We start from the raw sequence: 116,891 nt of genomic DNA, 5'->3' as shown, positions 1-116,891 counted from the left end.
ATTTGAAAAATATAAGTATTGGGAGACCTGAAATAAACAGCCATCGTTAATATCATCAGTTACACCTGTGCTTTTTCTGCTTTGACAGCTCTAAATATCTGCTGTGAGAAAGACCTGCTGGGTGCTCCGACTCAAAATAAAAACGCCAATGACTGTATTATCTTGGTAATGATTACTAAAGATCAGTTCACTTTGTATTTCTCAAAAACAAAATCAGGAGTAGGCTGCTAATGTGAAAACATAATGCCAAATATTGGTCCAGTTCAATTAATTAAAATAAAAATTAAATAAAATTGAAATTAAATGTTTTTTCGATGTTCAATGTGACACACAGGAACAACCCACAAAGTGACATTCCTTACATGTGCAGACTTATCATGTTAATATTTACTTAATATCCAAATAGAGCATAGATCATGAGATGATTAGAGCCACAATTAGTCGATTAATCAATCAACAAAATGAATCAGCAACTATTTTGATAATCGAATTATTGTTTAAGTTTTTCGCTGGTTCAAGGCTTTCAAATGTGAGAACTTGTTGGTATAAATTTATTTGCACTACTTTCTTGTCGTTTATGGGATTTCTTATGTACTTCCAGTCATTTCTTATGTTAATTATAAAACAAAAACTAAACAAACCAACCTGTCCAGCGCCGTTTCTCATTGCACTTGTACTCAGTCAGACCTGAGAATTTGTACTGCGGCTGTTTTTGAGTCACTGTCCTGTAACGCTTGACTGTTTTTCCTCACTTGTAAATTGCTTTAAATAAAAGTGTCGGCATAGTGTTTTGAGCTGCTGCTTGTACAAAATAACACATTTGAAGATGTAACCTTTAGACTCCACGATCTCCTCTTGGATGTTTTCTCACCATTTTCTGATGTTTTATTGACCAAACGATTAATAATGATAATAAGCAGCTGATTAATTAATAATAAAAATAAATTAAGTTATTTGCAGCCCTAAAAATGATGCATATGTACAGCGACAGTGACACATGGACACATATCACTATAGACAACAATGAAGGCTTTAAAAGTTCAGAAGTGAATACACAACTCTAACAATCTATACAAAAACAGTCTGAGTTTCACAAAACTGGTTCGTACCGCAAGAACAGCAACAAATATATAAAGCTAGTACACAAAACCTCCAGTTGAGTAACCAGTAAAGCAGTGATACGGTCTTATGAGTATTCTGTAACCACTTCTTCTACATTTGTCTTCTTTTGCTGTAAAATCAACATACATAATCCATCTTAAGGAGTGTGGAAGTTGTTCTGCTCTATTTTCGTTCAAATCTGGACATTTTCTCTTAAACATGACTCAGCTTCCTGAAACCAAACAGCGTCTCCAAACACTGTCATCCATCTTCGAGCTGTAATTAACAGATTTCATGCTGAACAACAGGGCGACTGTGGAATAAACAGAACCAGAAACAGACACAACATCTGTGTTTTTGTTGATTTATTTGCCAACTCGTCATGACATGAAGGCATACGGAACGCTTTCATATACAATTATCCGCAAAATATGTTTTCTACAAGTACAAAAAGAAAAGAGGGGGGTTCAGAGAAACCTGTCGGATGTCTGCACGGGATAGAAATGTCCTTTTGTTTCGAGTGCTTTTGTCTTGATCAGTCATTCTACGTCCTCGCTGCTGCTTCCAGCGTCCGGCCCCGTGACGTCAGCTTCGGCGTCTTTCGGCGGCTCCTGCGGGTCTGACGGCTCAGGTTCAGACGCCTCCATCGGCTCCTCGGCTGGTTCTGGTTGAGGTGACAGCGTCTCTCCTCCTCCTCCTGCTGCTGCTGCTGCCGACTCCACCTGAGGAGAGTCAAAGTTGAGCTTACAGATATCTGCAGGTTTCAGTAAAACGGTTTTCTTTTAGTGCTAATTTCAGCAAAATTTAAATCCAGTTGTGTTTAAGAAAACTGCATCCTTGATAAAATGGAATAATTTTGGGAGGCATATAGTAGTTTTATGTTGATTATGGTGCACATAAATACAAAAAACTAGTTACTTCTCATACTTTATATAGTTGTGATCTGCCACAGGCTCATTCTGAATAAATGCCTGTGTTTTTTTGGCATTTTTGTCTTTATTTGACAGTCAGTGGAGAGAGATAGGGATATGAAATGCATCAAGAGTCTTGCAGCCAGGAGTTGAACCATGGATGTTGCAATCATGTGGTATGTGCTTTGGGGCGCCTGACAACTTTATTTTTGAACAGAATCATTAAATATCTTTAAAAACAGGCCTTTATTTTTCTGACCTACTTTTCCAGATTTCTATGAACGGGGGGATAAGTGGTCCAGCTGAACTCATGAGATAGTGTGCACTGAGTTTAACTGTATTTAACATGTAAATACAGGAAGTCCAACTGGTCTCACGTCTCACAATCCAAAGTCATTGTACCTGAGAAACAGCGTCACCAGTCTCCTCCTGTGTCACTGGATCAGCTTCCTCCTGCTCCATCGGCTCCTCTTCGTCTCTCGCTGCGACTGGATGTTGCTGCTCTGCTGGTTCTGACTCTTCTTCTTCTTCTTCTGCTGCTGCAGCAGCGGAAACCTCTGCTTCAACTGGGCCAGCTGGATCAGGAACTGGTTCAATCTGTGTTATAAAAAGCAGGACAGAAACAAATAATCAATAGAGTGAATAGGTGAAGGCTTTGTTTTTGTGTCACACAAGTGGACCGTGATAAATGACTTTATATGAGTCATTAAGTAAGAGTTGGCTGAGTAGGAATGACGCAGCAGTTCTGGAAAGACTTTTAAAAAGATGTCGCTGAAGGACACAAATGATTTATGGAGGGCAAAGTGTGAAACATCTTTATCTGTTACCTCTTTCTCCTCGACAGGCTCCACAGGCTTTGGCTCCGGTTTCTTATTGACTTCCAGGACCGACATGATGGAGGCAGGTATATGAGCTTGCTGTTATATAAAGAAAAAAGATAAACAGTCTGTAAACAAGAACCAAGAGCGACTTTATGACTCTCTAACTGACCTCATTTTAGTCACAGCGACATATTCAATCATTTAATTTCTTCATTCATTTCTGCAGTTCAAAGCCATGTAATTAATCAAATGTTAAGACAAAATGAACTCAAGTGTTGGATGTTTGGAAAATGTTTGGATGGTCGTGTGGGAGCAGTTAAGCTTCATTCACAACACGATACAGGACCAAACGAAGCTGAATGGAAATCAGGTCAGAGAATCGTGACGCAGCACAGAGAGAGCGTTAAGTGTGTAGATAGAACGATGGATGTTAACAGAAAACTGGAAAATGTTGAGTACGATTGTTATTCAAATCCATTTACAATCACAAGATACAGCAAAGTGAGGTATATGTTACTTTAAATTTCCTGTTTTTTATTATATATTATGATATATTTCCACTCTACAAGGATCCATTATTGAGAGAGTTACAGAATATAAATACCTTGGTTTATGGTTAGATGACAAATTCACATTCAGATTTCATTAAGACAATTTTGTCAACAAATTATAACAAAAAAACTGCTTTTTATATAGAAACAGAACTAACTTTCTCATGTTTTGCAGGAGAAAGATTGTTGAAGCTGTTATTGATGTGATTTATAAGCCTGACTCAGGTTTATTACTGCTGATGTTTACAACAATCATCGTCGTGTTCTGTACGAAGACGCTGGGTGGTCTCTGTCTGAGAGAAGTGACGAGCACATGTGTTTATTTATCTACGAGGCCTTTATATAACGTCTGTGTTAGACTGGTCCTCTGGATCACATCACACTCGAGTCCCTTCCAGTTCGTACTGAGCTTGAAAGATCTGCGTTTTGTTTTTATGCTCCGATCTTTAGTAACCTTTGGACCTTTTAAATCTATGATCACCAACCTCTTATCTTCTGTTTGTACTTGTTTTAATTGATTTGTTTTATATGTTGTATCCTTTATCAACTGTACTTATACTTGTTTTAATTGATTGTTTTCTTTTATCTCGTATCTTTTGTTATTATTTTATTGTACTTGACATAATTGTAAATGAGGACCAGCTCTTAATAAGAAGAAATAAACTACTGAATATTGTAAATAGGCTTTTCTGTATATGTTTCAGTATAAATAAGAGTTCCACCGTGACGACGGAGAATCTTGTGCACATGTGTATTTAATAAGATATCGTTAGATTTTAGGTCAGTGCAGCTGAAAGCAGCTCTTACCTGGTGAAGTGTGAAGGAGTGGACGTGCTGTAGGAGAGGCTCTCTCATCTCCGGGCAGCGTTCGAACACGCTGCTCAGCTGTGCGGGCGGCAGCTGGAGCAGGACGCTGTACGACTGAGGCTTCGTCCTCTGGCAGCACTTCACAAATCCTTCCCACACTTTGGGATACTTCCACACCTACAGGAGAAGATGACAAGCAGCGTTACACAGCGTTTCTAAAAGAGATGATGGAAAAATAAAATAGTTTCCAGGGTTTGGGTTGGAGAGTTTGGTTCAGACCTGCTTGGCGATGAGGCGGGACAGGATGTTCATGACGAAGCCTCCCAGTCGTGGGTACATGGTGAGGGACTGGATGACGGTTCGCATGAGCAGCATGGGGAGGGGACTCTGCTCCATCAGCTGCTGCATCACCACCGCTAACACCTCCGACGTGTACACGTTCTTCTCCCCGAAGCACAGGTTGGTCGCTGCAGCACAGACACGCTCGTTATTCATCATTATTCATTAAAATACTATTAATGCCAGCAGTGGTACATATGTAACAGACTGATTGATGATTGACAAAGGTCGTCTGTGAGGAACTGAACTGTGGAGATGATGAGATGTTGACTCAAAACATTCAGCTAGCAGCTTCTCATTGTAGCCGGCGCTGACCGTCACTCTCAACAGTTAAAATTATAAAAGTTATAAATATCTAATTAATTCTGTGAGTAACTTGATGGCGGTCCAAAATTAAACTTTCCTGTTGGGTTGGTGTGTTCTCTCACACTCTGTCCTCACTAGCTTCTTTTATCTTAGATGACTTTCAGGAGGAAACGGCCCATTCATACCCCGATCCTCATCAACAGACTGTACAGAACATTCCTGACGGTTCATGTGGCCAACAACCTGTCCTGGTCCCTGCACACCTCCTCTCTGGTGAAAACCAGCGTCTACATTTCCTGCGGAGGCTTGAAGAGGGCTCATCTCAATCCTTCCTCACCACCTTGTACAGGGGTAGCATTGTACAGAGTGTTCTGACCTGCAGCATCTCTCTCTGGCATGAGAGCTCTTAACACCTCAGACAGAAAGGCTCTGATGAGAGTGGTGAGGACAGCAGAGAGGACTATTGGGGGTCACACTGCCACCTATAGAGGATCTGGCTTAAAAACGCCTACTGGCTAAAGCGAGCAGCATCCTGAGAGCAGCTGATATAGATATTTTTATTTATTTGTGTTTTTAATGGGACCTATGCTCGTAATTTCGTTCTGCTTTTTTTGCTGAATGACAATAAAAACATCTTGAAAGTTTGAAAATTAAAATAATTTCTGTCTGTTTAAGGACAAATTCAACAGACAGGAGCCCAAATGAACATTGAAACATGTTTTTCTTGCTGTTATCATTCCTCCTGTTCATACTGACCACTAGAAGATCCCTTCATAACACACTTACAATGTCAGTGATGGAGGACGAAATCCTTCAGTCCAAATGAGTCAAATCAAGTAGAAATATTTCAACGTTACAGTCTTTTTGTTATTATACTTCCACCGCAGGAAACACTAAGAGCCTCCTCTCCCTGAGACCAGTGAAACACAAACCAGTGATTTTATGATTCTTCTGTTTTTAAAGCACTGCTTAGACTGGCACCAGTTTATATCTCTGAACTCTTCATCCTCTATTCTACCGTCCCACGACCCCTGAAATCTGCTGACCAATCACTGCTCTTCATTCCACGCTCCCACTTAAAACCCAGGATGGTCAAACATTTTCCTTTGTTGGATCCAAACTGTAGAAAATTGTGTTTTAAGACCCATTTAACAGTCATCATGTACTGGTCACACTCTGTTTTTATTACTTATTTATTCTATTCTACATTTATATTCATTTTCTTTTGATCCTCATACTTATGTGTGTGTTTTTATGTGATTGTAATTCTCATCTCTCTGTTTGCTGCTTTTAAAATGTGCTTTATGAATAATCTGACTTGACTCTGTGCAGCTGGTGTCCGGTGGTGTTTCTGTGGTTCCAACTACTCCGACAGAGTGAGACGTCTTCTCTCTAGGGGATCGAGTCACGTCAATCTCAGGAGTCTCATTTTCCAGTTAAACTTTTTGTTAATTAGACCTTCAGTATTTGGATGAAGTGGCTCAGAGGCAACACTTACTACTTCAATGTACCAGATTAAATCAACACTGCATATCTTCTGCTGTTATACAAGTACTGAATCAGACTTTAAGGACTTGCATCGGGGTTAGAGAAGCTGGACTGGGACATCACATCCCTGCTGAACACACATTGTGTTTTAGAGCTCATTTTGGGCTTGAAGGCTTTATCATTGAACACTGACCTTTTATGATAGACTTCATATCACATTTGGTTGAGTCTATGTTGTGTAAAGCTATCAGCAGGTCTCCTGGGGTGAGAGGGGACACGGACGAACTTCCTTCACCTGAAAAAACAACAATAACACAGTGAACACATCAGAGTCCTTCCTCCAAAGCTGACGATACATCTCACGAATAACAACAAAACTGACATTAAGTCTTTATTAATTTGGAAGTAAGGCTCCTAAATTTAGAAATAATGTGAGATGTAAACATGATATAACCAGCTGGAGACATAAATGAGTCTTACTGTGCTGAGTGCCCAACAGACGGTTGAACACCTCCTTCACTACGATGGGGTTGAGTTTGATCAGCTTGGGGAGAGCCTGGATGACTTCATTCTACATGAGAAACACAAATATAAAACAAAGAAACGTGTGTTTTTATGGACGAGTAGATACTGTTCTTATACAGTCATGTTATTTAACTTTAACCTGCATTTACTGGACGACTGATTTAAGTTTCAGAAATTACCTTTTCCAGACCGTTTATGACGGGGATTAGGAAACGAACATCCGGCACTCGTTTGTGGTAAAGGTCTCGTACTCTCTCCACCAGCTCTGGAGACGGAGGCACTGAACACACAGACAGAGAGAGACTGTTATATTAACCATAAATGTTTGTCATGTATCTGTCTTCTATTATGATCAGAGCTGCATGTTCAACTCCTCCTTTTTTAAATTTTTTATACCTTTATCTGTCAGTATGTGCAGACAGCGAGTCACTAGCGTTTCTGCTCCTTTGGGGCAGTTTTCAACCAGCAGCAGCAGCTCAGGAGAGTTCATCCCCATCCCACGGATCTGTGATAGTGGTGGAAAAACAACAAAGCTCAGTTAGAACATTGCTCAACGTATGTCAGTTTTGTGGAACTTTCTTCTTACTTCATTCAGTATTTTCTTCTCTGCTGTTTTTACGTTGTGACGACAGGCAGGTGTGTTTACTGTTTGCTCTAATTAACAAACCAGTGAAAAAACACATGAGGAAATAAATAAACATATAGTCCAATAGTCCAGATTGTTGATTTTGTCACGGCAGGTTTTCCAGACATGCATAACATCCACAGAACCGTATGTTTTGAAATCTGTTTCAGGTTCTTGGCACCATCATCGTCACTGGTTTTTCCTCTGGACAGCTTCCATCACAACTGGTACGAACTCAAACCTTGGTTTATTTTTCTGGACGCAGTTGTTGATCTTCACAAATACTGATGAACTGACCGGACCGTCTCAGAGACAAAACGAGGCGAACTACCGACGACAGAATGAGGACGTGAGACCCAGAATGCATCTGTGTTTTCTGCTGGTACGCTGTGCTTCAGTATCAAGATTTTTTAAATCGCAGTGAGGAGTGACTTACGGGCTGCTCTATCGCTCGGAGCACGCTGCGCTTGATGTCAGCGATGGCCTCGGTGTAGACGGAAGCCAGCTCGTGGACCAGCCGGTGGTTGAGAGGCAGCAGAGACAAGTAGAGGAACAGACACTGTCTCACCGTCTCCTCGGTCCACGGAGCAGCCACCTCTGTCTCAACACACACACAAACACTGTGAGCTCACAGGACAGGCTCTCTGCAGCCTTCACCAACATACATATAAGACTTTTAGAGACATTTTCAACACCACACTGAATGAAATTTAACATAAAGTATGACAGATATTATTAAAAACCATTCAAGTTAATAAGGCTTAGAATTATTTACATAGTTCAATGTGAAATAAATATTTATTTTAATTTATTTCACAACTAATTACTCATGAATCATGACCTGGATGTGGATAAGCAGCAGAAAAAGAATGGACGAACAGATTAACCAGTTAAAAAATAAATATTAATTTAAGGTCAGAGGTCTGGAACAACAGAACTGGGGGTTTTCCAGACAGGTTTTGCTAAAAACCACATAAAAAAATACATTTTATAACTAATATTATTGCCTGTAGCAAGCTAGAAAAAATATGCAAGATATTAAGACCCCTGAGAATGAACTTGAAGACTTGTAAAGGACCAGTTTGTAGGATTTAGTGGCATCTAGTGGTGAGGATGCAGATTGCAACCAACTGAATACTCCTCCTCCAGGCCTTTAGGAGAACCTACGGTGGCTGCAAAACTTGCAAAAAAAAGGCAAAAGACCCTCTCTAGAGTCCACATGCCAATGTTTAGTTTGTCCATTCTGGGCTACTGTAGAAACATGGCAGTCCAACATGGTGGGAGAAGACCTGCTCCCTATGCAGATATAAAAGGGCTCTTTTCTACGGTGATGAAAACATAACAATTCTTATTTTCAGGTGATTAAACGCTAATTAAAACATACTTATGAATATTATATTCAATTTCTGCCAAGTCTGTTCTGCTAAATTCTACATACTGGTCCTTTAAATACCCTCTGAGGCCTATTTTTTTTTGAGGAAATCTAAGTCAGTGCTTTTTAAGACCTGCAGGAGTCGTTGTCTTTACCCCAACAATACTGGAAGGGAAACAGTCATAACAACAACTAACCAACATACATAAATTCTGATTTCTAGTTGTAAAATCATGATATAAGGAACAGACGTATCAGCTACTAACAACATGTTACTGTGCGTTTCAGGGATTTCAGGGAAGTTTAAACAAATAACATCATATTGAAATCATCCACATATATTCCACACCTGTGTCTTTATCAGCCCCAAAGAGCAGAGATGGAGGGTTCGGGTGGACCAGAAGCTGCATGTAGTTCAGGGCAAACTTCTCGATGTAGTCCCTGAGGTGGTCCTTCTCATACATGCGCTTGAGGAAACCCAACGCGGTGGTGCGCACCTGAAAATAAAACACAGTCATTGCAAAATATGACAACCAAAGAACATCACACTCATAGAACAAGGTTTCTACAGGATTCATCGAGGACAGACAAAGACTACTGACAGGAAATGACATCACCTTTTCCTTTTCATGTGAGCTGAGGTCCAGCAGCACGTGTAGATACTGAAACTGCCTCGAGGGTCGTTTGATGATGAGCTCCTTCAGAGTCGTCATTCCCAAATAAACCCGCGACTGAAACAAAACATTACAACGAACGGTTGAGTCCACATGTCAGGAAGTGATACGATATTTTAAATAAGCTGCGTCTTCATCCCGTGATTTACCTCGTCTTCACAGTAACGCCGGATCACCTCCAACGCTGATTCTGTTATAATGGGAGCCTCCAGAACCAGTTTGGTGAAAAGTCTGGAAGAGACAGAAAGTGAAAACATGACTCAGTTTATTCTGATCTTTACCTTCAAATATGAAAACCTAAAGCTGAACAAAGGCTGAGAGCTTTGTTTAAGAGTAGTGTGTGTGTATATATATATATATATATATATATATATATATATATTCTACTCACATCCAATGTATTCATTCTAATGTATAAACCCCCAAAATCATCAGTTTTTAAATTTCAGGCTAATAATAGGTTCACTTTTTTGCTCCATAGTATCAGCTAATAAACACACAATCAGGTCAACACAGCTTGTTTTACATTAAAGAACAAAAGAAAAAATAAGAGCTAGAAAAACAAAAATAAGGCAACTTTTCAGTGGTGGAAGAAGTATTCAGATCCTTTACTGATGTAAAAGTACTAATACAGTAATGTAAAAATATTCCATTACAAGTAAAAGTCCTGCATGAAAAATCCTACTGAAGTAAAAGTACATAAGTATTATGAGCTTGATGTAGTTAAAGTATTGCAGTAAAAGTAATGACTGATATATTATTATATATGACATCATTAGATTATTAATAGTGAAGCATCAGTGTTAGAGCAGCATGTTACTGTTGTAGCTGCTGGAGGTGGAGCTAGTTTACACTACTTTATATACAGTTAACTAGTTTAGTCCAGTGGTACTCAACCTATGGGTTAGGCCCTTCCAAAGGGTCAGCAGATAAATCTGAGGGGTCGTGAGATGATTAATGGGAGAGGAAAGAAGAAAAAACAAAGTTCTGATACACAAATCTGTTTTCAGTTTTTGGACTTTTTCTCTAATCTTTGATTTTTGCTGAAATATTGGATCATTTGAACATTTATTGAAATGAAAGCATGTGAGAAGTTTAGAGGGAAAAATCACTATTTGGTGGAGATGTTAACAACTCATAGACATGTGAAATGTGACCCCGACTACACACTGCTTTTTGTAAGACGTCAAAAGCCAAAAAAGTTGGAAACCACTGGTTTCATCTTTAACAATGTGTTGTATTTTAAAAGCTTGTTATATTATCCATTGTGTCAAATCTTCATCTGAAAAGTAACTAAAGCTGTCAAATAAATGTAGTGGAGTAGAAAGCACAATATTTCCCTCACTTGAATAAATGTACTTAGTTACTTTTCACTAATGCAACTATTAATATGTTTCCTCACCCGTCCCTCTGCTCAGGTTTCTCCTGCAGACCTGACAGCAGCGTGTAGAGACAGTGGTCGTAGCTGTCCAGCAGTCCGGTGGGCAGCTGGCCGAGGTAGGTGTTGTACTCTTGGTACAGGAGAGAAAACGCCAGGTCGCTCCTCGTCCTGATGTCATCCAGAATGAATTCCAGCACGTCGTCTTTCATCATCCCTTCAAACTGCGTCACCAGCCTGGAGAGGAGCTTCACTCTGACCTGCCGCACAGATTTAACGTGTGAGTGTTTCTCACTCGATCATAACGAGACAACGTACAAAGGTTTGGATCACTTACGTGGGACATGCCGCTTTGAGCGATCGCCTTCTCTGAATGCAGGATGCGTTTGACTGTTTTGGAGGTCATCTTTTCAATCTGTGTGTCTGATAAAGGCTGGACGACGTCTGACAATCTAAACACTTTTTTTCTCCCGCTCGCTCCCGCCAGCCTGTAAAAGAAAAATACATTAAATGATGTACACAAAAGATGCAGCTTACAATACTTCTGCCATCTTTGTGTTAAAGATAGATCTTCTAATGGTCGATTACAGCAATAAAAAGCTACTTCAGACTTGTTGAACTTGCCCTTTAACGCCTGAACTCACTTGGTTTGTGCGGAGGGGAGGATGGGTTCAGGAAGCCTCTTGACCGCTGTGGGAGCCTCTGCGGTCGGAGTCTTCTTAGCGTAACCTCCCACCACAGAGATCGCTTGTCCCATCATCACTGCTGGAACTTTGCGCTTGATGAGCAGGTCCTTCGCACTGGAGTCTTCCTCGCTGCCTTCCTCTTTGCCTGCATCGTCCTCTTTCGCTTTGCTCTGCTCCAGTCCTGAAATATTTATGTGTTTTTAATTAAAGACCAACAAATAAAACATTTTTAAGATCGATAGTGATATGAATATTGAGAGTAACTGAAAATGATGAGGAGTTGTGACAAATATATGTACTTGACAGAATATTTTACAGTAACAGCAAACAAAAGGATGTAGAGCTGCACCTAATGATCATTATCATAATTGATCAATCTGCCTATTATTTTCTTGATTAATGGTTTCATCTATAAAATGTCTTCAAATATCTTGTTTTGTTGGATCAACAGTCTAAAGATACTTTATTTTACCATCATGTATGACACTTAAAACCTTTAAATCCTCACATCTGGGAAGGTGGAATCAGCACATTTTTGGTATTTTTCCTTTAGAACATTATTCTATAATCAAAATAATGCCAATTAATTTGATTTATTGCTGCAGCTCTAAAAGATGAAGTAAAATCTGTCAAACACAGCAAACTTATTTTAAACTTAAATTGATGAAATGAAAAAGAAGGGTCATATGTACATAAAATTCTTGCCTATAAAACATGTTTTAACTGCAGTATTATACAATAATATTAGCTGATAATATCCTACAAATTTGATCATATTGCACCTCGTTTAACCTGGACGACTGTGTAACATCTGAAAACAGAAAGAGATAATTATCAAGTGAAGTTGAGTCTTTGTTGCTAACCTGGACCAATCCCTGCTGCAGTCATCTGCGTGGCCATCAGTCTGGCCAGATGTTTAATCTGAGCATCGGTGCCTGCCGACTCGACAGGTGTGTATGTGGCCTGGAAGGATGCTGGCATGACGTCGGGCAGATACACCATGCTGATGAGCACCTGAACGATTGAGACGGAGATTAGTAAGAGCTGAACTGTCACACAGTCGGACTTGAAGTGAGAGATTAAACACAGAAACAGTCTGCTGCTGCTGCTGCTCACCAGGTTTGCTACGTTCTCGGGGTTGAGCAGCGGACGCAGGAACTCGGCTGTGACGTCAATGGCGGACTGAGCTACTGGAACGGCGGGTGGTTTTGGGACGGAGAGAGGGGCTGGCTCCTCTTTGTCCTCATCATCTTCAATCAGGGCCGGCTCTGAACGCAGAGGGATGAAGGTCATGAATACTGGCGGCTTACAACAGCAGCAGTTTCCTCTTTCAAGATGTTTTCCACCAGGATAACATTCATGTCTAAAAGTTACCAGTATTCTTGAATATTTGACATCTCTACTCACCTATCTTGACCTTTTTGCCCTCTGTGTATTGTTCATGGCGAGGTCTCTTGCGCTGCTCGCGCAGTGCGGGTGTGGAGCGGGTTATTTCACTCTGGGGCATTCCCAGGTCCAGCAGCAGAGTGCTGATCTGACCCTGGAACTCCAGGCTGCAGGGATGCTTGAGAACCGCCACCAGGTGCAGCTTCAGGTTCTTTCGCACGCTGCTGACCTGAGACTTGGCCAGAGTGGGCGGCAGGTTCGCTGAAAAGGTTCAAGTAGAAAAAAAACATCTTTATCAATAAAAGAATGGCTCTTGTAATCCAGAGCGATCGTCCATCTGCAGCTCTCCTGTGCAACATTGAAAGCAAACAACAACAAAACAAAACCTCAGAACATTAACTGCTGAGCAAAGTCACAGAAACAAATTAGCTTGAAACTGTATGAATTATTATTTCTGTTTGTTTCTTATTGTATAAAAGTTGTTTGTGATTTATATACCTGCAGCCCTAAATAGTTTGGTGTCAACATCAGGCTGACATCATGCTTGTTTTAAATGACACTCACCATGCAACGTCTCATACGCCTGCACCACCTTTGACATGAACATGGGCCTCTGACGGGCGATGGTGGCCAGTGATCCCAGTGCTGTGGTGAGGTTAATGCTGGAAATGGCCGGGTGGACCATGAACTTCAGCAGCTTGTCCAGTGCGGTCTTCCCTTCTTCACACAGAACATCTAAATGAAGAAAATATCAGGACATGAGCGTCACGTTATGATTTAAAAAAAAACATTAAACTTCAGTTTAAACAGATAGATTATAATATCTGTACCGTAGCGAATGTACGAGTGATCTTTGGGTACTTTGTCCAGGCTGATGTCGCCCTCCTGTCTTTTGGGGACGTCAGAGTCTGACGTCCGTGGTGACAGAGTGACGATTAGTGATTCTGTGAACTTGATGGCGTGAGTTCGAACGCCGTCGTTTTCAGAGTCCAGCAATGCCAAAACATCTCCTTTCATCTGCGTGACCATATCCCAGCATGCCTCCTGCATCTCTGACACCACTTTGTTTCGCACCAACCACTGGGAGGAAAGAGAGACAGGAAGTGGATAAACTACACATACTGGGCCACGTTCATACAAGTAGCAGCTCGATTTTGTTGTTGTAGATTTCTTTAAAAGGTTATAACATGAGAATATTCAGTACCTGTAGAGTAACTTTGTACAGCTGTGTGAGTGTGAGGATGGCTTTCTTCACCACGTTCACGCTGTCGTCCTTCAGCAACATGTTCATGTTGGCGATCAGTCTGAGGAGGAGCTCGTTGTCCCGTTTACTGGAGAATACATTAAAGTTTGAGAAAATGGCAAAACCTTTTCTTTCACAGATTTACAACCATGATATGAGTAGACCGTGTGTGTGTGTGTGTGTGTGTGTGTGTGTGTGTGTGTGTGTGATAACCCACCATGCCTCCTCTATGAAGCCTATGACAAACTTTCTCACTTCGATAGACTTGTCGGTCTGAAAGGCGATCATCTCCTGCAGGGTGAACACGCCAGTGGGTGAATAATTATTGATTCTAGTTTGATATTTTGATATTTTGATATAAGTCAATTACATAATGTGTCCTTTCATGCTGAAAACAGCTTCTGAATTTAAATAGTTTTAATATTTCAGTTCAAACAACAGAAAGCTGCCGACGTGCTTACTTACATCCAAGAAGTTGTCGAGAAGAGAGGGATCCTTGTTGATGATCAGCTCCTGGACCTGAGGATTACATGAGTGCATTTATTCAGTGTGACCAGGCGGATCACATCCCAGCATGCACCGGGGCAGAAAGCAGGGAGACGCCCGGGCTAAGTCGCAGCACATTACAATGCAAAGTAGTCAAGTAATAGTTGGAAAACTTTAGTGTCTATTAAAGGAAAATACATAAATTCATACAAATGTAGAACCAATTTTGAGTTAAATTAGTCTAAAAATTATGATGAAACTGCATTTTATTCACAACAGTAAAATATAAAGAGATCAGACTACAAACCTGTTTGAGCACCGTGAGCTTTTCATCTGTGGTTATCAGCGCGGCCTGATTCAGAAGATCCACAACCTGCAATGGAAAAACAAACTGAATGAATTTTTCCTTATTTAGGTATTTATTATTTTTATTGTCTTTTAATGAAAACAGAAGTCTGGCTGCCATCTAACCAAAAGAATCGTACTGATTCTCTTATTGTTCACATGGAAAGCGTAACAGCTGCTTTCATACATTTCTACTCAACTCTAATGATTCAGATTAATTCTACTGTAGACCGAGTCTCCACTTAACTTATCATCTTAAAAACAAACCCTTTCCACACTATTTCATAGTGGACACAGCTTTTGTGCAATGGAAACAAATATAAGGAGAAATTAACCTTTATTAACTGAGCCATGTGAGTTTTTTTGTAAAACTGAGATGTTACTGGTTATTGGTCAGTTCAACCTAGCACACGACAACAGCTCCACACATCACCTCGACAGAGACTGCAGCTTAATTCATTAGCAGCCTCGATACTATCATATCAATATTTTGGGTATGTGTTTTTAATAAAAAGCCCACAGTGGGTGAAACTGTCTCTGAGGAAAAAGAAACAAGCACGACAGCGTCCCTGTGGAGGTTTAGCAGGTACATCCAACTTAAAACAGTCCCCAGAGCTCAGTAGAGAGATTAAATGATGCGTTATTCTTTGAACCCCTTATGGTGAACTGAAGAAAGTAGTTAGAGAGAGCCTACTACACCAGAGTACAACCCAAAACCAGATACAGTGGTCGGGTCCCTCCAAAGGGTCAGCAGATAAATCTGAGGGGTCGTGAGATGATTAATGGGAGAGGAAAGAAGAAAAAACTAAAAAATCTGTTTTCAGTTTTTGGACTTTTTCTCTAATCTTTGATTTTTGGTGAAATATTGGATCATTTGAACATTTATTGAAATGAAAGCATGTGAGAAGTTTAGAGGGAAAAATCACTATTTGGTGGAGCTGTTAACAACTCATAGACATGTGAAATGTGACCCCGACTACACACTGTTTTTTGTATCAAAAGCCAAAAAGGTTGGTTTCATCTTTAACAATGTGTTGTATTTTAAAAGCTTGTTATATTATCCATTGTGTCAAATCTTCATCTGACAAGTAACTAAAGCTGTCAAATAAATGTAGTGGAGTAGAAAGAACAATATTTCCCTCTGAAATGTAGTGGAATGGAAGTATAAAGTAGCATCACATGGAAATAATCAATTAAAGTACAAGTACGAAAAAAGTACAGTCCTTAAAAAAATGTACGTAATGTTAGTTGTTGTATCACTGTAAGTTAAAAGAATCTAAGGACGTAAACAAACCTTTTCACTGGTGGTCATATCGATGACCCGGGGAGTTGGACTTTCCTCCTCCATGATGCTGCTTTGCTTCCCTCACTGTGTGGATGACATGGTCTTCAAAATCCTATTAAACACTGAGACCTGTGCGACAAATGTTTGAATTTAGTTATATTTCATTAAAACCCGCTGTAATGAATCCCAATGTTGTCAGACTTCTAGCAAAAACAGAGGTTAGCTTTGAGTTAGCCTGCTACATGTACATGACTTAAATGCTAGATGTTCCTACCCTATTAAAATATAAATTAAATTAGCTATAACCCATTAATAACTAGCTTTAACTGTGATAATCAGAAACACTTCGTCCTCAGATAGCGTGCTAACAACATGCTAACACTCATGCTAACCTGCAAGCTGTTTACACGTTTTAATGACAGCTGTGTGAAAGCTACTCACCGCTAAACACAGCGATTTATTTTCGTCGTAACGACACCAAAAGATGCGGCTTGTGTGACAAACCTGTTAATGTAGAAGCTTTAATTTATTCAATAAGTACAGCCACTCTGCGCCATTTTTAATTCAAAGAGCGACGTCCTCCTCTTTCTTCTTCTACGCCTCCTCCTCCTTCTTCTTCTACTACTGTTTCTGAACTCACAGCGCAGCCACACTACACCGCCACCTGCTGGAGGCATGACCAACAACAACAAAAACAAACAATTGTTGCAGTGTTTATATAGTTCTCACTTATTTGTATTTCCAGTTTTTAAATGCAAGTCTACATTTTTCTATTTTATTTTAAGTTAGCTTAAAATAAAAAAGCAACATCCTCATAGATACAGAGTTTGCTAAATAAATAACACCACTACAAGATTCAACTTGTTCAACTCAAATTGTTAAGCTGATATTATCATTTGTAATGAAAAAAAAAGTATTACATTCAAAACAAATCCAAAATAGAAGTATCTTGACTAGTGGTTTCAAACTTTTGGAGCCCACTGTATATACATTTCTAATAGCAAAAATTATTCTATTTATGTGCATTTTTTGTAGTCGTTTTTATTTCACAACGTCTGTTTACCATGTAAATAAAGCCCCCTTGAACTGAAATTAAAACTGAATTTAACATGCAGCATGAAAGGACAGGTTCACAAATTTTTCAAGTCTGTCTTCAAAAACACTGATTCCCAACCTCCGGGTCCCGACCCCCACAAGGCCTTCTTGGTTTGAAGGGGTCTAAGAAAACTAAATAAATACAATATATCGCATCTCATCAATTTCTGTGAAGAAAATAACTAAATGTAATTGTTATTTTTAAAGTTAAGATTGTTATTTAAGATATAAACTTAAAAAATGAACACAAGCTATGTTCACTGAGCCTTCACTCTCTGCTAAATTACCTTGTCCTGTATTCGAAGAGTACACAGTTAAATTTATCTATCTATCTATCTATCTATCTATCTATCTATCTATCTATCTATCTATCTATCTATCTATCTAATATTCGCCACTTTAAGACACCATTTCCCAGAAATCTCTGCAGCACATAAGTGATGTCACCTGATCAAGAAGAGGGTGTGCTAATGTTTACAACCACTGGGCTGTCAATAAGTTTATCGCAGTAACTGTGATTTTGTCGATATTTGAGCAATAGATGAAAAGAAAAGTAAACAATGACGCAATCTAAATGACTTCTTCTCGCATGCAGGTAAGAAAAGCACCTTAATTGAGCATTTTTTTTATTTCTTAATCAATACAAGCTGGTTAGCGCTTAGCTAGCCCGTCAACGTTAGTTTTCTGACATTGATAAACAACTAAACGTTGCACAACAATGTTAACGTGACTGACTCATGTTAACTAGACAGATTAGCTGGACTTGCAAGGACTCCTTTCTATGAACTATTAACGTTACATTTAAACACTAAGCAGTAGTTGCTGACCTCTAGTCTGTAACAGTTAAATTGCTACTAAAACAGCTAGCTTGCAAGCTATTTCGTTAGCTTTCAGTCGTTGAGGAGGCAGCTCAACTCACCACGAGAAGTTTAATCTGGATTTACTCATAGCTACACGGTAACAGATGGAAAACTGCATATTTACTGACTATTATAATGTGTTTCTTACAGTACAGCTCTACACACTCTGCTAAACCTGCAGCCATCCACAGCTGATATTTAGCCACTTTGCACTTATTGCAATACTTGCATTTATCACCCAGAAAAGTCGACATGCAAACATATTTTTCTTTAATAAGTCTTTGGTGGCTTTACAGTCACGTAGCATTTCCACTGCTGTTTGCTCAGACGTTGCAGAAATAGTGCAGTACAGAGTGACATCAGTTCTGTTTTCTTTTTGTGGCAGGTTTATGTCCACTGTGAGCCGCCTGGTTGGTCTTGACTCACACTGACTGAGCTGACAACTGAAAAGAACATTTCAGTGTAAATTTACTCGTTAAACAGGTGCGTATTGCAATGTGGAAATGCTTTTGCTCTTAGAGTATTGTATCTTTTACTTTTACGCTGTCTTACTACAACTCTGGCTTGCTGGATTATTGACCAGTATGACAGGTTTGTGTTGACACTGGCTGTTGTGTTCAATGTCACAGTCCCGCACGATCAGAGAGGCTTTGAGAGGCTGTTGTTAATTGTCACTTTAGACTACTTAATGTAATGAAACAGAGCTAAACAGCCCATCACAATTTCTCTGAAGCCAAGCCGATGTCTTCGAGTTACATTTTTTTTGTCAGACCAACAGTCCAAAACACAAAGATATTAAATTTACAAAGATATAGAACAGAGAGATGCAGGAAATCCTCACATTTTTGAAGCTGGTTCCAGTGAATGCTTAGTTTCTGAGTTTGATAAATGGCTTAAAACAATTTGTCCAAATAGTTTGTGATCAATTTTCTGTCAATTGGCTAATCAAATAGTTGACATTGTTTCAGCCCTAATTTTAAGTTGTTGACGTGTGCTGCCATAATAGAATATCTGCAACATAATAACATGTCATACATCATATTTGCATGATTTCTGTATTTTGAGTACGTTATGAGACACAGAGCTGACTAACTGTGACACTGTTAGAACCTATAAAGTCATTCATGTGTTCATCCATGCATCTCTTATCACCAGCGTCCCGATGGAGTGGGTGTTCATTATGAACCGGATGAGCTCTCAGGGCAGCTCAGCAGCCCAGCGGAGACGAATGGCGCTCGGGGTGGTGATACTCCTGCTGGTGGATGTCATCTGGGTAGCTTCTTCGGAGCTAACATCGGTAAGTCAGAGTCGCTCAGTTTTCCCAAACCTGCTGGTGCAAAATGGGTTACAGTAATGAAATGAGAGAGGAGGTGCAGATGTACTCAATTACCAGAGTGTGTTGAGATGTTCTGGGATCAGGAACTTGATTATGTGTTTGAACCGTTTGGATGACATAACTTTGCCCTTCTGCCCTCGAACATGTGGTTGATAAAGTACTCAAAGCCTTAACTAGTGAATATCACTACTGCAACGCCGTTAAACTTGAAGGTCCAAAATCTAAATTTTTACTTATGTTTAATTAATTGTTTTTTATTTATTTGTACATTAAAAAGATATTTTTTAATTTTAGTAAAAAACAACCCGGCATATACTCAGCTATACATGAATTCAAAGTGATCTCTCCTAAAAACTCAAGACAAGATAAACAGAATTACATTAAGTGAGACTAATGAGGAGTTTAAAAGCTTTTTCAAAGTAAAGAAGAAAGAGAATGAATTCCACAAAACAGCCTTTTTATCTAAATGAAGATTTATCCACATTACTGGAACATAAATGAAGATGTTCAGACTGTCTAGAATATGAATAAATGCTTGAATTAGTCTTTTTCATTCCATTTTAGTGCTGAAATAACATTTCATAAATGAACATACAAGTTAATTCTTATTAAAGACAGTTAAAAGTTAAAGATTGTGGAAAAAGTGGAGCTGAGGATTTATGATGATAAGAATTATTTTGAACTATAAACAGTTTGAGATTTGAGGAATATGTAAGTTTACTCATATTAGTAATAAAATGCTAAGTGTTCCCCTTTTTATAATGTTAAATTATTGATGTGTTATTGTTTAAGTGTTGAACATTATAGGTGCTCTAATTACCTGCTGGACAGTTAAAGCTAGAGACCATCTCAAAGCAATCAGAGAGATTTACTGGATTAAAAATGCAGCGATTCCCTCTGCAATGTTGTGGAATGAAAGTATCAAGTGTTAGCTTATATTACTTTCCTCCTGTGCTCTATACTATAAATATAACTGGACAAACTAGAAATGCAAAAGAACACACAGTACAGCAAACAGCAGGAGAGCCCTGTGAGGGGAAAATGAGGTTAAACATATTTAAATTGAGAGTGCAGACCTGTGGAGCCAAACCTGCTGCTCGAAGGCATAAAAATGAAGACTTTCCAGCCTGCAACGCACGTCGGTCGACTAATAAACAAACTGCTTTCTCCTGTTTATTCTTCCCGCAGTACATTTTCAAGCGACAGGAGTACAACAAACCCTTCTTCAGCACCTTCACCAAAACCTCCATGTTTGTGCTGTATTTGCTGGGTTTCCTGTTGTGGCGGCCCTGGAGGCAGCAGTGTACCGGCACTTTGAAACGCCGGCACTCTGCGTTTGTAAGTAGTCAAACTACACTCTCACCACATGGGGGCGCTACTCTCTTAAAGGATAACTTCACTGTTTTTCAACCCACTCCTTACTAAATGTGTTTTTTTATTTAAGACTCTGCATTTCATAACATCTGATAGGTGTAATTTTAAGAAGTCCTGCTGCAAGAAACCATCCTTTCTTTCTTTCTTGTGACATCTGCTTGAAAGCTGCAGAAAATATTATAAGAAGTGACTGTTTTTGTGATTGGTGAGTCAGTCTGGCTACACTTCAATAAGCAGATGATCCTGTTTTTTCAAGTCCTAAAAGATTGTCACGTTGGACCGTGTTTGAGTCCAATTAAAAGGTTCTTTTCTCGCAAATAAAATGATTTTTTTTGTGCTATTCACATTCAGAAATGATTACGAACAACATTTTAACAGAGTTTGGGTTGTAAAACAGTGAATCTGTCCTTTAAGACAAAATGTAAATAGTTAAAAGGACGAGTTTTTCAAGTCTTTTCTAAAACAGCAGTCAGATGACCAAATGAGCACTGAAACAGGTTCCTCCTGTTCATACTGACCATTAGAAGATCCTTTCATAATGCACTTAAAATGTACATCCACAGTCATCCTCCTCTGCAAAAATGTATTTAAAAGTTTATCTGCAGATAATATAAAGCTTTGACAGTCTGAGTCAGTCCAATAAAGTGGATATCTTACAGGGTTTTTTTGTGTGTCCAAGGACAGTGTTATTCAGCTGCAGTTGAAGGATCGTAACAAGAAAAGGGAATTTAGCAGTAAAAAGACTGTAACTTTGAAAGATGTTGACTTGATTTGACCCATGTGGGTGTTAAACTTTTAAATACATTTTTGCACAGAAGGAGGACTGTGGATTTTGTTCCCCATCGCTTATATATTGTAAGTGCATTATGAAGGGATCTTCTAATGATTACAGCAAGAAAAATGTTTTAATGTTCATTTGGGCTCCTGACTGTTGTGAACCCGCCCTATGAGGTCAGAATTTTTGGTTATCATCTGTAAGTTGATTTTTTAAATTATTTTTTTAATTGCATCTTTCTACAGTTTGCTGATGCTGAGGCCTACTTTGCCTCCTGCACCACTGACACCACTGTGAACAACTGTTTGGTACGTAGTTTAAATAAAGACTCTACTAGTTGAAGGTGTAACGTGTGTTGACGGCTAATCTGTCGGCAGTGGAAGAGTCACTTTTTTAAGGGTTGGTGTAGCAGCAGCATCCAACTCTTTCACAGCTATAAATAACCGACTTTCTTTCCGTCTCGAGCAGAGTGAACCGCTGTATGTGCCGGTGAAGTTCCAGGACGTCCCTGCAGATCACTCAAATTGTTTAATTGGAGACTGTGAATCTTGTGAGTACACGGCCGACGTTGTCACTGTTTTTAAAAGAGAACAGGAAGCATTTTAACTTCTGATTGTTTTAAAGACTTCATGAGTATTTTCATTCATTCATTTCATTTCATTGTTGAAATATAACATTTGACCAACAGAAGGTGCTGCTGAGCTATGAAAATACAGTATTTACTATTAGAGACAGCTTTCTGACTTTCAAACTTTGTTCTCTTTCACATACCGTCATACTTTCAAACCAAACATGAAGATTACACTGTTTTTCCCTCTCAGAGCAGTGGAAAAAACCTGATAAATGTTTTTGGATATCAGTTTATCACACTTAACTGATGCAGTTTTCATATGATTGTGTTCAGCCCAGTCGTGCATTAGTGCATCAGTAAAATAAGACGTGTTTCTCTCTGCCTCCATCAGTTCACTCCTCTCTCTCCTTTTCTACCTTCCAGCAGCTTCCAAAAAGCAGCGAGTGCGTTTTAGTAACATAATGGAGGTGCGTCAGCTGCCCTCTACTCAAGCCCTGGAGGCCAAACTGTCCCGTATGTCCTACCCAGCCGCCAAGGACCACGAGGCCATGTTGCGCACGGTGGGCAAGCTAACCGTCACCGATGTAGCCAAAATCAGCTTCTTCTTCTGCTTCGTGGTGAGTAGAAGTTCGCTTTTGAATTAAAAGGTACAGTTTGTAGGATTTAGTGGCATCTAGCGGTGAGGATTGAGGATTGAAACCAACGTAAAGTAGAATTATCAACTTTCTGCCTGGTAAAAGTAGAATTTATGGCAGAGCTGTTGTGTTGGATTACGTTAGATTGCACAAGTGTTCCTAATAAAGTGCTTGGTGAGTATATAATACAATACAAAACAACCACAAAGAAAGGTTACATACATTGTTTTTTGTTCCTGTGTCAGACGTTATAAGATGTTTCTGATATACCGTGTGTCACATTTTCTATCCTCTGTTCCTCCTCCAGTGGTTCCTGGCTAACCTGTCGTATCAGGAAGCTCTGTCCGACACGCAGGTCGCCATCGTCAACATTCTGTCATCCACCTCAGGTGATTATTGTACCTCTTTGACAGCAAAAAATAAAACCTTTTCTGTCATCTGGAGATCTGGAGACAGTTTTACAAGCTCAAAATGCAAAATGCAGCAGCGAGACTCGTCACTGGTTCCAAGAAGAAAGACCACGTCTCCTTGATACCAGTGAAATACAGAATTGATTTTAGGATTCTGTTATTTATTTTTAAAGCTATGCAGCCTACGTCTCTGATCTCCTCAGCCCATATTCTACATCCGGTTACTCCTCCATGTTTAATGTTCTTAGTCAGATCTTCCCCCGTCTATCTCCACTTTTAAATCCCAGCTAAAGATCTGTTGTCTTTGAGTCACCTTTAGTGTTAATATAATGATAAAATAGTTTAAATTTTGTCTGCTACAGTTACTATTTTTTTATATAATTATTTACCTCTATTTTAAAATTTCTCTGTAAAGCACTTTAGTCAACACCTGCTGTACCTCCAGGTTTATATTTATATTCTGGGGCTCTTTGGAATATCTTTGCATGATTTACAGGTAAAAACTCCTTATTTATCTTATACTGGTCCTTTATCCAGCCCCTCAGTTCAGCCTCTGTCTGAAACAGATGATCGCCTCCTGATGAACCCGCTCTGTTCTGATTGGCCAACTCTTGGAAGCTGCCCCTCAGCAGACTTCTGCCAAGCCCCCAGGAACAGCACCGGGCTGTGAAGCCAATTTGACATAGCGGCCAAACAGCGTAATTACAACGTCACGTGACACTATTGGGCCCTAAAAGACTTTTTCCCATAGACTGACATTGTGAAAGAGACGTCCATAAATCAGCGGATAATTTTTTTTAAGTATAACAACCCCCCGCGAAATGACTCATCTCACTACCAGAATTTGATCCGTTCGGTCCAAAAGCCTAAAAGAGCCACATTGGGCTCTATGGGCCCAATGAACCCGGAAGATCTGGGTAATTTTATATGCGGAAGTCGAACTTTTTTGGCTTCATGCACCACTGAGCAACTTTCATAGGAATGAACGGGGCCCCGCCTCCGACGCTGTATCCAGTTCTCTTTATACATCCATGACTTCTGCCAGCTTTCTTTACTCAAAATATAAACTTCTCAAATACATCTGTACCTGTTTGAGCCCGAATCAGACCCGAAATATGCGAGTGGACGACGCGAACAACCCGTTGAACAACCTATGTAAAAACCTTATTAACAAAGGCTACTTTAACATACGTCCACCACATGTTCTGTAACTTTGACCATGTTTAAAATTGACATCTGACATCATAACAGTATAAAAATAACAGAAAATTACAAAAAGTATGATATGTCTTCTTTAAATGATAGATAAATAGATAAACTTGAGTTGAAGACTGAAGTGAAAATGGATTGAAAAAGGTTACGTATTGTTGGCCATCATACGTTATTTTAACCTGAAGAAAAGTACTATCAGCTGTCTGATTGAACTCTCGTTCTTTCCCTCTTCAGGTCTGTTTACACTCATCTTGGCAGCCATATTTCCCAGTAACAGCAGTGACCGTTTCACCTTGTCCAAACTGTTAGCCGTGGCGCTGAGGTAAGTGCTTAATGAAATTGCTGAATGAAAGTGCTGGCGTTTGAGGGGAGGAGGGCATGCTGGGAAGTTTCAGTACTTTGTTCAGTGTATTTGCATGAGTCGATGTATTGTTTTATGTTGTTTGTGCTTCTGTAATGTATCTCCCATGCTTTCTATTTTGTGAAAGTTTTTTTAGCTGTTGAAATTCAGTGTTATTGTATCAACCAAGAGCTTAAAAGATACAGCTGGTGGTATTTTATCTTTTTTTATTATCAAATCTCATGAAAAGACTCAAACTAACAATGGATTTACTGTGCTAAGAAGTATCGTCTGTGGATCCAGTTGCACTGTTTCACAGGGTGAATTATCCTTTCATTATGATGAACACAGTCGGCGCGGTTCGTTCCTCTCAGCTTGTGGTAATTACATCTGAGTACATTTGACGCCATGTGGGTCCACAAAATCCAATCTCTCTTGTTGAGTATAGTTAACAGACTGTTCAAACTCATCACGGTGATCAGAGTCTGACCCGACATGGTCATTTTCTCAAAGTCATTTTCTCACCAAGTAGTCAGAGATCAGGCGGTTTTATTTATTTATTACACAGAGGTAGATTCAAGGTGTCGCGCAGAGAAGTTAAAGGTAGAGTCAGTAGTTCTGGAGAAAGACTGTTGATATTTGAACCAAACACCCAAACAAATACACCCCTTCAGAAGCTCCGCCATCCAAATTCATGGACGTGCATCGCCAAAGCGACGACCAAACAAGAAATATGTTGTAATCCAGAGTGATGTGTCAGCTGTTCCTCTCACACATGTTCGTGTGAGCACAACAGTCCGTCCACACTGTCCGCCTCTCTGCAGCCTCCCCAACTTCTCATCTCTGTCCACAGAAGCAGCCGTCTGTCAGCTGCAGCGGCCGGACAAACTGCCTCCACCGGGCCGACTGACAGCAGACACTTACTGAACCAAAACAGTTTGCACGTCGGCTCCGCGGGAAGAAATCAACAGTGTTTGTATTTATTGATTCACTGATACAGTTAATAAGTTAAAAAAAACACATATACAGCAGGATATTTGTGTGATTTAAACAGCTGCCTGCTCTGATCACGCTTCGCTAAACGTGTCAGAAACAGACTCGGAGCGTAAAAAAAAACACAGGGGTTCTCTGTGAGACTGTCTCGGATGCAGTGTGGATTAATACATTTAATAAAACGGAAGCGTATCTGTTCTGTGAGCAAACACTCTTATGTGAATTTGCCACAGCCTCTCTCTCTCTCTCTCTCTCACCGTTCAACGGCTGCTGGAGACGGGAGACTCGTCACGTCCTCACGCAGGCAGCTGCTCTGATGACTTCTCCCCCGTCCTGTCCTGTCCTGTGCACGAGCATGAACGCCCCCTGCTGTTGATTGGCTGGAATAGCATGTGTTTGTTTCCCCATTCACAGAGCCACTGCTGCTGTGTATGAACACACAGAAATAACAGCTAGCGGACTGTGAGGAGATATTCACTGAATTTGAACAAAACGTGTGTTGAACAGTCTTTCTCCAGAATCACTGAATCTACATTTAAAGCAACACAAAGTTAACACAGAAGCAAAGTAAAAGATATAAAATCGATATAGAAATAAAATAAGATTAAAAATATTACAACAATATTAAGACCTTGAATTTTAAGGGCATTGAGTTAAAAGCTCCTGAGGACAATGAGGTTTTCAGTCTTGATTTCGAGGCTTCCTGAGGCCATCAGGCGGTTGGTTCCGGCTCAGTGCTGCATAATGACTGAAAAATGTTTCCCCCCTTGTTTAGATTTTACTATCAGTTCACTCCCTGGTGATCCAAGGGGTCTCGCGGGGTTATATTGCTCAAGCATATCAGTCATATATTCAGGGGCCAAATTCCATGTAGAGATTTATAAATGAGTAATAAATATCTGTGGCTTACTGGAAACCAGTGTAGAGACTTAAAGACTGGGTTGATGTGGTCTGTCCTGTTGGTTTTGGTCAGAACTGAATTTTGAGTAAGTTGTGGGTGTCTGATGGTTTTTTTTAGGAAGTCTTGTCACAAGTCGATTGCGGTGATCAACTTTGCTGGAGATAAAAGCATGACTCAGTTTTTCTTAATCTTGTTTTGTCACAAGACTTTAGCTGTGATAAGTAGTTTAAGCAGTGTAAACACAGAACAGCATCTCTGGTTGTGCACTATGATTTGTGACAGAATAAAACAACATGATTTAATGACGTCTCTACTGGAGGAGGAGGAAATTCTCTTTTTTTCTAACCCCATTACAGACGGATAAGGTTCAGATCAAGTTGGAGTGCAGCATCTTGACAACTACTGGACAGATTTCCTTAAAATATGTCGTAGATACAGTGTTCATGGTCGCCAGAAGATACTTGTCTTTGTGATGTCCTGATCTTTCTTCTAACGCCACATTCAGAACTAAAATATAAACTTTGAACACAGGATTTGATTTATTGACCCTATTATCTTGTCCTATTGCAGCATAGTATAATTTTTGCATAATGCTGTAAGATCTGTTTTAAAATGGGGGGAAATTAGGGAAATATGCTTATTTGTTTTCTTGATTGTTACCACTTTCATGTCTGTAAATATGAATCTACAACAAGGAGACTTAGCTTAGCTTAGCATAAAGACTGGAAACAGCTAGCATGGCTCTCTCTAAAGTTCAAAAAGCCTACCAGCACCTTTTAAAGCTCACTAATTAACACATTATATCTCATTTGTTAAATCCAGTGTAAAAACCACAATTCCTTTTTACAGAACTCTGCTGGTACAGGTTCTGGTAGGCTGATTTTGATCCCCCCCCCCCATTTCTAGTCTTTATGCTAAGCTAAGGACTTTAAAACGGAGAAGACCTCGTTTTTGTCAGAAGCAGCCCGGCAAACAGTCTTGTTTACCTGCCTGTTCATGTTTGTATCTCCCTTGTTTAGCATGGGAGGCGTTGCCCTCGTGAGCCTCTCCAGCATGGACAACCCCGATGAGAAAGGCGTCTCAGGTAACCGCTCACGTCACGTCACCACCGTTAATGCGTTTCTTAAATACTGTTGAATTAATAGAGTTTTAAACCTTCTTTCTAAATGTGATTTTTTTTTCCTGAAGGTTCTCTGTGGTCACTGGCCGGGGCGATACTGTACGCCGTCTACATCGTTATGATAAAGAGACGAGTGGATCGGGAAGATAAGCTCGACATTCCCATGTTCTTCGGTAAGCAGATACTCGGTTGTCGCCACCGTGGCTGACGGAGGTCGTCTTTAGAGCGGTCCAAATGTGACACTCCTGTGTTTCCGTTCCAGGGTTTGTGGGTCTGTTTAACCTGCTGCTGCTGTGGCCCGGCTTCCTCCTGCTGCACTACACGGGCTTCGAGGCCTTCGAGCTTCCCAGTCAGCTGGTGTGGACGTACATCCTCATTAACGGGCTCATCGGAACCGTTCTCTCGGAGTTCCTCTGGCTCTGGTGAGCACCTGACCCATAACGTGTTCACGTCACAACTCTTGACACCGAATTACATCTTCATGAGGACGTTTGGTGCTTTTACTGGAGCAGTTTTCTATACTGAAAGTCTAAACTGTTGTATTTGTTGGACTTATATACACAATTTCAACAATGTGACCAGTAATGTTTCTTTCTCTCCACAGGGGCTGTTTCCTCACATCATCTCTAATCGGGACTCTGGCTCTCAGCCTCACCATCCCGCTCTCTATTATAGCAGATATTTGTATGCAGAAGGTTTGTTTCCCCACTTGAGCTACTTAGCAATCATAGTTTGAAATAAGTTTCACCATGTTGTTTGTTTGGTACTGGCAAGACTCCAGTTTTGCGGAGAGAAGACCAGAGCAGATTGCAAAATGAAGAAAAGTCCTGATAATTTCAGTTTGTTTAAACATTTATCTTGAAATGTTTATGAATGTTTGTCATGTTAGTTTTAACCAAACTCCCCGGTGTTTCATCCAGTCTTCCCAGTGTTGGTTAATATGTTGGTTACGAGTCATTTGGGGATTACTGGAAGTCATGTTATTTAACACAAAAATCATTAAATATAGATTAGACATAATTTAATCAATTTAATGTTACAGTAGATATTTTCCAAGGACAGGATCATATAATTTGTCGTATTTTAACATACTTTTATAACTTATTCTAATAATCTGAAGTCCAGCAATGAAAGTGTAAAAAAAATTACCGTTTGTTTTTGTGTTGACAGGTGCGTTTCTCGTGGTTATTTTTTGCCGGGGCGGTTCCTGTCTTCCTCTCCTTCTTCATCGCTGCGCTCTTATGTCACTATAACAACTGGGACCCTGTCTTGGTGGGGCTGAGGAGAGTATACGCCTTCATCTGGAGGAAACATCGCATTCAGAGGTACAAACAATAATTTTGTTCATTAAAAAAATTTTGCATTTGGCATCTAACTCTCAAAAGTTAAAGCACCTGCTGGACCCGACCCAACCTGGGACACAAGGCTGTAATTTTGTGATTATTAATATTATTTCTTTTTAAAAGACAAAGTTATATAATTGCTATGGAAAGACTTTCTCATGATTTTCTTGATGAATTACCGTATTGGCCTGAATATAAGACGACTCCGCTTTTCAAACAGTTGTCACTTTCACACTTGTCCTGTTGGGAAAGTTTCCCAGAGATACTATTTATCCAAGTTGAAGAGTTTTCCTCCTTGAAGGAAATAATATCATTAAAGCAGAATGTAAGACCCTCATTCATGTAGCTTTGAGACTCTGTCCAGTCAGACTGTTACAAGTGTTGAAATTATTTTCTCCAGTCGACACCATTTTTCAGACAACCTTCAGAAACTCTTGCAGGTTAAACCGAGCTAAGAAAACACTTTTAGTGCTGACTTAAGCTGCGCCATGCTAGGCCAACCCATGATAAAATATGTCGCCACTACAGCCTCACAGCAGGGGATAACCGAGCCGCGCTGCTGCAGTCGTGCTCGCTGGCAGGGCTGACTGCGGCCGACCGACCTGTGATGTGACACCCCTCCTCCCCTCAGACAAGCTGATTCAACTCACGTCGTTGCTGGAGATCAGAGAGAAAGCTGTTTTATTTTAGTCTCTGTGTTCAGCTCTCAGTACTTTTGTAGCTTCTAACTGAATTTTTGTGGTTTGATGTTTAGTTTGTCTCCTGCGTCCCTGTTTGTACTTCCAGATATCTGTACCTTAACTTTTTAGTCTGGTTAACTCGACCTCTGCATCATTTTCCCTCTTGGTGTGATTCGTTTGGGCAGGTGTGAACACAGTAATCGCACTCGGGCGTAGACCAAAACAACCGCACCAAGACCCCTCAGAGGAGGTGGTCTCAGTCCGGTCCCAAATGAACTCTGGAGCAGTTCGTTTGTGGTGGGAACGTGATCCAACCTTGATCAACCAGAGACTGAATCAAAGTCGAACCTGGACTAGTGAATTGTAGTATGTTGTATTTCGTCAGTGGACCTTCTTCTTGTGTTAATTTTCTTGCTCCCGCCCCAGACACATCTGACCAATGAATGAAGTCAACGTTCTCACGTGGCTTCTGGTGTCGAATTTTGGTTCGCTCTGATTTTTCTCTGTGAAAAGAAACAGAACCAAGTTCACCAACTCATCAACTGATTTGGACCAGAGCGAAAGAACTATAGGTGTGAAAACGTCCTGTTTCCTGATCGTTTTCAGTCATATTGGAGTTGTGTTAAGTCACCGCTGATGAAAACCCAACATTTCCTTGTTTTGCTGTTTCAAATTAAAAGCTTTTAAATGATAAAGTGATTAATGGGAGACTTTTATTGTGAAGAATTTATAGGAAATCGAAGTTGAACCTGGACTAGTGCATTGTAGTATGTTGTATTTGGTCAGTGGACCTCCTTCAGGACCTTCCTCCTGTGTTAATGTTCTTGCTCCCGCCCAAGATACATCTGACCAATGAATGAAGTCAACGTTCTCACGTGGCTTCTGGTGCTGCATTTTGGCTCGCTTGGATTTTTCTCTGTGTGAAAAGAAACAGAACCAAGTTCACCAACTCATCAACTGATTTTGACCAGAACGAAAGAACTATAGGTGTGAAAACGTCCTGTTTCCTGATCGCTTTCAGTCATATTGGAGTCGTGTTAAGTCACCGCTGATGAAAACCCAACATTTCCTTGTTTTGCTGTTTCAAATTAAAAGCTTGTAAATGATAAAATAATGGGAGACTTTTATCGTGAAGAATTTATATGAAGAGCTTTGTTAACGGTGCTGTTCTAATGCAAAAAACCATTTGACACAAGATCTGGAGATATTTGGAGCTATTGGATCAGTAAATCAGTCGTAGAGAGGACACAGTGAGATGTTCGATGAAGAGCTGCAAGACAACAGGCTCTGCGTTTCTGCTAACAGCTCACCTCCAACAGGTAAACAACTTGTTTTACTTTGCCGTGCTGTGCTGTGGAAAAACAATCACAGCTTGTGCCAGCTTGACTCAAGTGCTCCCAGCATGGCTCGGCACGACCAACCCCGAACACCATAAACAGACTGGAAGAAACTCGCTAGCCTAGCAACACTGAGGCTACAAACTACCCATAATGCAGTGCTCTCTGTAGGTGTTACAGCAGTATACTTTCATTTGAAAAGGATCTTGTGAGCACGTCAAATATAAGACAACTCACACTTGTCAGAAATATCGTCTTATATTCGGGCCAATACGGTGCATTTGGAAATACTCCAACCCACAAAAAAATATCCCGAACCCGACCAGACACAAGAGCAGATGTCGGGATGCTGAACTCTTGGTTTCAGTCCCTGTATACAACTTTACTACAAGGTCATGACTGTGTCACTTTTAACAAACATAAAGGCGATGAAGCGTTCTTTCTGAGGGATTATCAATCACAAGAAAGTCTCAAATTTCTGCAATTTAATGTTCATAAAATACCTGATTATGAACGGCCTAATATAATATAATATAATATAATATAAGGCTAAAAGGATAAACTTGACTCGCTTAAGGAATACATAACCACTGGAGCTAAAAAAAAAAGCCACTTTCTGCTGTTTTAGGTAAATGGAGACAAAAAAAGGGTTTCCTGTTTTACTTTGACTACTGCAGAATTATCTTCTCAGAATAATCACATTAATATATCAACACCAAAAACTGTCACTTCCAGGTGTCTTTCTTTTTCTCAATAGGTTGTTAGTCATCTGTCTTTGTAGCATCGAATGCGGTTACTATGGCATTGGTGACGCAATTGAGAAAAGAGTGTAAACAGGCGTGCAAGCCTAATGGATGGAAGTGCTACTCTTAGGAATTTGTTAAAAGCAAATGGAAGTTATTTCTATACACAAACACATCTGGGACCTAAGTGAGATTGCACTCGAATCTGTGCAGGAAGTGATTTTGTGATGAAAACGTTTTTCAATTGAGAGCTTCCAAAGTTTTAAATTGAGAGCGAGTTGTTGTTGTTTCATTGTGTTACAGTATGTGACCCATTAAAAGATGATTTGACCTTAACGCTGACAGACACTTAAAGTCTTTTCTTCTGTGACATTTTTACAAGGACAATAGACTCCCATTTGTAGCTCACAGCCTCGCCGCATTAAGTCTGTAATCAGATGTACATGCTTGACTGAATATCCCCTCTGCGGCAGTTACGCTCTCCATTCTTCTGTGAACGCTTGTTCCCATTTGCTGAGGGATGATTATAATAATGATGGTTGTCAAAATGATGACTGTGATGATGATTGACACCTCGTCCCCCCCCCCCCCCCCCCCCCACCAGACTGCCGGAAGACAGCGAGCAGTGTGAAAGCCTTATTCCTCTACACACCGTCTCCCCAAACGAAGGAAGCTTCTGTTCGTGATCCAACGGTCAAACACAAAGTAAAGCACTCTGTTCTTCTTCCTGCTTTTGACTGGTGTGACTGGTGTGACTGGTGTGTTAGTGTGTAAATGTGAAGAAGAGCTGCAACGGTTAATCGATGGACAGAAAATGAATCAGCAGCTATTTTGATAATTGATAAATCGTTTGTTGCTCATAGAGAGAAGAAATATATATATGGAGGCCACATTTTACTATATTGAGGATTCAAAGCGCTATTTCATACGAATCAACCAAAAACATGGGAACGAATTTGTATCTTGTGTGCACGCCATAGCATTTTAAGTGCTTGATGTAGTAAAACGTGGCCTTGATATATACTTTTTTTTTTTTTTTTTCTCTCTATGACCACTCCAGGGCTCTGTAGTTCTGAGCAATTTTTGAAGAGAAAAAAATAATAAAACTCTTTAATGTGAATATTTTCTGGTTTCTTTAGTCCTCTATGACAGTAAACTGAATATATTTGGGATTGTGGACTGTTGGTCGGGACAAAACAAGACATTTTTATCATCTTTGCCTCTTTTTGCATTAATTGATTAATTGTTTGGTCTATAAAATGTCTGAAAACGGTGAAAAATGTGTTTCCCAAAGCCTAAAATGACGTCCTCAAATGTCTTGTTTTGTCCCGAACAAACAGTCTCAACCCAAAGATGTTCAGTTTACTGTCATAGAAGATGAAAGCAAACAGAAAATATTCACATTTAAGAAGCTGGGACTAGAGAATTTTGGATATTTTTTCTTAAAAAATGACTCAAAATGATTAATAAGTTATCTAAATAGTTAATCAATTAATTTTCTGTCCAATGACTAATCAGGCCAAGTCCATTTTTATTTATGTAGCCCAATATCACAACTTTGCCTCAGAGGGGGTTTACAATCTGTACAGCAACACAACATCCTCTATTCTTACATCCTTGATTAGAATGAGGAAAAACTTGATTAACTTGAAGAACAATTAATCAACTAATCATTGCAGCTCTAGATTTAAGTAATCTGCAACTTAATTATATAATTAAGACCAATGAACAGCCCTTTGTTGACTCATTTGGTGACAGTTGAACTAACAGCAGCCTCTATGTTTTTAATATTAATAATGGATCAAATGTGTAATATAAAATGAGTCTCTGACAGTCATCACCAGACTCTGCTGTTCTTCTCAACTCCTCTCAGCTTTAAAGCCTTTTCCAGCCTACAATAGTCGCTTTTTATCAACCTCGTTTCCAACCGCAGCAGGCAGCCGTTTTCAGGGAAAAAGCCTCAATAAACCAGCCGTCCACGTCCTGCTCAGCACCAAACAACAAACACACAAAGTTAACAACTAGCTGCTGAACATAGAGGAGCATTTAACAGCTTAAAGAGCCAAATATATCACTCAGGAGTTAAACCAAAAACTAAAGAAGATGTTGATTCATGCTTTCTGGATGTCTAAATAGGTGATTTAAGGTAATTCATGTAAATAATTAGTTTTATTTTTAGCTTGTTCTGCTTCCCAGAACGCCCCCCCAAAAGCATCTTTAATGATAAACTTTGAATAGACTTGTTTTCCAAACCGGACCAGACGAGTTAACGAGAACTCAGACTTTCTGGCCGCTGTTTCTCTTTGAACATCTGTCATGCATTTGTCAGACGCCCTCAGTGTTTGGACATGGTGATGATCAAGAGAGACAGAAGACGAGCAGGACAGGATGATCGTCACGTAAATATTTTAAAATCTTAGATTGGCCACCCACTCCACAAAGTCTGCGTCTCTTCACTATTCATAGGTTTAGTCAGGCTTTGCTCATCTGCCTCCCAAAGCCGCAAAGTAATTGCCGGCAGGGCAGAGAGAGATTTCTGAACTCGGCATGTGGCTTCTAATAAAGGAGTTAGAGGGAGGAATGAAAACAGTACAATTTAGGATAGACTTAAGCCTGTCTGCTGGGTGTGTTGTGTCTAACGGAGGAGATGAGTTTGTGTCTGTCACATCTGTGGATCCGCATGCATAGAAGTGAAGCTGCAACTGAGGATTATTTCACTATGGATCCACTCTTTGATTATTTGTTTCAGTTAACTTATTAATTGTTTCATCTATACAGTGTCAAAAAAATACCCATCAGAGCCGAATTTAGCATCTTCACTTTGCTTGTTTTGTCCAAACAACAATCCAAAACCCCCCAAATATTCAATTCATAAGAATATAAAAAGAGAAATCCTTATTTTAGAGAAGTTGGACCCTTTTTTGAATTTATAAATGATGAATGAACAGGATGTTATTAATACTGACACCATTAGTACCATCAACTCTGAATATTATGCTCAAACACCAAAAGGAAAATTTATTTATTTATTTATTTATTTATTTATTATCTACAATGACAGAAATAAAATTCTAGCAGGGGAATAATGAATCCTTAAAGTAGCCAAATTATTTAATGCGTCTGTTTAATGGCTTTTATTGATTAAAGAGGTAAAGTTGAGGGAATGAGGGGAGGAGAGATAGACGGGGGAACGAAAGGCTGGACGTTAACCGCTGACGGGTCGGTTCACCAGCAGGACGCCTTTAAAGAAGTCAAATTTAAATATATTTCATGTTAAAATACCAGAATGAGCCACTTGAGCCCTTTGCAGACGTGTAATATGTATAAAAAATATGTATAAAATCTACTAAAAACCACTCAGCTCTGTAAATTTCATCTGTGTTCTACTTATTAGCGCAGGTAGTCTTGCTTTTAATTTGACAAGTTTACATTATTAATTTCTAGTTGACGTTGTGGGTGTGTGTGATGTGCTGTTGTGTGATGTGCTGTTGTGTGTTTTTTGCTTTGTACTGTTTGTTGTTGTGCTGTTGTATGTTTTGATCGTGGGGGGACTGTTAGCTTTGAGCTAACTCTGGTACAGTACATCATTTATAACTACTAATAGTAACATTACTGGCTTCATCAAGCTGTTAGAGTGATATAGATTACTTGTTAATGTTCATTATGACTTATTATCAGTTGAATGTTGTTGAGAAAAGTCAAAGTTTATTTATTTAAAGTACAAAATAACACCAGCGTGTCTCAATACACGTAAAAACAGTATTAAAAGAATTGATATTTCTGTTCCTGTGTATAAAATCTGCAGATAATTCTTGTTGGGCTCTACTTTCTCATCCTGTTTTGTTTTTTTTTTGTTTTTTGTGTCTCAAGGTGGCAGACGTGGATCTCGCTGAGCTGACAATCTGGAAGCTTTCAGAGACGATGAACTACCGCAGTGCCTACGATTAAAGCTATTTATTTTCTACAGTGTTCAGACCGCCCATCCATTTCTACATACACGCTCGACCGAGGAGCTGTTTTTACTTTTTTTTTTTTTTTGACGCATCTGTTTAAAAAAAAAAGAAAAGAAACTCTTATGGTACTCAAGGTGCTGGACATTATCAGTGATTACTAATAGTGTCATGTGACCAAATGAACTGGTACATGTTGAACTTGATCAGAACACTAATAGAGGTGGAGCGTTTGTTTTTTTAAAAAAAAGGTCTGAATCAATGGAAAGGAGATTGTTCTCATCAATGAAGCTCTGGACAATCTGTCCAAAACCCTGCTTACACACACACACACACACACACACACACACACACACACACACACACTGAGGCAGGATATCAGTGAAGCGCCTCCTTGAATTATATACAGCAGCACTGTCACTAATTTCAACACCTGCATCTGTTGAAATTAGTGCCATCTGGAGTGTCATCGCACTAATTTTCCTTCCGTTTCATCCGTGATTCTTTCTTTACAAATTGTCCATGTGACACATCTGTACGACTAGAATCAACCAGCTACAACAGGAGCTGCTGCTCAGAGTGACCTCCAGGTGTGTGTGTGTGTTGTGAGATATTTTTCATCTCCTTAAGGCCTCCAGGTGACGCCAACACTTTCCTGACAGGGTTGAATATTTTAATTTAGGGCTGCATCTGATGATAATTCTCATTATCGGTTAATCTGCAGAAGAGTTTCGTCTTCAAAATGTCAGAAAATAGAGAAAACAGTTCAAGGTAACATATTCAAATTGCTTATTTTATTCAATTGAACTGTTCAAAATCCAAAAATATTCAGATTATTATCATATCTGACAAAAAAAAGCATCAAATCCTCAAATTCAAGAATCTGGAACAAGTGATTTTTGGCATTTTTGCTTTAAAAATACGATTGAACGGTTATCAAAATAGTTGCTGGTTAATTTTCTGTCGATGAACAAATCGATTAATCGACCAAATCATTGCAGCTCTAACAGAAAATATCCTTCAAGTCTGAGACTTGTCTTGATTTTCTTCCGTTAGAGAAACCTTTGTCAGTCTGATGTTTTTGGACGTGAAGAACGACATCATCCCACCGTACGTTAACGAGAAAGCATCTTTCATATCTTCCTCCTCTTCCTCTCGACAGTGCTGGATCATGAAGACAAACTGTGATAGAGACATAGTCTTTGTTTTTGTTTTTTTAATGAATATGAACTGATAGTAAGCCTTCCGCTATAAGCTACAAACCGCCTTGCTGCAATAACGGTCGTCTGCTCGGAAAAAACGAGCGGTTTTCATAAATGGGTGTAAATACTGTACACAGTGAACATTTAACACAAGTATTGATGTTTTTGTTTGTGAAATTCAGATGACCACTAAAGATTCCTCTTCTCAGATTATGTGTTATTTTATGTTTTATGTATCAGCCAAATTTAACTTGCAACTGAGATTATATGATCCTTTTTTTTTTTTTTTTTTCCATTTTTCAAAAGCAAAAAAAAAAAAAAAAAAATATTTACCCTGTTTGTGATTTCCTGTGATGAGATAAAAAAGCATTTCTTTTAGTAGCCTCAGTGTCTGTCACGTAATCCAGGATGTAAACACTACAGTTTGAAGGTGAATCGTCCATGTTGTTCCTCTCATCCTGTTAAATGTCAGACGTGTGTGTGTGTGTGTGTGTGTGTGTGTTTGTACATCTTCATCATCTACGGAGTGTTTTTTTACTGCACTCGTCACTGACTGGACGCATGAAGTGGAGGAAGTAATAATCCGCCTGTGAGGGTAAATTAACAGGTTGAGCACTTTAAGTGAGACACATAAACTCGTCTACTTCATGTTCATTATTACATTTTTTGTTTGTTTTGTTTTGTTTGTTTATTTTGTTTCCATCCCACCTTCTGTCACGATTGCGAGTATGAAAGCTTTTCAAGGATCATCACATTACAAGTGGTGATATTTCCCCACGTTGACTTTATCACTGGTGCTCGTGGAATCATTGATATGATTTTTTTCTTTCTCAGGTACTTTGTTCTGTTTGTTTGTTTGTTTGTTTTTTAAAAAAATCTGAATGGTTTCTTTGTCTTTTAAGTTTCATGAATTAATTTGTTATACGATCTTAAAGAAACTCATGAGAAAAGCTGTAATAGAAACGTCTCTTTTATCAACTTAAGCTCTTGTAATTATCCTTTTTATTTTGCGAGCCTGTTTTCATAGTTACACTGCACTATTAAAACATATCTTTTTAAAATCTGTGTGTCAAATTTCATGTCATTACAGAATCATACTTTTGAAAAGACATTTTAAATGTTAAGATGTGTTGAAACTGTGTTTATTTCTCTGAGATTATATTTGCATGTATTTGCTGTGTTATGTCTGGACTATGTCGTCTAATGAGGTGTTCGAGCCTGAAGGGATGAAACCTTGTTGTTTTTGTGCTGTTTTATTATGACTAATATTCAGAAATATTGGAACAGATTCCTGTGAGATGCTAAACGAGAGAGAAATGAGAATTTGCTCATCGATTGGAAGTTTTGTGGAAGTGCTGCCCAAGAAATACTACTCCACTGGGCCACACGGGGGCGCTACAACAACAAACTGAATGTTTTGGACTGTAACTTTTGAACCGTAAGTCTCACAAACAATATCAGGGTTAGGGTTTCTCCTGGATTCTGTGGGTCCAGATGAATCTACCCATATAAGCCACGCCCATTTGCGTCCACGTAGATTTTCCACCATTTTTAATTTTTTTTCCTCTCCTCCTAAACTGTAGGTCTGATTGTTACCAAATTTTCTGTGGATCATTATTGGACCAATCTTATCAAAAGCTGCATAAAGCTTATTGATATCTCATCTAGTTTTCAAGATATTGACCTATGAACTTCAAAAGGACATGACTCAGCACAATAGACTAAAGTCAACAACTGTCGGGCTGATCATCACAAAACTAACAGGATACGTCCACAGAAGTACCTGAAACATACCCTGAAAGTTTCATTCAAATCAGAAACTGTTTGTTCTGATCATTATAAAACTCACAGGATGTGTTTCGTAACAACATTGAACCATGTGTGTAAAACTATTCTGAAATCTTTCAATAGGGGGCGCCAACAGCTCCAAACACCTGCAAATTAGGCCAAATATCACCAAACTTGGTGGATATTTTTAATTAAGCTGTTGAGACTTTCAACTTCTAACAGTCTGTGTTGCTCGAGCCCAGGAATCGCTGCATGCAGTTATATTTTATTAAAATAATTGTGTGAAGAAAGACTAAAACATTTCGATCGATATTTGCAGAACCGCAGGACTCGAAGCTCTCCAGTGTGAAATTCTTGTTTTTTTTTTTACTCTTTGGGAACATTTTTGTGAATGAAAGCTGACAGACTGAGCAGAACATGTTGCCTTATATGGAGATTTTAGGGGTATTGATTATGCTAATAATCAAATCTCACAGACGTTCACCTGCTCATGAACAGGTTGCATTCATCAGGTATATGACAACTTTACGCTGGCTGTGTTATCGCTGTTAAAAGCTGAGAAACTATATTTTATTGTGGTTGTCTATTAAACTAATGAAAAAAAAAAGACAAAGAAAAAAGAACATTTGCACACAAAGAGAGAAGCTTGTAATGTTATAAACTGCTTAAAGGAGCGTCTCCTGGAAGCAGCAGAGCTTCATATTCACACACATTCACCTCTTCAGGGTCGCTCATCTCGTCAGAAAAGACAAAACAAAGACACAAAACATTCTCTATAATGTTGAATGAAAACATTGCAGGTCTGCTTTTACATTCCTGTCAGTGTATATTCAGATAATAGAGGCCAAACAAACTCTATAAAGTGTAGAACGCTGATTGTGCTGCTGAGTGCCTGCAAACAACCAAACACCATCAGTCTAGTGGCCTGAATGTTGACTAGAACCCGTCGTTATATAACGCAACAGATAGTTTAGACCTTGTATAGAATATATTTCCCCCCGAGACGTTTCAAGTAGACCTTTTAATCTTTTCAAGTGGAGACTAAAGTAAATAACCTTCTGTTTGTTTGTCCCTCTCTTTCTTCTCAGCCTATTGTCTCTCTTTTTTGCTGGATCAGCATCCATCCTGGAGCCGCTCACATCCTGAAGTTCTGGATCTGGTTTTCCATCCTCGCCTCACGTCTCTCCTGTGTGAATCATGTCTTTTCTTGTGTGTGTGTGTGTGGACGGTGAGATGTGTGAGTGTCTCCTGCCAGGTCTCCATGGTGATGAAGGTCTCGTGGCTCAGTAGCTCCTGTTTTGTTTTGTTCTGGTGGCACCCTGGAAGCTGCTCCACGTCCTCTTCATCACATTCTTCATATATATATTATAAATCATTTTATTATCCTGTTCAATGCCATGTTCTAGTCATCTGTCCGTCATAGGAGAGGGATCCTCCTCTGCTGCTCTTCCTGAGGTTTCTTCCTTTTTTTTTCCTCTGTTAAAGGTTTTTAGGGAGTTTTTCCTTATTTGAATCGAGAGTCTGAAGACAGAAGATGATGTAAAACTGTACAGACTGTAAAGACCCCTGAGGCAAATTTGTGATATTGGGCCATACAGATAAAACTGACTTGACTATTTCTTTTATTCTTTAGAAATAAAACAACCAGCTCTGACAACACACAAGTTGTTATCCTTCTTTATCAAATGCATGACTGGTTTTGTCACATAAATAATCAGACATTAGTGAAGCTACATGAGCTCTTCTCATGTTTGTCATCATCCGTTTTATGTCTTTTTTTAACATCTAACAGATGGTTTATAGCTCAGCATACGCAGCACAATACACTCCGTAATGTGTTTATTTCAAAGTCACAAAGACAATTTCATGCAATCTTACGCACGAGCACCTCGTTATCGTCGTCTAACAAATGTATTGTCTCATGCAACTTAATTACAAGCAGCCGTCTGAACACGATACGGATAATTCAGATCTTCAGTATCATGATTAACATCAGCCTCGATTTTTACTTTCTTCACTTTGGGGACAGTAAGTTAACATCTGGCTGGAAATGCGTTCAATCACAGTGAGAGGGCACTCAGAGCTTTTATCTAATCAGGTTCAACATGTTGACATCATTTCAGCTTTGTCTAGGGGATGTAAAACAGATGCTTTTAAGATTAATAATGGCCTCTGAGTGTTTAAAGGGTTTTTGCTTCTAAAAGATACGTATTATAAGAGCAGAAAAAAAGGCCTTGTAAGCATAATAACTGTAGCACACGTTATATTTTTGGGTTATTTCAGTTAAAAATCTGCCACACAAGCTTTACAGTATTGGGTAAGTTATATATTTTACATAGGAATAATTCCAAAATGTTATTATTTATTATATAATATTGTTTCATCATCATTTAAAGCACTTTAACTATTATTTTATTCATTTGTTATATATGTGTAACATTTAAGTTGCTTATTCATGTCCCCTTTTCTAAATAGGAAGTCACTTTAGTTCCTACCTGCCGTTGTTTAAGGGGGACACTTGTTTATGTAACAGTAACAGAGTAACATGTGCTGATAGAGTGAGAGGGCCTGCTGGGAAGTCAGTGTTGATTAAAGAAGCTTTCCTGTAGTCTGATTATTACCCACCAAGAAGTCTGGGTTACACATTAATCATTATATAAAAGGTTTTATCAGCTGCTCAAATGTTATCACCCGATCTGAATTGAAAAAATAGTTCAAGTTCTATTTTCTTCATATCAACAGTGGACCTCATGCAAGAACCACTAATATGAACAGATAAGAAATACGAGGGATTTAAGAAAATTTGTGGCATTCATTAGTTTTCTTGTATTTAAGAATTTTATCTGAAGTATGAATGAAATGTACAAATTCATACGAGTCATGAACAGACAGTCTGACTTTCTTCACAAGTGGAGGAACGTGTTTGTTTTAATCTAAATGAATTTGGAGTTTTAAGGACGCTGTAATCATTCCTCCTGTTCAAATCTAACAAATATTTGCTCATTAACAGGTGACATCAGTTCATCAGGTTCATCAGGGTGAAACGAGCGATGTACAACAAGTTCGGGCAGTTAAGGCTACGTTCATGTTACAGGCCTCAATGTTCAATTCTGATTTTTTATTCAGATCCAAGTGACGTGTATCCGTGCACACGTGCAGATTTAACTGAAACGTGAGCCGCATGGATAACAACAATAACATCATTTGTGCAACAGTCAAATTATAAACATGGACGACATGGCTGCTGTTCAAGCATTCAGTTACAATAACTTCCTTCCAGTTTGGCTTGAATAGAAACTTCTCCATAAATGTCCAACAAATGTGAAACTTCCTCGTCTCTCCATCGATCCGTGTCGTTGCTATTGTTGTTGTTCTCTTCCATGTTTATTTTCTATCAGGCTGTGAGCTGCTGACACTGAATGATGATGAAAAAAAACAACACATGAGGTCTGATCTGATTGTTCTGACAGCGGTCGCACAGCCAGAGATCAGATATGAAGCAGATCCAGGACCACATATGCACACAAGTAGCCCAGATCTGATATGAAAAAAAAAATCACTTAGAGGTAAAAAAAAAAAAATCTGATTTGGGCCATTTTCAGCATGTGATGTGAATGTAGCCAAAGAGAGTTTGTTGCATCCAACTTGCAAAACTCATAGAAAAAAAAAAAATCTGTGTTTTAAGATAAGAATCTAAAATGTTCTTGCATGAGGCCTGTTGTATCTCTCACAGGCATGAACTCAGTGGAAAGTATATTCATCTCAAGCCTGGTTTATTTCAGCCTTCTCCCTGTTTGAACTTTTCAACCTCTCTGCACTCATAGTCTCTTTTTTAAAAAAAAAATCAAAAACCTGCATTTTTTTGTCCACATTTGACTTCTCTGTCTTCCCAAATCTTTATTCTTTGTCTTTATTTCTTAAGTTCACATTCTCAGCCATGTCAATGTCACGTTCAGGTTCTTTGAGGCTCATATCTGCTGCTTTATCTTTAACATTATCTCCAAACAAAACTACAAGGTTGTAAATCTCACACATATTAGATTTATTGTGGTCAAAGTCAGACATGTTGTTGCTCTCTCTTTTTCTTGTCTTAACAAACCTTTTAACCGTATTTCTAATCTCAACCGCAAATCAGTGTAAAACAAAACAAGCATGTGCGTGAAAGGGAAGCACGTTAGTGCTGATGATAAGAAATGAAACCAGACCTGAACACTCATGCTGTCCTGTGTTTAATGTTTAACTGCCCTGCCCTCGTGGGAGGGAGGAGGATATTTGAGCGAGGGGAGTGTTGGCTAACACTTTGCTCTACCAGACTGAGGTGAAACCAACCAACTTCAGACCAGGACCTGTGAGGACTCTCAGGAATCCCAGATGGTCATCAGAGATAAGAAGGACCAGACTCGGGGACACATACTGGACTTTTGGGCTTAAGACACTGAATATTTAGAACCTCACAGAAAGTTCAGTAGAGTCTTTATATTTTACTGCTGTGGAATATCATGAAATCACTGTGATTTGGAGTTTCTCAGCCACCGGAATCATCTTCTTGAAGACTCAGGAATCATTTTAGACAAAGAAAAGTCTTGAGTGTGTGCTGTTATCTGGGAGAAGTGCTCACCTCTGGGTCTCGGCTCTAATCACAGCGACTGCACCCAGCAGAACTGACAAGCTACGGGATAAAATCAATACCTGGAAAATCTGAGCTCACAAGTCGGCTATCATGAGTGACGAAATGGAGGAAGCACAGACTAAAGACTGGAGGCTGATTGAACCCAACTATCCTGTCAAAATCTTCCTGACGGTCTTTTACAGCCTCATCTTGGTGACGGGTATCATGGGTAATTCGGTCACAATCAAAGTGACTCAAGTGCTGAAGCGAAACGGCTACCTGCAGAAGAACGTGACCAACCACATGGTCAGCCTGGCCTGCTCGGACTTGTTGGTGCTCATCATCGGCATGCCAGTAGAGCTCTACAGCGCCATCTGGAACCCGTTCACCTCCGCATCAGGCGACGCTTCCTGTAAGATCTACAACTTCTTGTTTGAGGCTTGTAGCTACGCCACCATCCTCAATGTGGCCACGCTTAGCTTTGAGCGCTACATTGCTATCTGCCACCCGTTCCGCTTCAAAGCCTTGAGAGAAAAACGCACCTCCGTCCTCATCACCTTTGCCTGGTTGGTGTCCATGGTCGTGGCGCTGCCGCTGCTGACCGCCACGGGAACGCAGAGCCACACTCTCCAACTACCAAACGAAACCGTCCACAATCTGACTTTCTGCACCAACATGAAGGAGCACTGGGTGATGTACAGGGTCAGCATCTTTGTGGCTTTCCTCGTCTACGTGATTGTGTTGATCTGCGTGGGCTTCATGTGCCGGGCGATGATCCGGGTCCTGCAGAAAAGCGGGATCAACAGGGACCAAGGAGCACCCAAGCACGAGAGTTTAAAGGTCAAGACGGCCAGGAAGCAGACCATCATTTTTCTTGGTAGGTTGTTGGTTCAATATCTTAAAGGATTAACAAATTATCTTAGAGCTCCTTGTGTGTCCCGGTTTTTATACTTGAAAGGTTCACAATGCTTCAAGTGCAGTGTTTCCTCTATAATAGTACAAAAATATATATTTTTAAGTGCTGAAAATAACACCAAATATCCATTTATTCGGAAATCAATATCATGTGGGAGCCTCTGACCAGCGCTGTTTTGAAACTTGAGTCAACGTGTGTGTCGTTGCCTGGGAAACTCCAGGTAGCGTAACTCCTTTTAAGGAATAGGGCGGAGCATAAGCCAGTGAGTGGTTAAGCAAGAGAACGAGCGGAGCAGAGGAAAAGGTTAGCAATAAGTTATCAATCAGGCAGTAAATGTACAGAACAGACAACAGTTAATAAATGCTGCAGCTTCTTAAGAACCCCACCGCCAGGCCAAACCACACAACCTCGGGGGAAACACTGAAGTGTGTCTTAAAACAATGATTACAGCAGGAAAAACCTCTTCCAGTGTTCATTTAAGTACATGACTGTTGTTTTAAGGCAGACTTAAAAAATTGTGAACGTGTCCTTTAAGGCAGGAGTCAGCAGTTAGGTTTTTATTTGGGGTGGCCTAAATGTTTTTTTTATTTATTTAAATTAAATTAAATTTATAACACTGTTCAGTTTAACACTATCTGAGGTCATTTTTGACATTTAGTAAATGAGTGCTAACAGTATTATTTTAATACTCGTTTGGCTAAAAATGTCTGAATATACGATCTGTGTTTGCACTTCGAGACCAGAGCTGCAACAGCTCGTCAATCAGGGCAGCTATTAATAATCGATTAATCATTTCAGTCATTTTTCAAGCAAAAACACCAAACATTTGGTGGGTCCAGCTTCTCAAATGTGAAGATTTGCTGTTTGCCCTTTTCATATATGACAGTAAATTGAATATCTTAACATTTTTTTCTGCAAATTTTTAACATTTCATAGAATTTATCGACTAATAAAGAAGATAATTGTTGGATTAATCGATAATGAAAATAATCGTTAGGTGCAGTCCTACTAGAAATGTATTTTATTGGTCATTTCTGCCACATTTTTGTGTTTGTGAAACAGAAATTTGTGGTCCAACAGGCTAAAGTTGTGGAATTTTAAAAAAAAGTCAGAATTCACACGTTAAAATTTAATTTCTGGTTGGTTTATTAGACTTTATTTCAGCTCTTTTCGTGCTTCTCCTGGTGTGTGGACAGTATTAGATGCAATAAGGTTTATATTTGTTGGGATTTACATGAGCCTTGTGTTTATTTTTGAGTCTACAGCAGATTTGTGATGAATTATGCTACAGTAAGTTATGTAAACTATGAAAAACAAAACTTCAGCTTTCATCAGGGGCCAAATATTTTTGCTGGATTTGGCTGAATTTGGCCGACAGGCTGCTATTTGCCGACCGCTGCTTTAAGGGATTTATGTAAGTAAGACTGGAAGTCTCTGAAAAGAGTCAACAGAAGTGTTAGTGAGTGTTATCTTTGGCGCGCTTTATATTGTGCAGTGTGTGTCTGTGTGATATCGTTATATCACCACCGCTGGCTGTCAGACAGACTCTTTATTTCTTTACACCAGCAGTGGAAACACCACCTGTGCCACAAGTGGAAGTGGAAAAGACAAGTCCAGGCGATGTGTCGTAATGTTATGACCCTTTAAGTGATTGATTTCTCTCTCCCCCCCCTCTCTCTTTCTCTCTCTCTCTCCCTCTCTCTCTCACACACACACACACACACACACACACACACACACACACACACACACACACACACACACACACACACACACACACACACACCCACACACCTACCCTGATATGCACCCTGATCTGTTTAGGGTGTGTTCTTGAGCTAATAGAGTTGAACAGATAAACTGTCTTGTTTAATTATTGCTTGTTTAAGTTGTTTGATGTTTCAACCTTGAAGATCACTGTGTCCTTACATTTGGATGAGAAGCTAGAAGTTTATAAAATTAGCTTCTTAACTTCTTATTTTCCCACTTGCTGACCTATTTAATTCGTCCTTATCCACTTTTAAACTTCCATCTATTTGTAAATGTACTAAAGTCACTCAACTTCTTAAAAAGGTGCATTAATTAAGATTTTAGACTAATGATCAAATAAATATCTGATATGAGGTTGTATCACTGAGCAGTACGATAGGATAGTATGATAAACCTTGTTATTTGACATATGACTGAGGAATACTGTAGTGATAATCTGTTTCCAGTTCACTTTGGGCTTTGCACTGTTTATTGCACCCAGTCATCTGTAGTTCAGAGGGCGTAGGCTCAAGAAACAGGACAGGAGGGTCAAGGAGCGGCTTATGCTGAGTTTGTTTTGGAATCTCACTTAGTTATTCACCTCTAGCAACCAAAGTTAGTCATAGTTGCTTTAAAGGTGGTGACCTGAAAGACCAATTTCTATTATTTGTACTACAGCTAAAACATTTGAGAAGCTAAATTTCAATCAGTTATCATCAGCACATAATGTCTTTAATATTTTATCACCATCTCAGTCTGACTTTCATTCAAAATTTTCAACTACTACTATGATATGTTCTCATCTTTAGACAAATGTCAGTTTACAGCTACACTATAGGTGTTTCTCAACAAGCATTATTTTAGTTTAACTCTTATCTTCATAACCATCGTCAGTGTGTTTTTTCTCATCGGATTTAGGGTGTACCACAAAGATCTATTTTAGGACCTTCCACATATGTGTTTTTTTAGTGATACAGGGGTAAAGTTGACACCACGGGCGACACGTTTTCTTTGGTAGCTCCTATTTCGAACGTCAAAGGGCATCATGCTTATGTTTAAAGGGCTGATATTGTGGAAAACAAAACCAATGAGCTTTGGGATGGATTGGGGTGATGGTGGGAGCCCTCATGTACTGTAAAATTACACAATTTTATCTCCTCTGTCTTTTTAAGTTATTTGAAATTTTGAAATTCACTGCTCAAGAGCTAGCGGTGTTGAGGTGGTACCCACTAGTACATCACACCAGAAAGTCAAATCAAATATGTAGGAATATGATATGTATTTACTATTCCCATGCAATGGATAACCTGCTGCTGTAACACAAGAATTTCCCAATAAATACATCTATCTAATCTAATCTAATCTAATCTAATCTAATCTAATCTAATCTAATCTAATGGCCTGCTGGAGGACAGACGGGAATCTGGGCTGTATGGAAATCTAAACAACTTTTGGTGAATAAAATGTCATAGATATGTTTAAAATAGATTCAGTATTTTTAAAAATTAGTCAAAAAGGTCCATAATGCCAGATCTTAAATTCAAAACATTGAGAGAAAAACATCTCCTCTAAAAGTCAGTCTCAACGAGAACAAAGAAAAGCTGTAGTTAAATCCTCATCAGGAAAATAGGGGAGAGAAACCTCTCCAAGGTCCGCACCCAGAGGGACTCCCCTTCCAAGCAGTCAGGCGTGCAACAACTGCCAATTGTCAGCAAGCTCAGATAAAATTTTAATGGTGGAATTTGCAGAATAAACAGTAAGTGAGCCTGACGATGGACATCCTGGAGACATCAGCACCGTCGTGGTCTAATGGACATCATTTAGCATTGGACATGAGAAGGGAGGGACTCAGGAGATGATAACAGATGCTGGTACGCCCCGCTGTAGGCAGCCAGAAATGGAAAGAGATAGAAGACACAGCGATACATACAGCAGACAAACTCCCAAAGTCCCTGAGTCATAGGCGACAGCAGACCGGTTCACAGAGAGCGACCACATGAATAACCAACACACGGACAGGAAGCCACACATAAACTAAATTCCAGGAACTGGAGAAGGAAGCTGAGCTACTGTTAAATGTCAACTCACTGTTTTTAAACTGGTTGAGTTGACAACTTTTTACCAATGAATAAACAGATTTAATTCACTTTCATGATTGCACAACAAAATTTAGAAACTTTAAAGCTGCAATAATCAATATTTTTATATTAACATACGTGTCACATGCAAGAAGTTGTGCGTGTTAGTGACATCAGACAGACAAAGTTAGCGACTAGCTTGTGAACACAGTGCAGCATTTAGCAGCTAAAGAGCCAAAATTTGTTTTCTGAGGAGTTGATGAAGACCAAAACCAAAGTTCAAAAGTCAAGAAATGTCTCAAACATATCTCTTTTTATTAACTTACATGGTTGAGCACAAAGACAGACGCTTCGGCATAGACGCCTTTTTCATTGCAGACAAATCGTATATGACACCTCGGGTATTTCTACCTACTCAATGTGACCTGTGCAAGTGGTGCTGATGACACTGATTAGTGCTGACTCTGTTAGAGACACTCAAAACAAAGGCCAAAGCAAACCAGAGAAAACCTAAAAAACTAAAATGAGACAACTATAACCTAAAATACAAATATACATAATCATACATTTACACACATAAACACATATGTAAATTAAATCTAATTAAATCTAATCTGATTAAACATTGAGTGAATATTGGACTGACTGTATATTCATCAGGTGGCTAGAAACACAACTACTGAATGTTAATGTAATAATTATGTGTCAGCTGTTTTATTTTCAGCTTGTTCTGTTGGACAAAAAAACCAAAACCAAAATCTATTAGAGCAACTTGTTTTATTAAGGAGAGGACAATACTACTGTATGAAAGAAATGTGAAAAGATATCAAGATATCTGCAAACAGCCAAGTATTCATGTTAAAAAACCCCACACAATTACACATTTTTGTAGATATTGTCCCCTCAAATTTATAAAAAGTGTAAAAATAGCTGTTTAATTGATACACAGTGTATTTCTGCTGCTATGAAAAACAAGAAAATGTAGTCATGACGCCAGATGTTCATTTCATCATGTGAAATTAAGTTTTTGTGATATAGCAAGATGAACATTTCTGGTAAATATTTAATAATTTGGTGTCTACTAATAACAACAAAATATGTCATAATAATATGAAAAATCTTTTGTTATAATGTGAAAAGGAAACAGGAAAGTTGTTATAAAGAGAAACTGAGCAAATCTTTTTTTTTTGTTCTTTTACATGTACAGTTATGGAAACACAAATCGTTCTCAGTTTTCAGCACAAAGACCATTTTACACAGTACACTGTAGAGAATCAGCGTCTGTAAATGCAGATCAGAGACTTTTCTTTTCTGCTACCTGCGACTTTATTAATCCTATCATCTACGTTCCAGCTGCTACCTGCAGCCATTTTTAAAACTGATGGACACATGACGGCAAGCACAATGTACGGAGGTCTTGGCTGCATTGGAAGCTCGTATAGTGAATATATAGTATCAGTCAAATTCCCTTGTTTTGGTACAAAGACTACTTCCCTGAACAGATGACTGTGTTACATATGATCTAAATGTGATTATATTAGGAATTTCTCCATTTGTCCGTCTTTAACATTATCGTTTAGTTTTCCTTTGTTGATGACAAATGTAATACATTTCGTCATAGATCTCCTTTTCAAACATTACGTTTTATTTAGTTTTGTCATGTAAAGATACGGTTTATTATTCAGCTCTTTCATAAGTCTCTGAATATGCTCTTAAAATGTGATGTGGATGTCAAGATAAACACTAAAATATTTGTGTTTTCCTGATTACAGTGAGGCTTTGGTTGGCCAGAAGTGTGTGGTGACAGATGTTTCCTATGAGAATGGAAATACAAACATTCAGTTGTCAGTGTTTGCTGGTTAGTGTTTATTACATCAATACTGAGTCAGAGAAGTAATTTCCAGTATCATCTGCATATCAGAGATAAGTAGAATAACCACAGACAGTACGTAAGTCATTAATATACAAGAGAAAGAGTAAAGGACCAAGAATGCTACCCTGAGGAACCCCAATATCACAGATAGAGGGGGAGGAAGTTACTTGGACATCCTGTTTGTTAACTCACACACAGATCACTCTTTGTTTGAACAGTCACCCATGATGTCATGTTGGATCAGTCTGGTGTTGAGCAAACACCAAACAATTACATTGGTCTGAATCACAGCATTGGAATTCATTATGTATTTACATTTACAGCTCTGTCTCACATTTTCAGGGTATTGATTTCGTAACCAGACTGTTTGCTGCTGCAGTTGTAAGGTCAATGAAACAAATACTTTAATGCACATGTATTTAATCCACTACAACCTGCAAACAGTCCACCTGGTGAATGTAAGTCCAATATTCACTCTGTTTTTGCTCTCTACCAACTCCTGAGGGAAATATCTGGCTCTTTAGCTGCTTACTGCTCCACTGTATTCACCAGCTAGTCTACAGCTAACTGTGTCTGTTTGCTATTTGGTACTGAGCAGGTCATGTACAGTGGGGTTTTTAGAGCTTTTTTTTTCTGAAAATAGCTGCCCGTGGTGGAAGAAAACAAGGCTATTAGAGCGCTGAGAGTGAAACAAAAGAGAAAAATTGCAGTCAGACAGCTAAAAAAACATTTGATAGATCATTATTATAGAAAATCTTGATTATAGCACATGTGTTTTTGGTTGAATGCGTCACATCTGTGCCTGAAAGACACATCGACCCTTTGTATCCCGATAATATCCATGAGCTTTCCTTTTAATTTTGGAAGGTTCATTTCTAAAAAGATGTTTTTCACCATGACAAAAACTATAGCATACGTCTTTTATACTGCTGAGAGGTTTGGCACTGCGACTAACTAAGCTGAAGTCCCCAGGGCGGCCATGTATCAGCCACACTGAGACGTTTAATCATCCTCACAGCTTCCTGTAGAAGAAACACTAATGATGGAGACTTTCTGCTAACTCCTTTGCCGTTTATCTTTTAATAAGAAACAACTTTTACTTAACACTAAATGTTGCTTCTTCTTCTTATGCAAAATAATCAATGACTGATTATTATATTCCATTTACTCTCATGTGAACAAATGAACACACTTATAAACTCCTGTGTATCTTTTCCCAGGACAGTTGCACTCCAGTCGTGCTCTGATTCAATTACCGGTCAATCGTACATCTTCACCGCTCTAATTATGACTTCAGTATTAACAGCATGTGAATTAAATTGAGTTTCGGCGCTCTGATGACCTTAAATGGATGAGGAAGGAGGGGTCAGCTGCATTACAACTAATGCATAAAATTGGGTTTCATCCATTAGTCGCAATCACTGTGCAGCTTAATTGCTTGATAGAAAGTAATTGTTTCTGTCCTGCTGTATGGAGACAATTTCTGAGCCTGCTTACACATATTCAGGTGTTGTTTTTAACCGATGAGGATGGCGAAATGATGATGAATATGATGACGATGATGATGATGATTGTTATGGTCATGATGGAAAGGAGAAGGGCAGAGATAACAGATATACAGATAATCTGTAGATATGTAAGTTTATTTCTTTAAACAGTTGATCTGGGATTTTTGTTTTGTTTTATATAAATAAAAATAAAAACTAAAACTGTACTGATGATGATGATGATGATGATGATGATGAAGATGAGGAGGAGGAGGAAGAGGAGGAGGAGGAGGAGGAGGAGAGTGACAGGGAACAGAGGCAGAAGGCAGAAGAAGAAAGTTGATGATGATGATGGTATTTATGGTGAAGATGATCCAGGTGAGGAAGAATATGATAATATGACGATGAGGAGTTTAAAGGTAGAATAAGTTTCATGCACAGGAGACGTTCTTTTATATTTTTATGCATTTAGCGTGTTTACAGTCGTGTTTGTCTCAGAATTGAATTCAGCAATCAACTTTTTTGACGTCCGCACTACAGAGTGTTCGGAAGGTGTGCACGTTGGCTCCTCTGTGACCTGTGGTTACCCATAACCCCCTTCTCTGTGTAGGTTTGCAGAGATGTTGACGTGTATCTTTGGAGAAGCATAATCCCAGTTTTAGTGAGGTACGAAGGGGGGTCAGAAACATTGGCAGTAAATTCCTAAGTGCATGCTGACCTTCCTCGTTCAGTAGGTAAATGCAATTACTTAAAGCTGCACTAATCATAATTTTTATATTAATAATGGATCACCTGACAATTTGTAAGGTGAATGGGGACTTTTAGTGTCTTTCAGCTCCCATTAACTTCTTCTCCAGATGCAGCAGTGAAAAAGCTTGTCCACCGTCCGCCACCTTCCAAGCACCAAATGGCAGACAAACAAAAGTTAGCAGCTAGCTGGAGATCATAGTGTAATGCTGGGAAGTTTGAGTGTTTGTGTTGTCTCAGTATTACCCGGGTATGGACTTCTAAAGGTACTGAGTATTGCTAGTTTTACAGTATCTCCCAAAATATATGACTCTGTAGGCTACAAAAAGCTGATAACTTATGAAATCAATCAATGTTTTTCTTGACTCACTGTGATAAGTCACACATTCATCAGGTTAATCTTTGCTGACATGTATATTATCTGAAAAATAAGCCGACCCTGCATTTCCGAATCATATATTCAGAAATACTGTTCTGATGCTGATATTGCAGCATCAGAATAAAGTTATGAGTAATAATTCTTCTTTCTGGCACAGAGTACAGTGAAATTGACCGACAGAAATAACTGTTGCCACAATGATACGTACAATATCAATGTGTATTAAAGCTGCTGTTATTGCTGTTTTTAGCTCTGTATATATAGTCCCACCCTTCAGTAATAATACATCTGGAGTTTTGGTTTGTTATAATTGAGTTTTAAGCAGAACGTCCGTCTTTGGGAACTTTGTAGTATATTAAAGGGTAATTTCACAGCGGAAAACCAAGACTGTTTGTGCTGATGTGTCCAGAAATTGATCTTTTTTTGTCAAACACAGAAAATTGAAGTCTCAGATTAAAACCCGAAAGCCTCTACTGGTTGTAACGACGCTCCGCAGTGAGCGAACGTCTTTTATGCAAACAGTTTGCTTGTGATTTCTCTCAGCAGGATGTGCGTGGGATGCTTGCTCCTCTCTCCACACCCCTTCGCTCAAGGTTTATAACTCTACTGATAACCGACAGACTTGAATATTGATGTATCTATAAATATTGATGAGCACAGACACAGAGCGGATTGTGTTTGTTTTGTATGGTTGATATAAGTCCAAATGCAAAATAATTGAAGTTATAGGAAATGTCTAATCACCTCACCTGCATCCTCTCCTTACATGATCACATCCATCATAACTACTTGAAAATTCATAAACAACAACTCAATCAGCAATGCACTGGACTTCATCATCTCCATAATGGAATATTACATTTTACTGGATATTACTGGGGTGGAGGGGCTCATGACACAGTCTGCTGGCATCAACAGTATCCGCTCACTCTTTTTATTGACTGCCGGAGGAATCATGAGTTTGAATTTGAATATGAATTGAATTATTGCAGGTGGCAGACAAAAAGACCAGCTGCACATCGCACCGAGTGTGACGCCCGCTCGAAAACAGTCGTCCCTGCTGCATATCACTAATGTCAGTTATCTCTCAAGTGGCTAAAGTCCCTGTCGCTGCTACGCTTTCCCTTGAAATAACTTTAAATCCTGGTCGGGATCCTCTGCAACTTTGAGGAGTAATTAAAAGCAGAGAAGATCCCTGTTAAGTTTCCCACACATCACTTCCAGGACAGAAGGTTAATTGCTTTAGATTTAGTTTTTGTCAGTCACCGGGAGCCGGGTGTTTGTGAAATGAATATTAATTCTGTTTTGCTGCCTTCAGCTTTTGGCTTGTGACCTTTGACTTTTGCAGGCCATTTTCGTGATGGGAACAATCAGTGAGGCTGAAGAGATGCGAAAAGGACGGGAGTGATATGATGTTATTCTTCATTCAGGAGGTGTGCTGTGATAATCCTGTAGTCTTCACCTGTGTTATCACGCCTGAGAATCAAGCAATACGCAAAATGATCCAGAGAGAAAATGCTATTTACGCTTTGTTACACAGATACCACCATATCACCTGAACCTTTGTAGTCATGTGTGTGTGTTTATGTGTGTGTAGAATGACTTAAGTCACATTCAGGGACACCAGACTTAAGACCAGTTGATTGGGGATGGCTTGTGCAATTAAGGACAAAAGCTGTGTCCCTAATTGGTAAAACACTGATTTTTGGGTCAGTGGTTATGGTTAGAGTTAGGATAAATCTGCAGGAAATGAATGTAAGTCTATGTAAATACCCCAAAAGTGACTAAAGTAAAAATGTGTGTGTGTGTGTGTGTGTGTGAATGTGACATTTACCTTCGAGCTAGAGTGAAATGCAGCTCTTTAATCCTGCATGAACTCAACCAAACAAAAAGGGCATTAAAAGGAAAGAAATACTGAAGCAGCCAACATGAAATACATGGATGAGGTTTCTTCAGAGTGTAAATCATGAATTTACTCTCATTCAAAAACACCGACTACGGTTTGATTACAAATTAGACACATTTCAAAAGGAAATTTAAAGTCTCCACAGTTCCACTGTGCAGAGTTTGTTTTCACATTCATCTGCTGAAAGAGGAAATCTGAGTTTATGGCGTTTACCTACAACCATGATTTGTGACATCACAACTAGTTTGGAGCCAATCATAGCCCAGTATTCAACTTCTACAAGTGTGATGTGGAAACTTGAAGCCTCCAGTGCATAAAGAACGGACTTTATAGTGAAGCAGGAGACATCTTGTGTCCAGCAGTTAAACTTATGAAATCAAAAATATTTGTATATTTATAGATTTAATAAGGTAGAAAGAGGAGATGTGATTTTTAAGGAGATAATTTACCTTTTTTTTCTGGCAGAGAAACCATATTAGATACAAATTATTATTCAAAGTAGAGCATTTTGTATAAATCTTAAAACATATCTGGAGGGGATCTTTAAACAGCAGCTAATTAGTATCAGACATTTTGTATCATTAAAAATTTAATTATCAGGCGTCCACTTGAAATAAATAAATAAAAACATTATCACCCAACAGTGGACTGTTAGTAAAGAAATCTGTTAAACAAGCACATTTAATAATTTTCTGTGTTTGTCTGAACTTTTTGGAACAACACCCACACAAACAAACACAACATGACTTATTAAAATGATTTAATATGTCAAAGTGCTTTAAAAGTGGACTCACAAACAGCTACGGTGTGAGACTAACAGAGCGCTTCACTGACAATAGAAAGTTTAACTTCTCTTTAAGAATAAATGTTGCTGCATCAGTTAATATTTATACGTTCTGGGAATCAGACCTGTCTTTAAATAAATGTCTTAATGGAAAAATCCACTCTAAAAGCACTTTTACATTTATTTATTGTGTTACAACTTTGGTGAATGTGTTGCTGGGAAGGTTGTTTGTTTCAACATCCAGCAGTTACGGAGCAACATTATCATTCATTTGGAGGTGTGTTTCTGTCCACCTGGTGAACGTAAAGTCCAGTATTCACTCTCTTTTAGCTCCGTTTTTGGTCTCCACCACCTCCTGAGGGAAATATCCGGCTCTTTAGCTGCTGAATGCTCCACTATGCTCACCAGCTAGTCTACAGCTCACTGTGTCTGTTTGCTGTTTGTTGTTGAGCAGGTAGTGTGCAGCGGCTTTTTACTGAAAACAGGACTGGAAACAATGTGTTTTTAAATGTTTGTATTATTTTTTCAAGTTTAATTTTAAACACATTAAACACAAATATTAATAAAACTGCGTATACTTACCCCACCCCAGTAAAAGAAAATAAAACATAAAAATCACAGCAGTGCGTAGTTTCAAGTCAATTCTAAATGATGATTTCCAAACATTCGATGTTATGGCTCCATAAAGTTCTTGTCTCTCTGCCAGTTTTTCTGTCCATGTTCTTCCATAGGAGAGCAATAATCCTCGAGATCATCAGCAGCGATTTCTGCAGCGTAACGTCTTTTACATTCAACATCTTCCAGAACAGCTGTAGCTTTATTCACTCCCATAAACAATGTATATGAGAACTGTTCAGACCATGGGAACTGTTAAGTCGCTGCTGAAGACCCTCCCTCTTCTCATTAGCATTCAATTCAAGTTGAGCTTGACACCACGACAATTATTTTATGATTATTATGTTTATTGTGCTTCTTTTATTCTTATTTGCTATTTACTTTAATATTTACGTATTTGGTATTTTAAGCCTGTTCAGCACTTTGATCAACTGTGGTTGTTTTAAATGTGCTTTACAAATACATTTTAACTTAACTATCACTGCATCTTTTCCCTCAATACTAAAATAAGCTCTCATTAACCATTTGGAAACAAGGTCGATGAAAGTAGAAAACAGTAAAATTGCAGCCAAAAACAAAACAAAACAAAAACACAATGAGCGGAAGATGCTAAAACATTTCCTGGAGCTGAGAGGAACTGCAGAGTTGGCATGTAGTCGTTTGATCCATTTAAATAAATATAAAACTATTGATCACTGCAGCTTTAAGACTTTTAAGTCTGGAGTCTGTAAGATTCCTTTTTTCTTCCCGTACTGAGTGATAATTATGGAGCCTGCAGTGGAAATTAAATGGAAGAAAATTCAGAAGGTTTTAAAATACTGGATACTTTTTCCAGAGATAACGTTCAGTCTATTTGACTTTAATTATTGTGTGTGAGTGTATCACACAGAACACAGACTCATGGGGAGGGGGGGGATTCCTTGAACTATAAGGCGCCATTGTGATGCCAGTCAAGTGCAGACGGGCTGGTGGAAAACAGGAACAGCGAAAATGGAAATGACAATAATAATCAAACAAATAGTTGAACTTAAACATAATTAACCATCTTCTAACAGCGGAGGAGAATCTCAGGTTGTTTTTTTTTTTTCCTTTAAGAGGATTCATAACTTCTGTGGCCTTGCATCGTCCTACCTGTCCCCATCAGCCCGGCAGAGCGTGGCCGTAGCTCATGAACTGCAGCGACAGCCCAATTTCCACCCATGAACCCTCTCTTCTTCGGATCGATGGAGTTTATTTATGTGTTTGACTGCTGATCCTGACTCCCATCGGCCCCCATTGGGTGGATTTGTTTGGGCTCTTTGGGCAGGTTGATGAATGTGTCTCACAATTTCTCCTCTCTAACCTCTCTTGTCTGTCGGCATCTATTTCGCACTGAGTGACAGCTGCATAGTTCAGTAATAAGCCCCAGAGCCCCGTGGCTCCTCGGCAGCCAACATAGCTAAAGGCAAGCCTTCCTGCGAGTGACAACCTGCTCTCATCGAGCCACCTGGGAGAGTGTTTCAGTGCTCGGAGGGGAAATCACAGATGTGTTTACTTACCTGCTTTACAACACCATACTGTACAGCAGGACATACACTGATATACTGTAGTAGGGCTGTGGATTTTTTCTTTCTGTGGTGAAAAAGCAACGTATCCCCGCAGTTTGGTGGTTTACCGGTTTACCACACAGGCCAACGCCTCCGTTCTTACCAGACAATGAAGCAATCCTGTCTGACCAGAGAGAGGTTATTAGCCCGGCTAGCTAGGGAGACTGTTGTGTAGCCACATGTCAGTGAAGATGAGGCCACCGCAGTTTGTCATCTCTCAGAAGGTCATAAGCAGTCTAGTTTATTGTCAGTGGACCAGACGTTGGCAAGGAAGACTTATGGGACAGCTGGTCGACTGGAGTTAGCCTTTAGTCTAGCTTGGATGCTGGCTCGTTCATCGCACTTCCGCTTCCTCGCACAGTGATTTTGGCATCCCCCCGGGTGGTTGTTCTCATGGGGTGATGCTGAGGTCTTGTAGCCTGGTGCCCGGAGCAAGTGGAGGCAATGCAGATTCTCCAACATGTCATGTAGCCTCCTACGTCTCATCTATACTGTATTACTGTATATCACACAATATATGTGCAAGCCGCTTAGACTACTGTAAAAAAAAAAAATGTGGTGATGACGACAATGACTTCAACTCTGCGGTTGGCATCACATGACCGCAGTATTGCAGTGCCTGCCTGCTGGGATCGAGTGATGTTTTGATGGTGCGAGGTGATCAGTTTCAAGTCTTTTTCTGATAACTTCTAATAATTGTTATTCAGTTGCTTTTGCAAAATGACAAAAATGACACAAATCAGAATTCCTGTAACAAGGAAGGAAGGTTTTACTTCAAATTTAACAAAAACTCACTCTTGCAGAACAAGCTGAAAAACCAGTATCACCGTATAAAGTTGTCTCATGTGCAGAGCCAGGCCAACACAAACTGATCTACTTACAAGTACTGTGTGTGTATCCAAAGCCTGATAAATCTTATTGTGTCGTAGACCTCAGTTATTGTCCAAAAACTATTAAAAACACATTAGTGAGCCACACCGCTGTACCGGGGGAACTTCATTATGAAGATTACGGTCATCAAAGTCAAAGTCAACTTTATTGTCAATTCTGACAGATGTACAGGACATATAGAGGATCGAAATGACATTTCTCTCAGACCCCCGTGTTGGCTTATACAAATAAACAATAAAAATACTTGGATGAAACAAAATACTAAAAAAAAGGACTAATAATTTAAATATTTACAAGTTAAGCTAGACTGGAGGTCGAGGGGGGACAGTATAGTGTAAATAGAATAAATATAGTGCAAATAGAGCTGAAAGATGTGCAAGTAATACATCCACAGGATGAGTAATTAGCAGCAGGTTCTGTAGTATTCTGTACAAAGTGACTACCGCTGAGTGTAGGTGTGTGTGTCTGTATATGTCTGTATATAAAAAAAAGCCTTATGGCCGGTGCTGTTGGATGTGTAGGGGGGGCAGGGATGGGTAAGTTCAGCATCCTGACAGCCTGATGGATAAAGCTGTTAAACAGTCTGGTGGAGCGGGCTCGGAGGCTTCTACCAGATGGCAGCAGACTGAAGAGGCTGAGTGAGGGATGGGTGGGGTCGCTCTCAATGCTGGTGGCTTAGCGGGCTGGGAGGGTGTTGTAAATATCCAGGAGGGAGGGGAGTGAGGCATCAATGATATTCCCAGCAGCGTTCACTATGCGCTGCAAGGTCTTGTGGTTGGATGCAGTGCAGCTCCCAAACCACACAGTGATGCAGCTGGTCGAGTGCTCTCAATGATGCCTCGGTAGAGGGAGCACATGATGGGTGCTCTCTTTAGCTTCTGGAAGAAGTAAAGACGCTGCCGGGCTTTCTTGGTCAGTGATGCAGTGTTATTTGTCCAGGAGATGTCCTCGGTTATATACACACCCTGAAATTTGGTGCTGTCTCCTGTTCCACAGTGGTACCGTTGATGGTTAGCGGGGGGAGTTTGGTGTGGGGTTTTCCCTGCATTAACAGAAAACATTCCCTAAGTTAAAGGATGGATTCGCAATTTTTGAAGTCTGTGCTGTAACATTCCTCCTGTTCACACTGGCCATTATAAGATCCCTTCATAATGCATTAATAATGTAAGTGATGGGGGACAAAATCCACAGTCCTTCTGTGCACTCTACTCTCTAAAAAGACGCTCTACAGTCTTTTTAGTGCCAAAGTTCCTCTTTTTGTTACTATACTTCCACTGCAGCTCAACAGGGAAACACTGTCTGAGGAAACACAAAGAGGGAATTTGACACTAAAAAGATTGTAAATATGTCAGATTTCCACTTGATATGACTAACTCAGACTGCTGAAGCCTCATATAAGCTTCAGATAAACTGTTAAATGACACACTGTGGATTTTGTCCTCAATCACTTACATTGAAAGCACATTTGAAGGATCTTTTAATATCCAGTATAAACAGGAGGAATGATTACAGTGATGAAAACCTCTTTCACTGTTCATATGGACACCTGACTGCTGTTTTAAGACACATTTATCCTTTAAGAAAGTTGATAAAATGCTTTTATTTCTAGTCTGAAATGTAGGACCAAAAATACGTCACTGGAATGATCTCTACTCTGAGACACTGGATTAATACAACCCCTGAACACAGCTGTGCCTCCTCTCTTCAGGAATCTCACAGCACACCTGAAGTTTGAAAACTGCTTTCTTCTCTAACGAGAAGCCTTTGTCATGTTGGATGTAGCTGAGGGTGAGGCTGCAGGCACAAGAGTGAGCAGGTGGGTATGGAGAAGCTCTTTAATGTCCTGTGGGACTCAGTGCTTCAAGGAGCTTTGCCTTAATCAAAACAAAGTGGCATGTTTTATCACGCTCACTCTTAAAAAGCAATTAAAAAGCAGGAGATGAGAGCAGAGGATGTGCCCTGCAGGATGACTGATGAATCACATGAACACGAGATTGTTGCTAAAGGACTATTTTTCCCCCCATTTGTTGTAATATTTCTTCTGTTGCAGCAACATCTACAAGATGAATTAGGGTTGCTGCTAGCTTACAATTATGCATACAGACACAGATACAACTTTTTATGTTGGATTTGATATTAATCATTCACTCGGCCTGTATTTTAATTTACAATTGAAACTTCTTCTTTGACTAAACCCATAAGGTCCATTTAGATTTTTTATGGATTTAAAAAAAATCATTTTTAAGACAATGTAACAAATTGCAATTGAGAACAGATATGCTGTAGCTATGAATTAAAAAAGGGGAACTGTCCCACAGTAATACTCATACACCCGTGATTATTTGTTGAATTTTTTAACTTCATTGCCACATTCACGATGGACAGTGACAACAAAAACAATAAAAATCGACACAGCAGAACATATCTTTTTTATTCCACACATTCTTCTCAAAACCTGTCGCCTGCATTTCCCACAATGCAACTTCACTCGATTTATTCAACTATACAGGTTCAGTTCAAACCCCCAGGAACAGCGTTGGACTGTGAAACCATTTAACATAGTGGCCAAATGGTGTGATTACCTAAAAAACATTTTTCTTGGACACAATCATCGGAAAAGGAGCGGCTGTGAAACCATGAATACATTTTTTTGAGTGCCACAACCCCGCAAATGATTCATTTTATTATCAGAGTTTGATCCATTCAGTCCAATAACATCTGGAAAGTCTAGAAGAGCTGCACGATTAAATTATTTTATCCCCGTTCAAGTTAGCTCAGAGCCAACCAGAGGGTGATTTTTTGGCTCTATGCACCTCTGAGCAACTTACATAGAAATGAACACGCCTCCATCTTTGAGTCCGGTATCCAGTTCTTTATACATCCATGGTTCAGGTGTGTTATGCTAGTAGCGGCTAATGTAGCCTGGAGCCTCTAGCTTTGAGCAGTGATGAGGAGCGGACTACAGAGGTCTGCTAACCTCACCTCTTTCTAACTCCACACCCTCAGATATGTTTCATTTTCAAACTCATGGTCTTCAGCCTCTCTGACTCAAGTGATTTAACTCATGGAAGAACAAACCCAACCTGGGTCAACCTTTAATGTGATCCATCATTAAATGGATCACGCTATAATCAATACTTGTGGTTGTCCTTATACTGTTAGCATGTTTATTTGTAACAGTAAAAAAGGCTCATGTAGATTCATCCAGTTAATTGATCTCTATACAAACTAAATAAGCTCAAACACTTTCTTTCATCTTTTCTCTCCCCTTTTGTGTATTTTGCAGCCCGCTGGGAATCACATTTAGAAATAAATGCTGGTGTGGAAATCTGTCTTCACAAATAAACTCTGCAATTACTTTAGTAAAATGTGAAATGTTAGGGAAATTTTTAAAGCAAGACTTTCCGAATATGCATGCAATATGGCTAATATGCATGCATTCAGAAATAAAACTGGGGAATTCAAGAAATGCAGTGCAGTATTTAAGGGTCGAACAAACTAAATGAAAGCACAGACTGTGTGTGGTGTCAGAAATATCATGAAAATACTATTATTTCTCATAGTCACCCCTTTTTATCTGTGGGCCAAAGATCCATGTCAGTTTGAACACAAATATATTTTCTCTTACAGTGTATTGCCAAACTGGGCACTCGGTTATTATTTAAGCGGTACACCAATGATTTAGTATTTTACTTCAATAAAGTTGTGGTACTTTTATTGATAAAAATAGTAATGATAATAATAATGTCAAAATTGAAGCAACAGAGGCTAAGATATTCTGACTTCAAGTGCCCAGTATGGGTCAAGCTCCAATAACCATGATCCTACATACTGCATCTTGGTAGCATCTTTTCATTAGACCATTCCTTAGCTTCAGTCTGAAATGACATTTTCAAGTATGTTTACAATGTGCTGTGGCTGAACAGCTAATAAGATGCAGGACAAGACGTGTGTTTGTAAGTTAGATAAGAAGGAGACGTTAACAGGAAAGCTAATGTGGTTCAGAGTCTGTGGCTCTTGTGTTGTGGAGCAGGATGCAATCAGGCTCAGTGTGACCGTCTGCTCTGCCTGTGATAGAACGCCATGTTATCGCTTTATGCAAAGATATGATTTGCTGTATCGGAATAAGGTCTCCATTTATTTTATCATCATTACAATTAATGCAAAACTAAAGGGAGCCATCAAGAAGATAAACTATTTAAAATATAAATTTCTCCCTTTTGGTTGCTGATTTTTTCTCAAAGGAGAACACACGACACGTGAGGGCAGGTATGTAGCTGTAGTAGACAAAAAAAACCAAACAATTTAAGTTTCAGTTGGGACTTTAAGTCAGCTAGTGTTGCCAAGTTATTTTTCACACTGACATGATGAACAGAGAGAGGAAACTGAGACATTGTGTTCAGCCTGCTCTTTGTTTCTCCACTCACCCAATAAATGAAGTATTGTTATGACACCTCCATTTAATCAAGAGTAAAACTACCATCTGCTTCAGTCTGGAATCTGCTCCGGCATTAGTGTGATTGATGCAGACCCATGTGAGATGCGGTGATTGGGGATGTGTGTAAGCACGCTTGGTGCTTGTACGCTTTTAAGTGAATTCATAGAAAATAATCAAATTCAGCAGAGTGTTATTCAGAGCTGAAGTACTTCCTGCTGGTTTTGAGACTGGCCTCAGAACATTTTCCTGGCATCTTGGATTTGTCTCGGTCTCATTATTTTGGCTCTGAAGTCTGTAATTGATGTTTTTCAATTGAAATGGCACAGAGAAGAGGAGAAGAAGAGAAACCCAAACTTCCAGGATCTTTCAGGCTTTTTATCTACTGACAACAAAGATTACAAATACATCTAAGTGATAAAAAACAAATGACAAAGTATATCTGTGTTTCTGTGCAACGTCATTGTGAGACGTGTCCACATGCACAAGGGACAAAATATATCAGAACGACTGAGAAATTATGGAGAGATAAACATTAGGAGTTTCTTTTGTGCAAATTGCAAATGTAATGTGTAGAAAATGTTCAATATCATGAGAAGGAAACATCCCTTTAAGCTCTTTTAGAGTGCATAATGCTGAAGAATTTACAATCAACAGAACTGATAGCTACACACCATAGTTGAGCAGTATACAGGGAATGGCAGTGAGCTCTGAATAGACAGACCTTCATACCAATTTAGCACAAATGAAAGTACAAGTGTGTTACCATTCACATATCATTTTATGACATTGTCAGCGAGTACGCTATCATCCAAGATCAAGATATCTGACCTCACTGCTCGCTTCAAAAGCTTCTCCACTCAAGTCGAATCCTTGAAATACAGATTTTCTATCCTCTTTACATCTAATTATCATCGCAGTTCTCTTTCCAGCATTAAATCTTGTGTCAGAGCCAGCACCATATTGTGAAATTATACTCAACAGCTGTTGTCGACCAGCTCTGCGGGCAGAATATAGATACATATTTTACATACATAGAGTGATTAATGGGATTACAAAAAACACTGCCAACAGCTGTTCTTACAAGTATTTAACTGCCCCAACAACTAAAATATGAGTAGCCCTGTTTCCTCCAGCCAACTTTTATGAAAAACTTCATGATTGATTGGATCAAAAACCTTAAAAGCAAAGGAAAACTTTTTTTACAGCAAAGACGCGCATCAATCACTCTTGAAAGGGTGCTACAGTACGAGAACAAATATCTCCATTGTCAGTTTGACTGGTTTTATCTTTACAGTAATGGAGTATTGTCACTGTGTCATTGCATAGATTAAACAACCAAGTTTTAACATGCTAATTAGTGAGCTATGAAAAGGTGCTAGTAGGTGGATTTTGTTACCATTAGACAAAGTTGGCAAGCTGTTTCCAGTCTTTGTGCTAACTTAACCGAACCAACTGACCTGTGCTTTAGTTATGGAACTTTCTGCTCCCTGTTTCCACCCACCTGCACACCTGCATCTCATCAATCCATTAGCCCACAGTAAATATACCTGCTCAGTTACTCCAGCATTTAGCCAGATTGTCAAACTTTCAGTTATTTTGCTCTTGCCACTGTGTCCTCCTGTCTTTCTACCTCGCCCTTTGAATTTGGAGAGCAGCAGTTTTTAGACCACCAGGGTGCCCCTGATGTCCATTGCAATGGAGGCTGGGTCTGTTAGCAGCATCACATGACACACATCGGCACAAAAAGCATTTTATCCAAACATAATCATTAGAAAAGGCGTGTCTGTGAAACAGTGAGTACAAACCCTGTGAAATGACTCTATTTACTATCAGATTATTTTATCCCTTAGATGTGTGCAGGGAGCCAACAGGAAGTCAACGGCTCGGCCAGAGTAGTCTTAAGTGCTCAAGACCGTCTTGACTACAGGATGCTCTATAGACCTAAAAACATAAACTTTTTCAGTGAAAGTGAGCAACTTTCATGAATTAATTGAGTGCCATATTTGAACGCGGTATCTGAGGGTTAAAAGAAAATGAAAATTAGATTTGGCAACATGTTGAACTTCAACTTCAACACTGCCGATGACTGCTAATGAATGCTAACATTAAATGTTGATTGTAAATATGTGAAGAAAATCATCCGCATTACGATTAGACCACAGCTCTTCCCAAGAACATCTGTGCATATTCAACAGGATCCTTTTTCCAGTTTCCAAGATAACAAACATGAATCTCAAGAGCTGGATTATCTATCAGCAGGCATCCAAGTCTCCATGAGAAAATCTCCAAGATTATTAGATTAGTTCCATCATGAATAATATCCCCCCTGTGATTTACTCGAGTTATTCAAGTGGTTTAATGAGGGAGGATCTTCTGTTTGCCTTCAAATTAATTCGTTCACACTCTTCCTGGATTTCAGCCCATTACCAACAGTCACTTCTTTCTCCATTTGCAGTGGGAGAGGAAATCAATCTATTTGCCTGACAGACTCATACTTTAGATTTTCCCAGTGTGAGAGCCTGTCTTGCATAACACAGAAATCTTAATTGATCCTCTATCGAAAAACAATTCGCAATTACTCTTCATGGTGTCATTTAAACTTCTTGGTATCAGATGAGTGTTTGCCACGAAGGACAACACAATTTATGCCAGGATATTTTAAGAGTTACCAGACAGTGTTTGACTATTTTAAAGTAAGGATGTTTTTTTCTGTGATTGATGCCTACCTGGCACTATCTGAATCGGCCTGCTATTTAAACCCATCCATCTGGCACCCCAAATGCTCATTATTATGCAATTGATATGCCAAAATCCCAATCTACAAAAAGCTCCTTTATTCTCTCTATGGGTGTAAATCATCCATGGTGCTTTAGACTACGCTCTTCTGATGGTGTGTGTGGGTTCAGTGGATATTTGTACTCACTGTCATAGGCTTTGACAATGTTTGCCTTGATCACAGGCTGCTTATTATCTACAGGACAGATTTCGGTACAACTTTATCCAAAGTCTGAAGGGAAAACCTAACAGATCAATGGGATGGCTGCTCATAGATTATTTTCTCATCCTCATGCTCTGTATGAGCGCTAGGATGTGTATCTGATATTTTCATTTACTTCACCAGTACGGAGATGGTTTGTATTAATGTGCATTTATGCAGTCTCTCTGATGTGAAAGCAGCCATAATCTATATTTTTATTAAGAAATCTTACAAATGTCCGTGTGTAATATGAAAGGTGCCGTCTGTAGTGATGAACCTATAGAGAATTAGCAGCTCCCCTCGGCTTCACAGAGCTTTCATTCAAGCAGCAACTACCACCGATTGATGTGAGGTCAGTGCAGAAATACCTTAAAATGCAATACCACCAACTGCTGCTGGATGCTGGCTCCAAAAAAAATCCCTGGCTCCCATTAACTCCCATTCAAAAAGTGTCAACTTCTCTCTACAAATACTATGTCAATTATTTTGTTCAACAAGTCTTTATGGTCTCAATCGCTAAATTCAGGCCCTCTAATTAGTGTGCTGGTGGTCGGTTTGGAAATTATCACTCTATTAATAAGATTTGAGGACTTATAGTTGCTTTGATGTCTGCCATGTGGATGTTGATTGACAGCTGTGATTGACAGTTGACTCACAGTTGAGTCGGACTTTCTGTTTAAAGATTAAACAGATTTTTCCGCAGATACTCAGTTCTACTGTGTTTATGATTCAGGAGTTACACTAACAAGATCCTCACAGGATGCTACCAAGCAATATTTCATTAAGTTTAATATTACATGATTACAATGCTTTCCCTTTGAGCACAATTTAGCTAAAGTAGCTAATGTTAGCCCAAGTGTGCACTGAGGCGGCGGGGCGTGAAAGGCAATGCACTCTTTATTTGGAGGCTCCTAGCTTTAAAATGGAAATGATGATGTAAGCTGCAACTCTGGGTTTCAAACGGGCTCCAATGCAAACAAACGGGCGACATCACGCCTCACTACGTCCATCTTTATATACAGTCTTTGATTTCAGATTAGTGTTTAGCTGTCTGGCTGAAAATAATATCCATCCAAAATGCTGAACCACTATTAAAACCCATTTGTTCCATCTTCCATTAAGATTTTAAATAACAGAAGTTAAATGCTGTATTGGTGGAACATTACATGGTGTATTTTAGTAGGGTTTTACTATGGTTGTTTTTATGTTGAATGAGGAATGCCATATTATTTACTGGTTTTATCAGGTTATATTGGTCTTATTGGGTGTGTGTTTTTTTCCTGTTTTTCTTCTGTTGAATGTATGAACTTTTTAATGTAAGAATGAGGGTAACAATGCTGCTAGTTATGTCTGGAGATAGAAGGCTTTGTGATGAGCCCAAGAAACATTTCTCTATAAAGTATATTTTATCTTAAAAACTGAGCTAAAAGAGAGTTAATGTTGGACTTATATTCATGAGGTGGACAGAAACACAACTCCAAATGAAAGAAAATGTTGCTCCATAACTGCTGGATGTGGAAACAAACAAGTGTTTGCTAACAAGTTCAACAAATCAACCTAAAAGGTGATGATATGTCAGTGTTGTGTTCACAACTTTCTGCTGCCCACAGCAATGTAAATGTAAGATTAAAGTGATAATTTAGGTAGCAGCTTCCATTTAGTGAAAGAGAAAGTTTTGTTTTGTGTTTAGAGAAGTGATAAATATATTTTATCGGTCCGTATTACATTAAATTGCACACTGAAGCAGACTGAAATAAACAGCGTCTGTGGGCGAAATCAGTTTTATAATCATGCAGCAAACAAGTGAAGAAGCTCATTTCTTGGCTCTCCACTCATCATGCAAATATGACATATGCTTTAAATCAATATGCAATCAAGACCGTTATGGCTGACGTGATCCAGTCTTTAGTCAGGCGGTATTCATAGATACTGGAGGAAATATTTCACTTCCCTTGATTATTCAGTTTGAATCTACGCAGCCGTTTCTAATCATGGAAATCAAGGACATCAATTATGTGGTGATGCCCTCTATTTAAAAAGTTCCTCCCTGAGTTTTAAAAGAGATTTAGCATTTACCAAAGGCCTGCTGAACATTTATGTGCAGGTTTATGCAGCATATAGCAGAGCAGAGCAGACAGTCTGCTTCCAAAAGAGACAAATGAATGCTGCAAATCAGCTGCAAAATATTTAAAGTGATAATTTTAGAGCTGCCGCGTGTTCTGCTGAATATTCATCCCGTTACATCCTAATCAGGTGTCGACCCCGACTCGTCAGTGGGAGAACTTGATCTCAAGGGAGCTCCAAAGGGAAAACAATTTGTATTTCATCAAAGATTTAACAGTCAAATATTAATATATTAGTTTACCAAATCTCCAACAACTTTAGGGTGTTTTCAAACCTATAATCTGTTTGCTCTGGTCGGAATTAGAGCATGATTTGGTAAAGTGAAGTCGTTAAAGTAAAGTGAACCAAAATGCATCACTAAAAAACACAAGAGAACATTCACTCAGCTCATTGGTTAGTGGGAGAAAACACGTAAACACAGGAAAAAAACCCCTGAAGAAGGTCCTATCTTCCAAATATCAAGAAAGTCTGTCATCGGATCTCAGTTCACTCTCCGGCTAGCTGCTAGCAACTGTTGATTTTCCTCATCCGCATCCCAGCATGCAAAGCGACATCACAGCTGACATTGAGTGAGGTACATCCTGGACAGGTCGCCAGTCAGTAGTATATAGTATAGAGACAGAACCATTCACACTCACGTTCACAGGCAATTAAGAGTCACCAATGAACTTAATCTGGATGTTTTTAGTCTGTGGGAGGAAGCTGGAGAACCTGTAGAGGTACGGGGAGAATATGCTCCACACAGAAGGGCCCCAGCCAACTGGTCGGTTGGCTGAGGCGACAATGCTAACCGCTGCACCACGGTGCCGCCTGAAAGTTTCACCAAAACCACATTAACTGATGAAATTATCATCATCGGTTGTATAAATCCAGATTAGAAATAACTTTAAAGAATTGCAGAACAGAGCGCTGATAGCTTTTTAATAAGTTTTCATGCAGTTTTTGTGTGTAAAATTGCTGCATTGAACACAACTATGCCGACACACACACACACACACACATACACACAGCCTTCTCCATTCACCTCACCAGCACATCTTCACCACCTGCACTCATTTGTGGTTTGAGTACATTAGAGAAACACCTGTATGCTGGATTTTGGAGTAAATATAAATGAATACAGTGTTAGATGTTGAGTGTGTGGTCTCACCAGTCAGACATGTGTCTATATACAGTAAATGCTGAACAAAAACCAAGCAGTGAGCTTTGGTGTCTCCATGCCTCTACTAGTCCATACACTGTGTACAAATGTGCACTGTCAGCGTATATTTGGCATCTATATGTCGGACCACTCTGTTTAATTTCGTAAACTGTTTCGTTTGTTGCACCGACTGCATTTCCAGCTGCTGCAGCCGTCAGCATCTCAAACCTTCTTCTGTTTTTAATACTGCTGCTGCTGTTCTCCACAGGAACATGTATATCAATATTCATGAAGTCTTTTCATTGACCATTTATAGTTAATTGAGCGAGTGAAAGGGGTGGGATATGAGGGTTGTCCATGTGTGCACATTTTGAAGTCGATTGTGATTTATAAAAGGGAAAAATACCTGCATTTGTGTGTGCACAGTTTTATAAATCTTGATTATTTTTTTGGCTTACACCATTTTCAGCTTTTGTCGTACACTTGATATGTATCCTATGTACTGTTTTATAAATGAGGCCACTTGTCTGTACCTGACTATGATTTCTGTGTTCAGATCTGCCCAAACAAATCCGACCAAGACTCTGATTCAACGTGACTAAACAACGCAAGTTTGAAAACGCACTTAACCATTTGGCAAAGCTAATCCTTTAACTTGTGTAACTTTTGATGAAGAGGAAATATGAAGAAGGTTATGTTGAGCACATCTTAAACCTGCAATAACTGACTTTTTGGCCACTTGGGGGCAGCAGAAACAAGCTGTAAACACAACATGGACATATTTTCACCTTTTAAGTGGATACGTTGAACTTGTTAGCAAACAGTTGCTTATTTACACTTTCAGCAGTTACGGAGCAACATTATCATTCATTCACCTGATGAATGTAAATTCTGTTTTTTCTCTCTACCAACTCCTGAGGGAAATATCTTTCTCTCAAGAAAAAATGTTACTGTTCATCAGTTAGTATTGATATGTTCTTGGAATCCAACCAGTTTTTAAGTAAATGTCTTTATGGAAAAAATCCTTCCATCCTAAAAGCACTTTTATATTTATTTATTGATTTGTGTTACAGCCTCTGCTGATAATAAATGTAATGGCAGTTTTTTTAGTTTGTCACAAATATATTTAAGACTTGAAGCTGCATCTTGCAACTTTTGGCAGCAGAAACAACATTTATCAAGCAGTAAAACGGTCCGTAAAGCCGAGAGGAGCTGCAGAGTCGCTGATAATTCTCTGCAAGTTCATCACTACGACAGACGCCTCTCACATTACACGCTGTCATTTGATACGTTATTATAAAATTATAGTCAAAGCCGTTTTAAAGCCTTCTTTGGTTTGTTTTCTCTGTTAATGCTATCAATGTAAATTATGTCAGCGTGAAACAATGGCTCAACTTACCCTGTTCTCTACTGTGTGCTGCACCAGGAAACCGAGAAGCTCAATCAAACACACTCCAATTACAGCAAAGACAGGGAATTAATTGTTCCAATAATCTGGTTTAATAGCTTTCTAATTAGCAGACAGTTATATTTTGCCCATGGCAGGGAGCGTGGGTGTGTGTGTGTGTGTGTGTGTGTGTCAGTAAGCTTGGAGCATCACTGATGAGACCGTCAAGCTTGGCTTGCAGTTTTGAGGCAGATACATTCAGCACGAGAATGGAATAATAATAATAATAATAATATTAATGATGATAATGATAATAAAGTTAGAAGTTGAAGAAATTTATCAACAGTATGTGAGTGCTTCAAACGTACCCCAAAGGTGAAATGAACACACTTTCACAATTTCATCTGCATAACACTAATCTTTTCTTGGGACGTTTACTGATCTGTGCTGACTCAGTGGCAATTTTCCAGACGAATGCATAGACTGTGCAATGAGCTGACGTGACAGGTAGAACCTAACTGGAAAAAAAAAATCCATCTGAAGGAGAGATACTGCCATTTCATACATGATTTGTTGCCTTGATCAGAACGAGACCACTGATAATAAAAGTCAGCCTGCTTGACTGATCAGTAACAAGCTGTATCATCCCTCATTTTCAGTTGCTTATTAAAAATGTTAAACTTTATAGATTTTTACATTTTTAAAAAAACGCTAGAACAAACTGCCAAAATGCATCATCCCTCCGAGTTTCATTTAAGCTGGACCAGTGGAGTGTGTGATATTGATAACACATTCACTTGGACAGTGTCATTTATTAGGATGGCAGGATAAGGATGGCAAGTTATTATCACTTGGGCTTAAAGAGTAGAAAACTGAACTTTTTAAAAGCTGTGATGTTTCACCATCAGGGAGCAGAGCTGCATTGACCCGCTAGCGGGGTCTGAGGCAAACATGCACCCTTTGTCTTGAATATTATCAAACAAATTTATAATAATCAGTTAAATGAACTCTAAGTTATTGCAGTTTAGCTGCTGATTTGGCCACTTAACAATGGTCAGCAGTTGGAGCTGCAGCAGTGGCTGTGACACAACTCAATTAAGGCAATTAAAGTACTTTAAAACCCTCAGTGCCTAATTGCAGTAAATTTCATACTCCCTCTCAGGGTCATAACTCAAATCAGAACACATGGAAATGATAAACCAATAAGTCCTCCATGACCAAATATGTCATTTGACCATGTGACTCAAGAATGACAGGAGTGTTTTCTAACCTTGCGCCTCTATCAGCAGTAATCAGCAGGACAACAAATAACTTGATGTTTTATGGTGCGAAAATGGTGTGGTTAAGGTTTAGGCACAAAATCCACTTGGTTAAGTTTAGGGAAAGATCATGATTTGGGTTAAAATGATCAGTTTGTCAAGGTTACAGAAACATGTGGTGTAGGTTAAAGTTACTACGTCCTTTAAAGTTAGGTGACCTCCGTTGTCGTGGGTACAATAATAACCATGGGGTTGAGATAAGGGGACAATCATGGCCAAAGTCCACTGTCAGGTTAATACCTCCGCCCACCTGTCCTCCTCTGAATGTGGAAAACTGTCGTCATAATTACTGGATGGCATCTGTCACTCAAACATAACTGTCGTTTTTGGGTGCTTTGGGTGACAATCTCCAATGTCCATCACAAATAAACATCTATGAATCTGCTTAGAAATCCTTAAAAATCTTTAGTTCAAGTTATCAGCTGATAGTTGTCTGTACATCTGCAGGTATATTGCAAACAGGAACTAGTGTACTGCTAATTCGGCATACTTTTAAATGGTGCCAATTTGCCAAAAATGAGAACAAATGTAGACTAAAACTAGAAACTAGAAATACTCATGGTTGTATGCCTCTGCCAATCAGTCAAGTTGCAGTTTACATCCATGTCCGTCCAGACTCACGATATTTGAGACTTTGAAGGAATTTAGTAAAATCATAGTTTCAAGGTGGACCTAAGATTAGTGTCACTATCCGACCAAATGTGAAATATAGTCACAATCTCCCCTTCAGTTCCTGAGTTATGGTGTTGAATAATGGTCAGAAACGTTTTTTTGCAAAATATTATGTTATTATGATTGAAGTTGATCTTTTGGATATAAAATGTCATCATCACTTCATTATCAGACATGTGTGTGAAACTTTGTCATAATTAGTGTGCCAAATCCTTATCAGTTCATCCTTGAGTCCAAGTGGACTTTTGTGCCAAATTTGAAGAAATTCCCGTTCCTGAGATATCACATTCATGAGAACGGGACGGTTGGACAACCTGAAAACATAATGCCTCCTGCTGTAGACCAGCAAACTGAGACAAGAAAAAAACATTACCTGATTCCAGCTGTTTCATCCAAGTATTGGCTGCTTCTCTTTGGGTTTAACACTGTTGTGTGGAGAAAGGTAACTGGAAGAAGCCATCCCGCTGTTAGAGATGGTCAAATTAAAATGACCACAAACTAATTGCCAGACAGTAAACCTGCGGCATTCAGAGCCCCTGAAGGTTTCTGGCCTTTGGGCAGTTGGTAATTCAGCCTTGCTAGAAGGCAGAAAGTCTCCAAAACAAAAACACATGTGACATCCAGGTTATCCAAGTATTAACAGTAGCTTCTTAGCAAACATTGTCTACTTACACCCAGCAAACACAGCGACAAACAATGTTCTCCTTGAAGTTGTGTTTCTGGCCACGTGACAAATGCAACTCAAATATTCACCTTCTTAGCTTCACTCTGGTTTGATCTTTTTAGCTCAACTTAAGCTTCTTTCTGTGTGGTTTGATGAGAAGGGTGAGACTCAATAAGCAAGTCTGCATCTGGGATGTAGAACCAAAATAATGAGCTAAAAGAGGCTAAAAAGAAGCTGAAAGCAATGTGGAGCGGCAGAGTAATGTGGTTTCAGCAGTAGGAGCAACTGGTTTCACATCAGGGAGTCATTTCATTCAATGTTAATATAAAATATATCACAGGTTTAAAAATAAAATATAATACAGATGTATGATTGAAAACTTGACCTTTAATGATGGTTCCTGCTCTCGCGTCAACTCATGCAAGTTTTTAAAATGCCAAAGCACAGTACCAAAATGCATCATCCTCCCACAGCGTGTCATAACAGTAGCATGGGGCATCATGCCTTCAATTATAGCATCCCCATTTGTCCAATCAGTGACATTTTTAAAGGGTAACTACGCACTCAAACTCTGCTGGCTCCCTCCCCATGGATGTATTATAAGAACTTGATACCCGACTCAAAGATGGTGCCTATTCAAATCAAATTAGAATTGTTTGCCTGGCACATGAGCCAAAAAAAGTTTCTAGCTTCCGAGTTTGTGGCCCATTGAATATGTGCAGTAGTGTTTCTCCCGCTGGCCCCGCCCACAAGTTCCCGCTCAGCCTGCAGACTTTACATTGGGTTGACATTCTGGATTTTAAAAATCGCTTTTCTAGGCTTGAAACTTTTACAAATATAAAACCTTCATGGGTCAAAAATTCATAATGGAAATAGTCATAATTGACCTTATTTGCAGTTTGAGGTTTCCTGTCAACAGTTTTATATAGATGTCTTTTATAATGGTGGTCTATGGTGAAAATGGCTGCAGGGGATATTTTCACTGCAATACTGCAAATGACCACTGTGCAAAATTGGCAACAAGGCTGAGCGGTGGCACCATATCCAGTGTTTATTATACCCATGTCCCTCCCGCCCAGCATATTTAAAAAATGCAACAGAGTGGAGGGCAACGACTGTAGGGGCCGTCGCCTTGTGGCTGTGTAGTGTGTGATGCAGAGGCTGAGGGGACATCGACTGACCACCACTCATTGTAGTGTGAATAGCGATGTAGAGCTGGTAGTCAGAGCTAATCAGCCATGAGCAGCTGCTGTCAGACTCTCCGTGCTGGAAACACAGAGAGTCCGCTGGAGCTTTGACAGTCACTAGAAGCACATTGATGGCCCTTTGTAAAAGTTTCTGTAGGGTTCCTGTGTTGTAGCAGAGCAACAAGAGGCTCTCCGGTCAGTGTGTGTGTCAGTATGTAGCTGTCAAATTTTCATATTACGATTATTGTGGCCAAAAATATCACAGTCATCAATCAATCATCAAATGTTTCTGAAGCACAACTATATAGTGAAATTACTTAAGTCTTAGGGTTGAGCAGAGCAGGTGAACCCAAACGCAGGAGCTTGCAGGCACAGCAAAGCTGAAGAATAATGTTTTTAATTCGGGTCCATGCAGGCAAAAACAAAGCTGGCAGATCAGAGCAAAACAGAATACTGAACAAACAGAAGAGAGGATCTGAAAACCAGGACTTAAATACAAACTTAACTAAGGAAACAACAAGGAACAGGTGGCAAGACACAAGTGCAGACTGGGAGCTGATTGGCTGGGGAAGACACAGGGGAGCAGGGCGGGGCTAACGAGACTGATGCAGGGCAGGTGTGAAGGGAAAAGCAAGCACAGGAACACAGGAGGGAAACGCAGAGCAAACAGAAAACCAAAAACCCGAAAAACATGATAAGTAGTTTCAAAAAAGCCTTAAATGCCAGCAGGCCAAACAAAAAAACAACTCTGTGCCACAGAGCTAAGTGGGCTGCAAAATAATCAGAGAGACATGTAAACTCAAAGTCTAAAACACAGATCTGTTCCATTATCCAGAAACTGATACGTAACCACTAAACCTGCAGCTCAGTGAAACACATTCACAAAACAATCTCGTCATTAAACAAACATTCTCTGAAAAGTATTTCAGCTTTCACTTCTGTTTGCTCTTCCAAAAGCATATATATTACAAACTAGGCAGTTAAATGGCCGGACAAAGGTTCGGTGCAAAGAGCAACAGTATCTCAAGTATCTCAAGTGGTTCAACAAACAGGGAAAAAAGTCTGAGGGCATCTGGTGGAACTGGTGAAGGGACACAGAGCCAGACTGGGCCAGACCAAACCATAACACTTAACACCATGATTGGCTTGGATTTAATCGTATCAAACAAACTGAACAATGAACTGTATTTTGCTGAATCCTGCAAATGGACGCACACAAAAAACCCACCAAAAACACCAAAAACACCACAAACAAAAGCAGGTTAGTTGTTTAAAGTTTAAGACAGTTGATTGGAAATTACTTTAAATGCAGCTCACTGTCTCTTTCTCTTAGATTGTACACGTGTTCTGATTTGTTTTGGGTGTTAATAGCTCACTTAACCATAAACTTGCCGCATGTCATTAGGTGGATTAGCTAGTGTTAGCTTAGCAAGTCATGGCCCCAGTAGTTAGATCTAGACAAACAAGGAGCCTGTTCCAACTGTGTCTGTGTTTCACCGGTAAAAATGTGTTTTCAAAACGGCGAGTAAAGACAGGAGAGCTGTGCTGTGTTCAGGGCGTCCTCGGAAAAACGACGATAATGACGGTAAAGGAAACGGTTGGCGGTATTGTTACCAACAGAATGTTTCATCACAGTATATAGTAAAAACGGTAAATACGTCACATCTCTAACGCCAACATGAAGCTACGTGATTATGTGTACATTGCAAAATTAATAATAATTTAGCGTGTTGTTCCCCTTTTAATGCTGGAACTCAGTATGACGATTGTGTCATTGATCCAGCTGTCGTCAGTACTGTCTGAAGATTGATTAGATGGTAACGTGTGAAAGCAGCTTCATTCATTAAAATCCCAAAGACTTTTGAGAATATGAGTAATAAAAAAGTTAAGTTTGGTAAGAATCTAATTTATGCTTGTCTGTCTAATTTGAAATTTTTTTTTTTTTTTTTTTTATAAAATGCTCAATGACATTTTAATGTTGACACCTCTCTGCCAAAGGCTTCTGCTCCAGCTGTAAATGTCCCTTAAAGACCATGAAAGCTCAGAAAGCATTTAATGAAAGCATCACGCAGCCTGTCATACTCCATTAAATACTCAGCAGAACATTCTGGTGCTTGGCAGGATGTGTTTTGTTGGATCTGAAGGGTAGTTACAGTTAGGATGCTAAACTAGAACCTGAATATTACCTCCCGTTAGACCCATATATATAAAAATAATGGCATTTCCCATTTAATACAGAAATTGCTTATTAAGCTGTAAACTTGGGATTGGCCCAGCTTACCAGTAAGTGTTTGGGTTTTTAAAAAGGTCATGAGGAGAATACATTTAGACACTCCGACAAACAAAGACTCGTCCAATTATCAGAGTTGCTTTAATTATTTATCCATCCGTCAGGAAAACTGAAGCATGGCAACATTGATTAAAGTAGTTTTTATCTTGAACACTTTGTCTTTGCTTATTCATTCCTCTTCAGTTTTCTCTCCTGCGAAGCGCATTTGTATTCCAGACTTGTTCATTTTCCCATTTTGTTCTCCTCTCCCTCTCTTGCCTTGTTTTCATCTCAATTTTCACACACTTTTTTTTCCCCCCCCCGTCTTTGTGCCTTCACTCTAAATATCTCTCTCTCCTTTTTTATTGTTCCGACAAACTTTGAGCCGAATCTGTCGTTATAACAGGGATCGAGGTCTGCTCACTCTGCGCTGCAGTAATCATCCACAACATTTTATTTCATTGATTTCAAGACAGTATGGTACAACTGGTACAATACAACATATGCACGTATTTTATTTTATTCTGTTTGACTTTTCTGTTTCTTCTGTGCTCAGCGGGTGACATAAACAGTCTTCTCTTTATTGTGTGAATTTTCATTTGCTCCTTTTATCTTACAGCACTGAGAGCACTTGAAACTTTTATTTTAGAGCTTTAGAACAGTTTTCTGTAGCACACTGTGGTATATTGTCAGTGTGTGATTTATGTTACTGTGGTTTTATGGTGTGTGTGTGTGTGTGAATAGAGAGAGATGTCAGTGTGATGTTCATTTGAGAGGCAGCTGTTGAGGTCCCTGCCTGGGCTTGCAGTCATTGTATTTGTCCCACATTTGGCTGATTTTCACACATCTCACTTCATAATGAAGCCTCTCAACACAATCAATAAAACAATCCTCTGTAGACGAATCCGGGTTCCAGGCGGAGGTAGAAGGCGGAGGTTGTTCTGATTAAAATGCAAGAAATCATGGTATTTGATGAATTAAATCATAAGGCAGCAAGTTATTCCTGCTGGGTAAAATTAGCACACAGCACTTTCATATCCAGACTGTGGAGGTCGGGTCGAGACCTAATTAATTTTAGACTAGTGTTTAGGGACTGAATAATAATAATATACTGCCAGCCGCGATTAACACAAACATCTCTGCTTTCACTGCCAATGTCAATGTGTTCAGTTGCACTCTGCCACTGCAGCACAGCACATAAATCAGCTGCCGTATTCGTCTATATCAGAATCAGATTTATCTTTATTGGCCAAGTAGTTTACACATACAAAGAATATATTGAAGGTATGACTATATACAGGTGAAACTGTTTCTGTGAACTACAAACAGGATACAAATGGTGCAAAGAAGTGCTGAGATGAATATTAAATGGTAAAAAATGTACTTTATATGCATATGGTATGCAGCCTGTTCAAATATACAGTAATGAGTGAAATTTATTGCACATTTTGTATTTTAAACTAAATAAATATGTATAATTTGAAGGTGCAGTGGGTCTTATAGTGTTCCAGGGTTATTTCAGAGTCACAGGGAGTTAACTGTTCATAAGTGTGACGGCGAGGAGGAAGAAACTGTTCCTGTGTCTAATGGTTTTGGTGTACAGTATTCTGTATTCCCTACCAGAGGGGGGAAGTTGGACCAGGTTATGTCCAAGGTGTGAGGGGTCTGCAGTGATTTTCCCTGCACGTTTCCTGACTCTGGAGGTGTACAAGTCCTGGATTGTGGGGAAGATTGGCACCAATAATCTTTTCTGTAGACCTGATTGTTCGCTGTAGTCTGCTCCCTTCCTGTTTGGTAGCCGATCCAAACTAGACAGTGATGTGGATGTCAGCAGCTCCTGAGGAAGGTACTTCCAGAGCTGGCACAGGAAGTACCTTCTCCTCTGGGCCTTTTTGATCACTGTGTTGATGTTGGACTCCCACTTCAGGTCCTAGGAGATTGTAGAAAGCACAGCACTGTCTCAGCTGTGAAATCCCAGCTGAGACAGGGGGGGTTCGTGGGCACCTCCTGAAGTGTCATCTCCACAGTTTTGAGTGTGTTCAGCTGATTGGTGTGACCACACCACAGGGCTAGCTGCCTTGCTGTGAACCAGGGCTTATTGTTATTGAAGGTGCAGAAAGTTTTGGTGGGAACACACATGTCCTCACAAAGGCCGATGTAAGATGTCACAATGTCAGTAAGTTGGTCCAGGTGTGTAGCTGCAGCCTCAGAAACACTCCAATTCCTACAGTCAAAGCAGGCCTGTAGCTCCAGCTGCACCAGGAACAGAGAAATATGCGTCCTTTGATATTTTGTATCAGTGGTCTAGTGTGTTTTTATCCCTGGTGGGACATTTATTCTCTGGTGGGTCTGTATTTTGGCTGTTCATGGCTGAGGTTTACTTTGTTAAAATCCCCAAGGACAGTGAGAAGGGACTAGGGATGATTACGCTCCATGCTGGTTATCTGGTCAGCCAGGTGTTTATAAGACCTGAGGTGGGATGTAAACACCGACCAGAATAAAGGAGGAAAACTCCTGTGGTGAATAAAACGGTTTGCAGTTGATGAACATAGTCTCTAGGTGAGGAACCCATATTTTCCTTAACATTGTGACATCCGTACGCCAACGTTCGTTTACGTAGTAACAGATTCCGCCTCCCCTCATTTTCCGTCAACTCCAGGTCCTCTTGGTGGAGTTGGATGCCCAACAGATGTACAATACTGTCAGGGATGAACTCACCAAGCCAGGTTTCGGGGGCAGCAGATCCAGAAAAATCCCTCTTTGTTCTGTTGATGAGCAGCATTTCATCCATTTTGTTGGAAAGAGAGCGGACATTCGCCAGATGTAATGACGGGAGCGGTGTTCGGAACCATCGCTGTTGCAGCTTAACCAGCCTTCCAGCACGCTTCCGTCTTCTGCATCCCCTCCAAACCCTCACAAAGTTCCCCACTGATCCAGGGGGTCAATGTGGACATTGCGGAGGACTACAAGTACCTGGAAGTGTACATCAATAACACACTAGACTTGGCTAAGAGTTGTGTCTACTTTCTGAGGAGGCTGAGGTCCTTCAACATCTGTCAGACAATGCTGAGGATGTTTTATGAGTCTGTGGCGGCCAGTGTTGAGGGTAGCAAACACCAAAAAACTCAGCAAACTGATCCTAAAGGCCAGTGATGTTGTGGGGGTGGAGCTGGACTCTCTGGCGGCAGTGTCAGAGAGGAGGATGCTGTCCATGTTACGTATCATCTTGGACAATGTCTCCCATCCACTCCATGACGTACTGGTCAAGCACAGGAGTACATTCAGTGCAAGACTCATTTCACCGCAGAGCACCACAGGAAGTCATTCCTGCCTGTGGCCATCAAACTTTTCAACTCCTCCCTCAGAGTGTCAGACGCTCTGAGTCAATAGACTGACCCTTAGACTTACTTCACCCATGTCAGCAGCTTCATAACCCCATAATTTATTAATAATTTATATTTTCCAACTGCTAACTTAATAGTACAATAATGTTGTGCAATAATTCAACTGTGCAATACTCTAGTGTTCTATATGTATACTGCATTAATACTGTATATTTCATCTAATATTTCTTATTTATTTATTTATACTATTCTTGCTCTTGAACTCATTTACAGATCCCATTTCTGAGCCTTATTATTTACACTGTTGTTACATATACATATACATACACTGTAATATGATGCACATATTTTTTTTTTACACATTTCTTATTTTTTATTTCTATTTTTCTTATAATTTCTCTATGCTTATATATATTTCTCTTCTAGGAGCAACTGTAACATGACCCAGTTTCCCCTCAGGATCAATACAGTATTTCTGATTCTGATTGTGAGAGCTGCTGCTCCTCCTACTAAAATCTCAGAAAAAGTTTCTGGGTGTGAAGACCTTTGAAAAAGTTTGTAGACTGAACTGTTGAATATTCAACGGTTTTTTCCCTGGTGAATAATATGAAAGCGAGAACTGAAGACCACACAAATAAACAAAAACAGAAGAAATACTAGAGAGCACAACACCCAGGCTGCCATCTGAGGCGACATCTTGCTTCTTCGCTTTCAACGGGTGACATTTTTAATCAGTGAAGATTTGGAGAAACTGATGCGTGCTTTTGTCTCTAGCAAGCCGGACTACTGTAACGGACTTCTGGACTTCTGGACAGGTCCAGTTGATCCAGAACGCTGCTGCTTGACTCCTAAAAGACTAAAAAAATCAGAGCACTACACTACACCAGTCCTAAAATCACTAAACTGGTTGTTAGTGTGTCAAAGAATTGACTGTAAAGTATTACTGCTTGTCCATAAATGGTTCATCAGATCTTCTCATACAGTATGAAGCTTCCAGAGCTTTCAGCTCAGCTGCTTCTGGTCTACTTGTGGTTTCTAAAGTTAAACATGGTGAAGCTGCTTTTAGCTTCTGTGCTGCTGCTCACATCTGGAACAAACTACCCGAAGTTTGCAGACTAGAAACAATGCAAACTGCTTTTAAATCATAATTGAAAATGCATCTATTTGCTTTTTATTAAATTTTAAAGCTGCACTTCATAATTTTATCCTTATCGCTGCCTTTTGAAAGCTTTTTTACTTTTATCGAATTTTATCTATTTTACTTTTCTATTACTTTTATTTGCTTTTTTTTAGTCTTTTTCTTATTTTTATTGTTGTTATTCCTGCTCTCATTCTTTTGCATCATGTAAGGCATTTTGAATAAATAAACCTGCCTTGCCAACGCCAGATGTACTGATTGCATAAACAGTATATAGAATTGTATTTTTTTGAATGAAATGGAAAGAAGCAATCTCGCAAAATTAAAAATAAATACATACTTAGTCGACTGTTTTCATGTCAGAGTGCAGAGAGAGACAGGAGCAGAGCAGATGTGTTGGGAAAGACGGACATTACCTCCTGTTTGCATTGTTTAAAGGCCACTGGTCCAAAACTAAATCTGTGATGATGAGGCAACTGCGAGTGACCCTGCTAAGCAACAACATGCATTGCTGTGGTAACGGTTGATGGTTGATGTTTTCTAACTGGTAGAGGGCAGCGGGCTGATGGAACCGGCCTCTGGCCCCACAGTCCCACAGTGAGGCTGTGTTTGTACATGTTGAGACCTGTCATGTGGCTGCAGTGCTTTGTGAAAGATGAGTGTTGCACCAAATGGTGGAAACTGTAACATCCATAAAAATGCAATGCTTTAAAACACACTATAATGTAGTTGTTGTTGTTAGATATAAGTGCTTGGTACTTGTCAACAACTATAAATCCTCCTGTGGGCACCAGCTGCTGTATAAACAGATAAAATGACAGTATAATAAAACACAGTTGTAATAATATAAAATTTAATTAGTCTTCATAGTGGAATTATTGTTGACAAATACTACACATTAATGAACACTTAAAATGTCCTTAAATATGCTTATAACTACATTATAGTGTGTTATAAACCATTTATTAAATGTTTGTATACTGATTAAAAACACTAAATAGGGGACTTGAAGTTTGGTTTTTACCTGAAACAATGTTATGGTTTATGTTTGGTTAGGTTTAAGAAAACATTGTGGTTTGGGTTAAAATGACTACTTCCTTATGCTTTTTGTGATTTTCTGTCACTTATGTACTTTTATGAAATAACATGGTCAAAGTTTCAAAACTTGAGGTGAACATATGTAAAAATGCTCCCTGTAAGACAAAAACCAGGGCTGCAGCCCGCTATTAACGCTTTGTTGCATTTAAATGTAAATCATGTAAAGATATTCCAGTGGAGCCCCAGAATAAAAATATAGCCGTTTAAACTTTGGACACCTTAGTCGTCATGGTCAAAAAGATAAAAGAGCAGCGTTCTCTTGTGTTAAAGTCAGACGTTTTGTTGACCCATCCATCCTCCCCGACCTCCTCCCTACATGGACTTTGTCGCTTTATAATACCGTCATCTGATTTCCTCTTTTTTCATAATCACTCTGGCCGCAAGAGGGCTTCTGTCACGTGAACACAAACGTATGTTGTTTTGGGGCACTCGCATAAACGACTGATCCTGTCCTTTTTTCCTTGGGGGGACAGTCTTGGAAGCTCTGCCCAGAACGAGAGAAAAAACCTGAATATATCATCAATTCTGGCCTGTAACTTGTTTTTTTTAATACTACTCCCACTAAGGCTGGTTAAAACTCCCCAACAAGCACATCTCTTTTTGTTTTGCTGCAAGGAAAGCTTTTCATTGACAACATAGTCAGTGTTCACACCTCTCTATTAGTTGCACTTTTGAGACATTACAGAAGATCAGTCTAAAAAGTGTTGTTTTGGTCCTTTCAAAAATCCTAATTTAAGTGCCCTTCAGGTTGCTAAAATTCTCAAATTTCCACAAAAATACTGAGGAAATGTCTTTGGAGGACTCAGTGTTAACTACAGCCACTGAATACTGTCTGCTGCATCTTTGAAAAAGCACAAACTCAGACATGGCCTGCAGTTATCACAGCTTGCTGACGCTTGAGATTAGCATGAAGAGAGAATCACTGCTTCCAACTGAATAGCAACTCCTCTAAAATCTTCACACAGGTGCTTATAACTCCCAATAAACACCAGTGAAAACAAACACTAAGAGAGATTTTTATCACCCACATTTGACTCTTATTCTTTTTTCCTTAAATGACATTGGGATAATAATTATAAATAAATGTGTTGATATATCTGTGTTCCTCAGCAGAAATGATGCCTCAAGCCAGATAATTTTGTGAATGTTGAAAGGATGTTTAGTCACAGCATTATTCCCTTTAAAAACACTGCAGGGAAAGAGATAAACACCACATTATAGAAGGAGGATGTTGTTAGTCCTTTCAAAGACTAACAAACGCGGCAGATAAATCAGTGGGAGGGCTCAGCAGCCAGAGACGCCATCCTGTGTCCTGGAGGTCGATGAGCTGTGTTTCACTTTTCTAAATCAATTGTAAACAAAATGTACTTGGTGCACAGTGTGTACACAGTGTACTCACAGGTGTGTGGTACAGGCACTCTGGGTAATTTTCCAGAGCAGACTAAGAAAGAGTCCATCGCAAAACCCTCCATGAAACAACTTCTTGTACAGATTAAACAAATGAAATATAATCTTCTGTGTACGATAGCATCTGTTCTGTAAATCACTTGTCCTGTGTTCTCCTATAATAAAAAATAAAATAAAATATGAAACCAAAAATAGAAATTTATTTTTTAAATTCTGTGATTTGATGATTTTGCCCAAAGAACCGTTCTGTTTCGATGCAGCAGATCAAATCTGGAATAATGTGATAACGTGGCGTTCTATCATTGGCAGAGGAGACGGTCACACTGAGCCTGATTGCATCCTGCTACACAACACAAGACCATAGACTCTGAACAACAACCCACATTAGCTTTCCTGCTAAAGTCTCCTTCTTATCTAACTTACAAACATGAAAACACGTCTTGTCCTGCACCTTAGATTGTTGAATGAGTGAGCAAACACACATTCACCGGGGAAAAATGCACCGCTGACGTCAGTTAGCAGTAGCTAATTAGCTGCTCAGCTGCAGCATGTAAACATACCTGAAAATGTCACTTTTCTGTTAGCGACACACTGTCTGTCCATGACGTGTATGTACAGCAGTTATGTATGATGTATCAATGCCTGCCAGCTCAATAGACGACCAATATGAAAAAGATCCTGTCTGTAAAACTTGGGTGCCATCTTTGTGCCTGGTATCCAGTTCCTACAATACATCTATGGTTCCCATCTTTGTGCTAAGCTAACCAGCTGTTAGGTCGAGCTTCATATTGAACATGGAAACCTGAATATTGATCATCTTATGTAACTCATGGCAACAAAACAACTAAGTGTTATATCAAACAATTCTTTTAAAGTCACGTTTTTTGTTGACTTTCTTTTCATCTTTTGTGTTTCTGACTCAGGTCTCATCGTACTGTCCTTGATGGTGTGCTGGCTTCCCAACCAGATCCGTCGTCTTATGATGGCCACCATGCCCAAGTCCGAGTGGAGTGATTCCTTCTTCTGGAGCTACATCACCCTCCATCCTGTGGCCGACAGTTTCTTCTACATCAGCTCGGTCCTCAACCCTTTCCTTTACAACCTGTCCTCCAGGCAGTTCAGGGAGGTCTTTATGCAGGTGCTGCGGTGCCACCTCACTATCGAACACATCAACAAGCGGACTGTGAAGGGCTCCAACGCTGCCTCTGCACGCTCCTTTCGGCCCCTGCTGTTCAAGTCGCTGCATCGCGGCCGGGGGAACCAATCCACGATTTCACAAGAGAAAGCTCCTCCCACCTTCACAACGTTTCAGACGCAAAGGGACTCAGGAATGGATTCAAATACTCAATCTCTCAGCCTGACGGAAGACGTGGATTCAGCTGTCACAGGAAGGACAGATGTATCATCAGAGACTGAAGTATAATGTGCTGTACAATTTAATGCAACACAGTAAACAGTAAAACAAAGATGGCAGAAATAGCTTTTTCCAAGGACTCTTGTGCTGTGCCATCTGCAACAAATATACAGATATTCCTTAGACACAGTAAACACATTACAAAGAGTTAAGTTAGAAATTTCCATAACAGATCACACTCAGCTGACAATTTGGCACAACAGAAAGCTCGATGGGACTTCTCAGAGAGACATTTGTTATCAAGTCAGAACATGATTGTACAAAAGCTCAAATATTCAGTTAGGAATGAAGCTTAAAGGTGAAAGTTAAAGATACTCGGTGGAGTTTGTGACCACTAGAGGGACTACAGAACAATGTTAAGACGGCTCAGGAACATCGCTGATGTACACCAGCCCGAAACCTTTTTTTTCTATAAACAATCATTACAAAAGAAACGTCTGTGAAATGATGAATAAAACTTTCTTTAAGGTCCAATAAAAAGTCTTGAAGAGCCATTCAAAACAGTTTCACGTGTACGGGGAGCCAGATGACGTCTGTAAAAATGCAAAAGCCTGAAAAACATTTTCGGTGAGCAACTTTCACTGGAATCAACTGGTATTTTATGCTTTGAGTGAATAACCAATCAGATGTCCCAATGATGTAATGCAGTTATGTATGTGAAGTTGATATATTGATGGATGTAAAAAATAAAGGAGTAGTAAACTGCATGTTGTTGACGTAGAGAAGGTATTAAGACATTAAGGGCGTTTTCAGACCTGTTCTCTTTAGTTCAGTCGTATCGAACTCTAGTTTGTCTTCCTCTGTGGTGCAATTTGTTTGAGCAGATCTGAACACAGTAATCGCACTCCAGTCCGGACCAAAACAACCGCAAGGAGGCCCTTTAGAGGAGGTGGTCTCGGTCTGGACCCAAATGAACTCTGGAGCGGTTTGTATGTGGTGGAAATGTGATCCAACATCAATCCGACACAACTATTAGGCGAACTCTGCAAGTTTGAGGTAAACAGCTCCTGTAGCATTTTGGTTCGCTTGGATTTTTCGCTGTGTGAAAAAAAAAACTGATTCGGACCAGAGCAAGTTAACTTTAGGTTTGAAAACGCCCAAAGAGTGACAAAACCATAAGCATATCATCAACTAGGGCCGTCTTTGATCACAGTATTCAGTTGTCTGTATGTAAACTATGTGACATCATAGCACTGACAGTCGTGGCGGTGAAGCATTAAACGCAGCAATGCATCAGCAAAGACGGGCAAGTAAGCTAATGTAAACATGGACGTAAGCAAAGCATGTCTCGAAATATTTAAAAAACTGGCTTCGCGAATCTTTTATGAGGAAAGAAAAGCATCAAGTACACGCTAAATGTCTTTTTGTGAACACCAAATGTAAACAAAACCGTGTTTCTTTACAAGAAAACTCCACAGAGTACCTTTAAGATCAAATCACTTATCAACATTAACTGCTCAAATCAGCAAAGCAGACCGTTTTTTTTTTTTTTTGATTACATACAACTTTTTAGCACATCACATCACCTCATATGTTTGGCCCTGAAATAATCTCTGTACATCCAAATCACTGCACAAAACACACCTGGTTCCCTAATCACAGGTAACAAGTATATCTAAAAGGATAACGTTAGAACTTCTTTCAGGGTCATAAAGTCCAAAGTGGCCACAGTGCAAAATTCCCAAAAATTCCTCATACTATCACATTTACTGCACTACTGTCCCTCCACCTCAATGCAAACTGTATTGATTTCAGTTATTAGAGGGTGTAAAGAAGATGTGCTAAGTAGTTTCAAAGAGGTTGCGTGTATTAACAAGCTTTATCTACAGCATTTTTGAACAGACTGCAAAAGCTGTTACAGAACTAGTGGAAGAAAAGCTGCAAACATGATGTTATTATACCTGTTAGGTGGTATATAATATAATATAATATAATATAGCTGTAGGTGGCTTTAATATAATCTCTGGTATGTTTTTCTTTATCTGGTAGTATTTATCCAGACTGCAGTTTTCTTTAACCAGTCTCACATATAACACATTATCATTATCATACATCTTTTTCAGTTCATAAATACTCATACAACTGTTGATTGTTCCACATAATTGTATTTATACAGAATAAATCACGGAGTTGTTTATTCTGGAGATATTTTTTCTAAGGCTCAGAGAATGAATGATGAATTCTTCTTCCCTGCAGTATGTCTTATTTCATCTTACAGTATAATAAATAAAGACAAACGAGAACGAGTTGACTGCTTCTCAACAAAATATAGAAGTTTCATCCACAGCAGCGTCCTCCACCTCGCCTCACCTCACACAGCTCCAGCATGAGATGATCAAACCTGCCAGTGCAGTGTTGTTTTTGTTGCTTTTTTTTGACATTTGGAAAACAAGCTTGAAGAGAACAAATACTATACAAAGCGTCCTCACATTTCAAAGTATGCATTCTTCATCTGTCTCAGTTAATACAGTTCCAGTTCGGGTCTTCTCTACCGTTAGAGGTGCAACATTTTCATCTCAGTGTGTGAAGGTCTGTCAGCACAGACTGCAAGACAGCAGGAGGAGAATGAAAAGGGAAAACACAGGGAGCTGCGGTTTGGTCAGGGTAATGGCGGCGGACGGTTGGGGTCGTTTCTTCTGGCGTGGTCCATTACACAGCGGCGTGTTACAGCAGGTGATGCACACTGAGTTGAGCTTGCCGGTGCAGAACTGCTGGTAGCCAGAAGAAGCTATGAGACAAGCTCCTGATGAGGCGCAGGATTTGCGGTAGTGTATCCCTGAAAGAAAAAAACGACACAAATGGGAGCGTTAGGCTCATAATCAGAGGATTAGAGGTTGTATATGTGTGTGTGTGTGTGTGTGTGTGTGTGTGTGTGTGAAAGAGAGCGAGAACAAAGAGAAATTGTGAGATTTGTTCCTGTAATTGAGGATAAATATGATATATTATTTCATCAAGGGGATCCAAGCTTAAAGGGAAACATGATTTTCAACATCTCCATATCATTGGGCTCCGTTAGCAGTCCTAACACTCAGCTGTCTTTGTTGTCTGTAAAACACTGAAGAAGCTCTTAAAGAATTTGCATAAAACTGTCATTGTATAATCAGTCCATGAATGAGGGAAACTACAACAAATCTTACATCTTGTGTTTTAGATAGATACTTTGATGCTATTAGTGCAAAACTGTTACTGACAGTCACATGACTGGATGTGTCTTCTGGGTATATTATTTACAATAAGTACAGTATATACAAAAAACAGAAGATAAATAAATAAATTAAATGAAAAAACCATCAGATAAATAGATAAAAAGAACAAACTTAGATAAATAGATCAACCTGATCAAACTGTGAAAAATAGGCTGATATGAGTAAACAATATGGAAAGAGAGAGAATGCAAATATTACCATTCAAGATATGTCAAATATAAATAAACATATAGACACAAGAAGGAAATTAAATGAATTGAGAATATTAAAGGTATGAGCAGCTAGTATGATTTAAACATGGTAAATAAAATGGAAACAACTGCTGGTCTCAGTGGATGTGACTTCCCTTCTTATATGCTGAAGAAATTTATAGATAAAACTTAACTTCAAGTTCAATGCAGCCAAAGCAGTAACCAGCACTAGAGTGTAGTGATTTACTGTGTGGACTGTAACACAGCTGGTTATGTCCCACAGCAGCATCCATCCTGAACACTGTGCAGTTGTTCATGACATGTTTCATGACTGGAGATACACAAGTTTGGTGTTTGAAGTCTCTTCATGTGTCAGACCGCCACTTGGCTCAACTGTGTCTCCTGCAGTAGAAATTACATTTGTATACTAAATTATTTTCCTAACTGCATTGCATTGGCAGATCACTGCCTGGATTATGTTTTTTTTTTTTTTAAATGAATGAAGCTCTACATTTATAGTCTGAGCCCTGCTTGTTGTTAGTTTTAAGCAACAAAATCCCTTTGATTAGTGAAAGATCATGGTTTCATTTAAATGTCAATACATTTTTGCTTCAAGTCACTGCAGACTTTTTTTTCTGTATTAAACTAAAACCACAAACTTTCCTGTAACTGTAACCAAATGCTTCCAGTTCCTAAACATAACCATTAAAAGTTTAATAATGCTGTAATTCTATCGCTTTCCTGGGAGACAGAGAGGGACGACTGCATTCTGATTGGTCGGTTGATCAGTATGGCAGTGTATCAGCGCAACAGCAAACAATAAAATATGTGGTCACTGAACATTTCATTCATATGTTCAGTATAAACATTTTACGACTTCCCAAATACATCAACATTTCCTTGTTTATATTTAGTATCATATAACATAAAATAACAGACAACCTCCTCTGTCCTTAAACCTTCGATTCAAATAAGGAAAAACTCCACAAAAAATCCTTAAATGGTGGAAAAAACAAACAAACAAACAAAAAAAATCAGATCAAAAAGACAGACATGAATAAAAAATCTGAAGATTGACACTGAAAACCATCATAATGCAAAAAAAATCAAAATACAATAAGATCATAAGATTGTTAGATTATATTTTTTTAATATCCGTGTTTTATTTTTCAGTGGAACTTGTTTCAGTGCAAATATAACTTTTTCAAGTTTCAATGCCAATGTTTCCTTTTTCAGTTCAGGTTTTGTTTTCAATGCCAAAACCTTCCTGTTCTGTTCTGGCTCCGCACGGAGGAAGGATCTTTCTTCCAGGACGCACAGACATAAAATAGATGTTTGTACAGAAGAGACCAAGAAAGCAAAATTACAGAAACACAGCAGGATGACAAAATAGATAGATAGATTGATAACCTACATGAAGATAGATAGATAGATAACAAAGTAACCTTTTATTATCAATCACATATCATTATCCTTGATTCAGCAACTACCTAGCTATTTATTAATTAGAAGTTTGTTTGTAACTTGTTCTTTATTACATTTGTGCATATTTTGTTCAGTGCTACTTCTTGATTTATTGTGGATCCATCTGTGGCCATGAAAAGCTCCAAAGATCTTGAGGCTTTGTGAGTTTTTGTGCATAAATGTTTTATGATTGAACATTTTTCTCCTCAGACTCTGACTGGACTCTGATTTATTTACAGATAATATGTACAAAAATGAATGTGAGGCTTTTATGTGTAGTTTTGGTGAAAGAAAAATTCTCAGAACTATATTTTATTAAAATCCATTTCCATTTTCAAAGCTCTTCTGAATAGCAACTGTGACCATTTCAGTTGCCAGAGCAGGGGTCTGTTTTAAAAATACATTATTGAACATTATTTAAATTCCTCGACAATGTTCATGCTGGGTTCACTACCCCCAGTTAATCATGTTTCAAGTATTTTATATGCAATAGTGATAAGTCTGATCATCAAAAATATAAATAGCTGTATATAACTCAAAAGAGAGAGAGAAAAATGGGTCCAATACATACCTACACACACAAGTCTGTGTAGGCATGCCAAACATATAATCACATTAATACATATCCACCCATCAACATGTACCCATATACATTAAAGGAGGATGTATCATGCACATTTCCAGGTCTATATTTATATTCTGGGGCTCTACTGGAATATCTTTGCATATTTACAGTTGAAAATACTCCTTATTTATCTTATTCTGGCTCTTTATGCAGCGCCTTGGTTCAGCCTCCGTCTGAAACAGGCCGTTTTAGCTTCTGTCTCTTTAAGGCCCGCCTTCCAGCGGCTCCAGAGTCTACGTCAACAAACCATGCAACAAACAGTAGTAGTAGGATTTCACTACTTTTTCTCATTCATTACTCGAAATGGAAACTTCTCAAATACACCTGTACATGTTTGAGCTTGAAACCATTTCAAAATATGAGAGTGGACAACCTGAACAACACATAGAAAAACCTTAGCAACAACCTTAGCAACAACCTTAGCAACAAAGGCTACAGAGCGGACGCAGCTCGTCAGCAAAGTAGGAAAAAAATGTTGCGAGCGAAACGTTTGGAGCAGGTTGAAGCCCTGGTGTTTGACTTGCAGGGAGAATTTCTGTGTATGTTAAACTCAAGTTTTGGACCTTTGACCATGTTTAACATAGATATCCGACATCATAACAGTATACAATGAACAGAAAACCAAAAAAACGCACAATATGTCTTCTTTGATTTCATCTGTTGTCTCCATGATTTCGCCATGATTGCTCAGCCATTTAGCCCATCTTGTTTCGAAACATTCAATATTGCCTCAGATTTTTTATCTGATTTTCTCTGTGTTTTTAATCTGCTCAACTCATTATTTCCATGTACAGTATCTCTGGTTGGGCTTCACTTCTGCCTCCAAGTTCTTGTTATTACTTTCAAAGAACTTATTGTCAGTATTCTAGGTAAATATGTGTCCTTTTGATCTGTTATTTCAGGAGGCGTCACACCTAATTACATCTGAACTCATAGAAATGAACATAATACATTTTATTTCACGCCAATCCAGTATGATTTTAATATTTCACATGGCCAAATATGTGGGTGAAGTTTACATAGATTACATAGATTAGTACAATAGTTTACCAGCTTTTGACACCAAACGGGATTCTTTGGACACCAGTAGTCCACAGGCTGTTAGTCTGGACTGGTTTTCTGTGCTGATAGTAGTTTGTTCTACTGGTACGTAACAGGTTAATGGAATTTATTGCCGGACTTCTTGTAGACATGTAACTGGACATTTTTTACCGTCAAATCAGGCTTTTTAATGCTGTTACACGGGACAATTTTCAGCATTTTACTGTTTTAACCCAAACCATGATCTTCCTCTAACTCTAACCAAGTGGTTTTTCTGTTTAAATCCAAACCATTTTAACCCAAACCATGGGAAGGACTGGTGTATCACCTGCAAGCAAAAATGTTCCTCCATTTTGAAACAATTTGAATTTGATCACATGATCCTGCACAATCAATACCAATGTGCATGTATATTAATTCCAAAAAATACCAACAATAAAAGGACTACTGGCACAGAGCAATCCGTACCACCAGCCACTTCCTTTTTTTTAAAATCCTAATTTGTTCTGTAAAGTAATGATTTACTTGAAAAGCTTGTTGGAACATGTCAAAGTTGTTTGTGAGGTTACTGGAGGGAAGCTGACATTTAACTTCAAAGAAATTTAGATATGAGCTCATGAACTTCCAATAACCCTTTTAATGTTTCCCTCTCATCTCCACCCGAGTGCAACAGATAGAGGCAGAGTAACACCAGCAGAACTACATGTCCATTTAAATTGTGCATCCTCCCGTGTCCCAGACACTGCAAAGGGTAAATGGACTGCAGTTATGCATATAGCGCCTTTTTATCTTAACGGACAAAGCACTTTACAATTTTTTCCTCTAATTCTCATTTACCCATTCACACACACAATCACACACTGATGGTCTGACCATCGGGTGCAACATGGGGTTCAGTGTCTTGCTCAAGGACACTTCGACACTTTGACAGGAAGAGCCAGGGATCAAACCACCAACCCTGCGGTTAGTGGACGACCCGCTCTACCTCCTGAACCAAGAAATATCAGCGGGGCTCCCAGAAGGTGTTGAGTAATCCAGCAGTAATGTGAAAAAGTGTGAAATGCTGCAAAGCTCTGGAAGGAAATGTCCCATCATATTACAAAAATCTGGAGATTAAACGTTGACTCACATTGTGTTTATAAAATCTCTAATTTTAACTGTTTCAATGGATCTCTGATGTTTTCAGTTCAAAACCCTAAAATGATCATTAACATTATGGAGAAAAAAGGAAACTGTGGAACAAATATGTGAAATAACTGAAAGTAAGAAAACCCTACTTTCATAATTGGCTCTGTAATCTGTTGGTTTTTTTTATCTCAAACAGTAATTGGAAAATAGCATGAGGTGATAACACGGGTAGTCAGTGGAAAATGAGGTGCGGTAAACGTGCCGCTGACAGAGAATACAGATCTGATGGCTTCTATCACCTCAAACAATCACTTACCAACCACATTTCTCTGTGTGCGAAGCAAACTCCTGTTCAAACTCTTTATTCTCATTCATAGTTTCACACAGAAACTTTAAACCATTCACCAACCTTCATACATACTCATATTAGTTCAGCTTTTTTATACCTGTCATAGTTTTTCAGTTGTCAGAAGTGAAGTCTTCTCAGTTTTTTTTCATTGGTGTTTATTGGTTGGAATGACGTCACACAATCTCCCTTCAGCTCTTGAATTTATTTTTGACTATTTTCAGTGGTCACGTCATGCTTTTTATGATTTTCTGTTATTTTTATCCTGTTATGATGTCAGATGTGAGGGGAACGTATGAAAAAATGCTCCCTGCAAGTCAAAATGTCTCTGCTGCTTCAACGCTTCAACATCAATAGGAAATTTAATTGCATTTTAGTGATTTCAACTCTTACTCCTCACGCCTACAGGATCCTCCGGCTCAGTCGTTGTTTCAATGTCCGCTGGAAATGTTTGGAAACGTTTCAGAAGTGCTGGGATGGGACGGGGCAGAAAAATAACTTGATAGATAAAATCCTCAGACTTTTATTCTTTATGGATTGTAGATTATTTGTCTATGAACAGGAACAGATGTACGGTTTTCAACATTAATGGATGCATATATGTAGATTTTGTTTGGATTTGTATACTGTGTTTTATGCTTATGGGGCTGTGTTTGTATATTTGTTGTATTTCCATTGTTGGATATCTTCTGGAGTGTTGTTTGTGGGCTGTTTATTATCGAGTTTGGATGATTTTGATGTATTGTGCTGTTGGATGTTTGTGGGTTTAAATGCCAGAATTGTCGGTTTGTTGTTGATTAACATGTCTGAATAATTCCTTGAGATAATGGGTCACGTACATGGCCAGACAAGAAAATAAAACTATTCATCTTCATCACCAATACTGCGCACTACGTGAGGCAGGTAACATAAACACTCAGGCACATAACTTAACTGGAAGCATACAATTTACCCAGTGCAGCTTTTATCCAATGAAAAGCTAACAGTATTTAGTCTTACAGCAGCTTGAGACTTAATACAGTGTTTCATGTCTTTTAGAGTTCAGCGGTAGCAGCTGAGACGTCTAAAAACAAACAGAACAGGAAAGAAATGTGCAGAGACATGCTGCAGACTGATGCCAATTACTTTCTATTTGAAACATCTGTCAGGAAACTTAAAGGAATACCGAATAATTGAGCTGATAAAAGAGGTTTGGATCAACACATCTTTATCACAGCATCCCGCTAAGAAGACAGATTTACCCTTCAGTCTGTCTTTCTTTCTTTCTTTCTCATGTTTTACAATATTGTGTTACTACAAGCTGTTTCTTGTATTCAGGCCCTATAAAGACCCGCAGACCCACTTATTGTAGTTGTTTTCAAGCACAGTTTGAACATGAACAAACAGTCCTGAAGAGGTCTAATCAGCCGAAAATAATTGAATTCACCTGTTTGTGCTTCATGACTGCGCGGCGGCTTTTAACGGCTTTGATACACTGTCAGTGTTGTAATAGAGTTGTGAAGTGTGAGGAGCTGCTGGTGTTTTTCTGTATTCCTGTTTCAGTTTTTCCCTTTCAACGATATCCTCAACGAGTGGAAACACTTCCAGGTGTGTTCAAGACTCTTTGAGGTAACGTACGATCATATAGATTTAAGTTATGGCTTAACAGTTTTAATGGTTTCAACTTCCTTTCCGAGAAATCGTGTTTTGTTCACCGTTTTGGCAGACGGCTCTAAATACTACAATACCCATAAGCCTCTGCAGCCAAAGCCAGTCAGAGGTGCGAATTAGAGCGATAATGAATTCAAAATGCTTCGTTGTTGCAAATTGAATTGATTTAAGCTGAATATTTATTTTAATTTGTGCACATCACGGAATTTTAAGCTCGGTGATTTAATGTTTTTTGCTGAAATGCATCTTGGGAGTCGTAGTTAACTTCTGCTTTGAAGTTACACAGTCTTGTTTTTTTAAAATCAATCAGAATCAGATATTTTCCAACACTTTTGTACTAATTATTTAACAAAGGAGAGTTTCATGTTGATCCAAGTAGTCAAAGAGTTCCAACTGTGAGTCATTGTCTTTGGGAAAAATTAATGAGATTTTTACCTCCGGAACGAGGAGTCCTCCTACTGCAGCTCTATTAAAAGTTAAAAAAAAAAGAAGAAAAACACTCCAACAAAGGCAGGAACAGTTTGCACAGCTCGCCTCGGGTTGACTTATTAGAATTACTGTATGAACTGCATCTTCTACAGTCGCTGTGTGAGGATTTAAAATCACATTCAGCAGGCTGACATGGTGACTGAGGAGACTTTAACTGGATCATTTTCCACCTGTGTTTCTCTTAAAGGTTTATTTAATCTGCAGGTGTCTTTGAGAAAAGGTGTGAAATCCTTTACTGGCTTTTCCAGATTTTTTTGCTTTGAATATTGTTTAAAGCTTTACATTTTTTTTTGTTGAAGATGATTTTTAAAACTTATTTCCAACCAAGATACTTCTGGCCGAGAAAAGTGTAGCATTAAATTTTCATATCGACGCACGCAGTGTTAAATCCTGTTAGCAAATATACTTCAATAACAGGCGAAGAATAACTGACTCCAACAGAACTGAAGAAAATGTTCAGTTGAAATGGAGACAAATAAATACCAAATTAAGTAATTTTAGTAGCATTATATTATCTTAGAAATAATAATAATAATGATAATAATAACTTTACTCATATAGCACCTTTTAAAAACAAAGTATACAAAGTGCTTTGACAGACAATAACAGATCTGACCTTAAAAAGATGGCGGCCAAAGGCAAAGAAAGACAATAAAGAGATGATAAAAAGTTTAAAAGAAAGATGAAAAGTTAAAAAAAAAAAAAGAAGTTTAAAAGTAAGATGATCTAAAGACAACATTACATAAAAGCAAGTCTGTAAAAATAGGTTTTAAGAAGTGATTTAAAAGAAGTTACTGATTCTGCGGAGCCTTATCTCCTCAGGCAGGTCGTTCCATAGTTGAGGGTTCCTGATGGAAAAAGCATCTTTAGATTTAAGCCTCGACTTTGGAACAGCCAGAAGGACCCCACCTGGCTTGTACGGGGGTCAGCATATCTGTTATGTAGCTTGGAGCTTCAGACCCAGATGTGCTTTAAAAGTGATCAGTAAAATCTTAAAATCAATTCTAAAACGAACAGAGAGTCAACGGAGAAAAGCCAGAATCGGGGTGATGTGATGTCATCTGTTAAAACCAGTAAGAAATAACTTAATTTACTTTAAATATATTTAAACTGCACAAAAATGTTTTATTTATTATTATTTAAATGGTGTGTGCTAGTTTATTTTTACATACAATTGCATTTAATTGACATGAAATTAATCTAAAGATAATTACATTATGTCCAATTTTGATTCCTCTAATAATTGATCACTAATAGTTTACATTGATGGCCAAAGAGCAAAACCTCCTATCTCAAAAATGCACTTTTTTGAGAAAACTAAAAAAAACGTTTTCTTGCAGAATGCTATTTGTTAAGGATACCCAATACATAAAACACTGTTTTTGGATCATATTATTATACTATGTGTTAACAATACCAACTAGATATTAATGCCTCATGTGCAGATAGGAGCTTTTGCACTTGGTGCAAGTTGGAAGAGGTTCTACAAAACGATGCTCTAAATTAAGTTAATAATTAAAATTAAATTAAAAATAAAATTAAGTTTGTTTTCAGGTAAAAAGATGTCGTAAATGTAATAATTACTACATTGTAGTACACTACGGTCAGAATTCCTTAAATTCAGTGTATTTGCTTCCTTGTCCACTGGAAGTGGATGTGCAGTGATTCGTGCTGTAGCCTCTCTACACACTCAGGGACTCTGCGTTGTGTTTTTGTTTTGTTTTGTGACTTTTCTGTCACAACGAAAGGCGGGATTATCTTGCAGACATACTGAATATGAGCAGCCTTCCTTGTTCTCATCATCCAAAGTGAAATCCGCCAATCAGAAAATTTTGCAGATAGGAGGTTTCGCGCTTTGGCCATCGAATTTATTTTTAATAAACTCTTTATAAATGCTAAAAGGTGAGACAGTCTGAATGAAGTGACATAATTTGCTGTTAAAATACTTCATCTATATGTGTTAAAAAATGTGACTTTCAGTGTCATAGTAACAATGAAGTGACAATGTACCACCGAAGTGAAGTATTACATCCACAAATAAGCTGGAGCTGTCCCAGCAGATAAATGTGTGGAGACAGTGCAGCACTTAACATACAATGAAACTGAGCTCAGGCACAAACACCTGAACCCTGCTGATGCTGAACGTCTCTCAGAGACTCAGGAGAAGATTTCAGTGGAGCCGACTCTCTGATACCGAACTACAGTATCTCCTGGTTTTGTGTTATTGTACAGATCAAGTAAATAATACAACTTTAAAAGGTTGAAAAGACACAATCAGAGGGGTATTCTTCAACTGTAAAACCGCCTAATTAGATGACGATGTTCATAGCGTTGCCCCCTCAAATTCCGGGGTTTAGATATCATTAAAGATTCCCTCCAGACAAGAAGAAACTTTGTGAAAAGCAGCTTTTTTTTTACTGTCAAACTCAAGCACAGTGAAGCTCAAACATCAAACTGAAGGACGCAGATAATTACTGGTAACAGCTTGGTTGAGTGTGAACATTAACATATTCATTGTGAAACTGTGCCCTCTTAAAAAAAAAAAAAAGACGTTAACTGTTAAATATGTGATTCATTACTTTGAGATTATGCATCGCCAGAGGAACTGCTCTCACGACAAAAAACACTCAAATATCATACAGTCGGTCTAACACATGGTGATTTTATTTGTACCAGTTATGTGATTCAGAGGGGAGACACTTGTTTAAAGAGCTCGGAGTTCATTTAATTTGTGCGTGGGAATTCTAAAATTCAGCACTTCAATTATAAATGATGCTGTTGAGTAGATTTATGGGGGCAAGAGTGAAATCTCTCATCAACTTTGAAGCACTGACAGAAAAAGTCTAATGAGACTCAACATGGTCAGCTGCACGAAAGAAGAGTGAGTCCAATACGTCCGAGTGTCTGGAGAACCGCTGATTGCTCCGCTAAATGAGATTTTTTTTTACCAAATAAATCAAGCAATAACTGACACTGGTTGTATTTCTGTGGGTTTGAAAAAAAAAAAAAAAGAAGCAAAGAATAGAGTCAACACAAGCATTTGGTTTAAAGGATGAGTTCACAGTTTTTCAAGTGTGTCTTAAAACAACTGGCTATTAAAAGATCCCCTTTAAATGTAAGTGATGGAGGCCAAAATCCACAATGGGTTCATCTGAAGCTTATATGAGGCTTCAGCAGTCTGAGTTAGTCATATCAAGTGGATATCTGACACATTTACAGTCTTTTTAGCATCAAATTCCCTCTTTGTGTTTCCTCAGACAGTGTTTCCCTGTTGAGCTGCAGGTGGAAGTATAGTAACAAAAAGAGGAACTTTGGCACTAAAAAGACTGTAACATTGAAAGATATCTACTTGATTTGACTCATTTGGATGCTGAAGCTTCATATTAGCTTCAGATAAACTTTTAAAAGACATTTTTGCACAGAGGGAGGACTGTGGATTTTGTCCTCCATCACATACATTGTAAGTGCATTATGAAGGGATCTTCTAATGGTCAGTATGAACAGGAGGAATGATTACAGCAATGTTATATGTAGTACCTGTTCTCCTGTTAAAATTCCCCTGAAACAAGTACATTTTTGCACAGAAGGAGTGATTAAAGCAAGAAAAACATGTTTCAATGTTCATTTGGGCTCCTGACTGTTGTTTTAAGACAGACCCTTAATAATTGGAGTTGATGTCTGCTGTCAAACTGAAAATTCATGCTACATATATGTTGAAACTCCAGTAGTTATATACAGTACAATGTATTACAGTAGTTTGTTTTTGTATCTTGCTTTGAATTATAAAGCATTGTAATAACATTGACTCTACTGTCCTTGAAACAAGGAGAAAAGTCAACTGTTTCTTGGATCCAGTTGTGTTTCACCTGCAGTTTGGTGGACGTTTATCAATCTTCTCAGTCCGGTTTATTATCAGTCTAAATCAAACTTGACTAAGCAGTGAAATTAGATGGCGGCTGTTATATGAGCCGACATAAAGATGTCATCCAGATGAATGTTCAGTAGGGATGATAAAATGAACAGCGGGAATTTCTGGTAATAAAAGCCAGAATTTCATTTCAAAGTTCTGTGATGGTGCTGGATCAGCTGTCCGGTCCAAAGCTTCCTAACACAACAGATGAATACAGTATGACAGGAAACCATGTGATATTATAAGAAACCACCTGCTCCGACTCTGTCTCCTAGAAATTACATCCATATACGACTAGATTGCAACAACCAATACGTTTTACTAGAAACTTAATGCTGGTTGATGTTTTCTCTCAACAAAATGAGAAAATGTTGAACATATTAGTGAAATGTTCAGAGACAACATACTTAGTTGTTTATTTATCCACCAAAATATCCAATCTTGCATTACAATATCTGCTCATACAGCATTATTAAACTTTTAATGGTTATGTTTAGGTGCTGGCAGCACTTAAGGTTAAAGAAATATCACAGTCTTTGTTTAATAAAAGTCAGCAGTGACTTGAAACATGAGACACAATGTGTTTGTTCACTAACCTTAACTTAAACGCTTTAGTTGCCTAAATCAAACTCAGGACTCAGGATGTGAATCCAGGTCTCTGGCGTCAGAATCCTGGTTTTGTACGTCCACCATCCACCCCTGACCACCAGCTTCAGTGTAATATATATTCAGAGCAATATTGGCATGTCCATTAATTACCGTTTTAACTGATGTGGGATGAATGATTCTTTATAGATATTTTTCTTTGTACAGGGACTCTGTACTGTCTCCCTGAAGTTGGAGCTCAAAGTGATGATTCAGGGGACGGCATGAGTCCTCCGAGAGACGTTAAAAACACAAAATACACAAACACACAGGAGCCGATTGTAAGCCACAGGTCACAGGAAGCGTCGTCCCCCGAAAGAAAGTAGAATAACAAAGTAATATGGAAGTATTATTGACATGGTAATTTTGTGATTACAGTTACAGTAAGAGACAAAGACTGGGACTCTTGTCCTGTTCAATGTTTAACTAATGATGTGACATTTCATAATAAACAGACTATAAGGTGTAGAGCTGCGATGATTAGTCGATTAATCAATTAGTAGATTGACAGAAAATTTAATGGCAACCTATTATTTTGATAAGTGATTAAACACTTTGAGTTAAAAAAAAAAAAAGCCAAACGTCTTTGATTTCAGCTTCTCAAATGTGAATATTTTCTTTCTGTCTTTTATGTAAACTGAATATCTTTGGGTCGTCGACTGTTTGTCGGGACCAAAGAAGACATTTGAGACGTCAGTTTGGATTCTGGGAAACAATGATCGACATTTTTTTTACCATTCCTGACATTTTATAGACCAAACAATTAATTGATTGATCGAGAAAATAACCGTCAGATCAATCGATATTAAAAATAACCATTAGCTGCAGCCACACAAGGTGTGTTAATGTCTTTATCATTACCTGAAGAAAACTGTCTGTGGGCAAAACGATATAAACATCAATAAATTAAACATCAATAAATAGTTACTCACTATTCCAGTAGTTGTTGTCAGTAGTTATTGATGACTATTTTACTACTCTACCCTCCTCTGCTTACAGGTGCCAAACGATTTAATTGATGAATGTCAGGACGTCAGTGAATTAAAGCTTTTCAGCTCAGAAACATTTCTGAACTTTTAAAACATACCTGTAACTGTGATTGAAAAGCTTTGAGCTGCCAAACCAATCTAAAGTCCATAAAACGTTCCTCTACATAAACATTCAAAATCACACGCTCAAACAAACGTCAGCAGCCATGAACAGTCCCTCTATTTATCCAAATGAATGAAAACTACTGTGACTAATCACATTCTCATTTCCTTTTCCCTGATACAGTAAATTAACTTTTGTGAATTGCAAAAGCTAATTTAGATAAGCCGTGAAATCGAGGAGACACCTCTGCAGTCTCATCTTGTCTTCATCCTGCTCTCGTCCTGTCGAACAGGAAGAGCTGCGGCGTGTCCCGGACGCTCAAGATGAATTTTGAGAATCTCGCCATCAACGGGGTCAATATATAAAACTTCATCACCTCTCGCTGTGAGTCTGACTTCATCTGAAGCCCCTTTTGGACACGATCGACACTACAGGGGGGGGGAGGGGGGTGGGGTATTAAATATTCACCGTGCTCCTCGGTAATTTAACTCAAAGTGATTAACTATTTATTTATTTGAGAATTTTAACCATAAAGACAGAGACATAAGCCTCTCCGGGGGGTCGCGGGAGAGTTGAAGGTGAGGCAAAGATACTGCGTGAGGTGAATCTGAGTCGTTCTCCATCTCGGACACAGGCACACGAAACACATATTGATATCATTCAGGATGGAGGATATCATTATCTCTGATGTACAATGCAAATAAACCTCCATGACTGCTTATTACCTTTGTGTTATTCTCTCTTTTTACAAATGAATTCATGATCAATGAGAAATATTTTTGATTGTTTGCAGTTGACATGGCCTTAGTTGGCCTCCTACAGAAAACAGACCCACACTCTTCAAACATGGTGTCACATCAGCCGGCTGGAAATCAATGTGGCTAAAAAACAAAAGAATTAATAATCTGTACAAAACAAGATTTAAAAAATACAGCCGGTTTCACTTGACGGCTGACGTGTTGAAACTGTGGAAAGCTTTAAATAAATATCTTGGTACAGTTCTTGACTTCTAAATGAGCTTTTCTGAAAATACAGAATATATTTTCAATGTTCACAGCGACTTTATGTTCATAGAAAACTCAACAGCTGCAGTGTTAGTCAGCAAAATTTAGAACTAGTGTACAAAACTCTTATTGAGAGTGTTTCAGTTTTTGATCTTCCCGCCTGGTACGGTCACTCAAATTGTAGATCTATGAATAAACTTTCCAGGATTGTCCTGATGCAGAGTGAGGGTCCCTGGCACAACGTCACCTACTTCCAAGGTGCACGGAGAAGGGAAGGAAGTCTAGAGCAACACTAGTAGTATGAAGAACAACTTTATTAGTTGACTGATGCATTTCGGCTTGTGGCCTTCATCAGGGTCATCATAAAATACATTACAAACAAGATTTAAATAAAGTGGGTTGGGTATGAAAAAAGGTAAAAGAAGTAAAAAAAATATATAATAATTGGACACTCCCCTTGCCTCTGTTAACCTTGGACAACGATTGGCCTGAAGCCACATGACCATATATCCAACCCATCATTATAGATGTCCCATTGGCTGATATGTGTCTGGATGTATATGATTGGTTGTCTTTTATATTTTTTTTAACTTTTTTAACTTTTTTCATACCCAACTTATTTTATTTAAATGTTGTTTGTAATGGGTTTTATGATGAAGGCAGCAGGATAGTTGGCGAACCCCTAAAAGTTCTTGATTCAACATTTTATGTAAAGGGTGAAGAAGAAAGCGAGGAGTATCGTAGCAGAGAGCTGCCATCCTCTGTTCAGCCAGTTTGAGCCTTTGAGCTCTGGGAGGCTCTAAACAGTCCCTCAACAACTAAATATGTATTAAAGAAGCCACAGACATGACATGAATGGTTTGTTATACTGCTTCATTATCTCTCTCTTGTAACCATCATGTGTAGTGCATCTTAATGTTTTAGTGAGCCAAAGACAATTTTCCAGCCTGGTGGACAATAATATATTGTATTATATTGTATTATATTGTATTATATTGTATTGTGTTCTGTTCTAAATCTACTTAGAAATCATTGAAATAAAGACACTTCAAGACTTGCCTGCGAATCATCACATTTTTAAGTTTTCTTCAGTATCAAAGTCATCCAGTGATGGTTGTCTGTACATTCATGGCTACACTGCAAACAGGAGCTGCTAACAGCTAATTCTGCCAACTTTTAATGGAGCCAGTTTGCCAAAATATAAACAAATATAGGTTGTCTTAGAAGAGAAATAATCAATAAACTAATTAAAACAGTCCCTGCTTGTAGCTGACAATACAACAGCCCATCTGATGAGCTTTTATAGGGTTTTACTCTCCTGATGATTCGTCGTCATATTGGTTCCCAAATGGGCCCACATGTTGGTGTTAGCATGTTTCCATCTATCAAATTAACAAAGATAGTTTCATACAAAAGTCAGAGTCGGACGAGAAGCTTCTTCTGCAGAAAAACCTCAATGATTCACTTTAAAAAACGAGGATGGGATTTAAATTACAGAAGCAAGTTGCCTGAAAAACAGAAGTTAATTACAGCTGTACTGTAATTATTACTCAGGTTGGGATGAAAAATTACTCACTGACAATGTTAAAGTCACCTCCCCTGCAGAATGAATCCAAAATTAGGCTTCAGACGTCCTGATCATAAAAGCTGCTTGATATTTCAGCAGCAGTTTCAGGAGATGAAATCAAGCTTCACTCACTAAACTCAGTGTCATATCTGTAGTAAACTATCTTGAGACTTCGCAACAAAACACAACATCATTTTACTGCTCAGCCGGTAAGATGCTATTCATCAGCTTTCATCAGCATCACCTGCAGCACGTCGCGCTGTGACACATCAACCGCTACTCTCAGAAAAAGCCTTCCAGAGGAAACCAGAGAGGAATCATCACGCTTATTTGTCTTGTCATCGCTGCCTCTCTGTGGATGCTGTGATGAAATTACATCTTCAGTGTGAAGACAAACTGTGGGAGAGAGACGCTGCAGCAACAGAAGGCAACTGTGACATATTCATTTGTATGCCATTAAACATTTATTTTAATGCAGCCGGTTCTGTGTGACAGAGCTGCCTACGGTATCATGAAGTTAGCGTTGCTTGTTAAGGCTGTCACACATTTTACTGAGTCCTCTCTCGTATAACCGAACTGTGCATTTTAATTTGCTTCCTAAATTCTGGGATACTGTTGGTTATGATGTTGCTGTTGTCAGGTGAAAATCTTCCATCTCTAAACAGAGCTTTGTAGCTTTGTAGCTTTACTAGCATGTACATGTGTTCGGTACTTATATTTGTCTTTATTTATCATATTCTAAGTGAAATTGGCATCATTACAACACGCTTTTAGAAGTTGAAATGGATTTTAACATTTTTATTTTAGCATAAAAAAACTAAAGCTCCCATGAAAATCTTACCGGTGGAGATACTTAATGTCATAACTAATGTCGTAACTTGGTTTCTCATCTAAAGTCAGTTTTCCAACTCTTTGGCTTTTAATCTCTGTTGTCTACAACATTCATGCAACAGCATTAAGTCTTCTCTGTCCTGCTGTCTGATGTCTGAACCATTTTTATCAAGCTGTGATGGTCTAAGGTTTATGGGAAATGATGTTCATCAAAGGCTCTAAAAACAAGCAAACTGAATAAACAACATTAGACTGTTCTTAAAAAAAAAACATCTTATCTAAACATATGGATTCAACAACATGAGATACTTTTTCTGTTCTAAAGCTGGATTTATATCTACGGATGTTAATGGGAGTTTGAATGAGGTTTTCCTGTTTCTGGAGCAGAACCCAGGAGTTGTGGTTTCACTTCGCCTCTCTATTGATTCTAAATCACAGAACAAAGAAAATCTATCCATCCATTTCATGCTGCTTATCCAGGACCGGGTCACGCTGGCATCACACTGAGTAAAGTAACCCAGACATCCTCCATCCCGTTAACGTCCTCCAGCTCCTATTGGGGGATCCTGAGACATTCCTAAACCAGAGGAGATGTATATAATCCCTCCAGCGTGTTCTGACTCTGCGCTGGGATCTCCTACCAGTTGGACGTGCTGGGAACACCTCCAGAGGGACCACCTCCAGAGGGAACACCTCCGGAGGGAGGCGTCCAGCAGGCATCCTAACCAGGCACCCAGATCACCTCAGCTGGCTCCTCTTGATGCGAAGGAGCAGTGGCTCTCCAGATCTCAAAGCTCCTCACCCTGTCTCTACCAAGGCTGAGCCCACACACCCAACAGAGGAAACTTATTTCAGCTGCTTGTATTCACGATCTTATTCTTTCGGTCACTACTCAAAGCTCGTGACCATCGATGAGGGTTGGAACACAGAGCGACTGTTAAACTGAGAGCTTCGCCTTCTGGTACAACGTCTTCATTACTGCTGATGCTACAATAATAAAGCAAGAACATCTAACTATTGCTTAAAGCTATACTAGTCAATGTTTTTCATACGAACAATGCGAACTATGGAGAGTCCCGTTCTCAAACCCACAGAGAATTATCACTCTACACTGCTGCTCTCCTAATGGTTTTGGTTTTCCAGCCCACAACTCTGCTTTTATCAACAAATTTTACAGCCTATAAAATATATTTTATGTGACAAGCTGGTGAAGAAAGTCTAGCAGCTAAAGACCTGAATACTTTTTCCTGGAAATGGTCCAAATCAGGACAAAAGGTAGTGTGAATATTACACTTTAATTCATCCTGTTGCCAGAAACATAAATGAAATAGTAATACTGGGTATAAAACACAAGCGTTCATTTGGAGTTGTATTTCTGGCCACCAGACGGATATTATGTCCAATATTCACTCTCCTTTCAGCTCTTTGGACTCGACCAGCTATTGAGGCTCTTTAGCTGCTAAATGATGTTAATTGCTAACTGTGTCCATCTGCTGTTTGGTGCTGATCAGGTAGTGTACAGAAGGTTTATCACAGCTGCCTGCTGCTGCTGGAAACAAGGTTGACGAGAGCAGTGAGACTGAACAAAATCAGTAAACAGGGGGCCACTGTAAAACCACAAACAATGAGCTGGAAGGAAAAAAAAAAGCTGCAGAATCAGGAGATGATTCTCTGTGGGTTCGTCACTATGAACGACTCCTTTCACATTACAGTTATTTGGTCTGAGTGCAGCTTTAAAATACTTTTTCTGACGCCGAAAAACACCAAAATATCTTTGTGGTGCAAATGATTTCTCCATTATAAGCTACAGGAATTATTACAGCTATCTCCAATTTCATGCTTGTTTGTGTGTTAATACACTAACACGGTTACTGAAGGCCGATTCCTTCATCCGTCACTGTGCATCTTCCTCCCCCAGAGGACAGAGGACGTTAAAATGAAAGGAGGAGTGTGGCAATCATCCCTCCTTTAAAGACAGTGGGAGGAGATAAAAGCACACTCTTTTATCATTTCTCAAGACATAATCAGAGGGGGATGATGATGATGATGATGATGGTGGTGATGATGATGATGATGATGATGATAGTAATAGGCTTGGAAGCCAGGCTGCCCAGCAGAAAAATAGCCATCATCTGATGGGATGTGTGTGTCTGACAGATGATGTTCGCTCTTGAGCGATATCTCAGGGTTTCTGCCAGCCAGTCTTCTTTTTTTTTTTTTTCTCAGCTGGAGAGAAGCAGGAGCAAACCTAGACAGATTGTATAACGCCTTCAGGATCAGAGGGACTAATCTCAGAGTCAGGGGACAGAAAATACCCCAGCTGAGGATGCACTTCAACGCTTCTACATCTTTTACATCTACATTACAGAGCAGCGTGCAAAGTCACTGGCTTATAGAGGCAATCAGAGGGCAAGTATACTTAGGAAGAATCAAACAGCCTCACTGATTTTTTTTATTCTCATCACTTAAGCACATTGCACTGAGGTGGCAGCGTAATTGTGACTGTATCTTTTGCATTTGAAATAGCGATAAAGCGCGGCCAGTTGGATTTCTAAGCTCCCCTTTTCATGCGGAGGAGCAATAATGATAACACCGGGAGATAAAGGCTCGGAAGTACACGAGCATTCATGCGGAAATTTTCTTATTAAAGAACTGTCGACTCTATAGTGCGGTGCGTCTGCCCTTTGAATGAGGAACCACATTTCCAAAGACAAGAGCTTATTGCTTTTGCTCATCAGCAGCAAAGAAGAAAAAAAAGAAGAAGAAAAAAAAAGACCACCAATTTTCACTGGGTGTGAAAACGAAGCCGGCCTCGGGCACCAGGAGTGACCTTTCGTGTCTGAGTTCTAACCACCTGCAGCAAGTAAACCCCGTAAATACAGCAGAGACACATTATTCATCAGTAAGAAAGCAGCAATACACTGCAAAACCCCATGAAAACCTGCAAAGCCAAAGGCTGAATAACCCATACTTAAAAGCTGGTGAACATCATGGAAGCTGAGTGTCAGATGTGCACAGAATTTCTCTTGAGCAATTTTCCAAACCTACATGTACAGAGAGTATAAAGCTTTACCGAATAAGAAAAAAGCAATCAGAGTGACAGAATCTAGAAAGAATGAGGCTGATTTACAGCTGCAGAACATGAAATCCAAGCAGCCAGGTGTAAATTTCCGCCATTGGTTGGTTTCAAAATGTCTTTTCAGGTGTGGATTCTTATCTGCCATGATGCTGCCCATGCTGTATGTGGCTCCAGTTTCACAAATATATTTCAAATACTTAAAGGTTTGGTAACAGAGTTGTCAGATAGGACAAACGCCCAATCATCATAAAAGTAGCCCAGGTTTTACATCCAACCATCCAATCACCTGCAGTCTTCTGTTTTATCATCAGACAAACTCAACACCATAGTTACAAAAGTGAAAAACTAATAGAAATCAGAACATTTGTAGATTTTAGATAATCTTACATTTAACATTCAAAGTTTTCACTCGTATGAATGACAGGAAACAAGTGTCAGTTCAGTTGTAATTAACTAGAATTATATTTGGTTTAGATAGTTAGACTGTTAGCATATGATTAAAGACACTATATCAACATATCAATTAAATGTGGGTTTTATCACATTGAACGTCAGTCTTTGGCTGACATGAGGCATTCATGTATATTTAGTTGTCATTGGTTGTATTATTAAGTGCAGAGTTGGAAATATCTGAGCTTTGAGAGGAAAATTCCCAGTCATAATTGGAACCTTGATGTGAGCGCTATTAGCGAGTCAGGAACTCATAATTACGATAACTCTGATTTGATGTGAACACAGCATCAGTTTACATTAGGGCCCGCAACGTACAGCCTAATGATTCCCTATTTACAGTGTAATTGTTTTACAGTGTACCAGTACAGCACATAAAGACGCGTACATGCAAGGAAACAAAATGTGAAACTAAAAATAAAGAAAAAAAAAAGTATTTTTCAAGTCTGTCTTAAAACAACAGTCAGGTTTGGGGGCGGCTGTGGCTCAGAGGTAGTTTGATCCCCGGCTCCTCCAGTCCGAATGTCAAAGTGTCCTTGGGCAAGATACTGAATCCCAAATTGCTCCTGAAGGCTGTTGTACCATCAGTGTGTGTGTGTGAACGGGTGAGTGTTGGCATGTAGTGTAAAGTGCTTTGAGTGGTCGGAAGACTCTGAAGGCTCTCTAGATAAATGCAGTCCTGTTCATACTGGTTATTAAAAGATCACCTTCAAATGTGCTTTCACTATAAAAGATGGAGGCCAAAATCCACAGTGTGTCCACACAGTCATTTAGTGCAAAAATGCATTTAAAAGTTGATGTGAAGCTTATATGAGGCTTCAGCAGTCTGAGTTAGTCATATCTGACACAATTACAGTCTTTTTAGCTAAAAATTGTGTTTCCTCGGACAGTGTTTCCCTGTTGAGCTGCGGTGGAAGTATAACAAAAAGAGGGACTTTGGCACTAAAAAGACTGTAACCTTGAAAGATACCTACTTGATTTAACTCATTTGGACACCGAAACTTCATATTAGCTTCAGATAAAGTTTTAAAAGACATTTTTGCACAGACGGAGGACTGTGGATTTTGTCCTCCATCACTTACATTGTAAGTGCATCATGAAGGATCTTCTAATGGTCAGTATGAACAGGAGGAATGATTACAGTGATGTTATATGTACCACCTCTTCTCCTGTTAAAATTCCCCTGAAACAATACAGAGGACATGACGTTCATTGACATTACTTACTGGCCAACATGTGCAGTGTTACCAATAAGTCTTATACACGTCAATATTGACTAAAACATTTGCTGTATTTATCAGGATCTGAGGTTTTGTGAAAGGCTACTGTATGCGCTGCATGAGCTGAAACATTTTCTCTTCACATGGAAATGGAATATCTCATATCTATGACTGCTATTTCAAAGTACTGACCTACAGCTACGATTTCAAGGGCCCTTCTCTGACCTCAGATCAGTTTGATTTCTGCTCACAGCAGAGAGCGAGGAGTGTGCTGAGAGCTCCTTTTACTTGTCTTTGTATAAAAAAAAAAGACAAAAACATGCCAACAATACAAACAGTTTCCTTCCTCTGACATTTCAGAACATCCTTTTGTCGAGAAAAAACATGTCGATGATTCAGAGAATATAATATCTTGAGCAATAATCCACACTGATGCTCAACACAAACAAATTAATCTCGCTCGTGAACAAGTAGATGGCGCTCGGAGAGTGCAACACACTGACAGCCTTCCTATTACTTCAGTTTTATATTGATTTCATGCCAAATAATAAACAAACACCACTCCTCAGATTCTGAATCAAATCCCAGATCCACATCAACGCCAAAAATATAATCCATAGTTCTTGGATTAAGGCCAATCTGTCCAAATTTCACTGGAATCTGTTCTGAGATACACTGACAGGAAAACAAACTAAACTATCCTCCGTGTTGTTATTTAACTCACTTTTTAAAAAAAAAAAAAGAAAATAGTTGACGATGGAGACTCACCGTCCTCCTTCACCAGAACCTCCTTCTGGCACATGTCCTGCACGTTCACGGTGCAGTTGACGATGAACTCTGGCATGGAGCAGTCGTGTGTCATCTCCTCACACTGGTAGCACTGAATCTGCAGAGCCAGTCCTGCAACACACACACACGTCTATCTATTAGGGATGTAACTAACTCTGTATTCGGATTGTACCCAAGAGAACGGTGGACAAAACCATGGATGTATACAGGAAGTCATGTGACATCAACAGCCGGCCTGAAGTAGTCACCTTTTTTTAGTTGTCTTCTTTAAGAAAACCTTTAAATGGCAGAATCAGAACATTTTTCTTCCCACTTGTTTGCAAACATAATTTCAATTTCAACAGCTCAGGCCAGAAGGATTCTTTCTGCATTTCCAATCATCTCTGCTTCATTTTAATTCCTTAATTGATACAACAGAAGTAACATGATTTATTTAAAAGACATTTTTTAACAGATGGGATGTTTGATGTTTGGATGCTACTCACAATGTTACATTTGGAGGCAGCTACTATTAGCTGCAGCTAACAAATAGCTGCTAAGGCTTGAGCTAAAGCTGTGCAACATTTTCACACAACAGCATTTAGTAGTTTGATTAACAGAAATTTTAAAAAAGTGACAGAGAATGGCAGTTTTCAAACCTAATAAAAGTATAAAAGTTAAACCAAATTCCTGATATCACTCATTGCAGCCAAGAAGAAAGCAGACACTCCAACATGTGTTCACTATCATGGTGCCGTCGTGTTAAAGTTGCTGCAGACACTGGCGGCGTCTCCTTCTTCATGCTCCTCCTACACATACATGTCTAACAAAAACTGTGAAGAAGAATCACTTCCGCCTGTTGTCGTAACTTAATTTCCTGTTTATGGATGACCACTGTGGTTGACATCGGCCATGTTGCTGCAGCCAGGTCCCTCTCATCATACCTGGCTTAGTTTGCATTGAAGGTCATTAGAAATGGTCTAATCTGCTTCATTTCCTTCATTAAATTGCTTTCTATTGTCATTTATACCCCTTATACTAACATCTACATGTTTGGCAGCCAATAATATAATATGTTTACCATGTACCTGAATTCATCTGGTAATGAAATATATTTGAACCCAACCTTCAAAAAAAAAAATATTATTGCAAATATTCAGATGTTTATCTATTTAGAGCACATTATCTGTGCAAAATGTATTTGTTTTCTGTTCTGTTGTATTTCCCAACTCTCTATCTAGTGGTGGAACGTGACGAAGTACATTTACTCAAGTACTGTACTTAAGTACTTGTACTTTCAAACTCCACTACATTTATTTGACAGCTTTAGTTATTTTTCAGATGAAGATTTGACACAATGGATAATATAACAAGCTTTTAAAATACAACACATTGTTAAAGATGAAACCAGTGGTTTCCAACCTTTTTGGCTTTTGACGTCTTACAAAAAGCAGTGTGTAGTCGGGGTCACATTTCACATGTCTATGAGTTGTTAACAGCTCCACCAAATAGTGATGTTTCCCTCTAAACTTCTCACATGCTTTCATTTCAATAAATGTTCAAATGATCCAATATTTCAGCAAAAATCAAAGATTAGAGAAAAAGTCCAAAAACTGAAAACAGATTTGTGTATCTTTGTATCTTGTACTTTGTTTTTTCTTCTTTCCTCTCCCATTAATCATCTCACGACCCTTCAGATTTATCTGGTGACCCTTTGGAGGCGCCCCGACCCCTAGGTTGGGAACCACTGGACTAAACTAGCTAACTGTATATAAAGTAGTTGAAACTAGCTCCACCTCCAGCAGCTACAACAGTAACATGCTGCTCTAACACTGATGCTTCACTATTAATAATCTAATGATGTCATATATAATAATATATCAGTCAGAGGGACCAAACCACTACTTTTACTGCAATACTTTAACTACATCAAGCTCATAATACTTATGTACTTTTACTGCAATACTTTAACTACATCAAGCTCATAATACTTATGTACTTTTACTGTAGTAGGTAGTATTGTTACATTGCTGTATTGGTACTTAAGTAATCACCACTGTCTCTATTTACATATTCCATTTATCTTCTCTTGTATTATGAGGAATTATTGAGAAAGTTTCCCCTCATAGTTTGATTTTGGTGAATCTTCATGCTTTTGGTTTCTAATCATTTCACATTGATGTGACAAACACATTCAGTTATTCGGCTGCTTTTTGAGAATCTGGTGGCACATTTATTTCAGCAGCATGTTGTTGCAACATTTCATCACATCTTTGACGGTTGATGTTTCACCACTGCTACGTTTTTATGATCCTTTATGTTTCACCAACAGGCTAGAATATATTCTGCAATGCCATTAAGATTAAATTACAGCATGTGCAGTATATTCATTATTATAACAGTGTACAGGATGATCAGGTCCAATAAGCAGCTCTTATTATTTTCAGAATGACAGAGAAAAAGTCACCTTTAAGGGTCACATAATGGAAATGAGGGTGACTGTTGCAAATTGATCATGTTGTTGGGAGTGAAAGAAGGATTACAGGAAGAGATTTTAACCACTTTGGTGAGTATCTTCAGCTTTTCACTGTTATTCCAGTGCACAGTTATATCACATGTAACAGCAACCAGAAAATATATGAAATACAGTTTCAGTTTACAGACTTTAAGGTAAATATTTTCAGTGGTGGAAGGTAAAAAAGTACAATTTGTATGTAGCTGTACTTAAAATAAAATGGAAATACTTGAATATTTCCATTTTATGCCACTTTATACTTCAACTTCAGCACTTTTCAGAGGGAAATATTGTACTTTTTAATTCACTACATTTATCTGACAGCTATTTACTTTTTTATTTACAATTTTCATCTAAAACACATGATCAGCCTCTAAAATATGATGCATTGTTATTATTAATCAACCCAACAGAATATAAAGCAGTTACAATGAACGACAAGATTAAAACGCTGCAAACACATTCATGTCTTAATCATAATAAAATTATATCATTCTGAAAGGTGCTGATATTCATTAGTTCTTTAATATATTTTGCTGATTAAACTCCTGCACATTTACTTAATTAAATTTTGAATGCAGGACTTTCATTTGAGTGTTTTAATTTCTTCTTCTTCTTTTTCTAAAGAATCTGAATACTTCATCCACCACGGCTGAGACATACAATAAAAAAACATCTGCAGACTTGTCACAGAGAGAAAAACGCTCCTCATCACTCTGCCTCTCTGCGGATCATTATTATTATTAGGAGGCTTACAGCAGGTCAAATTCTGGGAGATATTTGACAGTTTTAACTCAGAATGATCTGCAAAACTTACCTGGATCGTTTGAGACGCGCAGGAGCGCAGCGCCACAGCGAGACTAAAATCTCATATCAACAGTAAAAGTGTGGCGCCAGACACTCTAATCTACTGTAAGTAAATCCAAATTTGAGTTTTCCATCATTATAATAGGGAGCCAAAATCAGAAATATGCTCGAAAGTAAAAGAAAAGAGGGATCCAAGCTGTGCGCGCTGCGCCTCCCAGTTTACCTTCACTGCGCTTCTTCTCCAGAAATAAGCGGGTTTGGAAGTTTTTTTTGCTGTCAACCCGCAGCCTAACAGACGCTTTAAATCCCGGGGAGTAAAAAAAAAAAGCAGTGTGTCCATACCTGAGCTGAAGGAGAACAGGAGCAAAGTTGTGACAGTGAACAGCCGCATCGTCCGCTTATTGTGGCGCTGAGCAGAAACATGAGAGATGGATGTTCGCCGGGTCTGAGGCGCAGAGACGCAGCAGCTGGCAGCCTGGCATGGTGAGCCTCACACCTCCTGCGATGCTCCATCTCTTTTATCCGCCGCTGACTCACACACACACACACACACACACACACACACACACACACACACACACACACACACACACACACACACACACACACACACACAAAGTGAGTTAAATAACACACATCTGCACACGCGCACACACATGCATACACACACACTGCGTGCACATTCCGCGCAGTCAAAAAAGTCAGTTTTGTGCGTGACGCTGGTTTCTTCTCTATTATTATCATTATTATCACTGTGGATGTATTTATTGTGTTTGTGAATATGCCCTGCTTATTTTTTCCCACTGCTGGATTCAATAAAGTTTTTTAAATTGTCAAAATAAGCTAAAAGGCATATAAGCATTATTTTTGCTCTTCTGACTACCTTAATCTTTCCTTCCCTCCAAAGAAACGACTCCAGAATTTTTATTTGCTTTAGCTCCTCATTAAACTGAACAGTTTTACTGCTGTGACCTCCAAAGTCCCCAGTCAGAGTTTTATTTATGTCTTTATTACTATGCTTCACTTTTATCCACATTTCATCACTACAACCCAAGAGATGAATCTATAAAATTTGGCATCTATTGTCTTTTCCTGTTAATAAATTAATATTTTCACATAAGCAATTTACTTAAACTTAAACCTGCATTACCTGATTTTTTTTTTTTTTTACTTTGGCCACAATTTTTTGAACACTCACCTTTTAAGTTGATATGTTGAACTTGTTAGTATCACTATCATATCAACAACATTACCATTCATTTGGAGTTGTGTTTCGTTGGCCTTGGCATTGATTCTACAAGTCTTTGAACTCTTCTGGAGGGATGAACATCATTCCTCCAAAAGATTTTCCCTCATTTGGTGTTTTGATGATGGTGGTTTAGAGCGCCCGTCAGTCCAAATTCTCCCATAGGTGTTCAACTGGGTTGAGATCTGGTGACTGTGAAGGCCATAGCATAACATACTCATCAAACCATTCAGTGACCCCGCATGCTCTATGGATGGGGGCATTGTCATCCTGGAAGAGACCACTCCCATCAGGATAGAAATGTTTCATCATAGGATAAAGGTGATCACTCAGAACAACTTTGTATTGATTAGCAGTGACGCTTCCCTCTAAGGGGACAAGTGGACCCAAACCATGCCAGCAAAACACCCCCCAAAGCACAACAGAGCCACCAGATCCCCTCACTGTAGGGGTCAAGCATTCAGACCTGTACCGTTTTTTTTTCCTTTAATTTGTCACCCGTCTGTATATGTCTATCAGATGTGAAGGTCAGTCAGCAGCATCAGCTGAAAGTGGCTCATCTGTCTCTGGGTGTGTGCAGCTCCACTGGCTGCACAGAGGAAGCTGTATCTGGTGCTCCTGCAGGGCAGATAATACACTTATTACACTTATTCTCACCTCACGTCCACAGGAGCTTTACACATGAACACAGGTCATTATATAACAGGGGTGAAAAAGGTGATAAAGATACGAACACCCTGGGGGGAGTACAGGGGCATGACCCCACTGGAAGAATCGATTTCAGCATGAGGATATAGGGGAAAAACTCACCCTAGAAATAATGTAATCCTTCTGCTACAAAAGTCATCAGTTCAGGGCACTTTAAAAAAAAACAGTCAAGAGAGCTGGGTCCAAAATTGTATTTAAGTGTGTTGCATCCACTATACAATAAAGTTCATCAAACAAAACAACAACTGTATATGCAACTATATATGCACAACAACTGACAAATCAAATGGAAAACACAGTTTATGTTATATTTTGGTAGAGAGATGTCTGCAATTTGTAAAATATAATAAAGATTACGTTACTTGATGCCCGCTTAACAAATAACATATATAACAATATGTAAAATGATGAGATTTCAGCACCACGTTCTACTTTGTCATTTCAATGCCATTTTCAGTCTATAAAAATACATTTTTAGTCTTTCAAATAATCAACCATCTACATGACATTTCTGTTCACATGTTTTTATTTGTCTTATTAATTCACTATTATTATACACGTAAGATTAGGGGAAGACAACACAGCTGCTAATATTTGTTCTGACTTATTTTATGAGTTTGCTTAATTTGCATAATTTCATGATAGAAAATAAAAGGTTATAATACAGAAATATATTGCATGTGGGTTTATATTAATAAGTTTCATTTTGATAGAGAACAGGATTTATTTTGTCTCTATTTAACTTTGGTGCCTGACCTTAAAACACATCCACCCACGTTTAGGTTATTAAGAAACTTCAGGCTTGACTATGTCGCAGATTGGGCCTACTAGTGCAGGGAAAATAGATATAAATTATGGATCTCAATGATGCATCGATTATTGGTTAATTGCCGTTAATAATTAAACTGATTAAAACTATATTAACTGATAATGCAGAAGAAGAGGGATGTGTAAGTGAACCTCGATCTGCTCACTGTGTCGTGTTGCTGAACTCTTAAACGTAAAGTTGTGAAAACTCCATGGAGTTGCTGTTCGGTCGCATGCTAACGCTAAACTAGCATCTTTAACAGAAGCAGCTGCTCAGTTAATGCAGCCTGAGAGCTGAGCGTCAGACGGCAGGACTCTTATTACATATGCTTCCAACAAAATCAACACAAAAGTGATGGACTGTAATAGCTGCACTCCCCTGCTTGGAGTATAAATGCATTTTTTTGTGGTTAGCTAACGTAGCTAGCTAACTAAGTTTACATCAAGGTTAGATACTGAGCTCATGCTAGCTAGCTAACCTTGCACTTTCCAATGTAGTTTAGCTAGCGATAGCAGCTAATGTTGGCTAGCCAGCATTAGGAGCTAGCTAGCTACATAGCAAAACTCCAGAAAATACATTTATGTTTGGCATTCTTCTTCTTTTTTTGTTTTTCTGGCTGGCACCCCGATGGCTGTTTTCCAGTCCCCACACACTCCATTTGCTCAGCCCTGAGCCCTCGTTTGAAGTGAGGGGTTGTAAACAAGGTTATCCTGAAATTATGTAACTTAATTAACGTTGCAAACTGTACAACCCCCCCTTGGTTGAGGTTATAGAAAGATCATGTTCTTTATTTAATACAGAAAAAAGTCTGCAGTGATTCAACTAACCTCTGAATGCAAAGTTCATTCATTCTCTGGTGTCAACATCCACCCCGATCACCTTTTTATGACTCCAGTGAGGTAGATCCA

At 39.0% G+C, this 116,891-nt stretch overlaps 4 protein-coding genes across 8 annotated transcripts; 2 read left to right on the top strand and 2 right to left on the bottom strand.

Moving 5' to 3' along the window:
* Positions 1 to 1,451: 1,451 nt before the first annotated feature.
* sympk (symplekin) lies at positions 1,452 to 16,943 on the bottom strand. Of its 2 annotated transcripts, none has more exons than XM_042425986.1 (27): positions 16,771 to 16,943; positions 16,339 to 16,458; positions 15,007 to 15,072; positions 14,679 to 14,732; positions 14,431 to 14,504; positions 14,175 to 14,301; positions 13,801 to 14,050; positions 13,535 to 13,705; positions 12,992 to 13,231; positions 12,701 to 12,852; positions 12,448 to 12,598; positions 11,543 to 11,765; positions 11,236 to 11,386; positions 10,923 to 11,158; positions 9,670 to 9,751; positions 9,464 to 9,577; positions 9,196 to 9,343; positions 7,911 to 8,071; positions 7,246 to 7,354; positions 7,029 to 7,129; positions 6,805 to 6,895; positions 6,518 to 6,619; positions 4,471 to 4,658; positions 4,192 to 4,368; positions 2,840 to 2,929; positions 2,415 to 2,609; positions 1,452 to 1,823 (listed from the first exon to the last, which is right to left on the bottom strand). In XM_042425986.1, the coding sequence occupies exons 2-27, from the start codon at positions 16,390 to 16,392 to the stop codon at positions 1,641 to 1,643; spliced, it is 3,690 nt and encodes a 1,229-aa protein (XP_042281920.1). In that variant the 5' UTR covers positions 16,393 to 16,458; positions 16,771 to 16,943; the 3' UTR covers positions 1,452 to 1,640. The 2 variants fall into 2 exon arrangements, with proteins under 2 accessions (XP_042281920.1, XP_042281921.1); XM_042425987.1 differs by having other exon boundaries at positions 16,834 to 16,943.
* A 922-nt stretch (positions 16,944 to 17,865) lies between these two features.
* LOC121906835 (solute carrier family 35 member F5-like) lies at positions 17,866 to 38,261 on the top strand. Of its 3 annotated transcripts, none has more exons than XM_042425991.1 (16): positions 17,866 to 18,019; positions 18,670 to 18,767; positions 19,440 to 19,581; positions 20,809 to 20,958; positions 22,015 to 22,077; positions 22,238 to 22,319; positions 22,767 to 22,957; positions 23,283 to 23,364; positions 24,832 to 24,919; positions 27,851 to 27,915; positions 28,020 to 28,124; positions 28,214 to 28,373; positions 28,556 to 28,646; positions 29,122 to 29,276; positions 32,659 to 32,759; positions 35,925 to 38,261. In XM_042425991.1, exons 3-15 carry the CDS (start codon positions 19,447 to 19,449, stop codon positions 32,738 to 32,740), a joined length of 1,449 nt encoding a protein of 482 aa, XP_042281925.1. In that variant the 5' UTR covers positions 17,866 to 18,019; positions 18,670 to 18,767; positions 19,440 to 19,446; the 3' UTR covers positions 32,741 to 32,759; positions 35,925 to 38,261. The 3 variants fall into 3 exon arrangements, with proteins under 3 accessions (XP_042281925.1, XP_042281922.1, XP_042281924.1); XM_042425988.1 differs by having other exon boundaries at positions 22,764 to 22,957; XM_042425990.1 differs by lacking the exon at positions 17,866 to 18,019 and adding an exon at positions 18,283 to 18,381 and having other exon boundaries at positions 22,764 to 22,957.
* Positions 38,262 to 43,139: 4,878 nt separating this feature from the next.
* On the top strand, positions 43,140 to 85,545 carry gpr39 (G protein-coupled receptor 39). Its single transcript, XM_042427210.1, has 2 exons — positions 43,140 to 44,480; positions 84,703 to 85,545. Exons 1-2 carry the CDS (start codon positions 43,715 to 43,717, stop codon positions 85,200 to 85,202), a joined length of 1,266 nt encoding a protein of 421 aa, XP_042283144.1. The 5' UTR covers positions 43,140 to 43,714; the 3' UTR covers positions 85,203 to 85,545.
* Positions 85,546 to 85,551: 6 nt separating this feature from the next.
* Positions 85,552 to 113,790, bottom strand: LOC121907575 (ly6/PLAUR domain-containing protein 1-like). 2 transcript variants are annotated; one of them, XM_042427211.1, is made up of 3 exons: positions 113,564 to 113,790; positions 109,900 to 110,031; positions 85,552 to 87,969 (listed from the first exon to the last, which is right to left on the bottom strand). In XM_042427211.1, exons 1-3 carry the CDS (start codon positions 113,610 to 113,612, stop codon positions 87,728 to 87,730), a joined length of 423 nt encoding a protein of 140 aa, XP_042283145.1. In that variant the 5' UTR covers positions 113,613 to 113,790; the 3' UTR covers positions 85,552 to 87,727. The 2 variants fall into 2 exon arrangements, with proteins under 2 accessions (XP_042283145.1, XP_042283146.1); XM_042427212.1 differs by lacking the exon at positions 113,564 to 113,790 and adding an exon at positions 110,600 to 111,208.
* Between the last annotated feature and the right edge of the window lie 3,101 nt (positions 113,791 to 116,891).

Source organism: Thunnus maccoyii, chromosome 11 (assembly GCF_910596095.1).
Source record: "Thunnus maccoyii chromosome 11, fThuMac1.1, whole genome shotgun sequence".
Taxonomy (NCBI): Eukaryota; Metazoa; Chordata; class Actinopteri; order Scombriformes; family Scombridae; genus Thunnus; species Thunnus maccoyii.
The sequence above is the reverse complement of the archived record's forward strand: the minus strand, read 5'-3'. Positions and strand labels throughout refer to the sequence as shown.

Excerpts from the sequence above, each read along its gene's own strand:
- sympk (XM_042425986.1), bottom strand. The coding sequence starts at position 16,392 with ATGGAGGAGGAAAGTCCAACTCCCCGGGTCATCGATATGACCACCAGT. Across the intron at positions 11,159-11,235 it reads CTCAAAGCGGCATGTCCCAC|GTCAGAGTGAAGCTCCTCTC; the intron begins GTAAGTGATCCA and ends TCTGTGCGGCAG. Across the intron at positions 9,578-9,669 it reads GGCGTTACTGTGAAGACGAG|TCGCGGGTTTATTTGGGAAT; the intron begins GTAAATCACGGG and ends GTTTTGTTTCAG.
- LOC121907575 (XM_042427211.1), bottom strand. The coding sequence starts at position 113,612 with ATGCGGCTGTTCACTGTCACAACTTTGCTCCTGTTCTCCTTCAGCTCA. Across the intron at positions 110,032-113,563 it reads CCTGTTCTCCTTCAGCTCAG|GACTGGCTCTGCAGATTCAG; the intron begins GTATGGACACAC and ends TGTGTGTTGCAG. Across the intron at positions 87,970-109,899 it reads GGTTCTGGTGAAGGAGGACG|GGATACACTACCGCAAATCC; the intron begins GTGAGTCTCCAT and ends TTTTTCTTTCAG.
- LOC121906835 (XM_042425988.1), top strand. The coding sequence starts at position 19,447 with ATGGAGTGGGTGTTCATTATGAACCGGATGAGCTCTCAGGGCAGCTCA. Across the intron at positions 19,582-20,808 it reads CTTCTTCGGAGCTAACATCG|TACATTTTCAAGCGACAGGA; the intron begins GTAAGTCAGAGT and ends TTCTTCCCGCAG. Across the intron at positions 28,374-28,555 it reads TCGGAGTTCCTCTGGCTCTG|GGGCTGTTTCCTCACATCAT; the intron begins GTGAGCACCTGA and ends TTCTCTCCACAG.
- gpr39 (XM_042427210.1), top strand. The coding sequence starts at position 43,715 with ATGAGTGACGAAATGGAGGAAGCACAGACTAAAGACTGGAGGCTGATT. Across the intron at positions 44,481-84,702 it reads GCAGACCATCATTTTTCTTG|GTCTCATCGTACTGTCCTTG; the intron begins GTAGGTTGTTGG and ends TTTCTGACTCAG.